This window comes from Pygocentrus nattereri, chromosome 21 (assembly GCF_015220715.1).
Source record: "Pygocentrus nattereri isolate fPygNat1 chromosome 21, fPygNat1.pri, whole genome shotgun sequence".
Taxonomy (NCBI): domain Eukaryota; kingdom Metazoa; phylum Chordata; class Actinopteri; order Characiformes; family Serrasalmidae; genus Pygocentrus; species Pygocentrus nattereri.
Window position 1 is genome coordinate 18,812,765 of NC_051231.1, and position 112,035 is coordinate 18,924,799.

At 39.2% G+C, this 112,035-nt stretch overlaps 2 protein-coding genes across 12 annotated transcripts; both read right to left on the reverse strand.

The window, feature by feature from the left end:
* Window positions 1-426: 426 nt before the first annotated feature.
* On the reverse strand, window positions 427-46,734 carry myg1 (myg1 exonuclease). Its single transcript, XM_017719170.2, has 7 exons — window positions 46,411-46,734; window positions 46,079-46,191; window positions 36,572-36,731; window positions 22,565-22,714; window positions 20,207-20,329; window positions 19,877-20,058; window positions 427-1,600 (listed from the first exon to the last, which is right to left on the reverse strand). The coding sequence occupies exons 1-7, from the start codon at window positions 46,663-46,665 to the stop codon at window positions 1,438-1,440; spliced, it is 1,146 nt and encodes a 381-aa protein (XP_017574659.1). The 5' UTR covers window positions 46,666-46,734; the 3' UTR covers window positions 427-1,437.
* An 11,929-nt stretch (window positions 46,735-58,663) lies between these two features.
* On the reverse strand, window positions 58,664-108,450 carry LOC108440343 (poly(rC)-binding protein 2-like). 11 transcript variants are annotated; one of them, XM_017719169.2, is made up of 16 exons: window positions 108,317-108,450; window positions 95,713-95,869; window positions 94,501-94,546; window positions 91,187-91,322; window positions 86,598-86,621; window positions 86,455-86,487; window positions 86,235-86,351; window positions 86,018-86,149; window positions 85,802-85,930; window positions 74,895-74,969; window positions 74,232-74,273; window positions 73,038-73,110; window positions 71,910-71,965; window positions 63,501-63,670; window positions 61,468-61,513; window positions 58,664-60,548 (listed from the first exon to the last, which is right to left on the reverse strand). In XM_017719169.2, the coding sequence occupies exons 4-15, from the start codon at window positions 91,253-91,255 to the stop codon at window positions 61,510-61,512; spliced, it is 924 nt and encodes a 307-aa protein (XP_017574658.1). In that variant the 5' UTR covers window positions 91,256-91,322; window positions 94,501-94,546; window positions 95,713-95,869; window positions 108,317-108,450; the 3' UTR covers window positions 58,664-60,548; window positions 61,468-61,509. The 11 variants fall into 11 exon arrangements, with proteins under 11 accessions (XP_017574658.1, XP_017574656.1, XP_017574655.1 ...); XM_017719167.2 differs by having other exon boundaries at window positions 61,468-61,516; XM_017719166.2 differs by lacking the exon at window positions 61,468-61,513.
* Between the last annotated feature and the right edge of the window lie 3,585 nt (window positions 108,451-112,035).

Below are 112,035 nucleotides of genomic sequence, written 5' to 3' on the forward strand. Positions count from 1 at the left end.
CAGGTAAATTACCAAAACAACATTTATTTATATAAAATTCTAAATAAAATAGCTTGGCATGATTTTAAGTTACTTCAAAAGTAATCAACTTGCTGAAAAAGTTCTTAATTCATGTGTCAGGTGGCATAACCAAAAATAAAGGACTATTATTTTGACATTTTATAAAAGAAGGTCCAGGGTACTGCATCACAAAGAAGACTCCAAGTGACCTTCATGGTGCAAAGCCAATGTCAGCAGCCCTTTCACAAATTTTGGAAAAAAGTTAAGAATAGATAGAATGATGCGTCAGGGATAAAATGGTTTACTTTCACCATGTCAGGTAACATGACCTTGGGAAAATCAAGGAAATGTGTAATTATCATAATAATGTTTATTTATAGAAAATGTAAGTATAAACTCAAGTTCAAGGACAAAGGATTCTGCGAGTATCTAAGCAGATGCCTGTTTAATTTGACATTAGTTTGAGATGTCACGTGGTACAAATAAGTCAAATGAAGCAATGAGTACAATATTAACAACTCACACAAATGTGATTAAAGGCTTTGATTACACCAACTATACTTAAGATACAAAGTGCACAAATATAACTGCAAATATGCATGTAGATACATATACATGTACGTATGTAGAATGTCCTTTGTCCTTTTTCACAAGTTTTTAAAAATGGTCATTTTGAAAACCTTATTTGTTAATGCCCCCAAAATAGATCACCATGCTACACTTTTCCAAGTGTAGATTCTAGACACTTTTACTCATATCCAATGCATTTAATCAATAAAGGGCAATGTCAAAATGACATTAGCAAATGTCAAAAATGTCATTACATAAAATTTTTACATTTGGCAGAAATAATAGGTTCTTTGACATTACATTTAATGCACATCATTTACAAAATTTACACTATGATTCTTCTTTTAATTCCAAAAATAATTCAGGTCTACATTTATAAATGAATGCAAATGTTATAGTACATAAAACAATGCATTTGTTAATTAGAACAATGTACATTTAATTTGTTCTTCTTTGAGTGTTCAACAACTTTCATGTTAACATTCATATTATTTACCTATTTTAAGGTCAGATTTTAAGGTTATTTGTAAGTGGCTTGGGTGTCTGCTGACTGAGTTTAAGAAATTTGCAATTATATAATAACTGACAGTCATAATAGGTTTAATGTTTAAGTAAAACTACTGACAGCAGGCAGGAGGCATGAATGTATGGCTGGATGACATTTTAAAAAACAAAGCGTTTCACTCTCATTACTAGTCTGGGGTAAAATGGTTGAGCACTTCCATGGATGATAAACTAAAAGGCAAACAGACTGCTTTGGTTCAGGCATTTTATTATTGTGAAAAAAGCAAGTTAAACTTGCTATACAAAAATGTGCTTAAGCAATAAAGCAAAAGCAAGACAATGTGCAGCAGTCATTGGAGATGTTCAGGATGCTAGTAAGGTTCTTTTAGCCATCTCAATAACTCCCTCCTTGGTTTTGTTTCCCCCAATAAAGCCACTGCTATGGACAAAAATACAGTCAGGGATTCCGCTGAGCTGGGACAATGCATTGTCTCTGATACCACGCCATTCCTCCAACAGTGACAACCTATAAATTTGGAGATATACAGTAAGATGAAGAATTAGAAGAAGAGTAGGAACATAAATTTATTAAACAAAGCATTTTTCATGCCGCTGGTAAGTCACAGGGCGTCAAAAACAGGTGTTAAGGTTTAACAGTAAAAAAAAAAGTTTTCCTTTAGTTACTGTTTGGTAACATCAAAAAGGAAACAATAAAAGAGTATTAATTTAAAATCATATATTTTTAGATAAAAACATACAAACACGTTAGTGAGTAATTAGGGAAAATAATTAATATAGTGCTTAGATTACTGAGTAATAAGCAAAAGATGGAATAAACTTCAGCTGCTGAAAGTGGAGTGGCAAAGATTCTGAGCATGCACCAACTTTTATCCAAATCTGGCTACTACTGCTTGTAAGCGACCTGGGGATCTTGACCACCAAATTATATATATGTATTTTTTGGGGATCTTGCCTTTCCAACTATAGGTTATTTAATGGTATTTTAAAAGAATCAGAGATATAATCATTACAGAAGTTACAGTGTGTAGATGTTCTTTTGTGCCCAGAGCTTATCTGTGTGATGGTCAAGCTTGTTGGGCTCAAGGGAGATATTAGAGTCAGGCTCTACTCCAACTCATACACACACCCACACACACATAAGCGCATACATATACCCACACCCACTCACACAGACACACATTTACATATACATACCTATGTGAAAACCTACCCACGCATAGATTAGAGGGGCGACTATTACTTCAATTGACGACATTTCGACGCTTATTGGTGATGAGGATCTGTCTTGATGGGGGTTATTTGTTAGATTAGATGTTTCTGTGCCTGGAGGCTATCTTTACGACGTTCAAGGCTGTTTCTATCAACGGAACGGGATGATGTCATGTACAACTTTAGGCTCCATTAAGTCATTATACACACGCACATACAGATACACACCTTTCACCTTAATTGATTACACTTCATCTTTAGCTATAGGTAGTACAAAAATCTGGTATTACAATGTTCTTAGGTCTATTACAATGTATGTTTCCTAAGTCTGGAGTTGGGTCGTTCATCTCTGTAGGCCCTGACAATGAGTGCTTGTCTCTCTGGCTAATGCTGATTGGGTGAAGGTCACTTCAGATATGCAGGGTTGTTATAAGATCTTTTGGTAAAACCTGAAGAGTTCAGTGAGGGCAGGAGCACAGAGAGTTGAGACATGGAGAGATAAGCAGGAACTCAGGAGTCCACTGTCAGGTTTACTGGGGTGATGGGTGTCCTAAAGGCTCTCAAGCCAATTTTTTCCATTTTATTTAATTTTTAAATTTTTTGTAGAGCATGTAGAGCAACCTTAACCTATACTCAAATAAAAGTATTACTATAACAAAAAAGTAACTTTACTGAAATAAAAACTCAACCAGAAGCATAGCCTAGGCTACCAAAACAGAATTTCAAAAGATGGAGTAAAAAGGTATCAGTATAATTAAATAAAAACTTCCAAAAGCCCTAAGAACTTCAAGTATAATTGAATATTAATTGCGGAACTGCAATTTAATACATTTAGCATTTATCAGTGTGTTACGTGCTATTTTTTTTAAGATCCTTTTGGTTAAATATAAAATGTTAAAGTGCCAATGTGAGAGGTGTTAGCTATAACCAAAGCAGCCCAGGTGCTTCACATCAACAGAATAAAAACAGAATTAAGATTTTAATATGAAGTGGACCTGAGTAGATTTTTTTCTTGACACATAATGCTACTTGGGTAACTGTCATTTGAATTTATCTAAAGAATTTCAAATTTATACACTTTTTTAGGTACACGCTAATGAGTAAATGATAATTAACAGTCTTACTGTAAATAAAGCTAATCAGCTAAGTTTGAACACCTCACTCAATAGCAAAGCTAGGAGCACAGATAGAGAGGGAAGATTCAAATTCAAGTGACTGACACTGACATTATTCTTAAAGAGATTTTTCAGCATGAGCAAACCAGTAAAGTTAACATGGTTAATCTTTATGCTCAGTTTAAGCAAGCCAAGTTTTAGGTCATGTTAACTAGCTAACATATTTAGATAGCTTACTTTCAGTTGGCAGGTTTGGCAGCAGTGCTACTGATATGCAAGTACAGTACAATGCAGTGCAGGTAATTTAGAGTTTTTACAACATGAAAAACAGAATGGAATGCTAAGTATGTATTTAAGTCCTACTAAGTATTCCTTAGTAAATCCTTCTAAAGTTTACAATTTAGTGTGCACACGCACACACACATTCCAAGCCACTTATCCTCTTGGGTAGGGTGTGGGTGCTGGTGTGTAACCCAGCACTCACCAGGCAGAAGGCAAATTTAGTATACTACAGCAGTACTGCAAGTGCACAAGAAGAATTCAGTAAATACATTTGACTGTATTTGACCGTCTGTGTAATTTGTAAATATACCAGTTATATGCCAAGACTGTTTAACCTGATATACTAATTACATGATTAAAGAGAAACAATACTGCAAACATTTAGCACGTGGTAATGTTGGAGTGTCGAGATTGCAGGACTGCACTTTTTTACTGTTGCATGACAATGTAGAGACTGGGTTCCCCTCGAAAAGATCAGGCTGGGCTCCGATTTTGACTTGCACACACGTGATGTTTTTATTGCACACTAAAACATGCAAAGCGAAAGAAAATACTGGAAAAAAAAAAAAAAAGTAAAATAAATGGATCGTAGCACAATGACAGGGACTAATTGATTACTTCCAAGCATCTACACAGTCCCACTTGGATATTTCTGGCTAAACCTCAGCCAGCTTGTGCCAGAGGCCACAAGGCCACATAGTCATATCCTCCATTCTCTCCCTCCTGAATGAATTCCCCCTCTTTTAACACCCTAGCCCTGCCCCATCGAGTTAACCCATACCATTGCCTGGGCTAGTGAGGGGTTACACAAAACAAACAAAGACAACACAACTTTAGGACAACAAACACAATACAAATAACACACTAGAAGTGTCTTTTTACCAGTACCCTTGTTCATTAATATTAATCTACCCCCAAACTCTTTTTATGTCTTTCCCCCCAGGTTCTCAGATCTCACCTCCCCCACTTCTACACACAGCCGTGTGTAGGCTCAACCGGCCAGTATAAGGGAAGCCCTGGAAGGCGCCAGCACTCCCCTGAGGATCAGGACAGAACTAGGATAAGGTAAGTATTTCCATCCCCTTTTTAGGCCCTAGTGTCCTTTCAGTCTTGGTGATGGGACAGACACTGACCCCATCACAGCACAATTTTTATGTATTTTAATGTTCAATCTGGCAGCACAGACCTTAACTTAAATTATACAGAGTAGCGAAAAATAACACATGACCTAGTATACCTAGTATAGATAAAACATGACATTAAATATATATTAAGTACACATTAGTAGTGATTTAGTACAAATCAGTGATTCCAAAAAAACATAACTATATAACTGTTAGCACTACTTTAGTATACTTTTTCCTGCAAGGAATTGTTGGCTCTAGTCGGTCCTTAACAGCTTTTTTTTTTTTTTTGGCCAACTGAGCATGTTGAATCAGCGTCGGCAATCAGCCATAACAGAGGACGAACAAGAACAGATACGAAAGCAACCACAAAAATTGTATTCTCAAGAGAACAAAAAGAGAATAGTCTAATTTTTTTTTTAATGCCAGTGCTAGTAGCGAAATTTATGCAATATGCATGTCTATCAAAATGTCCACATTTAAAAAATAGATTTAAAATCATTGTATTCCAAATAAGAAAAAATAATATGCACTTTAAATATTGCAAATTAAATATGGACTTTTAACCACAATTTCCAGTCTTATTTACTGAAGTCTAAATGCGGAGGTTACTTTATATGATTCATATGCAAGCATGAAATACAAGTATGAAGATTTGAGACAGAACTTGACAGAAATTGACAGCACACATGGATGCAGATTAGCTTTCAGAAACTTAACGGGCCCTTCTCACAAAAAGTTGTGATTCCTTCCGGTTTGAGCGTTAGCAGGGTAAAACTGAATTCTGCTCTATATAACTACTGCAGAAACGATGGCAAAATGTAATGGCAGTGTACCATAATGCTCAAACACTGGGCTACAACAGACATATGGTTCATTTTCGTGCACTCTCATGACAAATAGTAAGTATAGGAAGGGGATGAGAGCACAGATTATACTCTATGTGGTGTAGCCCTCCTCCCATCGACCCACCACCGATGGGAGGGGCAGTAGTAGGGGTTCGGTGCTTTGTGGATCGGGCAGTGTCCGAAGGCATGGGCCTTGGCGTTCTGATCCTCGGTTGCTGAAACTGGCTTTTGGAACTTGGAATGTTACCTCACTGGTGGGGAAGGAGCCTGAGTTGGTGCGCGAGGTTGAGAGATACTGGCTAAATATAGTCGGGCTCACCTCAACACACAGCTTGGGCTCTGGGTCCAGTCTCCTTCAGAGGGGCTGGACTATATTCTTTTTTGGAGTTTCCCATAGTGAGAGGCGGCAGGCAGGAGTGGGTTTTCTCATAGCCCCTTGACTCTGAGCCTGTATGTTGGGGTTTTCTCCGTTGGACGAGAGGGTAGCTTCCCTATGCCTTCGGGTTGGGGAACGGGTCATGACTGTGCTTATGCACTGAACAGCAGTTCAGAGTACCCAACCTTCCTAGAGTCCTTGGGAGGGGTGTTTGAAAGTGCTCCTCCTGGAGACTCTTTTGTCCTACTGGGGGACTTCAACGCTCATGTTGGCAATGACAGTGAGACCTGGAGGGGTGTGATTGGGAGGAATGGCCTCTCTGATCTGAACCCGAGTGGTGTTCAGTTTTTGGACTTCTGCGCAAACCACGGTTTGTCCATCACAAACACCATGTTTGAACACAAGGATGTCCATAAGTGCACATGGCACCAGGACACCCTAGGCCGCAGTTCAATGATTGACTTTGTAGTCGTGTCATCGGACTTGCGGCCATGTGTTTTGGACACTCGGGTAAAGAGAGGAGCTGAGCTGTCAACTGATCACCACCTGGTGGTGAGTTGGATCAGGTGGTGGGGGATGATGCCGGTCAGACCAGGCAAGCCCAAACGTATAGTGAGGGTTTGCTGGGAACGTCTAGCAGAAGAACCTGTCAGATTGATCTTCAACTCACACCTCCGTCAGAACTTTGACCAGATATCGGGGGAGGTGGGGGACATTGACTCAGAATGGGCCATGTTCCGTTCCTCCATTGCTGAAACGGCTGACTGTAGCTGTGGCCGTAAGGTAGTTGGTGCCTGTCGGGGCGGTAATCCTCAAACCCGGTGGTGGACACCCCAGGTGAGAGATGCCGTCAAGCTGAAGAAGGAGTCCTACCGGGCATGGTTGGCCTGTGGGACACCAGAGGCAGCTGGCAGGTATCGACAGGCCAAGCGATCTGCGGCTTCAGTTGTCGCCAAGGCAAAAACCCGTGTATGGGAGGAGTTTGGTGAGGCCTTGGAAAGTGACTAAGTCGGCTCCGAAAAGATTCTGGCAAACCGTCAGGCGACTCAGAAGGGGAAAGCAGTGTGCCACTAGCACTGTATATAGTGGAGATGGTGTGCTGCTGACTTCGACTGAAGACGTCATTGGGCGGTGGAAGGAATACTTTGAGGACCTTCTCAATCCCACCGACACGTTCTCCAGTGAGGAGGCTGAGTCTGGGAACATGGGAATAGGCTTGTCCATTACTGAGGCCGAAGTCGCTAAGGTAGTTAAGAAGCTCCTTGGTGGCAAGGCTCCAGGGGTGGATGAGATCCGCCCTGAGTTCCTCAAGGCTCTGGATGTTGTGGGGCTGTCTTGGCTGACACGCCTTTTCAACATTGCGTGGACATCGGGGACGGTGCCACTGGATTGGCAGACTGGGGTGGTGGTGCCTCTTTTTAAAAAAGGGGACTGGAGGGTGTGTTCCAACTACAGGGGAATCACACTCCTCAGCCTCCCTGGTAAGGTCTATGCAGGGGTACTGGAGAAGAGAGTCCGGCTTATAGTCGAACCTCGGATCCAGGAGGAACAGTGCGGGTTCCGCCCTGGTCGTGGAACACTGGACCAACTCTTCACCCTCTCCAGGATTCTGGAGGGTTCATGGGAGTTTGCCCAACCAGTCCACATGTGCTTTGTGGATCTGGAGAAGGCATTCGACTGTGTTCCCCGGGGTATTCTGTGGGAGGTGCTTCGGGAGTACGGGGTACATGGCTCTTTGCTACGAGGCATTCAGGCCCTGTACAAACAAAGCTGGAGTTTGGTTCGCATAGCCGGCAGTAAGTCAGACTCGTTCCCAGTGAGAGTTGGACTCCGTCAGGGCTGCCCTTTGTCACCAATTCTATTCATAATTTTTATGGATAGAATTTCTAGGCGCAGTCAAGGGATGGAGGGTGTCCGGTTTGGTGACCTCAGGGTCACATCGCTGCTGTTGGCAGATGATGTGGTCCTATTGGGGACATCAGGCCGCGAACTTCAGCTTTCGCTGGATCGGTTTGCAGCCGAGTGTGAAGCGGCTGGGATGAGAATCAGTACCTCTAAATCCGAGACCATGGTTCTCAGGCGGAAAAGGGTGGAGAGCCCTCTCTGGGTCGGGGATAGGCTCTTGCCTCAAGTGGAGGAGTTCAAGTATCTCAGGGTCTTGTTCACGAGTGATGGTACAAGGGAGCGGGAGATTGACAGGCGGATTGGTGCTGGGTCAGCAGTGATGCGGGCTCTTTACCGGTCTGTTGTGGTAAAGAAAGAGCTGAGCCATAAGGCAAGGCTCTCGATTTACCGGTCGATCTACGTTCCCACCCTCACTTATGGTCATGAGCTTTGGGTAATGACCGAAAGAATAAGATCGCGAATACAAGCGGCAGAAATTAGTTTCCTCCGCAGGGTGTCTGGACTCTCCCTTAGAGATAGGGTGAGAAGTTCAGTCATCCGGGAGGGACTCGGAGTAGAGCCGCTGCTTCTTCACGTCGAGAGGAGCCAGCTGAGGTGGTTCGGGCATCTGGTTAGGATGCCTCCTGGACGCCTCCCTCGGGAGGTGTCACAGGCGAGTCCACCTGGGAGGAGACCCCGGGGAAGACCCAGGACACGCTGGCGCGACTATATCGCCCAGCTGGCCTGGGAGCGCCTCGGAATCCCCCTTGGAGAGCTGGTGGAAGTGGCTGGGGAAAGGGAGGTCTGGGCTTCATTGCTTAGGATGCTGCCCCCGCGACCCAAACCCCGGAGAAGCGGAAGATAATGGATGGATGGATGGATGTCCATAAGTGGCACCAGGACACCCTAGGCCGCAGTTCAATGACTGAGTTTGTAGGAAGGAAGTTTGTAGGGGAAGATGCCGGTCAGACCAGGCAAACCTAAACGTATAGTGAGGGTTTGCTGGGAACGTTTGGCAGAAGAACCTGTCAGATTGATCTTCAACTCACACCTCTGTCAGAACTTGGACCAGATATCGGCGGAGGTGAGGGACATTGACTCAGAATGGGCCATGTTGGGGCACTAATCCTCAAACCCGGTGGACACCCCCGGTGAGAGATGCCGTCAAACTGAAGAAGGAGTCCTACCAGGCATGGTTGGCCTGCGGGACACCAGAGGCAGCTGGCAGGTATCGACAGGCCAAGTGGGAGATTGACAGGTGGACTGGTGCTGGGTCAGCAGTGATGTGGGCTCTTTACTGGTCTGTTGTGGTAAAGAAAGAGCTGAGCCATAAGGCAAGGCTCTCGATTTTCCGGTCCGATCTACGCTCCCACCCTCACCTATGGTCATGAGCGTTGGGTAATGACCAAAAGAACAAGATTGCGAATACAAGTGGCCGAAATGAGTTTCCTCCGCAGGGTGTCTGGACTCTCCCTTAGAGATGGGGTGAGAAGTTCAGTCATCCGGGAGGGACTCTGAGTACAGCCGCTGCTTCTCCACGTCGAGAGGAGCCAGCTTAGGTGGTTCGGGCATCTGGTTAGGATGTCTCCTGGATGCCTCCCTTGGGAGGTGTCACAGGCAAGTCCACCCGGGAGGAGACCCCGGGGAAGACCCAGGACACGATGGCATGACTATATTGTCCAGCTGGCCTGGGAGCGCCTCGGAATCCCCCCTAGGTAGCTAGTGGAAGTGACTGGGGAAAGGGAGGCCTGGGCCTCATTGCTTAGGATGCTGACCCCACGACCCAAACCCTGGAGAAGCGGAAGATGTGCCAGCTAACATTAGTTGTTTGTACCCAGCTCCTCATGTAAGAATTATTTCGTTGATGGTTTATTGCCTGCATTAGCTATTAATATTATATTATATTATATTAATTATATATTTTGAGTGAAACTAACAGTCAAATAAATAAAAATGCTTTTCTCAGTGGTCCTGTGCTTTATCAAAATAAATATTAAAATCTTCTACAATTACTACTTATTAGTGGACACTATGAGGATTGACAGGAAGTGAACAAATTCCTGTAAGAACTCAGAATATATACAATAAACAGGATACATAAAAAATATGGCTTGTAATTAGTGAAAATGACTTCTATTTTGTGGCTAGACTGGTTGCATTAAGGAAAATTTTCCTTAATGAATTTCATTTTCTACAGTTTCTCAGCAACTCACAAAGTTTTTCCTGAATAAAAATAAATCACAAAAATTTGTTTAAAAAATTAGCTGCAGGTAAAGAGAATCTGCAAATTCTTTCTGGTTAATGCCTAAAGTATTTGCATAATTAGTTGCCCCCTCCTCTGCCATTAAACTGTAACCTGAGGTGGAGGCCTCATTTAAAGCAAACAATTATTCTGGTCTACCAAGTTTCTGTGATGCACAGAGCATCAAAACTATAATCTATAATAACTTAATTTAAAATGTCAGCATTAGATGTAGGGGATCTAATTTAATGCAGCCCTTCCAATTGTGAAACAGTAATAATTTTAAAATTACTAAGATTACTAGTTTAAAGATTAAGATTACTAAATTTAAAATTATTAAGATAAAATAAGACTCATAAGAAGTGTACCAGCTGGAATTACTGTTGGAGCGCCCTCTAAGTGATTTGTTACGGCTGTGCCTACATGTGAGAAACTTTTGCTTCGTTGGCTGTGTGCCGCATGGGTGTTTGCTGTTGTTTTGTACCCTGAGTTCTGTGTGTTTAGCTCAGGTTTACTGTGTAAAAGACTGTGTGTAAATAGTGTCTCTGTTCATTATGATTGTGCTGGAAGGGGGTAAGCGCCATTTTCTTTCTATATATATTTTATCCTATTTATCATTTAAGTTAGGGAATTAGGTTAGTTGCCTATCTTTTGTTAGATTTTGGTTTGCTTATATTTGTGGGTGGAGTGGATTTAGTTTGTTATTTTAGCCTGACCTACCCCTGGAAAGATGGCTTGTTTGTTTGTAAATAGTTGCACTGAGCAATACCTTGTGTGGTTTCTTATACACCCCATTTTCTGGCCTTATACCCTTAGGCAGGAATGTAACGGATTGGACAAAATATTAAAACATTACTTACTTTGTGATCATATTAAAATGTTCAAATTAATGTACAATTAAGGAAACATACATATATTTGCAAAGTTTAAAGTCTTAATGAGATGTTGTTCGAATCTATTCACATTTCTTTATTATAGTCTTAGTGAGATTAAATCACAAGATTGAGCACTGTAGGGAACAAATGATGCTGATTTAAGCCTCAAATGCTTTTTCAGCTGATGACTATGTACAAATGAAATTTGGTCACAATCAGAGCATCAACGATAGATGTATATCCCCTTCTGTCAGAATAAACCAGTTTAGACTGACTGAGTCATCTCTTATAGCCTGTGACTAACAAAGATTTAAACATTTATAGATGTACATTTTTAAATGATAATTGACCTGAATAATTGGTCCCACTGTGGTAGACAGCAAGCAACAGACAGCTTAGCCCAACACAAGCTAAGCTAGCACAGCTAGGTGTTTTTAGCCTAGCTGTCTGGCTATTTTTATTTAACTTTTATATATACACGTACATATCACTGTTTTGTGAACAAAACCAAAATCACTGCTGTTGGAACACTGTTGTTGTAACTTTACAGGAGAAGGAAAAAACCTTCTTCATTTTCAATGCAAGTCAAAGGAACCAGACTTCTATCCAAGTAATTTTGGGTCATTTCTGTTGGTCCATTCATAAGGAAATTTACACACAATGTAAAAGACAATAGGTATTTTCAAGTTATGACAGAAACTGAAAAATTACAAAAATGGAGATACAAGGTTTTGTTCTGACATCAGCGATATTTTAGCATTTTTATACATTTTACCTTTCTATACTCTTTTAATAGAACATCATTAATTAGTGATGCTGACGTCTATTAAAATGATCATAAGCACAAAACACTGAAGGCAAACAGTTTTCATCAGGCAGAACCGAGTGGCTCTGAAATCACTTTTACAAACAAGCAAAGTTTCAGTTTAAGATTACTTTGTAAATTAGTTACAAGCTGAAAGAAAAACTTGCTTTAAACACAGGATCACAAATAAGTTTTCCTTTACTATATTGATGTGTAGGTTTCTGTTCATAAACATAAACTAACCAAAACTAATTTTCTATAAAATGAAAGTGTGATGAAAAATTCATGAATTGTTTGTATGAATTCAGAAAAAAAGAAACATGCCAGTCACAACTGCATATGTGTACATATTTCTATATTGTGGTCTATTTACACAAAGTTAGGTTAGTTCATCATTTAGGTAGATGTATGTGCTCCCAAATCTTTACACTGCTGCACTGACGTTGAACCATGTGACAGCTGTGCTCTGATTAGTGTTCTTGCTTTGCTCTTCTTTTGTTTTGACATGTTATGTTTTTATACACATAAAAACCAAAAGAAACGACAGATTTCTCAAAAGGTAGTGGAGTAAAAAGTAAGATATTTGACTTTGAAATGTAGTGGAGTGAAAGTAAAAAGTTGCTCAAAATGGAAAAACTTAAGTAAAGTACAGATACACAAAAAAAAAACTACTTAAGTACAGTAACTAATTACATTTACTTAGTTACTGTCCACCACTGCAGGTATTTTAGATACTGTTGCATCAGAATAACTGGGGGAAAAAAAAGTCTGTGACCACAGAAATGTTCTGGAAAAATGAACATATAAATCAATTGACTCCTGCAAACTATTCACTATAAAATTCTTTTAAAAATTATTATTATTTATAACAATTCAGTATGAACAGAAAGAACAGAAATTTTACTCAATATGTATTAATGACGGACACAACCCAAGTTTTATTTTCAATAACTGATTGCCTGTTAAATTCCAAAGTAGCCAATTATCTCACTGAGGCTTCAACATCAAAATGTAATGATTTTGCATAAATTTTTCATTTGTATTTCATTCGCATTTTATAGTTCCAAAGTACCAACAGGAGACTATTTTCTTCAACAGCAAAACTCTAGCCGTTCTCTAACTTTCCATTTTTAAGTAAAATAACTGGAAAAAGAAAAAAAAATTAAGAATTAAGAATTTCTTAAACAGAATATTCACGAAAAATTGCAGTCTGGCCTATGAGCAAATCAAAGCACTGAAACTGCTTTAGTAAAGGTAGTGAATGACCTAAAAACAAATGCTGATGTGGGTCATGTTTTGTTACTGCTTCTTTATTTAAGTGCTGCATTTGATACTACAGGCCATAGAATATACTAAATTGGCTTGAGAACTGGTCCTAATGAAACTGTTAAACTGGTTCTCTATATATTTAACAGGAAGACAACATTTCATAAACATAGGTGAACATCTCATATAAGCATGACATTCTCTGGTATATCACAAGGGTCTGTACTTATTCCACTTCTGTTTTCCTTGTATATGCTGCCACTGGGTCAGATTATTAGGAAGCATGGGATCAATTTTCATAGCTATGCAGATGATTCACAACTGTATACATCTGTTGCTCCAGACGATGTCAGTTCAGCAGACAAGCTATATGTCTGTCCAGCATAGTTAGCTGAACGGCTAGTTATTTCCTAAAGTATAATGAAGAAAAGACAGAAATAATTATAATTGGTAGTGAAGCAAAAAGGAATAGGGTGTAAGAAAGACTTGGAAATCTGGCTCTACAAATAAAAACTAAAGTCAGGAATCTTGATGTAACTCTAGGCTGTGATTTAACTTTTAAACCACATAATAATATTACCAAAACAGCTTTTTATTATTTAAGGGATATAGAATGACTATCGCCATCTGCAAGATGCTAAGAAATTGGTCCCTGCATTTGTGTTTTCTCGATTTAACTATTGTATGTAATGCTTTGTTCATAGAACTTTCAGTTGAACTACAAGTACAACTGAAAAACTACTCTGCAAAATGCAGCAGCAATGGACCAGAAAACAATCATATTAGACCAGTTTTAGCATCACTCCACTGGCTGCCTGTCTTTTTTTTTTTTTTTTTTTTTTTAAATCGACTATAAAATTTTACTACTAGGTTTTAAATCTCTTAATTTTTTAGCACCCCAATACATTTCTGAGTGCCTGACAGATTATGTTCCAAATCGAGTTTTAAGATCTTTTAGTGCAAGTCCTCCCCATATTCCACATGTGAAACTTAAAAAGGAGTGGAGAGGCAGCATTTTGTTTTTATGCACCAAAGACCTGGATGACATTACCAATATCACATTACCAGGACCAGGCTTCTTCTGTCAATGTTTTTAAAAAACAGTTAAAAACACATTTCTTTACTTTTAATTTACTATTACTTCCATTTTCTTGTTAGTTGCATTTTTTGGTATTTTTTTTTATTGTAATTTTTGATTCATCTATTTTAATAATTATTATATCCCTTTCTGCTATTTATTTCCTTTCCTTTCTTCCTCTGTTTTTACTTTGTTTTGCGAAGCACTTAGAGATGCATTTTTAATGTATAAAATGTGGTACACACACACACACACACACACACACACACACACACACACACACACTCTTACTAAGCCGTTTATCCTTCTGGGGGTGGTGGAGGGAGCTGAAGCGTATCCCAGTGGTCAATGGACAGCAAACAGAGACATTTTGCCAACTATCTCAACAATTTGTTTGGGGTCCAGTCTGTCTTTCGCTAGTAGGCCCAACATTGCAATTATGGCTTTGACTGCCAAGGGTACATGCCAGCAATGTTTTACACATGAATATTAAGGGTATTGGAGATTTCTAATGGTCAATTCTAAGACTGTGAAATGATCTGAATAGATATGAATTTCAGTGAACCTGAATAAGAAAAGGACACCTCCCTTAGGTACATGTCTGTAACTCACAACAATCCGGAAATTTGTCAGAGCAGAACATGCATGGTTTTTACAGTGGAAGCTCTGACTCTGTATATGTATTTGATTGCCAGATGCCAATTATGTTGTGTTGAAATTCTTTTGGAAAGTTTGCTTTCTTCTTTTCTTAAGTCTTTTTTTTAATTTTATGGTCTAATTACTGATGGTCATTTTAAAACGTTGAATTTGATCAAAGAACTGATTATACTATTTTAGGAACACTAATTTACTTAAAATGCTGCAGTAAATACACTTGATATTTGATTTCTAGTCTGACAGATTTTACACCAAAATTAATTGCTTTTTGGACTAATTATTGGTAATGGAAATACATGCTGAAAATGACAAGACAATTAGATGGGGTCTGATCATTTTGGCTACCAATTGTTTTAAAATGCTGCAGTAAAATAACTGTCTTTGGTTTGCACACAGTCTAACAGATTTCAAACCACAATCTGATGTTTTTGTGATATGTCAATTTGTTGTATTTAACTGAAGAGTCAATTAGATGGGATGCAAATTACTTAATGAATAGATATAGTAACTCTGGCTGCCAATTACTTTTAAATGCTGCCGTAAAATTTGGTTGTGCATTTGTTCATCATATGACAGAATTTACACCAAAATCTACTGCTGTTTTGGTCTACTTACTGTTACTCACTGGGTGCAAATGGCAAATTTTTTGCATTATTTGGTAAATTTGCCTGCAGTTACTTTACAATGCTGCAGTAAAATGATAATGTTTGGCTTCTGCATAGTATGACAATGCTGACAACAAATATTCTAAATGAAATTCTACAAACATTTGCAAGTTTTGTTAAAAAAAAATTTAATAAATAAAAAAACAGCAGCACTATCGCAGCTCTCTGTTTTGTGAGGGCCTGGGCCACTGCACTCGGACAGGAGTAACAATGTCACTTTCACTGACTGAAAATGCAATGTAGATCAAGTTGAAACGAATAAGTCAACAACAACCATGTGAGAGAGTGATTTGCATTCCAAGTGGTTTAAAAAGCCCAGTTTGGAAATACTTAGGATTTTGGTCAGTAGACGGCAAAATTGCAAAATCTTGTTATAAAGCTATATAAGCTACAGTTAGCCTACCAACCTGAGGGCACTTCTCAAAGATATACACCTAAATGACCACTGCCTAATGTCTGGAACACCACCCAAAAAGCCACATCTTGACTCATATTTTACACTGCCCACCACGAGTTTGCTATATGCAACACAACAAAAGTGCAGGTACCCAATGGATTATTATTTCCTGTTTCATGTCAAGGAAAAAAAATTGCTGTTCATCACAGCACAGCATACTTGTAGCACTGAATGTTTGTTTTGTATACCATAACCTATTTTTTTGTTTAATTTGTAAGGTGTATGTAGATAGATGTTTTAAAAAAACATGTTTGTTAAAACATATACCTATACAACAACAAATAGTCTCTCATTGTATTGGTTTGCCCTTTTATGGACAAAATGTACCAAAATAGATGCCAAATGGTTCAAACCTATGTGATTTTTAAGAAGTAATAATCAAACATTGTATTTGGGCAATTTTGACAGTGCTAGTATGATATATTGATGTGATATCTGTTATTTGGACTACATAACGAATATTATCATAATGTGATGCAAGTTGTCAGGCTCACAAATGTGCATTATTTTAGCTCAAGTGCATGTGAATAAGCTGAACAGCATAAGATATTTGTTTGTTTTACTGTTTGGAAACATGAAGAGTGCCCCCCAGTGGCGTTATCTACCATACTTCAATGGGAAGAAGAGAATCCATACCTAGAGATGCTTCCCGAATAAGAAATCAATGTGGGGGGGACAAAAGGCAGCAAGGCCTTCCCAAAAACACAAATATGATCCCACCTTAATGTAGCTGTAGGAAAATGTTTGAACATGCAATGCAAAATAATTTTTTGTTGATTTTCTAAGTAATAAAAGTTAACATACCCTTTACAGGGAAGATATGCTATCTTTTCTGCAAATTTTAGTACATAATTTATAGTTATTTTACTCTGGAAAAAAAAAAAAAATGTGCCATGACTTTTGCACAGGCTACTTATGTTCAACATGTTAAATCCAGCAAATAAACAACTTGTGTTAACTTATTTTCACTTAAAATAAAGTCAACCAAAAATTTCATTTGTGCAAGTGCAACAAAACTTTGCAATCAACAGTATATTTCTATCTGAATTCATCTATGACTTTTTTTAAATGCAGAAATGCACAGATGGTATTAGTTATTATACAAGTTAGTTCTGGCCACACAAGCTGATTGGTTGAGAAGGCTTCTAACCGAGCTGACATTTCGCCATAACATCACAGGTTTTTCCACAAACACTAACACTCCACTAAGACACCACTGCTAAGCAACGACTTTGATAGGAGATACTCAAGCCATTTGAACATTTTTACTCCTTACTTTGCCACAAACAGAAAACGGATACTTCTAAGATCACATCTCACTGAAAGCCGATTTGGTCAGACTCTGCAGATGAGGCTACACTAAATTCCCTGTCAATGGTCATCACTACTAAACAGCTTTTCAGTCGGCAGCTGTGATGGAAGAAAACCTAAACAACCTGGAATCAGCCAGAAATGAACCCAATACCATTCGCCAAACATGTAGTATCATCACGTCTGTGATGTTATTTGGCAATAACACACTGTTACGTGTCGGGCCTGAAAAAGGGGGGGCTTTTCTGGCTGGTGTTATTTTCTTTCTCTTTTCTATTCTCTCTCCCTTTCGTGCTTGCTCGCTGGTATGTCCCCTCCCTCGTTTGTTCCCTATCTCTATTACAGGTTGGCTGCAGTGTCAATCATCGTTAGAGGACCTGTCCCCCACTGCGGCCAATCATCATCCAGAATTCAGGCCCTGGAGGAGGGACTTGGATTTTAAAAGAAGACCGGCGAAGCTCGAGGAAGCTGGCGTTACCCCTGGAGTCTAAGCTGGTTCCGTGTTTTCCTTGCTGCTCCGCTGTTTTCATGGGACTGTGTTGTGTGTCTGGTTATTGATGTGGCCTAGTGCAAGCTTAAGTTCCTGGCACTGATAGTCTGTTGGTTTTCTTTTATTATAACTCTCACTCTCTCTCTCTCTCGCTGCTGCTGCTGTGTTTTCTTGGGGTTCTGGACAGGGTAGAGGGGCGCGCTCATACATATTATGTCACGTAGCGGCCCATTGTATAGACACCCTAGGTAAGGGGCGGGCGCCAACCCGTGTATATCGGTTTTGTGTTGGGGAGACTAGTGCAGTCAGTGTTTTGTTTTTTACTAGGTAACTGTAGCAACGAACTAGGGTAGCTTTATTTTTCATTGGTTTTGATTATTTCTTTCCTTTGGCGCCGTCCGTGTCCAGAAGTCCATTTAGTGTTTATTTTGAAAGATATAAATATTGTAAATATTGGTGGCTGTTGGTATGAGGGGAGGGTCTCACTCACTTGTCCCCGGTGCAGTGTGAAATAAACAGCACAAAAGACGCTGAATGTGTTGTGTCTTGGTCCTTCCCGGTTCGTGTTACAAACATCACATCAAAACCATATGTTACTGGCCCCTTTTCCCCTAGGCTTAACTATGGGGTCGTAACAACACTCCCTCTCGTGTTCTATTGTTTAAATAAAACATTGTCTTTTGGGAAAAATTTGTGATGATTTAGGCATGCAGGTTGTGTAATGCTATTTGGTTGGTTATAGATTTTTTTTGTAACGTAAAGCCATAAATCATATCAGACATCTTTATTGTTATCTTGCAACCAACATAAAGAGAAAAACAAACATATCTTTGTTAGGAAAAATCATTTAAAAATGAAAAAACTTTTTTTTTCTGTTTGATCAGGCAGGATTTGTCTTAATTTCTGGATTTACATTACAAAATTACATTAAAGGTGTGTAGACTTTTTATATATAAGTTGTATATGTAAGTTTCCAAAGCTAAAGAAGCAAGCTCTAGACACCAAACATGTATTGGTTGATCAGCTACATTTGGGGTAAGCTGAAAATTGTGCACTTTTCATTTTGGGTTTGGTTAACCCTAACACTTTGGGTTACTTTAAAATATTTGATAACAAACAACTAAATTTCCAAAGCCAAAATAAGTGTTAGACCAGTTGACAATGAAAAAATTAGAAACACATACCGAACTATAATGTAAATGCAAGACTTTTGATTTGGCTCCTATTTTCCAACAGTTTGATTAAAAAGTACTTTTTTTCTTAGAAATGTTTTGTGTTGCTACAGGCAAATGGTGGTCACACCAGATGTTCATGTAGAAATTCTGTTTTATGACCCACTGTGCTTTCTGGAGGTGATTCATTTTTTCCCCAGTAAAAAGTATTAATCTTTTGTTCAGTATGTATTACTTGCAATACAGAACTTTTACAGGTCTGAATATTTTTGCAAGGCACTGTGTGTAAACAATCTTTAGCACTTTTTGAAATTGTGAATAATGACAATGAAGTAAAACCCTTTGCATATATGAGCCAAAGGAAATAAACACTTCAAATAAAGCTTCACAAATTCATTACTGTCAAGGTTCTGCTCTACAGCCATGATTAGCACAAAGTTTAATGAATGTCATTCACCGTTTCTTTCTCTTCAAACCCTTCAAATTCTTGATTTACACACCGTGAGCTCTGGGCATTTTATATTTGGCTCATATATGTGTGTTGTGACAAAATCTGCTGAAGCATTACACTGTCACTGCTGTCCTACTGGGCAAAGAAACTTACTGATTTTACTGGTGTATCTGAAAGTAGTACAAAACATAAACCAGCTTTTCAACTAACATTGTCTAAAAAAAAAAAAAAAAAAAAGTATACAAGGTAAAATCCTTGTTGCATCTTAAAGCCATGTAGAATATGTATAAATAAGTACATAAGTACAAATGATGAGAAAGTTGAGGTTTGCCATAACCAAAAAGTCCCTGCATTTATCACTGCGGATTCTAGAGGTTATGAAGGTCAGACAAATTAAATTAAATTTTAACAGTTTATAAAAAGAATAAATGCTGCCAAAAATAAAAAGAAACAGGTCTGTGACTTAAGCTGTACCTGTTTTGGAATGTGTTGAGCCCTTTTGGCACACACTGGACTCTCCACTGGCCATTCTGGTCTGGATAGAGCACAAATTTGATTGGTACCTCCACCTTTAGCTCTTTTTCCAAGGCAAACAGATGCTCTTTCCAAGGACATCCGCCTTGGGCCAGCATAATTATCTCCCCACTGGGATCCACCTATGCAAAAGCAATTCTTTGAATAACAAGCACTACTTCTACTCACAAATTCATTTTTCATGCTCAACTCAAACATACCATATGCTAATTATATAAATAGGGCTAAATGAAAAACAGCTACAGTGCTTACAGTAAGTGTCTTGGTTACCTGATGCCTTGTCTGAACAGCAGCCTCCACTACTGCTCGCGCAGGGAGCCATGCATTTTGATAGTAGTCCAATCGATCTAAGAACTCCGTTCCCACCAAGACCATGGCTTTAAGAAAACCCTCCTACAAAAAAAGAATTACAAAAATGACATTTCACTTAAACCTTCAACCCACTTGATGTGATACTTGTCGCCATGCTCATTTGTTTGACTGAATGTTTACATTAGCTAACAAACTATTCCCCCAGTTAAAATATAGCCATGGTGAACAATGAGGTTGTCTATCTTACACTTGCTTTCTGGAAGACATTAAAAGTTAAAGTTTTAGTTATTAAAATTGTCAATCTGCCAATGTGTCTGTTTCTCTAATAATGCATGTTGTAAATCAAGCAATCAAAATTAAAATATTTGAAACAAAAACAAACTAAAGGCATGTCCCTTAACAGCTTTTCTTATTAAAGTCAAACAAATATTCATGTTCAGAAGTAATGGAAAACATAGAGGATTATACAGATCTTTAAATAAAGATTGAGAATGATCCACCACCCAAATAGAGGAATTTCGGAGCAGCTTTAGAGAGACTCTAATGGGGTAATTTCACTACATTTTACCACCAATAGATTAACTAGTTGTTCTCATTATGATATGATGTCTGTGAGACATGACAATAAGCAGATACGCCTTCCTGACTTAATTGGCTTACATGCAAGTAGATACATTTCTTGGTTGGCTGATGGGTGGTCGACAGTAATTTTTTTTCTCCAATTTACAGACTTAGGTCAGCCAAAGACAATGAATTTTTTCAACTGAGCACATACTGTATTGACACCTGCAAGAGTGTGAGGAGAATGTAATATGTTGACTAGATACTACAGGCATGACCAGCATATAGCACGGGCACATAAATATTATTGTTAATACTCATTTATGTTTTTTCTGTAACTCTAAACATAATTGTTTGATTAAATTCTTTTAAGTAGTTCATTTTAAACTACAGGACAAAATGTAACCAAACTGTCATTAAAGTAAAATGGAAATCAAACTGAATTTTTTTAACCTCACAATCATATACACTACATTTCAAAAAGTATTCACTCACTCATCCAAATAATTAAACCAAGGTGTTCCCTTCACTTCCCTGGTCACGTGTATAAAACCAAGCCCCTAGGCCTGCAGACTGCTTCTACAAACATTTATGAAATAATGGGTTGCTCTCAGGAGCTCAGTGAATTCCAGCATGGTACCGTAGTAGGCTGCCACCTTGTCCAGTCGTGAAATTTCCTTGCTACTAAACATTCCACATGCAACTGTCAGTGGTATTATAACAAAGTGGAAGCGATTGGGAACAGCAACTCCACCACGAAGTGGTAGGCCATGTAAAATGGCCAGAGCGAATGCTGAGGCGCATAGCGCACAGAGGTCGCCAACTTCAGTCAATCACTAAAGACCTCCAAACTTCGTGTGGCTATCAGATTAGTTCAACAACAGTGCCTAGTGAGCTTCATGGAATGGGTTTCCATGGCCAAGAAGCTGCATCCAAGCCTGACATGCGAAGGATTGGCGACCTGTCCAGGGTGTATCCTGCCTTCCGCCCGAAGACTGCTGGGAAAGGCTCCAGCACCCCCCCTCAGTCAGGGTCACGGGGAAGCGGCTTAGAAAATGGATGGATGGATGGATGAATGCAGAAGAGTAGGTTATCATGGAGTAGGGTTGTTTTTCAGGAGTTGGGCTCAGCCCCATAGTTCCAATGAAAGAAACTCTTAATACTTCAGCAAACCAAGAGATTTTTAACAATTTCATGCTCCCAACTTTGTGCGAACAATTTGGGGACGGCCCCTTCCTGTTCCAACATGACTGCGCACCAGTGCACAAACACTTGACTGGCCTGCACAGAATCCTGACCTCAACCTGATAAAACACCTTTGGGATGAATTAGAATGGAGACTGCAAGCCAGACCTTATCATCTAACATCAGTGTCTGACCTCACAAATGCGCTCCTGGAAGAATGGTCAAAAATTCCCATAAACACACTCCTAAACCTTGTGGAAAGCCTTCCCAGAAGAGTTCAAGTTGTTATAGCTGCAAAGGGTGGCTGACATCATATTAAACCCTATGGATTAAGAATGGGATGTCACTCAAGTTTATATGCATGTGAAGGCAGACAAGTGACCACTTTTGGCAATATAGTCTACCTTCTCTTGAAAATAAATCAATAGTGGTTCATTTAGATGGTCATTACAGTCAATTTAAATGTTTGTAGCAGCTTATAACACATCTCTTAAAAGATGTTATTTAAAGGTAACGACAATGAATACGAGAATTATTTTGTTAAAAAGAACTACCTTTTTCCACACTAACCTCTGTATCCTGGCAATCACTATTCCACCGTGGGTTAAGATAGCCAACACGAGCGCTGAGGTTGGTGCTGATAGTGTAACGTGCCTCACCATCACACTGAGAAATCCCATTATCCACTGCATCCACTTCCTCAACAAAGTTCTCATACAGCTGTGAAGAAAAAGAAAAAAAAAGATTTTTTTCCATGGGTGCGAACAATGTGTATGCAAAAATTTGGGCATGTCTTTGCAAAAATTTGGGCATTTTTCAAACCACATACTTTGTTGATTTTTGAATGTGAAAAGTACTAAAAAGAACTCCTTTAGAAAACTATTAAAAATGTCTTTTAAGATGAAAAGTATGCCGCCTACTGAGAGTGAGGGTGCACCTTTGCCAGTCACAGATGCACCCTCACTCTCAGTAGGCGGCATACTTTTCAACTAATGCTGCTTCTTTTTTCCCATTCAAGCACACCTTTGGTGATTCTGAAGAAAAAGGCCTTACGGGGAGGCTCACAAATACACACACGCACACACACACACACTACAAACAAACTAGCTATCATAGATGCTGCCCAAACACAGAAAGCCTGAAGCATAGTATTATGCATACAAAAGTAGTGCTACAATTCTTCATGAAGACACGAAGGATCAAGCTATTTCTATATGGTTACAAACACAAAAAAAACAATATTTTAGCACAGTAGCCCAGCATAACTAAACATTGTTATCCACAAACACAATAAATGCACATTTACATATTGGTTTGGAATTTTGGAATCCACACTTAATCTTTATCCATGACATCAGCCCTAAATCATTTTGAGGGATAATAGCCCCCTTTTCTGTTGAATTTTCAGCCTGCTAAATGTGAGTCACCACAATCATATTCTTGGTTTCAAACATTTAGTGATTTTTATAACTTTTGCTAAATGGTGCATGCTTTTGTATAGAAAGCAATTATTAAACTTTCAACTATACCTTTGTTTACAAAATTCATGTGTCAAAGAATCATAAGTGAGAATAATGATCAATTCTAAGCCAAAGAAAACTGTAATTTCAGTTTAATGAAAAATAATTCAAGCTTGGAACAGACATTGAAGTAACATTCTTGTAAATATTTGATAGTAAAATAGTAAATGTTTGTATCGTACTTAAAATGTAATGTAATAAATATACAGAAAAGTTTGAAACAAATAAGAATGATAATAAAACACAGCTTTAAAAAAATGGGTAACACTTTATTTGAAGGCTACCTACATAAGGGCTTTATGACGCATTCATAAGCACTGAATAATGTGTTTATGAAGCACTACTTGAACATTTATTAAGTGGTTATGTCGGTTCTCGCAACCTGACATAAGACGTTTTATGAAATAAATGACATTGTACTGACATAATATGAATAAACGTTGAACATATTTAAAACACTATACATAATTGCATCAATCATCTTATCCATGCCATGGAGCGAAGAGGGGGTAGTTTCCAGGCATATTTAACCTGATATCAGTACAATGTTGTCTTAAGAATGCTGACAAATAGTTATGTATAGTGTTTTAAATATGTTTAGTGCTGTAAATATGTTCAATGTTTTTTCTTATTATGTCAGTACAATGTCATTTATTTCATAAAACATCTTATGTCAGGTTGCGAGAACCGACATAAGCACTTAATAAATGTTCAAGTAGTGCTTCATAAACACATTATTCTGTTTTTCAACAGGTTTGATCACTCACCCGCCCCTCCCACTACACAAACATCTCTGCTGAAACCCTCCTGTCTGGCACTTCCAGCATGCTGCTCTACCCCCTCTCTCACACCCACCCCCAGCCCAACAACTTTCAGCTCACACCCACCCCCCACTGGTTCTTCTGCTGGTTGTCGTAACACCCCGTTCACACATTTCAACACTCAGCACCCCCTCTGCTCCAGTCTGACCTTCACAATGGCCCAGGTGAGAAATGAGCTCAGGAAGATCAAGGCGAGGAAGGCTACAGGGCCGGATGGCATCAGTGCCAGGCTCCTCAAGTCCTGCGCAGATCAGCTGTGTGGGATAGTGGAGCACATTTTCAACACAAGCCTGAAGCTGGGGAGAGTACCACAACTGTGGAAAACATCTTGTGTGGTGCCATTGCCAAAAACACAGCACCCAAAGGACCTCAGCAGCTACAGGCCGGTGGCACTAATGTCACACCTGATGAAGACACTGGAGAGGCTGGTCCTTAGACAACTCCGCCCTATGGTGAGCTCATCTATGGATCCACTTCAGTTTGCCTACCAACCTGGCATCGGGGTGGATGACGCCATCATCTACCTGCTGCATGGAGCTCTTTCTCACCTGGAGAAGCCTGGGGGCACTGTGAGAATCATGTTCTTTGATTTCTCCCATGCTTTCAACACCATACAGCTTGGGCTCCTGAAGGACAAGCTGGAACAGGCAGGGTTGGGCCATCACCTAACACACTGGACTACCTCACCAACCATCCACAGTATGTGAGGACAAGGGACTGTGTGTCCGAAATGGTGGTCTGTAACACAGGGGCCCCACAGGGGACGGTGTTAGCACCGTTCCTCTTCACCCTGTACATTGCAGACTTCATGTACCACTCACCAAACTGTCAACTACAGAAGTTCTCTGATGACTCAGCAATCGTCGGCCTCATCACAAATGAGGACGACGGAGAGTACAGAGAACTGATTCAGGACTTTGTGGACTGGTGTCTGTGGAATCACCTACAGATCAATGCGGGGAAGAACTGGAACGGACATTGAAAGAGTGGACTCATAAGTACCTGGGTGTGCACCTTAACTGTAAACTGGACTGGTCAGACAACACAGCTGCACTTTACAGGAAGGGACAGAGCAGACTCAGGAGACTCATACCTGCTCAGGAGACTGAGGTCATGTGGAGTGCAGGGGCCACTCCTGAGGACCTTTTTCGACAAAGTGGTGGCATCAGCCATCCTCTATGGAGTGGTCTGCTGGGGCGGCAGCATCTCCACTGCAGACAGGAAGAAACTGGACAAACTGATCAGGAGGGCTGGCTCGGTCCTAGGGACTCCTCTAGACCCAGTGCAGGCGGTGGAAGAAAGGAGGATGCTGAACAAGCTAGCATCCATGCTGGAGAACTACTCCCACATGCATGAGACTCTGGCAGCACTGGGCAGTTCCTTCAGTGACCGGCTCCTTCACCCCAAGTGTGTGAAGGAGCGCTATCGCAGGTCCTTCCTTCCTGCTGCTGTGAGACTGTACAACCAGCACTACTCCCAGTAGACCACACACACATACAATATACACTTACATTCAGAATGCGAACATTCTTCATTGTGCAATACGCTAAGTGCAATACAGATTCCTATGCAACTCTTATTTTATTATTATCCTTATTTTCCTGTAAATAGTCTAGAGATTTAGCTTTAATTTTTATTATTTAGAATGTTGATAAGGTTTATACTGTTTCCCATTTCTATTACTGAGTGCCTTACTCCTGTTACTCTGCTGCTGCTGTAATACTGTGAATTTCCCCGCTGTGGGACTTATCTTATTCAGTGCTTATGAATGCGTCATGAAGGTACCATTATGTGTAGGTATACCATTATGTATAGGTAGCCTTCAAATAAAGTGTTACCAAAAAATGCTTATCAGAGCCATCTAAAAAGTGTCTGGATGTGGTCCAACAGGTCTGTGTGATTGACAACCCTCAGTCCACGGCTTGCAGGAGGCTACATCTCTGAAAAAGAAAAACACAACATTGCGAGCAGGGAGAATTTTTAAAAAGGGCATTATAGAACTGAACAATGACCTCCCACTTTTTCAGTGGCTCTGGTTCTGGGAGGTGAAAATGATATTTGTTTCAATGATTTTTCAAAACAAAATTTGTTATATGTGGACCATATAACTAAATTGGCTCAAACTGCAGTACCACACCAAAAAAAAAAAAACCCTTCACAGTTAGCCATTTACAAAGATCATGCTATGATCTATTTAAGCCCAAGGCATTCACTGAGAGAGAAAAACTAAATATATTCAAAAACATCTAGAACAGTCTTCCCCTTTTTATTTCACAGATTAAAACACTGGGTATTTTAATTCTTGGGTCACTCTTTTTTAATTTATGCATGCTGGCTATCTTACCACAGCTATGCCGATGAGACTCAGTTCTACTTGGCACTTTCCCCAGTCAACTATGGTTCCCTTGACTCACTTTGCAAGTGCCTTGACAATATCATAACACGGATGGGACAAAACTTTCTGCAGCTGAATAAAGATAAAAAAAAAAGAGATTGTTTTATTTGGGAATACCAATGAGGGGTACAGACTAGTTGTCTATCTGGAGCCCTACGAAAGAACTTGTATGTAAACTTGGTATACTAACAGACTCTGATCTTAGTTTTAGCACTAAAGCAGTTAAGTGAGTCTTTTAACACCTTAAAAACATCAACAAGATCAGCGATTTTCTAACAAAACCAGATCTGGAGAATCTCATCCTCATCTTTATTATCTAGCAGGATTGATGTGTAATGGTTTCCTAACTGGACTCCCAAAAAAGGTAATCAAACAGATCAATCAAAACAGAGTTGTCAGAGTTCTAACTAGAAGTAAAAAAAGCAGGGAACAAACATTTCTATTTGAGCAGGCTTTCAGCTCCGTTTAAAACATTTTTTGCTTTTCCAGCCCTTCACCCTTTTTTCTAATGGCACTTTATTATCCTTTATTTATTATTTATTTATTTCACTTTTTATTATTATTTTAATAATGTCTTATCATGTTTTAATTTGAATGAAAGCAGTGTATGAAAGGTGCTATATAAATAAACTTGCCTTGTCTCACATGCGGCTCACTTTTCTTTGCTGTGCAAAGTTCTCACCCCATGAAAGCCATAGCAGCTCCTCTTCCTTGGCCAGTGCCTGTTTCTGTAACGTTAATATGCTACGTTAATTCATATCTTTAGTCCCTAAGCACAGAAAAAATCTAAATGATTAGCATTATCTCACAGTGCAGCATCAAATCGACAAACTACTAATCAGTGATCAATCAGTATTTTAAATTGGACTCTCTCTTCTATGTAGCATGCTAGTTAAGCTAACAAGTTACAGACACAGCCTATCAGGCAAAATTAGACAAGTGGACAACCAGAGGAATCATTTCTAATGATATGAAAATACAAATATGTTAAACAAATATGACAGTAAATCAAAAGAATAAAGACAAAAGACAAGAAATAACTTACATTTCTTAACCTCTCAGTCGCCAGAAATGACTAGTCCATCCGCCATGCTTTTCATAATGAAGAGATGCAATTTTTAACCATTGTACAGCATTATAGGACTGCCTTTGCCAAGAAGGATACATGCAATGCTGCCTTCAAATCTGGTCAAAATAAGGCACCTTAAATGACAGCTAACTTATATTGCTGTCAGAATGGGACCGTGCAAATGCTCTTAGTTTTTTTTTTTTTTTTTTTTTTTTTATCAATTAGTAATTCTCTTGGCCTAATGAGATTAAACTTAATCTTCAACATTACATTTAATTTTAATATTCTTTTAACGGCTTACGAGTCTCAGAAAGAGATTCCTCTAGCCGCTTCCTAAATAAGTACTGGTGAGGAGTTGGACATATTTTTTTTTTTTTTTTCAGGAATATGCTTATATGCTTATTTAAACCAATTTCACTTTGTCTTGTTATCAATAGATCGAATTAACTGGTAGAGAATTTATGGGCTGATCAGCAAATCAGTAATTGTTTGTAGATAGCAGACTTGCATAATTTTCTAACCTTTAAGTAGGTTAATGACATGGATCTCCTGACCCTCTAGGAAAGGCTCAGGCTTTGTTTCTCCATCAGAACAATGTTGAAAATTGAAAAGTGGTAAACAAAAGAAATCAATTTTGAAAATCTATTTTAGAGTCTATAAAGTCATGGAAGATGATGGAAAAACAAGATAAAAAAAAAAACAAAACAATATTTTGGACCTGGTTTAGAATTTCTTCTTTTCTGGCTGAAATTTATCATCAACTGTTTATTGGGTTTTACATTATTTGCCATAATATAAAAAATAAAAGAATATACAAAAATACAGAGTCTGGGGTAACAGTATAATACAAACAGTAAAATAAAATTAAAACAAAATTTGTGTCTCTTAATATAGAAAGTATAAAAACATTTTTTCTTCCAGTGCTGAGTCTGAACAGAGAAGGGACAAAACATAATAGGATGTTCAATTGTACAGATGAGCGCCTAGAAAGAACTTCAGTTGGCCTTTTCCAGATACAGTTGTAAAGGGGACAAAATTCTGATAAATCTTTGCGTTCTGGTGCAACTCGTAAGTTAGTTTTTCCGTAGGTAACCATTTGTCAATCTGCTTTAGCCACATCTTTTTGGATGGAATGTCAGTTTTTGACCATAATAACAGAATACACTTTCTAGCGAGATAGAATAAAATATGTAAAATAATAATGGTACCCTTGTCCAGTGAGGGATCCACAGCATTTAAGAGTTACACTTCTGGAGACATAGCAAATTGTATGCCAGTTATTTCTTGTATGGCCAAATGAATCTCCCTCCAGTAATTCTGTAGTTTGACGCATGACCAGAAAACATGTAGAACCATGCCCACATCGGCAGAGCATTTAAAGCACATGTTTGAGGTGTTAGGGAATATCCTGTGCAGACGGACCTGGGTAAGATACAGCCTATGAAAAAGTTTAAAGTTTTGTTCATGGACGTTAGTAGAAGTACATTTAGGAAAGATCCAATTACAAATATTTGACCAGACATCATCATCAAATGTCAGTCCTAGATCTTTGTCCCATGTTAGCTTGAGACTATCATAATGTGAAGAGTCCATATTGGATAGAGCAGTGTAAAGGTTTGAGATTATACTTTCTGAACTGTTCAAAGTAATCTGACTCTCCAATTCATTGAGTTGAAATCTATACTTGCCCCCTTTCTGGCATGACTGGATAAAGTGTCTGATTTGAAAAAAATTGTAAAGCTCAGTGTTAGGGAGTCCAAATAATGCTTTGAATTGTTCAAATGAGTTTAAAACTCCAGCTGTAAATAAACTGGAAAAATCCTCTATGCCCCTTAATTTCCAATTGTTAAGCCCAATGTCCCCAAGCTGGGATGGTAGATCTGGATTCAGGGTGAGTGCTGACCATAAAGAGATACAGTTAGGGATTTTCATATATTTTCTAGCATCTCTCCAAGAAAGCAACATGTTGTACACTACAAAATTATCTGAGAGATGGTATTTTATCAAAATTATATATAAAGGGTTCTGTTCGAAAACCAACTACACATCTGTTTCGCTTGAGCTGCCCAGAAATATAGATTTAAAATTAGTAGGGATACGCCCCCTAGACTTTTAGGTTTTAGAAGGATGGATAATTTCAATCTGGGTTTTTTATTATCCCAAATAAATCTGCTTATTAATTTGTTTACCTTTTTGAAAATATGGGAGTCAAATGGCAGGGCAGGTTTTGAAATAGACAAAGCAGTCTAGGTAAGATGTTGATCTTGATTACATTAATTCTGCCAAAAAATGTAATAGGTAAGCATGACCATTCCATTAAATATTTCCTTATGGTTTCTAAAATAGGGGAATAATTGGACCTATACAAATTATTCAGGTCAGGAGTAATTGTTATGCCAAGGTACCGAAATCCTGTATTTGTAAACTGGAATGGGGTATTTAGATTAATATAATCTGGGACATTTATCTGAATGATATGCTTATAGTCGAATTTGGTGACCTCAAGTTCACACCGCTGCTGTTTGCAGATGATGTGGTCCTATTGGGGACATCAGCTTTCGCTGGATCGGTTTGCAGCCAAGTGTGAAGCGGCCGGGATGAGGATCAGTACCTCCAAATCCAAGGCCATGGTTCTCAGGCGGGAAAGGGTGGAGTTTATAATTTCAGGAAGTTTATAATTTCAGGAACAGATGTCGCTGGATTCTTTAAACATAGAAGTATATCGTCAGCGAATAATGAGATGCGCTGATCCGATTCTCCCACTGAGACTCCTGAAGTAACGGGACTAGATCTGATGTATTCAGTGAGGGGTTCTATCACTAGGGCATACAACAGAGGTGACAGAGGGCAGCCCTGACGACATCCTCTTCTAATTGAAAAACTATCAGATAAAAGATTGTTTGTGTTTATAGAGGCCCTGGGGTCTGAATACAACTATATTTATAAAATTATTCCCTAACCCAATTTTCTCCATTAGTGCAAAGAGAAACTTCCACTCAACCCTGTCAAACGCTTTGTCAGGATGTAGGGAAACAATTAAAACGGTCTTTTCTTTTGCCAAGAAGATTTCTAATAATTAAGAAGACGGCGAATGTTATCGGATCCATATCTAGATTTAATGAATCCCGTCTGATCTGGTTTAATGATGTATGGAAGAAGTTTTTCCAGTCGGCGAGACAGCGCTTTTATTAGGATTTTATAGTCTATATTAGTTTATATATAAGTTATAAGTCTATAAGTTTTAATCTAGCATTTACAAGTGAGGACCAAATTATATTTGACTGTGTTTGTTTATGTTGTTGCTCTAGTTGCACAATTTCAGCTTCCAAGTTTTTCTGGATTTCGGCTCTGAGTTTTTTCTGGCGAGATGCATAAGAAATCAAGTGACCTCGCAAAGTGGCTTTGAGGGCATCCCATTTAATTGCACTAGTAACTGGAGAGTTGCCGTTGTCATGCCAATAATCCATAATTCTGTCTTTAACATAGAAATAAAAATCTTTAATAAGAACGTATTAAATCGCCACTGAGGTGTTTTTAATGATGTTAAATTTAATGCGATATTTAAATATACTGGACTGTGATCGGATAATAAGACAGGGTCGATTTGACAGTCCTTCACCATATATATACAGTTGGTAGGAATAAAAAAGTAATCAAGCCTTGAATAGGAGCCATGGGGGTGAGAATAAAATGTATAATCCCTAGACATGGTCTCCGGAGACTGAGAGCATACTGCAGGACTGTTTTGCTACGACAGACTGGGATGTGTTTAAAGCTGCAGCCACTACGGAGGACTCTTCTGTCAGCATACAGGAATATGCTGAACATGTGTCTGGCTACATCAGCACGTGTGTGGAGAACATCGTGCCCACCACACAAGTGAAGAGGTTCCCCAACCAGAAGCCCTGGATAAACAGTCAGGTACGACACATGCTCCATGCTCGCTCTCTTGCATACAGATCAGGCAATGAGACAGAGTACAAAGCTGCGAAGTACAGACTGAGGAAAGTCATCACAGCAGCCAAGAGGCAGTATGGAGAGAAACTGGATGGCTTCTACTCCACTGCTGACTCCAGGCAGATGTGGCAAGGCCTACAACACATTACAGAATACAGGACCATCACCAGCAACATCAGCTCCACAGACAGCCTACCGGACGACCTCATCACCTTCTACACCCGCTTCGAAACCTCCAGCACTAGCACCGGGAGGTTCACACACACACAGCCCACACAACCCCTGTCCCCCCCTCTGTCAGTATCAACAGGCCAGGTCTGCAGAGCTCTGAGAAAGATCTACCCGCGCAAGGCACCAGGACCAGACAAGATTCCTGGGCGGGCCCTCAGAGCATGTGTGAACGAGCTGGCTAATGTACTGACCTCCATTTTCAATCTCTCTCTCAGCCAGAGCATTGTTCCTACCTGCTATAAAAGGACAGTCATTGTCCCCATTCCTAAGAAGAGCCCCCCCACCAGCCTGAATGACTACAGACCAGTAGCACTCACTCCAATCATTATGAAGTGCTTTGAGAGAGTGGTGCTGGCCCACATACAAGACAGTATACCAGACACGCTGGACCCCCTGCAGTACGCCTACCGTCACAACAGATCCACCTCGGACGCAGTCGCTGCTGCCCTTCACTACTCCCTCTCCCACCTGGAAAACAAAGACTCCTACATCAGGATGCTCTTTGTTGACTACAGCTCAGCCTTCAATACAGTCATCCCACACAAACTCACCCACAAACTCTCCACACTCGGCCTGCACCCCACCCTCTGTGACTGGCTTTTGGACTTCCTGACTGGCAGGCCCCAGTCTGTCAGGATCAGCAACAGGACTTCAGCCAGCATCACCACCTACATCGGCACTCCACAGGGCTGCGTCCTCAGCCCTATTCTCTACACCCTGTTCACCCATGACTGTGTCGCCTCCCACAAGGACAACATCATCCTGAAGTTTGCTGACGACACAGCAGTGATAGGATGTATCACTGGTGGAGATGAAGCAGCCTACAGGAGGAGGTGACCAGACTGGTGTCATGGTGTGATGATAACAACCTCATCCTCAACACGGACAAGACAAAGGAGCTGATAGTGGACATGAGGAAGGAGAGGAGACCTCATCGGCCAATTTTCATCCGGGAGCTCGAGGTGGAGAGGGTGAGCAGCTTTAAATACCTGGGTGTCCACATCAGTGAAGACCTCACATGGTCACTGAACACCAAGCAGCTAGTCAGAAAGGCTCAACAGCGGCTGTACTTCCTGAGGAGGCTAAGGAGGTTTGGGATGTCTCCGGTGATCCTCAGCAACTTCTACAACTGCGTCATTGAGAGCCTCCTGACCAGCTGCATCACCGGGAGGTACGGCAGCTTGACCGTGATGGATCGTAAATGCCTACAGAGAGTGGTGAAGACTGCAGAGAAGATCACCAATTCTCCACTGCACTCTCTGCAGAACATTTACAACCACAGAGTCCAAAGGAAAGCTGCCTCCATCATCAAAGACCCCACCCACCCCCAGCACGGTCTGTTCAAACCTCTGCCCTCAGGACGGAGGTATAGGAGTATGATGTGCAAGACCTCCAGGCTAAAGAACTCCTTCTTCCCCACCGCAATCAGAGTTCTGAACCAGAAATAACTATTCACACTTCGGTCTGCCAGACTTAGGTACGGACGTGTGATGTGTACCCCACTGGTAAAGAACTCTTTCCTCAGGAATAACCTGCACCTACTGTCACTTTAACTGTAGCACATGTTTACAATTGCACTATCGCACTTTACTACTCATTTCCGCTGCAGATAATCATGTTCCCGGCAAGGCACAGCACTATTTATCCATACCACTGTAATTTATACATTGCACTATTTCTTGATTAATATATATGGTTGTATATATACTCTTTATATTCTTAATGTTATATCTGGCATTCTTAGCGAGGAGCAAAGTAAGCTTTTCATTGTATATAAGGAAACCTGTTTCCTCTGTACATATGACAATAAACACAATAAACAAGGGATGCAGTTCTCTCCAGATATCTACCAGGCCAGGCTGGGCACTCATATGTCGAAGTGTTTTAGAAGATTTACAATTAACCATGGGCAATGAAGAAGACTTCCAATATCCAATATGCAATCCAATATGCAATTAAAATCGCCACCCAGGAACCCAAGGCCCTTGCAAGATTCATTGAATAATTAAATTAAATGTGACATAAATTTTGGGTCATCTTCATTAGGTGCATATGTGTTCAAGATTGTAATATGCTGTCCAAATATGAAGCCTGTAAGCAAAATATATATATAATCTGTATCTTTTCTCTCTGAATCCAAAATGAAAGGAATATGTTTGTGTATGAGTATAGCTGTACCTCTCTTCTTAGAGCTATAGGATGATGAATAAATCTGGCCAACCCAGTCCCTCTTGAGTTTTGAATGTTCCTGAGCAGATAGATGTGTTTCTTGCAATAAGACTATATCAACCTTTTGTTTAAGAAATGTAGGATTTTTTTTCCTCTTCACAACATCCCCTATGCCCTTCACATTCCACATAACAAGTTTAACCGTACTATTCATGTCAACACTGTATTAAGAGCAAAAACCCCACAACCCCAAAACACAACCCCACGGACTAATGAACAAAAAACACAGGCAGAGAACCCCATTCCCAACAACAAGTACACTGTAAACCACCCCCCTCCCCGGCCTCATCCCTAAATGATAAGGCATACCCTGAAGCGAAAAGGCACCACCGATGTAACGTGGAGGTCTGGTGATGCCGAAGATCAACATACCTGGCAACCTCAAAGTCACAACAGCCGTTCAGGACTTACCGTCCCATCCACCCTCATGTAAAGACATGTAAAGTCAAGTCACCGGTGGGAGCGATAACTATGAAAAAAATGTTCAAAATACAACTCACATCTCGCTGCATCTAAATTCAAATAAAGCCCCACCGGTAAAATAGACATTCCACCTCTATAAAGGAATTTGCATTGAAATGGGCTCAGTCCAAGTCATTATCAAGGGAAGCAATGAACTTGCGTGCTGATTCTAAATTGTCAAACAACTGTACATTCCCATCGCGAACACACCGGAGCTTGGCTGGGTAGGTGAAACCAAGGTACATGCCTCGCTCGGCCAGAGCCTTCACTTCAGCCTCAAATTCGCGCCGCCTGCGTAGAACTTCAGCCGAAAGATCAGTGTAGAAGCGAAGGCTTGACCTGTTGTGAGAGACTGAACGTTTCTTCAATGCAGCTCGTAGGATGACCTCTTTTGTAGTGAACCGTAAAAAGCGGACCAGGGCGCTCTGTGGCGTGCTCCTGGACTGAGGTGCTGAAGTCAGAGATCTATGAGCCAGTTCAATTTCAATGGGTAGGATGCTGGCGGGAAGATCCAGCCAAGAGGGAATCTGGAGTTGGAGAAACTCTGCCAAGGGGACATTTCCCTCTGCATTTTCCAGTAGGTCGACAATTTTAAGGTTTTTCCTTCTCCTGCGGTTTTCTAGGTCGTCGACTTTCGCCTGTTTTGGACAGTTTGGTGAGTTGGGCTTTGTGTTTATTTAGTGAGTCCTCTGCCGCCGAGAGTCAGTTTTCAGCTTCCTCCAGTCTGCCTTCTGTGGCGGTAACTCGTGTCACCAAAGTAGATAACGAGGCCTCCACCAAGGAGACCGTACCAGCAATATCTTGAAGATGGCCCTCTATATTATCCAGACGACAACTGATAGATCCGAGTTCAGTGAGGAGAGCGGCCATATTTGATTTTTATTTTAGTATTAAATATATTTACCCATATTTAGTAATAATAATTATAATATAATAATCAATTATAATAATATTATTAATAAGTAATAGTAATAATAATAATAATAATAATAATAATAATAATAATAATAATACCCATATTTGAGTATTAGCATGGACATTAGCTTCGTCCCCCTCAGCAGATTCCAGAACTTACTTTTTCTCGTCTTTGAGTCTCTGGGACCGCGTTGTTGAAAAAATGTTGTGGAAAATCTTTGTCCCCAGATGTATCAGCCATAGTTACATCGATATTAGGACTGTAGTAAAGAAGTTAAACCGAGGTGGAAAGCAAATAAAGAGAGGTATAGGGAGTCAACGAAAGGTCTAAGCATATAGGAGCATATAAACACTTCAGTCTTAATCTGTAATCGGAATTTATTTAATCGGATTTGCAAAAATCTTTGCATGTAGACATAACCATTGTCTCCCAGGGTTCAGTTTCCGTTTCTCAAAGCTTTATCCAGCATCCAAGCCACAGTACGTTATTCTTCCTGATAAACAGCTATGCATTTAACTCCTTGTCTTATCATTATTCACCACCATTGCTACAATATCTTCTTTGATGAGTTTTGATCAACATTAACACACAAAAGATAATCAACAGAGACAGCAGAGACTGTATCTGCAGTGTCTTGGATGTTTAAAAAATGAATTAGAAAAAAAATAACATTCAAAAGGTTTAACCACTGTAACATACATTAATGCATAATTATTATTCAAGTTATAGTAAACTATGCTGCCTGTCACAACCGATGGATAAAACAGAAGTTAGGACACCACTAAAGTTGCCCTATTGATAAAAAAAAAAAAAAAAAAAAAAAAAAAAAAAAAAAATCACAATATTTTCCCCAAATCACTAAGCCCTAGCAAAAGTCAGCAAATCAAAATCAACAGCTTTAACCTTATAAACAATAGTATTTACTGCATATCTTTCTATATTATTTGATGTTTCAATCAAAGGCTAAAGAAACTAACCTTATCAAATAGGATCTCCAACTGTCTGCTGTCTTGTGTCAGCCCTGTAAGCTGGGAAAGAATTCGTCGACCAAAGTGAAAATAAACCAGACCGGCTGAGCTCAGTTTGGTTACCCATGGCTTCTCTGGGCATAAACTGTTGAAGCTCTCCACAAAGGATCTGTTAAAAAAAAAGAAAATGTTACACTGAGGGCTTGCAGAGGCATGTGTTATAACCCTTAATGATGTGTCAAAAAAAAATTGTCTTAACATAATTTGATATTTATTTGGAAACACTTGGCATATTACTTGTACTTGTTTCAACTCGGTTTTAGTGAATCACAAGTCATGTACAAAATGTTTCTGTTCATAGCTTCACCACAGCAAAGTCCAATTATAAATAACCAACAAGAATCCTCTGTATCCAGGCTATGATTTCAACTAGACTTGAAAAGAAATGTGGGCAAGACCAGGCCCTTCAAGGAGTTTAGCATTTCTTAAGAAACCAATGAGAAGTCATGGCAGGATCTCATTATTATAGGCCAGTAGCCAATTTCATCCAGTTGCAGGGGCTTGCACATGGAAATGAATAATTATGCTTTGATTTTTTTCCCCCCAAATGGGTCAATTAAACTGGATCAAAACCTATGTACATTAAAAAAAAAACTTCAAAACAATCCCATTTCAGTCTAGAATGTTACTTTCTGCACATGTATTAAAAAGACTGGATTGGCAACATCCTTTGATCAAACTGGAGGGCAAAAACACACAACCGGATTAGGATCCCAGGCTGTAAGGGACCAAAAGTGGATGAATGATCTCAATCCATTTTTCAATAGATTTGATCACTCAGCTCTCCTACACAGTTATCCCTGTTATAACCCTCCCCCCCACCCCCGCCCCCTGCACTCCTAGTGTACTGTCCTGCCCCCTCTCCCACATTCGCCCCCCTCTCCACAACTCTTACCTCACACTCCCACACCCCAACTGGTTCCCCTGCTGTCAGCCCAACCACCTACCTGTCCACTTCAGCACCCAGCACCCCTGCTCCTGTTTGTGTCTTACAACAGCCCAGGTGTTACAACAGGACCTCAGGAATATTTCAGGTCTGAATGGTATCAATGCCAGGCTCCTCAAGTCCTTCACAGATCAGCTGTGTGAAATAGTTGGACACATGTTCAACATGAGCCTGAGAGTACCACAACTTTGGGAAAAATTGTGTGTGGCACCAGTGCTGAAAACAGGCTGGTGGCACCAATATTGAACCTGATGAATACGCTAGAGAGAGCGGGCCATCTGGTGAGCTCATCTATGGGCCCACTTCAGTTTGCCTACCTGGCATTGGATTGGATAATCGCTGCCATCTACCTCCTACACAGAGCACTTTCTCACCTGGAAAGGCCAGGGAGCACTGTGGGAATCATGTTCTTTGATTTTTCCAGTACTTTAAACAACATTGAGCCTAGGATCTTGAGGAACAAGCTGAACAACACTGGGGTGGATACCCAGGTTACCACCTGGCAAATTCTGGATTACCTGAGGGGCTAACACAGAGGTCCCCACAGAGAAAAGTCCTGGCAGTTACTTTTCACCCTGAACAGATTTCACGTACAGCTCACCAAAGTGTCATCTACAGAGGTTTTTTTTGATCACTCTGCAATCATCTGACTCATTACAGATGAGGATGACAGAGAGTACAGAGAACTGACCCAGGACTTTGTAGACTGGTGGAACCACTTCCTAATCAAACCAAAGAGATAGTGGTGGATTTCTGCAGGTTCAGAAACCTTCCTCCACCAGTTAACATCCAGGGAATGGACACAGAAAGTGGAGCCCCATAAATACTTGGGTTTTCATCTCAACAATAGACTGGACTGGTCAGATAACATTTATTAAAAAAAAAAAAAAGTAAAAATCCCCCAAAATGTTACTTTCAGCAAATAAATACAAACTGTGCATTAAAATGTACATATAAATGATTGTTTCCTACAGACACTTAGTTCTTTTATGTTATGTTTTTATTTATTTATTTTTTGTTCATTTGTGTTTTATGTTTGTTTACTACAGATGCTTTGTTCATTAATTCACTTAGAAAATCAGCAAAATATATCATTTCATCAGAGGTGCACAGAGTGTACAAACTGGACCCTGGCTTAATACTTGCCAGCACCCTGGTGACTAACTAATTTTATTCTGAAATTATTTATTTATTTCATCCACATAGTTTATTCTTCAAAATATAACGCTAAGACAAATGACATTATACACACATAAGATGATAGTAAAAAATAACTACAGCTTTACTATATAACCCCACTTGAGGAAAAGCTGGGACGATGTGCAAAACCCTGCATGTGATAACTGAAAAGACTAGCTGTTGTAACTTTGAAACTGAAATGTTTGCCTACTCTTCCTTGAGTATCCTTTGTCATATTTTTGATTTGTAATTTCTACAAATTCCTCTAAATTCTGGAAGACAATTAATTTGCTGAATAACAAATCAGTACCTATTCCAAATCATACTGTAATTAATGATCAATGATTCTGGATTTTTCTGGATAATCTGTTCTGGATTATGGTGACATGTTATACAAATATGCACCTGTAACTACTATAAAATCTCTAGACTGTGTATACCATGCCGTCTTACGATTCATTACATCTAGAACACCCATCATGTATACTACAGAGACACACTGGCATCTTTAGTGCTTACTGGCCAAATGCAATCATACATCACAGAAATGCTCAGTGTGAATAACACAGGTTATCAGACTCGTTCTAACATATAGATTGCACTTCAGGTGCTGAGAGCTTTTACAGAGCTGGGAAAATCTGCTTTCAGCTATAGTGCTAAAGTGAGCTGCAATTTATTAAAAGGAATCTCATTTTTAAACTTTTAGTCTCTAATCACCTCCACACATTCTGCAACTGCATTATTTGATACGCATTCTCTCTATTTTGCCAATATGTCATACATCTATTTGTTTTATTTCATTCATTTATGTTTTTATTTTATTCTTTTCTGAACTGTTACTTGTCAAGCTATTATAATGTAATTGTAATTTTGTAATTGTGGTTTATTGATTTTGTCATTGGTTTAATCACATAATTATAAACATTTGTATATAAAGAGACTCTTACTAAAATAATTAAAAATGCTAGTACAAATGTTATTACAAAGTCTAAAGGATAAACACTTAGTGCCATTTGATTCAGTTCACTGACCTAAATAACTCCTTGTCTGGTATGTTCACTTTCAATTAATTCAAAGTCTACAGCCTACTGTACAAAGTTCAAAAGGTCACTGAACAAAACTCCGTCACCACCATCTTTGTTAAAGGTTCCTGATCAATATTCATAACTTTTGGACACCTTCTGACAAATTGTGACCCACTTTCACTTAGCTCCTCTTTGCCAAAAAGACCCCTTATTTGTGCATTTGGCCTCATTATTGCATGCATATCAATCCACTTTGCCAATACAACTATGACAATTTTACCATTAGTCATGTACAACCCCATTTCCAAGAGAGTTGGGACGCTCTGCCAAATGTAAATATGAACAAAATGCAATGATGTGCAAATAATTCAATATATAATTCATTGGAAATGGTACAACATGTCAAATGTTGTCTTTTTTTTTTAATTATATGCCCATTTTGAATCTGATGCCAACAACACAAAAAAAAATGGCATGCGTGACTGGCACATCTGTGAGGGCATCATTAATGATGAATGATAAACATGTTTTTCACAGAAGGATTTTGACTATTTCCGCAAGACCATGCCAAACAACATTCTGCATATGCTCACCGGCCACTTTATTAGGTACCTTGCTAGTAAAAGGTTGGAGCCCCTTTTGCCTTCAGAACTGCCTTAATTCTTCATGACACACTTTCAACAAGGAGTTGGAAACATTCCTCAGAGATTTTGGTTGGTTATTTGAGTTACTGTTGCCTTTCTCTCATCTGGAAACAGTCTGCCCATTCTCCTCTGACCTCTCACATCAACGAGGCATTTTCGTCCACACAACTGCCGCTCACTGGATGTTTTCTCTTTTTCGGACCATTCTCTGTAAACCCTAGAGATGGTTGTGCGTGAAAATCCCAATAGATCAGAAGTTTCTGAAATACTCAAACCAGCCCGTCTGGCACCAACAACCATGCCATGTTCAAAGTCACCCATTCTGATGCTCGGTCTGTGCTTCAGCAAGTTGTCTTGACCACCTCTACATGCCTAAATGGGGCCTAAATTGAGTTACGGCCGTGTGATTGGCTGATTAGCTATTTGTGTTAACAAGCAATTGAACAACAAAGGAGATCTGAACTGTTGATCAGCTGAAATCCTATGTTAAGCAGGAATGGTAAAATAATACACTTTCAAAACTACAACAGTTGGAGTCCTCTGTTCCCAAACACAGTGTTGTTGAAAGAAAAGGTGATGAAATTCAGTGGTGAATATGTCCCTGTTCCAACTTTTTTGAAATGTGTCGTTGGTATCAAATTCAAAATGGGCATTTTTTTTTCTTTTCAAAACAATATTTCTTAGTTTCAACATTTGATTTGTTATCTTTGTACTATTTTCAATAAAATATAGGGTTTAAATGCACATCGTTGCATTTTGTTTTTATTTACGTTTTGCACAGCATCACAACTTTTTTGGAAATGAGCTGTATTTTTAACATCTATGTTTACAATCTTCTGCATGTTCAACAAACCTCAATAGCTCTTTACATAGTAAATGATGCATGTATCATGTTTCAACATGTATCAACAATGATTTTTCATATTCAATTTTCTTTTAGTTTTTTTCCTTGCCTTGCTTCCTTTCCATCTGGTCTCCTGAACACACAGAATATCTACCTTCCTTCTCTCCATCATGTCTGCAAGCTCTCTGCCTTTACCAGTCATTGTCCCTATGTTCAGAGTCCCTACTCTAACCTCCACACTCCTGCCTTTCCTTCTCTCTCGCTGCCTTCTAACCCACCTTCCTCCTCTCCTCTTTGATGGTCTTTGACCTACAGTAGTCCAATTTCCACCGGCACCCTGCTGGTCAACAGCACCGGAGGCGGTCGTTGTTAACCCGGGCCTCGACCGATCCGGTATGGCAATAAAATTTGTGATCCGCATGATAGTTTTGGCACAAGTATTCCGCCAGATGCACTTCCTGACGCAACCTTCACCATTTATCCGGGCTTGGGACTGGCACCAGAAGTACACAAAGTACACCCCTAATGGCTGGTTTGCAGCAGTTGATTATATGCCTGTGTATAAAAGGGGCTTTCAGGAAGTCCTTAATCAAAGAGGATGGGTAGTTGCTTGCAAGCTTAACAATAACGTTCTTCACAGAACATTTGTCAAGTTTTATTTTTAAATTTATACCAAAGTTTAAAAGCCAGCATCTGTCATGCTTAGTTAATAGCATGGGTAACTTGCTCTGTAAAGGCACTATATATGCTGAGAGGTATATATGAATTTTTGAGCAACATATTGCTGCTGTCAGGAAAAAAAAAAAACTTGTCTCTGCATTTTTGTCATTTTTCGACATAATTTGAAAATGCTTGTTGGTCTTTTTATTTATTATTAAATATAATTATAAGTTGTCATCCTCTGGCTCACAGTCATAGTCAGAAAACAGTGTTGTGTTGTGTTCAGTGCTGTGCAGTGACTGTGACAAAGTCAGTTGGCAAACGATTTTGTTACCAAGGCAAAAAAAAAAAGTCTTTCAAAGGGTTTCGCTCATTGTAAATACAGACAAATAATAGGACAGACTGGACTGTAATACAAATAAAGTTAAAAGTTTATCTATTTTGCAAACTGGAAAGTTCAGTTCAACTGAAGTTTATTTGTATAGAGCTTTTTACAATGATGTTGTTACAAAGCAGCTCTGCATTGGTAGAGGCAGTCTCAGTCTTTATGAAAAGTCAGAGTGAGCTGAAACAGTCCCATTCTATCTCAATGCTGGTACATCTGGATGGCACAGTGATGCAACCGAAAGTGAAACTAGCTCTGCATGGACTCCTTTTTAATTGTGACATTCTATCTCTGAAGTCTGTTTTGCACAGTCAGTTTTCACTTTTATACTTTGTTTTGATAAATCCTGGCAAATAAGGTGAGTAAATGTGCAATTAACAGTATTATTTTAATCCTGTTTTAGATCATTCCTCAGTCAGAGTCCAGTGCAAAAGGCCTGAGTAAATGTTAACAGCAGGATAATACAGTTGAAGTGGGTGCTGCTACAGCTCTCTGTTGGTGCCATCATTTGTAGCAACAAAGAAAAAAAATTATCAAACTTTTATCCTTGTTTTTCTTTACCTAGGGAAAATTCATATCTACAAATGCAAACTGATCAAGATAAACCAAATAGACATTTTAAAAATAGAAATTAGGCATGATGTACATATGCTCACAGGACTAAAATATCCTGAAGCAAAAAAAAAAAAAAAAAACTAAACAATTATCTTTTTTATGGGTCATTTTCTTCTTTATTTACTTTGGTTTTCTTTGTAAAAAAAAAAACAAAAACATTTCACATCAAAAGGAAAACATGGTCCATAATTCCTGCTCAAGAAACTAGTGTTACGTGTGCTTTGATTAACTGATTATTGCTACAATAAAGCTCGTTTCCACTTGCATCTCTATAGGATACTTAAGCTGTATATATAATGATACGTAATAATTCACTTTCACATGCAATGTTCAATACTACTTGGGACAGCTCTAGTTTAAAAACTGATACTAAAAGCATGTAAGATATGCACATAATATACTTTATATTTTGCAGTTTTTCACTGAATACTTTGATAAAGATTTAAACTTAAAGCTGTCTCTTAACATTATTGTAGAAACCTGTAAGCTATCTAGCAAGCTGGTTGTTAAACACAGTTGTGTCTTCATACACTGTCAGAAATAACTCCACTGTTATAGGGTTTTAGTGTAAACAAAGTCATTCAGAGTGGTTTAGTGTGAAATGCTGTGTTAGAGAAACTTACCTTCTTAGAACTGTTAAATGTAATTTTAATGGTGGAGGGGAAAGGTGCAGAGTGCTGTAAAGCAAAATATACCCCAAAGAAAACTTTTGAAACATTTGTCTCTGTGTTTGCACACTGTGAAATTAGACCTCTGCATTTAACTCATCCGTGCAGTGAAAAAAACACATATATGCACACTAGTAAACACACACTATTGGGCAGTGAGCACACTTGCCCGAAGCAGTGGGCAGCCCTATCCATGGCGCCCGGGGAGCAATTGGGGGTTAGATGCCTTGCTCAAGGGCATGTCAGTCATGGACTGTCAGCTGAGGGGATCAAACCGGCAACCTTCCGGTCACAGGGCTGGTTCCCTAAACTCGAGCCCACGACTGCCACCTTAGATAGTAAAATGGCTATATTTGTGTTGTGGGCATGGAGACCCCTGGTTCCCATCATCATGACTGTTAAGAAATTAGAGTCTCTACAATTAACCATTTTACACCAAACCACTCTGAATGAATGTTTACATCTCAACAAATCATGCAAATGTTAGGCAAAAAGTATGCAAAAATGACTAAGGTGAGTTTGGATGTCTACTTAAGGTGTTGCTCTTATCGATAATAAATATGCAATACTGCTAGAGTATTAAAACTAGCAGTGCAGTATGTGATATTAATGCTGTTGTAATAGTGCTTTTTTCAGTACAATTTTAGCTAAATGGGCAGCTACGGTACTGTAGTTTGTAATGCTGCAGGACAAATTCAGTAAAAAAAAAAAAAATCTTTAAATTTCTAAAATTCTTTTTATTCTTGTGTTTATCTAGTTAGCAGGAAAACCAACACAACAGTTCCACACGCGGATGCCTATTTACTACCCCAGCAAGGTTTTCCAACAATTGCTGAAACAATTAACATTGGTTCATGCACCACCGAACACAGAAACATACATCTTTCTCTCATTTCAAACATTCATCTTTACTTTTAGTGAGTTGCCAGTTTATTAGGATCACCTAACATATTGGTGTACTTTACAGGTTTATAATTAGAGACTACAGTGTTACTGCACATTTGCCTGTTCTCCACCCTATAGTTGTAAGAAACCATCACAGCATAGCTACAATGTGACCAGCCCTGGATTACATACAAACAGCTAAAAGTATGTGGACACCTGAACATCACTCCTAAAAACCATTTTATGTTAACAGTAATACTGTGATAAAGAAACTTTGAATCACTGTATTCAATATATATTGGTATATGATTTATATTCAAAATTGACTGGTACATAAAATCAATCATGTTGCAAATAAATGTATGACATGATTCTATGATAAATTGCTAGGTTTTGAAAAATTGTAGGAAGTATTTTGAAAAGTTTAGTGATAAAAAGAGCTGATGACTGAGAAAGCTGTATTGCACTGAGAATGAACATCCAGAACGCCTCACACTTGATCAAATCACTATTCAAAGTAATTTTACATTGTCATTAGTTTATTATTTAATAATCATTATAAAGTTTTGCCACATCATGGGGGGTGCTGGAGCCCATCCCAGCTGTGCCTTTTACTGGGCAAAAGGCAGGATACACCCTGGACAGGTCGCCAGTCCATCGCAGGGCAGATAAAAAATTAAAAACCTTTAAAAATCTGAAATCTGTGTTTTTGTGTGCATACAGCAAATGTCAAGCTCTCCAATAAAATTAATCTTACCTAATGTAACAAATTTTAAAAAACTTCCTATGTAGCACTTTTCCAATTTATCGGCTTATTACTCAGTTCATAGTCAGCTGAACTGTATTTAATCTGTTCTTATAGAGTGTTTTATTATCTACTGCTCAAGTCTGGACGTTTTGCTGCTCCTCACTTGAACATGTCTTTTCACCACAAATTTTTTTTTTTTTTTTTTTTTTAAACTAAAACAGCAGAAAAAATGCCTTCAGGATACAGAGGTTAAGATTAGGTTTAGGTGTAGAACTGGCTACAGTAATTAGTAAAGAAATGTGTATGTCTAATTTATATAGTTTAAGGTTTGTATGCGAGGTATAGATAATACCATAGTAATTTTCATGTACTTATAATAATTTATTCAAACCATAACATTTGTATATCTAAAGTTCTGTAAATTAAGCAATAAAACTGACCACTGACCCAGTTTGGCTGCCAGCTGTAGATTTGAGACGCTTTCATATGTGCCACTGAAATTTGATCCGTATCCGATCTGCGGCAGCGCGACTCAGTCTGAACAGCCAGATCGGAATTCATACAACTACGTCAGTACAACTCGACACTCGTTTTCATTTCGCGCTGCTGAGATTGATGAATATTTAAGCTGATGATTCTGTACCGAAAAATTTGAGGAGATTCTGAGGCCGGAGGAGCCCGAGGCTGCAGCGTTTAAAGAATCTGAGGACACGAACCAAAGAGGTGGCCGTGGCCGGATAACCTGCCTTTTAAGGAGAACTGGGTTTGTGAAAACAGCTTATTACTGTTACTCAATTTCTTTATATATCTAAACAGACAACGCTGAACGCGTATAGATCATGTGAAAACAGGCCCACCTCTGATGATGGTCATAACGCTGTTGACTTGGGTCATACACTCCGCCAACGTCAACCACAACTTCACATTGGGCCAGCTCTGCAGGCTCACGTGTCCGCGTGATTTTAGCATCCTAATGGATCAACATTAAATATTAATAGATAATTTCCCAACATTTTCAAGGGTTCTGCAACAAAGCTCTCTGAATGATGGGTTAACGTTACATCTTAACGAGTAATTATGGTGAAGTTCCCATATTTAATGTGATTAACTGGCTATCTTAGCAAGACTGACATAACAGCTAATGTCACAATTATGTTAACAGTTCATTAAAAAATAGTTCACTTGTAACCTTGTACTCCGGGAGCTGCCGTAGAAAGTAACACGCCAAGACTTCATCACAATGAAATGTCCCGTTGTGTGTGCCAATTTTAACAGAAGACATTTCCTGCAAACAAGGTCTCTTGGCTGAGTGCATGTATTGTCTGCGTGTTATGAAGAGGTGCGATCCTTCTGTAGCTGTCGGGTAAAAGGGCGTTCCACGTGCAATCTGATAAAAATACGGCTCAAAAAATCTACACGACTTAAACGACGGTATGCGTCTCATTAGGCACACAACACACCACGCGAGTTTACACAGTACAAACGGGAAGACTTCTTCTAGTACAACTGACGAGTTGGGAGCGTGGCTTGAATACTGCCACCTACAGTTAAGTTTTGAATTAGTCTTTTGTAACTTTTAACAGGACAAATAACACCATTCAATGACAGATAAGAAGTATGAAAAAAAGGATTATAAAAGGAAACACAGAAAAAGGAAAATAATTCAATTTATTGATTTGCGGTGTTTCATGGCCTTTTTTGTTGATGTATTTGTATGTCTACTTGAAAAGATTTGAATTTTTAATATCTTCGGTTTGAATTTGAAATATGTTGCCTTTTGAATCGAAATATGGCCATCTTAAATGTATCATATCTGACTCCTTATTGCCACTATTTAAATTATTGCAACTTTTATGGAATAATTATGTTAATTAATTGTGGATTAATTAAAAGCCAATTATTAACAAAATGACAAAAAAAAATACAATCTGTAAAAGTCTGTCGTGTGTTTTTGAGTACGTACAAAAAAACTGAAATTGTTACTTCCTTGAAAAACTCCATGCTAATTTATCTTACCTTAACTGTCTATACAGTATAGTATACTGTCTATGCATTAGGGCCTGATGACCTGAGAGTTCTCATAATGGTTATAAATTATAATACATTTTATCATTTAATACACTTACATAAATGGTAATAACAAATAATAATGCAATTATTTAATTTTATTATGAATAAAAAATATATCATCCATCCATCCATTTTCTAAGCCGCTTCTCCCTCAGGGTCGCGGATATTATATCATCCATCCATCCATTTTCTAAGCCGCTTCTCCCTCAGGGTCGCGGATATTATATCATGTGAAGAAGTAATATCTGGAGATACAGATATCACACCTTCATTTAAAGTGCTACTAAAATTGTAAAAGTAATTAGAAATTGTCTTATGCGGAAAAAGCAAGTGCACCCATACATTTAATCACTAATTCAAACATGTAACATTGAAATCAGGTGCACCTGATCAAGTGTTAATAATACAAACAACTTTAGAGAATATCCTGTGGAGTATAAAATACTCAGTTATCTGGCCTGGTTTGCTTTTTGTTATTGGGGAATGATATCATCATGCCTATGATCAAAAGAGCTCTCTGAGGTCTTCATAGTTTGGGAAGGGTTTTAAGAAAATATACAAAATGTTAGAATTAATTTATTCCACCGATCGGAAAATCATCTACAAGTTGAGAGATTTAAAACCACTGCAAACTAGTCCAGGCAGGTCACCCTAGCAAATTAAACACAAAAAAATGCTGAGACAAGAATTTGCTAATTAATATATAGGCAAAGACCAATACTTCTGCTATGGACAATTAAAGACATATATTTGGCCATAGTAAAAGAAGCCATGATTGGTGAAAACCAAAGACTTTGATCAGAAGAACCTAATACCAACTGTAAAGTATGGTGGTTTATTGTTTTGATTTGGGGCTGCCTAGCCACCTCAGAGCCTGGACGACTTGCAATCATAGATCTGACTATGAATGCTCTTTCATATCAGACACTGCTTGAGGAAAATACATGACAATCTGTAAAGAAAAGTTGGAGCTGAGGAAGTTGACCTTCTATTAGGGTAATGATCCCACACATACAAGTAAAGGAAGAAATGCAAAGTTATGTAATTGCCGTGTCTTAGCATTGCACAGTGGAAAGGATTCCGAATGGAGGAATGGACAGAAATGTCTCCCAGTAGGTGTCAGAAACTAGTAGACAGTAAGTTATTTTTGAAGATTATTTTTAATAATGACCAACTACAGTGCTCTCAGTTAATCCAAAATGTTAAACCTCAAACATGGATGTTTAAGAAAAAGTGAAGTTTTGCCTTTCTAAGGAGAATATCTATATGTGCACATTTATTGGGCAACTATAATGGTGCAGAATTATTACGCAGCTAAATGAAAAACACACATTTTCCCATCTCACTGTTCAAGTGAGAATTATAAAACAAACAACTCAAAGCTTTCCAATGAACATTTCTGAGAAATTAAAAAAAAAAAAATTGACCAATGGAGGAATGGACAGAAATGTCTCCCAGTAGGTGTCAGAAACTAGTAGACAGTAGTTTTCTAGTAGACCCTTCTTTTCACTAACAGTGATAAACCTTCCATTCATGGAGTCTGTCAGATTCTTGATCTGTTGACGATCAACTTTTTGTGCAGCAGCAACCACAGCCTCCCACACCCTGTTCAGAGAGGTGTACTGTTTTCCTCCACTGTAAATCTCTCGTTTAAGAATTGTTCTCAATTGGGTTCAGGTCAGGTGAGGAAGGGGGCCATGTCATAAGTTTTTCATCTTTAATGCCTTTACTGGCTAGCCATGCAGAGGAGTACTTGGATGTATGTGATGGATAAAAATCATCGTCTTTTTGAAAGATGCAGATTCTTCCTGTACCACTGCTTAAAGAAAGTGTCTTCTAAAAACTGGCAGTAGGCTTGGGAGTTGATTTTAAGCACATCTTCAACCCGAAAAGGTCCAACCAGCTCATCTTTAATAATACCAGCCCATACCAGTACCCCACCTCCACCTTGCTAGCATCTGACTCTGAGAAGTGGAGCTCTGTCCCGTTACTGATCCAGGCATGGGCCCGTCCATCTGGTCCGTCAAGAGTCACTCTCATTTAATCAGTCCATAAAACCTTTGAAAAATCTGTCTTCAGTTTCTTCTTGGACCAGTCTAGACACTTCAGCTTATGTGTCTTGTTCAGTGGTGGTCGGGTTTCAGCCTTCCTTACCATGGCCATGTCTCTGAGCGCTGAACATCTTGTACTTCTTGATACTCCAGCTAGGTTGCAGTTCTGGAATATGACAGAACTGGAAGATAAAGGGCTCCTGGTAGCTTCACGCTTGATTCTTCTCAAATCCTTGGCAGTTAATTTGCGTCTTTTTTTCCTCAACTTGTTTCTTGCGACCCTGTTGACTATTTGCAACAAAACAGTTGATGGTTCTGTGATCACGCCCCAATATCTTAGCAATTTCAAGAGTTCTGCATCCCTCTGAGAGACTTTTGGTATTTTTTAACTTTTCAGAGTCAGTTCAATCTCTTTTTTGGCCCATTTTGCCTAAAGAAAAAAGCTGCCCAGTAATTATGCACACCTTGATATAGGGTGTTGACCTCCTTAGGCCACACCCTCCCTCATTACACAGATACATATCACCTGCTATGCTTAAATCCATTAAGCATTCAAGTTTATCCAACTTGGAGTTAGAAAATATGCCTAAAAATGATAATGTGGTCAAAATACTCACTTGTCTAATAATTGTGCACACAGTGTAGTTGTTTCTGCCAAAGGTGAAATGAATGATTGCAAACTCAAATTTCCATAGTTTTTTGTTCTATTACATTTCTATCTATTTAACCATGTTGTTTAAATGAAGATCAAATACTAAAACATTATATTTCCAAAAGTATTCACTCACCCATCCAAATCACTGAATTCAGGTGTTCCAATCACTTCTATGGCCACAGATGTATAAAACCAAGCACCTAGGCATGCAGACAAACATTTGTGAAAGAATGGGTTGCTCTCAAGAGCTTCCATGAAGTCCAGCTTGGTACTGTAATAGAATGCCACCTGTGCAACAAGTTCAGTCATGAAATTTCCTTGCTACTAAATATTCCACAGTCAACTGTCAGTGGTATTATAACAAAGTGGAAGCAATTGGTTGGGAATGACAGCAACCACGTAAAATTACAGAGCGGGGTCAGCGGATGCTGAGGTGCATAGTGCACAGAGGCCATCCAACTTTCTGCAGAATCAATCACTAAAGACCTCCAAACTTCATGTGGCCTTCAGATTAGTTCAAGAACAGCGTAGAGAGCTTCATGTAATGAGTTTCCATGGCTAAGAAGCTGCATCCAAGCCTTACATCACCAAGCGCAATGCAAAGCATCAAATGCAGTGGTGTAAAGTGCCCCCACTTTACTCTAGAGCAGTGGAGACGTGTTCTTTGGAGTGAGGAATCACGCTTCTCTGTCTGGCGATCCAATGGACAAGGGTTTGGCAGTTGCCAGGAAAACGGTACTTGTCTGACTGCATTGTGCCAAGTGTAAAGTTTGGTGGAGGGAGGATTACGGTGTGGGGTTGGGCTGGGCCCCTTAGTTCCACTGAAAGGAACTCTTGTTACTTCAACAAACCAAGAGATTTTTAACAATTCCCTGCTCCCAACTTTGTGCGAACGGTTTGGGGACGGCCCCTTCCTGTTCCAACATGACTGCGCACCAGTGCACAAACACTTGATTGGCCTGCACAGAGTCCTGACCTCAACACAACAGAACACCTTTGATATACATCAGAACGGAGACTGCAAGTCAGACCTTCTCATCAAACATCAGTGTCTGACATTACAAATGCGCTTCTGGAAGAATGGTCAAAAATTCCCATTCACACTCTCCTAAACCTTGTGGAAAGCTTTCCCAGAAGAGCTGAAGCTGTTATAGATGCAAAGGGAGGGCTGACATCATATTAAACCCTATGGATTAAGAATGGGATCTCACTCAATTTCATATGCATAAGGCAGGCGAGCGAATAATTTTGGAAATATAGTGTATATCCACCTATGTCAAAAAACAGAAATATTTTGGGGTGTACTTAGTTCTTCACATGCCTGTATGTGGTACTAATTACATCTCTTATGGTTTAAAAGAGGGCCATATAGACCATGTAGACCTTAGAGCTTACAGCAAACGTATGTAAAAGTGAATAAGTGAATTCATTTTACATGTTCTACAGGGAACACACTTTTTAAAATAAGTATTATATATCAATGGTGGCGTAAAGTTGTGGAGCTTTGAAGCTTGAGCCCCTGGTGTTACAGAGCTACTGTGCAGAAATTACACTAAAGCCTGCTCAATATGCAATAAAAACAGCTAGCAAAATGTGACATTCCCTGAGGTAAGAAATAATTAACATAAAAAGGTCTGTGCTTGAAACAAACAAACATATCTGCCAATATAGAGATGATTTGGTGTAGAGTAATGTGGAATGAATAATGAGTAATGAAATTAATTGTCCAAGAAATAATAAATAACATCATCGTTACTGCAACATCACACTGGAGGTTACTTTTTAAAAATAATTACCACAATGCTAGCATTGCGGCCCGGCTGCACAGCCTGTGGCAAAAAAAAAGCAAGATAGCTTATTTAACATCAGCACATACCGCATTTCTAGTTTGTATTTTCATGGGGTCCTTGGCTCATAGGGCCCCTAGACGACTGCCTATTTTGCTTAGTGCACATCGTTCGTGAATAGTCTAATCAACCAATCCCAGTTTACATCTTATTTTTTCATCCCTCTAAACACTGCTCCACAACAATTGCTAGCCTCTATTGCTTAAAGCATTCAATTAGTTTATCATATTAAACTATTATTCATAGTTTAGATATGTGAAGTTCTGGTCAAAAGATGTACCTGCTGCACCTGTAAAAGATCCCATACCCATTAGAGTACAGCATGTTTTCTGCCCATTTATTAAGCCAAAAACAAGCTTAGCTTAGCTGTAGTTTATAGCCTAGTTTAAACCTTAATGTCAGGTGAGTTTTCAAAGTTAATTGCCATGTCCCCAGAATTTGCTGTTAAAACTACACCCATGCTAAATGCTAAAGCTGCTAAATACATGGTTTTACTGAGGTTTAATGCAATATTTTTTTGTAATCCTCAGCTCAAATTTTTAATATTTTATACCTAGGCCTAAATACCTTCTGGTTTGTGGACTTTTTGGCATTTTGTTTAAATAAGCATTTTAAGGTACCATACTTAACTAGAGGAAGCGGTAATCGCTGCAGTCTTGTTTTTTTCTGAATTGTTCAGAGAAGCTAAAGATGACCTGTGTATAGGCTATCCTTATTATTGACTGTAACAGTAGCAGGACACACATCCAACGTCAGCACTTTATTATTCAAATCCCCCCCCCGATCTAGCCCTAGAATCAAACAAGCTGTTTTTTTCTTTCTTGGGATACTCATGAATAATTTCATGGATAGTAATTTGATGAATAATAACCTGATTTGCAGGTTTACAGCAATGCATTTTGATGGCTCACAAACAAGCAACGTGTGAAAATAAACACAGACAGGAAAATAAAATACAAGCTACGTCTTCATAGTATGTAGTTAGCTATGCTAGTTACTTGGACCTTGTTAGTAGCTAACTCTACCTATACTAGCACTAACATGCTTTCGATATTGACAACAACACTAAGTAAATAAAAGTTGTTTGCTCACTATGAAATTTTCAATTAATATGATCTGCCTTCAACTGATGTGAAAGGGATAAAATCACACAGCAAGGCTAGCTGCTTTCCAGGTTGCTGTTGGGGTTGTGATGCTAATAAATTTGGAACTGCATCTCTCTTCAGTGTCAAATGCTGTGCGGAGCGTGCTTCATATTATACAAGGTTTGAGAAACTGTCCATAGTGAAATGTGTGTGCAAACCAACAACTTTAATTCAAAGTTGTTTGGGATCCTGTTTAACATGTGGGAGCTGAAGTTGATTTCCTATTTGACAGCTTGTTTTGAAAAATTTCTGTTCCATCTTAAATGGTGCTGCAGATACATTCTAGGGCCTAGGTGGAACAGAACATTTAAATAAGAAGCTGGCGAATAGGAAGCCAACTTCAGCTTAAAAATGAACATCAGTCACACTTGTTGACAGTTCGGGTGTGAAAAGTGCTGACATCCCTTCACCGCCTAAATTGGTACAATTTCTTCAAATAGTTCAGCATTTCCATTGCTGTTGCTCCATTGTCAGCATTTCCTGCTGAGTTAGAACGTAGGCTGGTGTGTGCAAATTTTGAGAACAAAACTATTACCTAGTCAAGACTGTTACACAACAGTTTTGGAAGTAGCCCGTTTTTGGAAGTAGCCCGTTTAACAGCCCTCTTTTGTGGAATTTGTATTTGAAGGAGATGAAAACATGAACTCTCCTTATTCAACTATGCAAATGCATTTTTCCATTCTATGGCACTTTTAAAAATAATGCCACGGATAAACCTTTGGCTACTTTAGGTTTCAGTGGATGTGTTTTTAATCATGAGTAATGGAAATAAATGGCATAGTATTGTACATGAGGATAGCTTTCTCCTTTCTGGCCTAGGCATTTTACATTGATTTCATGGGCATAATGGCAATTTTGATCTTTAATTATAATATATAAGAGTTTGCCAATTAGCCTCCCTTTTGACAATACGATACATTGACTGACAAATTTGAAAGCTTTTATATATCAAAATATGTCCAAATATGTTTGTTTTGGACATTCTACAGCTCAACCAGCCAAACAAAACCATTTGAGAAGACCAGAACCTCCAAATGTGAAATCCTCGGATTAGTGTCAGATGTGATACTTGCTGTCACTGTGCTATAGAGACTGGTGTTCAGAAACAATAGAAAGGCAAGAAACAACTGAACTAGACAGTGTTGGATCCTGTATTGGTACTAAAAATATATGCACTCTAATATCTGAAAAAATGTTTTGATGCAGTTCAATGGACTAACTAGCTTGATGTGTATAGCGCTTTTTACAACTGATGTGTCACAAAGCAGTTTCACAGAACTCCAGTAAAGACAAAGTTTTAACATGAATGTAAAAACCCCAGGTGAGCAAGCCAGGGGCGACAGTGGCAAGGAAAAACTCCCTCAGAGCTGAGGAAGAAACCTTGGGAGGAACCAAGGCTCACAAGGGGGGAAACGATCCTCCTCTGGTCAAACTACCTACAATTTAGATTTCTACAAATTCCTATTACAAGCTAATAGGCTGCTGCAGTAATATTTAGAGACAGGCTTTAAGGTAAGGCCATTACTGAAACACTATAGAACTACAATGTACAAATTAAAGAATGTTACTTGTATGTCTGTTACAAGTTTCAAAGTTCCATGTTTGAGGTGAATCTGCCATAAAATACACAACCCCATTTCCAAAAAAAGGATGCTGTGCAAAATATAAATAAAAACAAAATTCATTGATATGCAAATATATTTCACAGAAAATAGTGCAAAGACAACAAATCAAATGCTGAAATTGAGAAATTTTGTTTTTTGAAAAATATATGCCCATTTTGAATTTGATGCCAACAACATGTTCTCTGAATCTTTAATGATATTATGCAACGTAGGTGATGAAAAGCAAATTCTTTGCTATTTTATGATGTTCTTCTTGAATTGTTGCACTATTTGATTGTGTAGTCTTTCACAGAGTGGTGAACCCTTCCTCATCTTTACTTTTGAAAGACTCAGCCTCTCTGGGAAGCAGAGACTGTGAGCCCTTCTCACCCAATTTCAGTGTCTGACCTCACAAATGCACTTCTGGAAGAATGGTCAAACATTCCCATAAACACACTCTTAAACCTTGTGGAAAGCCTTCCCAGATGATTTGAAGCTGTTATAGCTGCTAAAGGTGAGTGTGTGTGTGTACATACAGTGGTGCTTGAATGTTTGTGAACCCTTTAGAATTTCTGCATAAATATGACCTAAAATATCATCAGATTTTCACACAAGTCCTAAAAGTAGATAAAGAGAACGGAGTTAAACAATGACACAAAAATATTATACTTGGTCATTTGTTTATTGAGAAAAATGATCCAATATTACATATTTGTGAATGGCAAAAGTATTGAGTAATAGTGATACTTTTTTGATCCCACAACCAGGGAAATTCCACCTCTGCATTTAACCCATCGGTATAGTGAAACACCACATACACACTAGTGAGCACACACTTGCCCGGAGAGGTGGGCAGCACTATCCATGGCGCCCGGGGAGTTGGGGGTTAGGTGTCTTGCTCAAGGACACCTCAGTCATGGACTGTCGGCCCTGGGGATCAAACTGGCAACCTTCCGGTCACAGGGCCAGATCCCTAACCTCCAGCCCACGACTGCCCCGACTGTATGAGAACCTTTGCTTTCAGTATCTGGTGTGACCCCCTTGTGCAGCAATAACTGCAACTAAATATTTCCGGTAACTGTTGATCAGTCCTGCACACCAGCTTGGAGGAATTTTAACCCATTCCACCATACAGAACAGCTTCAACTCTGGGATGTTGGAGGGTTTCCTCACATTAACTGCTCACTTCAGGTCCTTCCACAACATTTCGATGGGAGTAAGGTCAGGACTTTGACTTGGCCATTCCAAAACATTAACTTTATTCTTCTTTAACCATTTTTTGGTAGAACAACTTGTGTGCTTAGGGTTGTTGTCTTGCTGCATGACACACCTTCTCTTGAGATTCAGTTCATGGACAGATGTCCTGACATTTTCTTTAGAATTCTCTGATATAATGCAGAATTCATTGTTCCATCAGTGATGGCAAGCCATCCTGGCCTAGATGCAGCAAAACAGGCCCAACCCATGATAATACCATCACCACCATGTTTCACAGATGGGATAAGGTTCTTATGCAGGAATGCAGTGTTTTCATTTCTCCAAACATAACGCTTTTCATTTTAACCAAAAAGTTCTATTTTGGTCTCATCAGTCCACAAAACATTGTTCCAATAGCCTTCTTACTTGTCCACATGATCTTTAGCAAACTGCAGACAAGCAGCGGCTTTCTCTTTGCAACCCTGCCATGCACACCATTGTTGTTCAGTGTTCTCCTGTTGGTGGACTCATGAACATTGACATTAGCCAGTGTGAGTGAGGCCTTCAGTTTCTTAGAGGTGTGTGACCTCTCCGACTATTATACTCCTTGCTCTTGGAGTGATCCTTATTGGTCTACCACTCCTGGGGAGGGAAACAATGGTCTTGAATTTCCTCCATTTGTACACAATCTGTCTGACTGTGGATTGATAGAGTCCAAACTCTTTAGAGATGGTTTTGTAACCTTTTCCAACCTGATGAGCATCAACAACTCTTTTTCTGAGGTCCTCAGAAATCTCCTTTGTTCAGGCCATGATACACTTCCATAAACATGTCTTGTGAAGAGCAGATCTCTGTTCTTTAAATAAAACAGGGTGCCCACTCACACCTGATTGTCATCCCATTGATTGAAAACACCAACTCTAATTTCACCCTCAAATTAACTGCTAATCCTACAGGTTCACATACTTTTGCCACTCACAAACATGTAATATTGGATCAAATGACCAAGTATAATATTTTTGCACCATTTGTTTAACTCTGTTCTCTTTATCTACTTTTATGAGAAATTCTGAAGGGTTCACAAACTTTCAAGCACCACTGTGTGTGTGTTTATATATATATATATATATATATATATATATAAATTAAATAAATTATATATATATATATATATATATATATATATATATATATATATATATATATATAAATTAAATAAATTATGTTTATTTATATTTAATATAAATTTTTTATATATATATATATATATATATATATATATATATATATATATATATATATAAATAAAGGGAACACAAACAACACAATATAACTCCAAGTAAATCAAACTTCTGTGAAATCAAACTGTCCACTTAGGAAGCAACACTGATTGACAATCAATTTCACATGCTGTTGTGTAAATGGAATAAACAACAGGTGGAAATTATTGGCAATAAGCAAGACACTCAATAAAGGAGTGGTTCTGCAGGTGGGGACCACAAACCACTTCTCAGTACCTATGCTTTCTGGCTGATGTTTTGGTCACTTTTGAATGTTGGTGGTGCTTTCACACTCATGGTAGCATGAGACGGACTCTACAACCCACACAAGTGGCTCAGGTAGTGCAGCTCATCCAGGATGGCACATCAATGCGGGCTGTGGCAAGAAGGTTTGCTGTGTCTGTCAGTGTAGTGTCCAGAGGCTGGAGACACTACCAGGAGACAGGCCAGTACACCAGGAGATGTGGAGGAGGCCATAGGAGAGCAACAACCCAGCAGCAGGACCGCTACCTCCGCCTTTGTGTAAGGAGGAACAGGAGGAGCACTGCCAGAGCCCTGCAAAATGACCTCCAGCAGGCCACAAATGTGCATGTGTCTGCACAAACAGTTAGAAACCGACTCCATGAGGATGGTATGAGGGCCCAACGTCCACAGATGGGGGTTGTGCTCACAGCCCGACACTGTGCAGGATGCTTGGCATTTGCCAGAGAACACCAGGATCAGCAAATTCACCACTGGCACATGTGTTTACACTGAGCACATGTGACAGAGTCTGGAGACGCCGTGGAGAGCGATCTGCTGCCTGCAACAACCTTCAGCATGACCGGTTTGGCAGTGGGTCAGTAATGGTGTGGGGTGGCACTTCTTTGGAGGGCCGCACAGCCCTCCATATGCTCGCCAGAGGTAGCCTGACTGCCATTAGGTACCGAGATGAGATCCTCAGACCCCTTGTGAGACCATATGCTGGTGTGGTTGGCCCTGGGTTCCTCCTAATGCAGGACAATGCTAGACCTCATGTGGCTGGAGTGTGTCAGCAGTTCCTGCAAGATGAAGGCATTGAAGCTATGGACTGGCCCGCCCGTTCCCCAGACCTGAATCCGATTGAGCACATCTGGGACATCATGTCTCACTCCATCCACCAACGTCACATTGCACCACAGACTGTTCAGGAGTTGGCGGATGCTTTAGTCCAGGTCTGGGAGGAGATCCCTCAGGAGACCATCCACCACCTCATCAGGAGCATGCCCAGGCGTTGTAGGGAGGTCATACAGGCACGTGGAGGCCCACACAATACTGAGCCTCATTTTGACTTGTTTTAAGGACATAACATCAAAGTTGGATCAGCCTGTAGTGTGTTTTTCCACTTTGTGTGTGTGACTCCAAATCCAGTCCTCCATTGGTTAATACATTTGATTTCCATAGATTTTTGTGTGATTTTGTTGTCAGCACATTTAACTTTGTACAGAACGAAGTATTCAATGAGAATATTTCATTCATTCAGATCTAGGATGTGTTATTTGAGTGTTCCCTTTATTTTTTTGAGCTATATATATATATATATATATATATATATATATACATACTACTCACAAAGTTAAGGATATTTGGCTTTTGGGTGAAATTTATGGAAAACGTAAAAAGTTCACACTACAGTGATGTATCATGAAAGTAGGGCATTTAAGTAGAAGCATGCTATGGTGATTTCCTCATCTCAAACAATTTATTGAAACAAAAGCTAACAGTGTTGGGTATACCCCAACAAAAATTGTCAATGTCTCAATAACTTGTGCCCTTGAGCATCAATTACAGCTTGACAACAACGTCTCATGGTGACTCATTGTCTGTTGAGGCATGGCATCCCACTCTTCTTGAAGGGCGGCCCTCAGGTCATTGAGATTCTGGGGTACAGAGTTACTAGCCTCTAAATGGCAACTCTGTTTAATCTCATAGGTTTTCTATGGGATTCGGGTCCGGAGAAAGTGCAGGCCACTACATTTGAGGTACCCCAGTCTTCAGCAGCCGTTCCCCAACAATGCGACCTGAGCTGGAGCATTGTTGTCCATGAAGATGAAACTAGGCCTGTGCTGTTCATACAGAGGCACAATGACTGGATTAATGATGTTATTCAAGTAGTATGGACTTGTCACTGTACCATTCACAAAGTCTAGGGCAGTTCTGTATTGACTAGACACACCTGCCCACACTGTAACTCCATCACCTTGCTGTTAAGCCCCTTGTTAGAGAACAGCAAGTTGTGCAGAAAGTACTGAAACACTGAACAGTTGGATATTCAGAAGTTTAGAGGTCACATTAAGGTCACCTGTAAAGGTTACAGTGCATTTTAGGTTCATCCTGAAATTTCACCCAAAAGCCAAATATCCCTAACTTTTTGTGAGTAGTGTACACACACATACACACACGTATGAACTTTTGTGACTGCCTAAGACTGACTTTTGCACAGTACAGCATGTATAACACCCCTTCATTTCTTTTATAATAAATATTCCAACCAGTTGTGTTTACAAAAATGTAACAAATTAATACACAGCTCATTTTCTTCAGAGGAGAATTATAAGCAGTGTCATCACAGTCCAACCCTAAGCAGAAGCTTTATTACCACCAAAAAAAAGTTAGATGACAAAAAAACACTTAAAATAAAGGTAAAAGTTTTTTGATAGTTTGAAAGGTACAAAGAGTGAACATACTGAATATACTGATGATTGTTTAGTCAACTTCTATTAGTTTTAACTGATTAAAAGATGTGATCATATATATATATATATATATATATATATATATATATATACACACACACATGATGGTTTTAGATTGGAAAACAGTGCTTTCATAGCAGGCTCATTTAATGAGCCGATTTTCAAGCAACCTTTGTAACGTCAGGTTTTAGAGACAGTTATTAATTTTAACACGGAACTAAACAAATTATATTAAAAACATTCATTACTGATCTCCCCAGATGTCCTTGGAACGAAACAGAAGCAGCCTACACGCACTCTTCAATCTTCACAATAAACCAGTGTGCATTTTCTTCTTTGCAAATTATATTTACAAATTTCCATCCTCTGCTATCAGCAGGAAGAAGTAAATTCAGTGATTGGATGTATTTAAAATAAATGTTTATTTTAATTGACTTTAATAAGGAAAAATGTCAATCAAATTACAAAACTATATCTATACCTACTCAGATGTTCCATCCAAGCTTTTTTTTGTCATAGATAGGGAGAATGAAATTTCCAAACAAAAAAGTTCACTCTAAAGTTGCAACGCAAATATAATTTCAACAATAATTCATACTGAATACAGAAATAAAAAATAAAAAGAGCAAGGATTATGGCTAGTATTAAATGACACACTGACAGCTCTTGTTTCCTGTGTTCAGAGTTGGTGGTAAAAAGTAGGACCTAGGCCAGATGCATTCATGTATCAGATGGTCGCCAGTCCCGTAGCCTCAGATGAAAGCCTGGAGCAAGATATTGGAGAAATAGAGAGGAGGAACAACATAAGCTTTCATTTGGGAAAGTCAAAACCAAATCCTGTTATTACTGTGCATTCCATAATACATTAGAAGTCAGAGGGAACCAGAGAAACTAATCCCTAGTGGAAAAATAAACTGAGAAACTTCAATTTTCAACATTGTGATCTAAATGCTTCCAAATGTAAAATCATTCACTAATATAAGAATGCACCTCAAGTTTGTAACAGCTGATGAAATGATAAAAAGAGTGAGCTAGATTGGGCAGGAACTCAAGAGACTGGTGTAATTTTTACCTTGACAGGACTGATGCTGTTATTATGGCAAAGGGATGCATAACCAAGTTATAGAAAAGAAAATTATTCAATTGACCTTTTTTTGCCCAGTGAGCTTATTTACCAGCATTTGACTCAGGAGCCCATTTATTTTTATGTATGCATCTTGATGTATTTAGGTTGAAAAGCTGGTCTAGTAGTTTGTCTAACAACATATAACTGTATAAAATTAACTGTGCTTGTATCTGCTTACCAGATCTTTCCAGTGAATGTTACAATTAGCTCCTCAGTGTATTAAAACTAACCTCCTATGGCATAAGATTTAATATTTGCACTGGTGCTCTTTCAGCTGAAACAATGATTACTTTTTCATTTGCAACAGAGAGAAGGTTCCCTACATGAATACATACATATTTTTTAAATGATTTTGCCAAAAAAAAAAAAAAACCTGCTAGGTTGTGTTCCACTCTCCCCCTATTATTAGAGTAGAACAGAAAAAAAAATATGTAGGACAGTCCAAAATAATCCATTTACACCTGTTGTGTAATTGGATGTGGATCTTCACTACAACTTTAGCTTTAACATAAGTGATCTATTGTTTAAATTCCTGTGCCATTTAGAATTATACCTACCCTTGGAAAAAAGGTAGAGACGGCAGAAAAGGTCCATATTGTTTACCTGCTTGATTTTACATGGAAAATATAAGATATATGTTTATTAAAAAACAGAAACATAAATTCCACAGGGAAAAAAATTGTCTCCAAAACACATTTGACAACTGGTTTTTGTGATCCCAGGAGAAAGACAGAATGTTTTGGCAAAAAACACCATATGCAAATCCTGCAGAAAAGCACTGTGTAGTATGGAGGAATGGAAAGTTTTATTATTAAACAAAGCTTTCTGACAACCATGTTCCCATTAAGTGTTGTGTAAAATTTTATTTTTTAAAACTTTTAAAAGATTCATGTTTACCTTCAATGATGAACTAGAAATTTTAGCCTTTTTGCTCATCTTTATCCAAGCTACACATAATTTTCTGGAATTTGGTAAAGACAATGTGTAAATACAAAACACTGCTAATGATTATGGATATGCAAGTCACATACACTACATGTTTTTGGGAAAACCTATTAAAGAATTACATGGTCTGCTGTAAGCTATGGTCCTAGGGACAATCCAAAATAACATGAGATTATGCTGTACTTTGATAAAAGTTCTGAATCACAATGGGTTCATTACATTAACTGAAATGTATTGTTTTGTGACTCGCAAGGAAGCAGCAATACAAGTTGTTTTTCATGGTTTATTCTTTTAGACCCTTTGAGCAATTAAGTAACGTAGTACAATGCAAATTATGTGACAGCTCTGTCTTTGTAAAATACAAATAAACAGGCTGAAACGTGAAACATATAAGCAATGGAAACATCTTTTTAGCTGTCTTTTTAAAAAGAAGAAACAAAGTGTTGGTCTGCTCTTTCAGTGGGCGGGGAAGTGATGTATTGTAGCAGCTGGGATGGCTTCTTGAGCCCAGAGTGCTGTACCATAGTTAATGCTTACTAATCTGTATATATCCCAGGACACTCCAGGTTGCACTGTTTATGGGATAAGTGTTTATGAAGTAAATGCTTTAAGAGACCTAGGACTGTGTTACGTGTTGGTGTTGTCTTCGGATATTTCTCATACTACTCCAAGCAACTAGTGCACTCTCATTTGGTCTAAGAAATAAATTCACATGAGAGTACACTAGCTAATTAGCTATTTGTAGCAGCCAGAAACTGGCTCAGACTTTGCCTGCTTTAAGACAGAGACTATTACATCAGATTTAAACTCTAAAATACCAACACTTATTTGAATCTTCAATTATCAAATATTTTCTGTAGTCCTAGTATTTTATCATATCATCTACAACATAGCCAGACATGAAACCCAAACAAACACAGAGCTAAATCAGTACAGGAACATTTTAACTAAATTTCTTAATATGGTGAGAGTCTACGCTTCTTGGGCTTGGAGGCCAGCTCAGGACTGAGTTTAGGCTCAGGAGACAGGCCATTAACAACATGAAGTGACAAGAGAGGTAGGGGCTTGATGCTGAGCACACTAGAGACACAGGCTGAGGAGGAAGAGAGAGACATAGAAGGAGAGGAGGTGGAGGAAAGACTAGGGTTTGATACCAAAAGGGAGGACAGAGAAATGGAGACGGAAGGCGTCACCACACAGGAGGAAGAGGGGAATACAGAGGAGGAACAGGAAGTAGCAGTAGTAGTAGTAGCAGCAGCAGCAGCAGCAGGTAAGGTGCTAGTAGAGAGGGGAGGGTACAAGTTGGAATTGAGGGCCTGTTCAGGGTTCAGGTAGAAGGAGGTAGGTTTAGAGGATGGTATGCTGCAGAAACAGAAAGAAGAAGGGATAAAAAGGGATACAATTGGGATGGGTTTCAAGGTAGGGTGTGAGTATGGAGGAGGCTGAGACATTCAGGATGACAGGACAGCAGCACACACGGACAAAGACATATATTGAAATAAAAGTACAAGGCAAACATCTACTTCCAAGTTAGACACCATGACCATGGACCATTAACTTTAACATTAACATGGACCTCGGACTATTAATAAAATAAGAAAATTGTGCATGTATGTAAATGTGACTGCAAAACAGAGTAAGAAACCTGGCATTGATGAGGTACTCGGCTAGACTGATGCTGGCTGTTGAGCCAGTTATGGTGACTTGACGGTCAGAAAATCCTTCCAAGGGATTAGTGATCTTAATCTGAGCTCCTGACATCTGCCTGATCTCATTTATCTTCGTTCCTTGCCGGCCAATGATGCATCCAATTAACTGTGGTTGGGGGGAAAAGAAAGAAAGAAAAAAAGTAAACATCAGATATCCTGATGCATTTGCTGTTGCTTTCTAATCCGTTGTGCTGTGAGAATTAGAAATGCAAAACATGTATGAACAACTAAATAATTAGATGTTCTGATTCTTAGAACTCACATGTATAAAAACAACATTTGCCTTATGACAAGAGTCAAGAAAAAACTAGGAATTTCATTGTCATCTTATTAATGTGACTTTTTTTCTTTGTGAATGCAAAGAATGAATGCTTAGACATGACGTGACACACAACTGAGATATACAAAAGAATAAATCAAAAGAAATTAAGAAACAATATGTAGTGATTTATTTTTCACCAAATATCATTAAAACCCAGTACACTTATTTTTTATTTATCTAAGAAACAACCCTTAAAAAAACCTGTACACCACCACATGAGATGCAATAATGCTTTTAATTTCTATTGTTGTGACAGTGTTCTTAAACATCCTACTTCAAAATCTTATACCACAAACACAATGGTCATGTTGCTGTACAATCCACAACTGCCATAACATTGCATTTGATGAAGCACTTTTCAAAGCATTGAGGCGATAAACAAAGTACTGAGGTGAGAAAACATAAATGTTCTAACTTTAAAAGGACTCACTTACTGTAAGAGCTAACAGAGGCTGACATTTTAAATACGTCCTCAGCTGGTTTTTGGATTTTAGCATCACTAAGAATAAGCCAAGTCAAAATGATTGATTCATATCATGAAAACATACTCTGCTTAAAAGTCAATTAAAAAAAAAAAATAATTCTAACACTGTATTGCATTATCTGACCATAAGCAAAATATTAAATATTTTATAATATTAAAATATTAAATATTTTTTATTTTTATGAATAGCAACCCCTAGCGACCTAATCTTTTGAAGCTGTTGGTTATTACAAAGTGCCTACATAGACATACTATTCAGGTTTCATGATGACTTGTTAATGTTAAGCCGTGCAAATGCTTGTTGAAAACTGATTAGCTGTTGGTGGCCATAGGTTCAGATCTATCAAGTCATCATTTGAAACACACCTAAAATCCATCACAAAGATGCAGCATGCAAAATCAGCATGATCAAATGTACAGATCATAGGAGACAGGTATTTAACAGTTACAGCCTCCCCTAATGGTATAAATCCGTCAAAATTGATGGACACTTGAAGCTTGTTCTTTAATAATTGCACACAATGGGAAAAAAATTTGTTTAAATTGCTAATCATTGTGATTTATATATTTGCCCACCATCACCAGGTGGTGCACCCCCTTCAAGGACAACTTTATTTTATTATATAATCAGAACACTAGCAACAGCTTTTTCAAGACTAGCAATTGTAACAATCATAACAATGCTAAATAATAATTGAATGGGGTTTGGTAGCCAGTACAAGTGTGTATGTGTGTGTGTGTGTGTGTAAAAAGCATATAATAATTGTGTATATGCATGGGGTGTGTGTGTGTCAGTCAGCATAATGATTGCAGGAGATCAGAACAAAATATTATAGAGGGAAACGTTTTGGATTTGTGAACCTATGTTTTCCAATGGCAAAAAAAGACAAATTAATGTATTATATTTTGAAATGATTTCTGATGTTTTTGATGTATTTGACTTTTGTTTTTGCAAGTGAGTATATTTTCTTGCTGGTATATTGTCACTTTCATGATGCCCTTGCAGAACCTATACAGGTGAGGGCAACTTGTTTCACTCTTCAAATGGAATTAGGTTGAGAGAGTTGCTTAATGACCACTGATGACAGCAAGAAGCTGAAATATTTGCTCGGCTTATATCAGTTTTTTGTAGTCTATTTAATGGAATAAATATATCCTCGTAAGCCCTGGTGATTTTTTCCTTTGTGAGGGACATGAGCTACAATGCTGACGCCTGATGCGCCATGTAGAGGACACCCTGGACTTTCCAATAATGAAAATACATGAAATTCATGGCATAACAGGTGACAGGAAATTAACTGAGGCAGAGGAAATTAAATGTTCACACCTCACTGATCCAGTTTAGAAGCAACACCATGTAGCTTAGCAGCTAAATACATGACTATACTTTTTCATTTTGGTGCTCAATTTTTGTACCGCCAGTATTTTACGTTTTACTGATTAATGGACAATTGGAAAAAGGCATTTAAGCTCAGAATACAAGCCTCATTAAATTATCCAATTTATTAGAAAATGATGTACATTTAAAAAAATGAAACATTAAAAATAAACTAATATTCATCCCTCTCCATTTATCCCCTAGATTCATCCTTACCATGGAACAGTTTGCTGCTAAATGACAACACCCAAAGCCATACTGACTGAGTTCCCTGGAATCATTTTGAGCTGAACATTGATGAAAATGACTTTGAAAATTGATAAGGTTTTAAAGTTATTGCTGGTGTTGCAGTAGGGTTTTGGTCTGATGCAGTATAGGAAACAAGAAATAGACATCAAGATAAGTACTATGCAACATCCTGTTGTCCACTCTAAAAGACATTACATAAAATATAAATAAAAAGTGTTTTTTCAGGAGGATATAATTTGTTAGACTGCCTGAAGGCAGGCCTTCTACTCAATTTTAAACATTTCCTATTAGCTATAATTTTCATTGTCTTCAAATAATTTGAGAAACTGAAATTCCAGGTCAAATCATCAAAAGAAATTAAAGTTACTGTTTCTGAAAATATGGTGATGTGTAATGCCTTCTTGTTTCCATGTAGTGAAGTTTAGTGGAGAGCTGTTTAGTAGAAAATTGGGGTTAGGCCATATTGTGGTGCTTCAACATGGTGTCAGAAAGCAATTAATGATCTTGATCAGTTTTTACCAGTATTTGAGGAAACAATAATGCCATTTCATTGTGGGATGGAAAAATGGAATGTCTGACAATTCATTGCCGGCTTCATGTCTTATTTATATACAGTATCTCACAAAGAGAGTACACTCCTCACATTTCTTCAAATATTTTATTATATCTTTTCATGGGACAACACTACAGAAATGACACCTGGATATAACTTGATTTAGTCAGTGATTTACACCTCACAGCTTACATGTCCAAATTGTGCTCAAAGTGTCAATATTTTGTGAGACCACCATTATTATCTGGCACTACCTGAACCCTCTTGGGGATATAATTCACCAGAGCTGCACAGGTTGCTACTGGAATACTCTTCCACTCCTCCATGATGACATCACTGAGGTGGTGGATGTTAGACACCTTGCGCTCCTAAGCCATCCACTGGAGGATGCCTCACAGGTGCTCAATTGGGTTTAAGTCTGGAGACATATTTGGCTAGTCCATCAGCAAGGCAGTTGTCATCTTGGAGGCGTTGAGTTATTGCGTTATTGAGTTGGAAAACTGCCATGCGGTGCCGTTTCCGAAGGGAGGGGAACATGCTCTGCTTCAGAATGTCACAGTACATGTTGGAATTCATTTTACCTCAATGAACCTCTTTGGTTCAATGAAGATTATCTCCTCTGTAAACTGCACAACCTGCACACTTGATGCAATTCCCTCAAAATTACTCAAAGAAGTACTACCAGTTATAAACCCTCTTTTAACTATAGTAAACTTGTCCCTTAATCTGGGCTATGTTCCCAAAGCTTTTAAACTAGCAGTTATCAAATCAAATCAAATCAAATTTATTTGTATAGCGCTTTTTACAACGGATGTTGTCACAAAGCAGCTTTACAGAATTTCAGAAAAGAAAAAGTTTCAAGATAACTGTAAGAATGTACAGAAACACCCCAGTGGGCAAGCCAGGGGCAACAGTGGCAAGGAAAAACCCTCAGAACTGAGGAAGAAACCTTGGGAGGAACCAGGCTCACCAGGGGGGACCCATCCTCCTCTGGTCAAACTACCTACAAGTGATTATATTACTAATATTAACAGCAGTAATATTGGTATTAGGAATAACTAGGAGTCCATGAGAACATCAGCGTACGGTGGGCAGCTCATCCAAGGTAGGTGGTTGGGGCGTGGGCAGCTGGACTGAAGTGGGTAGCAGGAGGGCTCGGAAGTCAGTCGTCCTTCAGTGTCCAGCCGGACATATGGGTGATTGTATACTCGGAAAGAAAGCAGGTAAATGGAATTAGTTTTGTTCTATCCGTATCAAACCTCTGATCAAGAAACCAAATCTTGATGTTAGCGTACTGTCTAATTACAGACCTATTTCTAACTTGCCATTTATTTCTAAGATCTTAGAAAAGGCTGTGGCCCAACAACTTAGTTCATATCTACATAAGAACCATATATATGAAAAATTCCAATCTGGATTCAGGCCTCAGTACTGAGACAGCTCTAGTTAAGATAACTAATGATCTTATTGCCTCTGATCAAGGCTACGTATCCCTGCTACTTGACCTTAGCGCAGTTTGACACAATAGACCACAATATTCTCCTAGAAAGGTTAGAATACATGGTTGGAATCACAGGGACAGCCCTACCATGGTTCCAGTCTTACCTAACAGAATGTTATCAGTTCGTCAGTGTAAACAATTTATCTTCCAATTATTCAAAAGTAAGATTTGGAATTCCGCAAGGCTCTATTTTAGGACCATTATTATTTACACTATACATGTTACCATTAGGCACAGTTATAAGTAACCATGGCATTAACTTTCATTGTTACGCAGACGATACGCAACTGTACATCAGGTAAGCCTGATGCCAAATACAGATTAAAGAAAATAGAGAACTGCGTAAAAGATCTGAAATGCTGGATGTTACAGAACTTCCTCCTACTAAACAGTAACAAAACAGAGGTTCTCCTTCTGGGTTCAAAATAGGCAAGAAATAAATTACCAGATTTTATTTTAAATCTTGCTGGCTTTCCAGTTACACCAGGCTCAGCAGCAAAAAATCTTGGCATCATAATTGATTCAGATTCATCATTCATCATTCGATCAACACATAGGCAGCATTACTAGGACAGCTTTTTTACATCTTCACAACAATGCCAAGATAAGAAATGCCCTATCCCTGTATGATGCAGAAACACTAGAACATGCCTTTATTACTTCAAGGCTAGACTATTGTAACACACTACTGTCAGGATGTACGAGCAGGAATCTAAGCAAACTTCAACTAGTCCAAAATGCTGCAGCCAGGGTCCTCACTAAAACTAGAAAATTTGATCATATCAATACAGTGCTATCATCACTTCATTGGCTGCCTGTTAAATACCATATTGATTATAAAATTCTTCTATTGACATATAAAGCCCTACTTGGGCTCGCTCCTGAGTACCTGCAAGACCTTATTTCCTATTACGAGCCATCATAACTACTCAGATCCCAGAGTGCCGGCTTATTAATAGTTCATAGAGTTCATAAGGCTGCAGCTGGGGGAAAGAGTTTTTTCCTGTAAAGCCCCCAAACTCTGGAATGATCTTCCAGAAAATGTTCGGGACTCAGACACAAAAACTAGGCTGAAAACTCCCTTGTTCAGTTTAGCTTTTGGTAGCTAATGTTTCCCCTTAGACAAAGACAGCAGATCCAGGGGTCCATGGACACAGGGAATTATAGTAAACTGAGACGCTGGTGCTGTCGTCCCGCTGCCAAGCCCTCCTGCTACCCACTTCAGACCAGCTGGCCACACCCCAGCTACCGCCACCTACCCTGGACTAGCTGCCCACCCTACACTGATTTTTCATAGACTCCTAGCTATTACTACTACTAATACTACTGCTATTAATATTAGTAGTATAATCACTTGTAGGTGGTCTCACCAGAGGAGGATGGGTCCCCCCCCCCCCCGGTGAGCCTTGGTTCCTCCCAAGGTTTCTTCCTCAATTCTGAGGGAGTTTTTCCTTGCCGCTGTTGCCCCTGGCTGGCTCACCGGGGGGGTTTTACATTTTTGTTAAAAACTCTGTCTTTTCTGGAATTCTGTGACGTTACTTTGTGACAACATCCATTGTAAAAAAGTGCTATTCAAATAAATTTTATTTGATTTGAACCGTAGCTCCCCAGTGACAGCAGCACTCTTGCAGCTCCAGACCATGATGCTACCACCACCTTGCTTGACCGTAGGCAAGAGAGAGCTGTCTTGGTACTCCTCACCAGGGCGTCACCACACATGCTGGAAACCATCTGAGTTTATCTTGTACTTGTCAGACCACAGGACATGGTTCCAGTAATCCATGTTCTTGGACTGCTTGTCTTCAGCAAATTGTTTGAGGCTTTCTTGTGCCTCAGCTTCAGAAGAGGCTTCCTTCTGGGACGACAGCCATGCAGACCGAGTTGATCCATTGTGCGGCATATGGTCTGATCACTGACAGGCTGACCTCCTCCCTTCTCCCTCTGCAGCAATGCTGGCAGCACTCATTTGTCTATTTTTGAAGCCAACCCCTGGATATGACACTGAACATGTGGAATCAACTTCTTTGGTGAACCCAGGCGAGGCCTGTTCCGGGTGGAACCTGTCCTGGAAAACCGCCAGGGAGGGACAACGACACAATTTGGACATGTTCACTTGTGTTGCCAGCTATTTAGATATTAATGGCTGTGTATTGAGTTATTTTCAAGCTGTACGCTGACAAGAGTGGTAATGTAGAGAGTGCTCCTGTGCAGCACTGCACAAATGATCTGCACAGAAGAGTCAATCAGAAGAAAACCTGCATCCTCATCACAAACATCTAAATGTCTAAAGCATGCAAACTTTGAAAAAAGAACGCACTCAATATGCTCTTTATTGAGTTTTTATTTTGATCTTGTCTCAAGCAATGCCACCACAATGCCATAGTTTTATCATCTATATGTGAATAATGAAGTAATGCAAAACCCTTTAAAATTTTGTCTCATGCATCTTTAACACAGCTTGCACATGACAGCCATTCATACATAGCATCTGTGCTGTGGAGTGGTTCAGCAAACCTACATAAAAGCATGTGTTTGCTTAGCCCAGGAGTTCTCAAACGTTCCACCCCAAGGCCCACCTGTGCATAACTACAAGGCACAGTGGCTCACAGGAAGACTAAAACTTTTTTTTTTTAATACAACCTTATTTTTTCATTTCTTAATGGCTCACACTGAAAACCTGAGAATTAGGTCCTGAAAAGATTCAGATTAGATTGGCCATTCTGGTTGTCAGTATGTTTGCAAAACTTGCATGCATGTTAAAAAGCATGAAATATGTTAAAATACCACATGATTGAAGTGATACCAAAAAGGGTGAAAAAAGAAAAAAGAACAGAAATGTACAAGGTAGACGTGATTAAGGGCAGCAGTCCATTGGTTGCTTTCCCAAAGAATAATTGTTTGGTCTCAAAATGTCTCTGGTTATGAGGCTTTTTGTGATTCATTTGAAAGAAACTACATCCCACTCACTGGGGTTTTGGATTAGCATCATCACAATTAACAACAATAATCAATCTTATTTGGTATCTCTTTCTTTGTCACTGATTTATCAATGAATGAGTTTAACCATTCAGGTCGCTGATGTTAGACCAATTTTATGGCTTGTCCGTTGTTTTCAACAGCAGCTTACGATCAGTGTCTAAAAAGTCAGTCGATAAAACAGTCGTTATGCTGACTGTACAGCGCCAACGTGCCTCTAGAAGAGAAAGAAAGCCATCTCTCTTGATGAATTCCCTTGTTTGATCATAGAGTGTGCTTTCATCAGCAGTGAACTGAACAGAGCTTGGTTAAAGAGGACCAAGGCCCCCTGTTTTCAGCCAGACCGGTTCAGCTGTTTGCAGCATACCAGAATACGGGTGGAATGTTCACATGTGTCAAAGCAGAGTGAACTAAAGAAAAAGGTTTGATAAGTCAAAAGCAAGGTGTCCTGAGAAACGTATCTATCTGTGGCTAGCTGTCTGCATTGCGCACTCATGGTGCCTCAGGCTGACGACATTTAATTGGCACACTACTGCAATGTTTTTATTTGTACAGTTATACATGAAAGCATGTAATTTTTAGATATTTAATTATTAAAATAGTTTCTCCCTCGGTTTCTGTGACTTACAAAGACGTTACTGGCCCTAATTACTGCCTCCATCTGAGTACAGGCCCATGGATCACCAGAGGATGCTTTCTGGCCCACAGGTTAAGAAACCCTGGTTTAGCCTACCCTCAGCAGTTTTGTGATTGGGCTGTTGCTTCAAGCATTTACTTACCGAAAAAAGCTTGTGTAGCACAGAATGTTTTAACTAGCTTTTCGTTTAATGGTGTCATTTAGATACCAAAAAGGGACTGTTTTAAAAAAAAAAGTGTACATACATCATTTGGAATGGTCATCTCGTGGGAAGCCGCTTGGGCAGAGGCATCTAGTGTAGCTGCAAGGTCACATTAAACTCAATTAGTCACCACCAGAAAACCAAGAAAAGTCCATGACAACCGTCACTGTAAATGACAGGTCCTAATAACGAGCAACTTAATCTTAATAGTTTGGAAATGGATGTCAACAATTACATAACATTACCATTAGAATCGTTAATCATTTAGCGACAAACAAATGACAAGTGAAATGATAGCAGTCTAATAATTGTGTTTTAGTTACCAATTATTTTATATTACATTATTATTACTATAATTCATAATGTATTTAAACTATTAAGCATTTTTTTAAATAAAAACATTCAATTATAAAAAAACTACATTGTAATTGTATACATATTTTTAAAGATTTAAGTTGCTATTTCTACTTTGATATTATCTTGCTACTATGTAATGCATTAATTGTTAAATACTTTTAAAAAATACTAATTATCATTCACTTGATCCCTATTTTGGATTTTGAGACTCACCTTAATGTGTTTATAAATACTATTAATAATAATACCAATAATTATTTTTAGAAAATTTTTTACTTATTAAAAGCATTTATAATGCTTTAAAACAATGAAAACACAGGACATAAACAGAGATAATCAACAGATCAATAAAAAAATGAATGCAAAAACCCTAATTATTCAAATGTACTGTCCACAAATACATTACAGCAGTGGTTTGCATGCCTTTCCTGGAGTACCCCCTGTCCACGACATTTTGCTTTTAGCTCTGCTCCCATCACACCTGATTCAAATGATCAACTAATAAGCAAGCCCTTCTGAAGAGGGTATGTCAGAGCAGGACAACACAAAAATATGAAAGACAGGAGGTATGCCAGGACCAAGGGTAAAAACCTGCACTTGGAAATGTTTACCTATGCTTTAGTTTTATGGAAAAGTTGTCTGTGCCACAAACATTTGACATACAGACAAGACAAAAAGTGAAATGAACAAAACTACAAGTGTGTAAAGAGTATTAACTTTATTTTTTCTTTTACATCAAATACTATTTTAATGCCAGATTTATGGCAAAAATCACAATCATATAAAGCTAGTATGTCCTTATCTTGAAGCCTACCTGTAAAACCTTGGTTGCTAGATGTCATCTGGAAGGGACTCTGCTGCATAGCTAGTTGGTGAAGTTTAGTAAGCTGTAGAAGTGGAAAGGCAGAGGGCAAGAACGATTATAAACCGCATGACACCAACACTGCTAACCAAATGCAAAACCATACCATAAAAAATGCCATTAGGACATTCAGACATTATTTTGAGCCTATGAAATTCCTGGAGAAATGTGTGAAAAATACTGTCTGCCAACCAGGACTCTAAAGCTAGAACCAGAATGTCAATGACTACTATGGTATGGATTTGTTAATGTAACAGTAGCCCAGTACCATGTTCGATCTACCAAACATGTAAAACTTCACCTTGAACTGAGAACTTTATTTATCTCTTACAAGCCATGGCACACTGATCCAACGTTCTCCTACGCTCAGCAAATATAAACATTTGATTGTTGTCGCATACCTGTCTGTAATTTTTCTGAGAGAATAGAATGTTTCCCCCCATTTACACTGTTTATATGTTCTGTTCCCCCTCCTTCAGACTGGTTTGTTTGTTAATAATTTACTAGGAAATAACCAAGCCATAAGAGCCACTGCATGGTATGTTATGGTATGTTTTTGTGGGTTGTTTAAAGAAACAAGAGTTTGCTTTAGAAAGTGTCCAGAAAACAAAGCAAAACAATATTATGGCAAAATCTAATTCTGCTCTAGTCATTTTGACACAGCAGTCAAGTTGAAAAAATATGCTGTAAAACTTATATATAACATGTTTGGTTTCGGTCATCCTTTGAATGAATTATTCCCACAAAAGAAACAAGTATGGCAAGGAGCTCAAGAATCAAAATCAACTGAGATGCATTAGTGCAAAAACTAACAGACTGAGAAACATAACAGTGGCAAGAGATATAAGTTTTTTTAACATCAACTGCAAATATTTATTAATTATATGTATTATAACTGGGGCTGTTGTATTTTAGTATCCTTTATTTTTGGATGTTCTTAAATTTAGTATGTCCAGTTTTTCCTGTATACATTTTAACTTTGGTTATATGTAATGGACAGTTAACTGCTCATTTTGTACTCTTCAGCTCAATTCTGTATTTAACTGTGATGCAGACTGAAATATATTTAAAAACTTTATGAGCACATAATAAGGTGACCTGGCATGTGGTTGGGTAGGAGCAAACAGAGCCATTAAGACCACTTACATCAGGTTGGGGGATCACATGTTGTCCTTGAATGGCATATGCCTGTAATCAGAACACAGTGTTCAAGAAAATTATGCACATTTAACTTACAATAGAGTAACACTTATTAGCTGAAAAAAAATATGAACAAACACAAAAACAGTCCCCTCTAAACATGTGCTACACACCAGATTATGTCTAAGAATTGAAATCATTGACTTGAAGGCAATGGTTACACTGTGTCAGCACACATTCTCATACCTTTAAGTGTGAAGATCGAGCCTAGTTGGGCACACCACCCATCTAGATTTTTTGCATACTGTGTGTTTTCTTTTGTCTATACTTATTTCTATCAAAGATGGAACCAAAAGCTGCAGAGGTCTCTTAATTTATACCAGTAATTTTTGTAGCTTCAGTACACCTCATTCAAATGGTCATCTAATGTTTAGACCCTTCATGAATTTTATTTCATTTGTCAGAAACAAGCTCTACTGAGAGACTAGTTTAAGTTTTGTAATAAGCAAGCTAAACAAGACTGTTAGAAAAATTCCTGTTTAAGGCATAAGGAATGAAAGACCTCACGAAAACCCCAAAATGTCAATTCAATGACCTGAAGTACTTAAGCACTTTTAAAATGGCATCTGCAAGTAGTTGACAGAGGTGTTAAGAAACTACTGCATCTACCTGTCCTCCAGCGAAGATCATAGGGGAGCCAGATGGCTTGGGCCTGTATGGGATGGTCACACCTTTCGGAGGAGACTATAGAGAAATGGTGCCTTTGAAGTATTAACAGTTAAACATAACTAAAGAAACACTGCAAAACGAAGTGTTTCTCATGTCCAACCTCTTTGAAGCTGGCCCACCATGTGGTCAAAAATGGAATAAAAATACTACTATTCATTTACGCTGTGTCTGTGCCGTATAAATAATTTTTGTGCTGGTGGCGTTTTTAAGAAATGAAACATATTTTATTACCCATGACGTGACTTAGCCCCCCAGAAACATGTGAATCACACAAAAACTGTCTCATTTGTTTGCGCCGAGTTTGTGCTGTCTAAAGCAACATTTGTGCTATTTTAATTCCCAAGTTATAAAGCCATAGTGCTTCAATGACTAACGTCACTCAGCCTCACATAAATGTCCAGATCATGCAAAATGCTCATTCATTTGTGCTGGTTTGTGGCGTTAAAAGAAATTTTATATTTTTGTTCTGTTTTATTTATTGAATTGTAGGCTAAAAAAACACTGTCTTGAAAATATCCAAGTCCATTTCTTTCAAACCTTTTTCCAGAATCAGAACAATGTTTTTATATGTTAATATCAAACAATAAAGAGGTGCTCTTATGCTATGGTTTTAACTTCTCACATTACATTTTTGACAAAGAAGCCCAACAAACACAAGTAAAGATTTCAATGAAAAACACTAAATTTCAAAGCTTTATAATGCTCCAGACTATGCTAACCCCACACGACCAGCCGTTCCATCGCTTCTTCTCTCTAACTTTTGTTCCTTGGAGAATAAACTGGACTACCTACAGATTCAGCGGGCTAGTTCAGAGACTGCTGTATTTTCGTTTTTATGGAGGTGTGGATGACGAGCTCCACTCCGGACTTAGCTGTTCAGCTTGATGGCCTGTTGTGCTTCCATGCGGACAGAGACGCTGCGTGTTTACATCAACACTGAATGGTGTAAAAACGCGGCGCTAGTCTCGAGTCACTGCTCACCGCTGGTGGAGTTTGCGATTGTCAGAGCCAGGCCATTTTATTTGCCTAGAGAGCCAAGTTCGCTGTATATAATAACGGTGTATATAACTCCCAGTGCTAATGCTAACGCCACACTGAACAAGCTGTACAGCGCAATCAGTGACGTCCAGAACACTAACCCAGACGGACTGTTAACTGTTGCCGGTGATTTCAACCATGCCAATCTGAAGTCAGTGCTCCCCAAATTTCTCCAGTATGTTGACTTTGCAACCCGTGGGGCTAACATGCTGGATTTTATTTACACAAACACATCCCTGACGCGTACAGGGCTGAGCCCCGCCACCACTATGGCTACTCAGACCACATCTCTGTGATGCTCATCCCAGCATACAGACTGCTCATCAGACATGCCAAACCAAACCAGAAGCAAGTGAGAACCTGGCTGCCAGGAGCTATCTGTTTTTCAGGACTGTTTTGAGCACAATGACTGGGAGATGTTTAGAGTAGCAGCAACTACCGTCATTGACTCCATCAACCTGAAGGAGCACACAGAATCAGTGTCTGGCTACATCAGCAAGTGATGTTACTGTCTCTAAACCCGTCACAACTCACCCCAACCAGAAACCACAGGTGACTGCAGACGTGCGCATGCTGCTGAGAACCTGCGACAAGACTTCCAAGTCAAGGGACAAAGCAAGCCTCAGGGTGGCAAGAGCCAAGCTCTCCCGGGTCATCAAAGAGGCTAAGTGTGCCTACTCAAAGAAAATCTACAAGTCACCTCCACCTGCTTGTGACAGTGATGCCTCCCTTCCAGACATGATTAACAACTTCTATGCTTGGTTTGGGGCACAGAACGACACAACGGTGAGGAAAAACACACCTCCTCTAAGTGAACAGGTACTCCACTGCTGATGTGCGAAGAACTCTACACAGAGTCAACCGACGAAAAGTACCAGCATCTGACAGGCAGAGTGCTAAGAGAATGTACCGAACAGCTGGCTGATGTTCTCACTGACATATTCAACATCTCTCTGAGCACTGCAGTCGTTCCAACGTACTTCAAGTCCACCATCATCATCCCTGTGCTGAAGAAGTCTCCAGTGCCCTGCCTCAATGACTAACGTCCCGTTGCACTCACTCCCATCATCATGAAGTGCTTTGAGAGTCTTGTTATGAGGCACATTAGAGACCATCTTCCTCCTTCACTGGACCCACTGCAATTTGCATATCGCCCCAACCGATCAACAGACAACGCCATCTCCACCACACTCCAACTGGTTCTCTCCCACCTAGACAATAAATACACCTACGTCGGAAGGCTGTTCATAGATTTCAGTTCAGCGTTCCACATCATCATTCCTCAGCACCTGATTGGAAATCTGAGCCTGCTGGGCCTGAACACTTCCTTCTGTAACTGGATCCTGTATTTCCTATCTGAGAGACCTCAGTTAGTCAGGATAGGAAATAACATCTCTAGCACAACCACACTGAGCACTGGTGCCCCTCAGGGCTGTGTGCTCAGTCCACTGCTGTTTTATCTACTGATTCATAATTGTACTGCAAAGTACACCTCAAACCTCAAAGTACACATCAAGTTTGCTGATGACACGACTGTGGTGGGTCTGATCAGCAAGAACAACGAGTCAGCATACAGAGAGGAGGTGCAGCGGCTAAGGGACTGGCGCGGAGCCAACAACCTGTCTCAGAATGTAGAAAAAACTAAGGAGATGGTTGTTGAATTCTGAAGAGTGCAAGGTGACCACCCCCCACTGAACATCACTAGCTCTGCTGTGGAAATCGTCAGGAACACCAAGTTCCTCGGTGTCCACATCACAGATAACCTCACCTGGTCCCTCAACACCAACTCCATAGCCAAGAGAGCCCAGCAGCGGTTCTACTTCCTGCGGAGACTGAAGAAGGCTCATCTCCCCGCTCCCATCCTCACCATGTTGTACAGGGGTACTGTGGAGAGCATCCTGAGCAGCTGCATCATCGCCTGGTTTGGGAATTGCACCGCCTCATACCGCAAGAGCCTACAGCATATAGTGAGGACAGCTGAGAAGATTATCAGGGTCTCTCTCCCCTCAATCATGGGTATCTACAACACACGTTGTATCTGGAAAGCCACTAGCATTGTGGACGACCCCATCCTTCCCTCACACGGACTTTTTTCACTGCTGCCATCTGGCAGAAGGGTACCAGAGCATCCGTGCCACCACTGCGAGACTCTGCAACAGCTTTATTCCTCAAGCAATCAGGTTTTTAAACTCACAAGGACTGATCTAAAAGCCCTCCTCACACACATACTTCACACACACACACAACTCATTTGATGCTCTGGAACATTGGTGCTAGACTGTGTTTTCACTGTTTTAATCAGGTTTTTCTACCTCAGTAACTGCTGTGTTTATGTATGTCATCCGATTGTGTGACTCACAGATCACAGCATGTTAATATCCTTGCACCTTATTCCATTTTCTCATGTCCAGAATGAGTGCCGTGTCGGTGCTGCACTGTCCTGTCTGTTTACTGTCTCTAATGTCTGTTTATCATATGAAACATATCATATCATATGTTTCTAGTTTAGTTTCTAGTTATAGTTTTTTGTTTGCGCACTATGTCTGCACATTCGCACTTTGTACGTTTTGCTCCTTGTTGCACCATTTTGTTCCTGGAGGAACGTAATTTCACTCCACTGTGTACTTTTGACTTCATTTTTTAATGTAAGTCCTTTCAGCCTGGTTATGTCATAGTTGGCATAGTTGGTTGGCATGGAATCAAAGGGAACATCCACAAAAAAGTATATAGTATGAATAGTATGAAGCCCACATTGGTTGGTGTTAAAATCTATTGTGATCTTGATGATTTCAGTGCATTTTTCAATTATATTTGGTGAGCATTTTACACAAATTACCATGAGCACACATGATACACTGAAAGTATTAATGTTTGCATTCCTTAAAATATGTGCAATCTCACAAAAAGCCTTGATTCTTTTTGAAAATGTGAACAATTTAATCGTTAGTTTTAGTATTGCATACTACTAGCTACGAGTGCAATTTTGAAGTTGAATAATTAAAGCTGAAAAAGCCAGAAAACTCTGTTGTAATGAGGGCATTGCCTTCTAAGGAGGCAAAAGCACGTTTCTCATATCTTCAACAATCAGTGTCACTTGTGTGGTAAATGATGTCATCACATATCACAAAAACTATTTATCCAATAATAAAAATAGTACAAATACTTATTTTAGTGGCATAAACAAGAACAAATGCAACACAAACTAATGCAATTTGGTTGATAAGGGACTGAGTAATGGTAATCATTAAAAAAATCTTTAGCCTATAATTTAAATAAAATGAGACCATTTTGATGCAATCTGGACGTTGATAGGGGCTGAGTGACGTCACTCACTGAAACATTATGCCTTTATAACTTGAGAATTAAAACAGCACGCACATAGCACATAGAAATTAGACCAGTTTGTGATTTCTATGGCACAAACCAGCACAAATGCATAGTAGTATTTTTATTCCATTTCTGACCACATGGAGGGGCAGCTTCATGGAAGTTCATGTTCAAAGCACTCAGGATTATGAAAATCAGAACATGTGTAAAAAAGCTGAATTACAAATTGCTGGCTGTTTACTTTTAGCATTCCACTTGAATCTGAAAATGATGTGTACCAGATTACAGTACAGTTATTTGTAAGATATTCTCATCTTTATCTCAATTTTGTAATATGATTGTGATGCCTTTAAAGTTCTGGTTAAGACGGATAGTTTAATACAGTTTCATTTGTAAACCTTGTCGTTACAAAGCCTTGATGTGATGTGCTTCACTAGGAAGAAACATCTTGTGCAAACGTACTTGAATTCAAACATGTTTGCCAAAACGTACTAGTGTTTAGTTTTGAAAAACTGTTCCTAAGTGTTTCAAAATCAGTTAAGCACATGCCAGATTCATGACATGACTGAAGCAACCTGGCAAATCCTGACCACTGTCCCTGCACTGACAGTGCTGCATTTGTTATTCCTCATAAATATGAGAAAGGTCTGGCTGAAGACCTACAGCAAGAGGCCCCTTTCTTGCAGCTCCAGTAGAAAGATCCAGTGATGTCGTGTGGGGTCTCTCACATGTTATGTTAATTTTTAAAGCTCCCTGGCACTATTGTTTACAGTGGTAGCTTATCACTAACTAATGCACACTTACAGGGAGATTAGTGTACTTACTGTGAGTTTTTATGACTTATCAATAGATATATCTAAAAGTATAAGTAAGCAACAAGGTAGTAGTTAAAGAAGAATTAAAATAAAAAAACAAAAATAAAGAAAAAAATGTTTTTTGAAAATCTTTAAGTAATATAAAAGGACTAGGAAAAGTTGAGAAGATACATGCATGTTCTTTTTCCCCTTAATGCATACTTATCCACCCACCCTTGCCCTCCCAAGAACCCACCCAATAACCTACCTTTGCCTACTTGAAAACCCAACCTTGCCCACCCACCAAGCATTAAAGATATAGGGTAGAGAGGTTTTAACAAAGAAGAAAGGGCAATCACATATACAATATCTGTATACATATTACTGCTGACAAAAAAAAACAAAAAAAAAAAAACAAACCACACACACACAAAATACAGAAGTATACAAAACTAATTAGATATATTCAAAATGCCAAAATAAAAAGGGAAAAGAATGGAGTCCAAGTATGAAAACTGTTTGTCTTTTGAACATAAATCTTAGCTGTTTTCATCCTCTAGTTCTTCATCAGTGGTCACCGGAAGCTACCCAGAGGTCACAGTTGGCTGGATATTTTTGGTTGGTGGACTATTCTCAGTCCAGTGACACAGAAGAGCTACTGGGGTGAATACAAATTCCAGCGCATCAGTCTGATCTGTACCAGCACAATACACACTAACACGCCACAACCAGGTCAGTGGCACTGCAGCACAGAGAATGATTAACCACCCAAATAATACTGATCTGTTCTCCTGTTACCAAGTGTGAGTGACTAGAGAAGTGACGTGACTCAAAAGTCATATTTAAGTATTATTATTATTATTATTATTATTATTATTATTATTATTATATTAGTGCATTCTGAGAAAGCTGTGAAGCAAGAGAGCGCTCTCTTTCCAGGCGAGCTGTTTTTAGCAGCTGGCTAACTTGAAGCAGCGCTCCGTCGCACAGCACGGCAAACTGATGATACTGTAGATCAAACAAGACACAAAAGCACTGCTTTCAGTTAAAACGTACCTAAAAGGAAGACTCTTGTCTGCTAGCTGGTGTCTATACTGTGATATGCTCTATTGCTGTATGATGCTGAGTGATGGCAGTGAGGCGGTGTGATCCAACATTGACCTACTGATCCAGCTAATGTTTGCTGTTCATACCAAGTCGACGTTCTTGACAAACTAAACAGTTTAGCTGTTGTTGGCCACATGTTTAGAATTTGTAACGGAATAGCCTAGCACTGGTCACCAGAGAGCTAAAATTAATCTTTTCTTTCTTAAATTATGACTATTACAAAAACAGCTGCCACTGTCCCATGATAGATTTGTGAAACGTTCCACTGGTTGGTGAGTGTGTGTCATGTTTCGATCATGAAGGATGGTTTAAAACAGCAATTAACCACCCAGGAGCAAAAATCAGCCTTTAAACTTGAAAGAAATAATGATTTGACATTGAAATGATTTGACAATAAATTGTACATCTACAAAGTGCATCCATATGTTAAGTTAAGCTGATAAAATGAATAAAACGTGTAGATAAAAGGAGATGTACCCAATGAAGTGGCTGGTCTGCAAATGCCGTCCTACTATTACACACACACACACACGACTTGAGCCTTTTCCTTCTGATTCTGAAATTTGGCTTCTAAGAAATAAAACTCAGATCACAATATTGTCTCAGATGTGTCTTAACTCTTTAGTGTCTGACTCATTTCATCCCCAGTCTCAGCTGAATAGTATTTCTATAAGAAAAGCATTGGATATCATTGTCATCTGTCAGTACAGAAGGAGAACTCTGTATTCATCTCCAAAACATGTTATTGTGAAATGCAGATGTTAATCTCCTTTTTTTCTCCAAGGGTGGGGGGTGGGGGGGATGGGGTCTTAGGAGAAAGTCAGTGATTCTTCATTAACATAATATTGACATCTGCTTTATTTCTCTGAGACAATCTTAAGACAGATTTTTTTCCTCTGTTAAATCTTAAATAAGATATGTAAAGTATCTCTACATCACGTTTCAGAACTTTTAATGAGATAGCTATCTAGAAATCATTCACAAAGAATATTCTATGAAAACATTCAAACCTAAAAATTTAAAGATCTATATGTTGAAAACGTTCAGTCATATGTTACACAACAGAAGGTGTTGGCAAATTCATCAACTTGAAAAACAGAAAGCACAATTAAATTGTGTTTACATTAGGATAATTTGTCAAACAACACTAAAGATGACAGGTTTACTATGCAGTCTTAGCTAATGCTAACGCTAGCTTACTAACTATCCTAATAACTAGTTATATTAGCTAACTTAGCAAACTAAAAACTTCCTTTAAATTCTTGTGTTAAGTACAATTTTCCCCATATGGTGATAATATAATTTGGAACTTAGTCTGTTGTTTACTGATGAACTCAGCAGCAGACACAGGATAAAACAACAATAGCACCCCAGAGCTTTAAAAATAAACATCTTTTTCACCTCATATGAGAGACCCCAGATGACATCACAGGATTCTTCTACTGGAGCTGCAAGAAACAACCTCTTGCTGGAGGTATGCAGGCAAATGCTGTTGCAATACTGAAGTTGTTGTGCGTATTAACTCATTTGTCCATGGCTTATGTATAGTAACTAGCTCACATTGCTCATCTTCCATCCAGAGCTAAAGATAAAAAGGCATCACTGTTCAATATATTCAACGGTTTATCATCAACATGTTCTTTAAATTTTCTTAAATATGTCACCACACAGACAGAAATGGACAAAGATTCAAAGTACTTAGCCATGTATCATCTCCAAATGTTTTTACCAGTTTTATCACACATCACTGGACTTACCAACCATCCTTTTAGCTTTTGGTACCTCAAGTGATCACATACAATGCACAAACACTGTATTCCTGCAAACAGTTGCTCTTATAAACAATGACTATTGCTCTTTTAGTATCCCCAGCATTTTCGACATATTTGATTTAGGATTTTACCCCATTACAAGAGAGATGACCCGTTAGCCAACCAAATAATGTGTAATGAATTTAAACAAAATCAGTGCCCCTTTTTTAAAATGGAAAAAAATAACATTTTTGGCACTTTTGTATTGATATTTCATTGTACTTTATCCTGCTAACACAATCCATTACATAAGAGGAAGCTTTTCGTTTCTGGCAATGCTCAAACTGAAAACAACATGTAAATCAATATACAATGGACATTATTTCATGCCTGTTTTGGTCCAAGCTTTCAGAACTTAGTTAGTAATTGGAAATCATTCTTTATTTGATTAAAATGTTCACCATCTACATTCCTTACATACATAGAGTTTTGAATTCTCAATCTCAATATAGTATACTGTGCTAATATAGTATATATTTTCTTGTGTGGAATATAAATAATGTTTTGTTATCTTTAACTTTGCCACAAAACTGTAATTACTCTTGAAAAACAGAAAAGTTATTATACAAGAACTTCAGCAGCTGAGGCCACTTTGTAGCTATTTTGCCTGATGTTCAGTTGTTTGATCCTGATAACCAAAGCCGTTTTTATCTGCTGAGGTCTGAAGACTAAAAACGTACACTGTGACATAGCCAACTCTTTGCACAGACATGATATCTGGCGACCACAACAGCCTGCTGAACCAGCGCAGCTCAAAAGTCACGTTTCTAGAACATCCATGCCAGACAAGAGGTATTAAATGTACCACATCAACCAACATGTTTAAAACATCAAATTATATTCACGTCGGGTAAATCTAGTTTCTTGCTATGGTTTGAAAGAAATAAAGCAACAAATGAAAATTTTTTAACTTGCGGCAAATGAGTTTTTTTTACCATCACATACATCAATATGATTAGGTTTACTAAAGAAGAATGAGTAGACATATACTTCAAGATGAAAAAACAGCACTATTTATATTAGAGCTGCAACAAATGAATAATTTGATAATCGATAAACTATCGTTTATTAAAATGAACGATCAATTATTGTGATTATGAATCACTATATTACCAAACAACATGTCGCTATCAGCTTTTCAATTTAGCTTGAAGTTATTTAATGCATTTGCTAACTAACAATGAAGACAAAAGGATGAATAACGTATTCAAAAATTTTTAAATGAACTTTCCTGTTAATACAAAAAGATAAAATAAAACTCAAATTTTTTTCCTGTCAAAATTGAAAACTAAGGATGTGCAACGTAGTGGCAATAAAATAACAAAAATAAAATCAGTCTTTCTTTAAACAGTACCGTCTGTGCTTGTGCATTCTGCTCTTTATCTACAGCAAGGGTTGGCAAATTTTAAGAAAAGCCATTTTGTCCTTTCAGCGAAAATCAAACCACCTTGAGAGCCACAGCATTTAATGTCCATTTTACCATCTTGTTTCAGTATGGGCTAATGTACTAGTATAGGCTTAAAAATGTAATATAAATGAAAACGCAGACTTACTTCGCTCTGCTTTAAGCTTTAGCACAGCTATTTTCTCACATACCACCAGGAAACTTTTCCGCAAAAGTGGAATCATTTCTTGTAAAATGTCTCTTGATTCTTAATCTTTTACGAGGCTGAGGTCAGCAAACTTTCCTGTTCCACCTTAAATGGTGCCTGAGGTGCCAGAATGTAACCTTTTAAGGTGGAAGGTGAAAATCTGAACAAGAAGCTGGCAAATGAAAAGCTGACTTCAGCTTTGGACCTTTTAGAGTTCGACAGTTTCTCCTTGCAGATTAAACATATTGGGAAACCAGCTGGAGTGATTATGAATGTGAATAAGTACATTGGTACATAGTAAGTACATAGGCAAGACAGAGAATGTTGTCTATGTTGCAGTGACCAGCAGTCTGTGCGCTGATTTTCAGGGTTAAAGGGAGAATTAGTAGATATAGGTTACATAACTACAGCAATTAAGATCATTTATTGTTAAACCTGTGTTAGAATGATCAGCAGAGATTTATTTTACCGCAAAGAAGGATTACTATATTTTTACCTAAAATCTAATTCTGCTATGGAATCGCAACAGGGAAATAAAAGAGCTGCATGCAGCTCTGGAGCCACATGCTGCCAACCCATGACCTACACACTTCTGTAAATAAATTCTACAAATCACAGGTCTTCATTGAAAAGGAGGAACATCTGTGAGAGGCTTGCTCTCATCTGAATATCTCAGCAGATTTTCACTTCTACAGAGATGATTCACTCTGATGAAGAGGTTGGGAAGGTGTTTTTTGGCAAAAATATTTGTGGCAAACTTGTTCTCTAAACAGTGGTAAACAGCCCTGAGTATTTAAGCCAGTCAACGTTATTTGGAATTTGAGCACGGCTATTGTGAATAACAGTTACTTGCGTTTCTGTTCCAACTCCATTAATCATTCAGGAGAACAGGCATTCCATGATAGAAAATGTTACAGCTCATAAACTGAAGTAACATTAGCTAACTAGCTAGCACAGCTAACTTTCTGAGATGAATCTTCCTCATCCAGTGAGCCAACGTGGTTTTTTTTTCTTCAGATCTTACATTTTTGAGGAATTTGTTCTTGAGGCTGCCATCGTGTGTTTGTCTCCAGTGAGCGGTAATGTCAAAACATTCCTAGTGAGCACGAGTAACATGTATTGAAGAACAGGAATCTCAAATTCTTCATACCATTTATAATTCTTGAAAAAGCTCTTACCTCAAGCATTACTACACAGATCTGCTTGACACACTCAATGATGGATTGTGGGGTGCCAGCGATGGTTATGGCCCGCTCTGTGGAGTTTGGCAGCATATCTCCTGCAACCTGCACTTGGGCACCAGTTGACTTTGAAGAAACCAGAGATATTAGATATCACCTTTTCTGGAACTATAAATGAAAAAACTTTACTTTGTTTGCCCAGACATTACTTACCTCTCGTATTTCTTTAATCTTGCAGCCACCTTTGCCAATGAGGGACCCACACTGACTTGCTGGCACAACAATACGCAGGGTCACAGGGGGTTTGCTGGTGGCTGTACTGTTGTTCATAGAGATGCTGATGTCCTGCAAGGAAAGAGGTAGATTATTAGAATGGCTAGTCAGAGGTAGCGGCCTAAAAAATGTTAACATTCCTGTGTTAGGTCTTTACCTCCTCTAGTTTATCAATTATCATTGAAAATGCTTTAAAGATGGCAGTGGTTGGGCCTGCAAGGGTGATAATTCTCTCTGGACAGTTGCCTTCTGAAATGTTGATCCGTGCACCACTCTTGAAAGGAGCAAACAGCACTGTTAATTTTACAATGAAATTACATTACCTGTAAAATTCCAATATAATGATGGGCTTCAGCAAACAGTTACATTAACCTAACCTCTTCTCTCATTTTCTTCACAGATTCACCTTTCTGTTTAATAAGGCAAAAAAAAAAAAAAAATCAAATGACAGTTCAAACTTTAAACTCAAGGAGAGAGAGTTGTGTTTAAATTACAGAAGAATAAACAAAGATCTACCAACCTTGCCGATTATGCTTCCAACTTCCTGTACAAACACAGATATTTATAACAAGCACACTAAATATCCATGGAGAGTCAGGTGTAAGAGGCTCTGAATATTCTATTATAACTTATAACTCCTGTTAGGATGAAAGAACCTGAACCAAAAAATATGCTACATACCTTGACATGTGTGTAAATCAACCGCATTACATACAAACCTGGAAGTGATCACAATTTTCTGCCAGACACATGAAGGGGTACGCTGGTATGCACACTGGAAGTTGCAAATAGAGGTCAAACATCATGATGGCTGTGTGACGCCTACCTCATCACTCCGATGCAGGGGCACTCCAGCTTGTTTGAAGCTGCACATACTAAGGAGCACACTTTACGTTGTTTCATTCAGATTGCTTTGTCCTAGCGAGAGAGATTACAGAATATTCGGGGCCTCTTTCAAGTGAATCTCCCTGTATTAAGTTTACTACTGTTTTACAACCCCATTTCTAAAATCATTGGGATGCTGTGAAAAATGTCAATAAAACCAAAATGCAATGATGTGCAAATAATTTTCTGCATATCTGCTGTGATTCTGTTCTGCTGTTATAAAACACACTTGTTCAGTTAATTAAGTCAGGATGCACAGAATGGAATACTGCTTCTTCCATACAATAAATATAATACTTCCATAGAGTACAAACAATAAATAACAATACATGTGAATTTTCATATCTGCATTAACATATTCTAAAACATGATATGTACAACCCCAATTCCAATTAAGTTGGAATATTGTGTAAAACATAAATAAAAACAATACGATGATTTGCAAATCCTTTTCAACCTATGTTCAATTGAATACACTACAAAGACAAGATATTTAATGTTCAAACGGATATTGTTTTTTGCAAATATTCACTCATTTTGAATTTGACGCCTGCAACACCTTCCAAAGAAGTTGGGACAGGGGCAACAAAAGACTGGGAAAGTGAGGAAAGCTCAAAAAACACCTGTTTGGAACATACCACAAGTGAACAGGTTAATTGGAAACAGGTGAGTGTCATGATTGGGTATAATGGGAGCATCCCTGAAAGGCTCAGTCGCTCACAAGGGCGAGGTTCACCACTTTGTGAACAACTGCGTGAGCAAATGTCCAACAGTGTAAGAACAACGTTTCTCAATGTGCAATTGCAAGGTATTTAGGGATTTCATCATCTACAGTCCATAGTATCACAAAAACATTCAGAGAATCTAGAGAAATCTCTGCAAGCAAGTGGCAAGGCAGAAAACCAACATTGGATGCCCGTGACCTTCAATCCCTCAGGCGGCACTGCATTAAAAACTGACATCATTCTGTAACGGATATTACCACATGGGCTCAGGAACACTTCAGAAAACCATTGTCAGTGAACACAGTTCGTCACTCCATCTACAAGTGCAACTTAAAACTCTACCATGCAAAGCAAAAGCCATATAATAACAACAACACCCAGAAACGCCGCCGGCTTCTCTGGGCCAAGCTCATCTGAGATGGACTGGCGCAAAGTGGAAAAGTGTCCTGTGGTTTGACGAGTCCACATTTCAAATTGTTTTTGGAAATCATGGACGTCATGTCCTCTGGGCCAAAGAGGAAAAGGACTGTCTGGATTGTTATCAATGCAAAGTTCAAAAGCCAGCATCTCTGATGGTATGGGGGTGTGTTAGTGCCCATGGCATGGGTAACTTGCACATCTGTGAAGGCATCATTAATGCTGAAAGGTACATACAGGCTTTGGAGCAACATATGCTGCCAACCAAGCAATGTCTTTGTCAGGGACGTCCCTAATTATTTCAGCAAGACAATGCCAAGCCACATTCTGGATGTGTTACAACAGCATGGCTTCATAGTAAAAGAGTGCGGGTACTAGACTGGCCTGCCTGCAGTCCAGACCTGTCTCCCATTGCAAATGTGTGGCGCATTATGAAGCACAAAATATGACAACGGAGACCCTGGACTGTTGAGCAACTGAAGTTGTACATCAAGCAAGAATGGGAAAGAATTCCACCTACAAAGCTTCAACACCTCTCCATGGATGCTTGAATGATCCTAGGAGCTATGTTGTCTGGAGCAAAAGCTCCTGGTAGGGTCTCCCATGGCAAATTGGTCCTAGGTGACAGGTCAGACAAAGTGTGAACCATAATAACCCCTATGAAAAGACGAAAACAGGACTTGTGTACACTGCCCGGGAACAGGGTTACCTGGAGCCAGGCCTGGGAGGAGGGGCTCGCCAGGGAGCATCTGGTGGCCGGGCATTTACTCATGGTGCCCTGCCAGGCCCAGCCCGAAGGAGTTACATGAGTCCCCCCTCCCATCGACCCACCACCAATGGGAGGGGCAGTAGTAGAGGTTCGGTGCTTTGTGAATCGGGCAGTGTCCGAAGGCATGGGCCTTGGCGTTCTGATCCTCGGTTGCTGAAACTGGCTTTTGGAACTTGGAATGTTTCCTCACTGGCGGGGAAGGAGCCCGAGTTGGTGCGCGAGGTTGAGAGATAGGCTATATATATATATATATATATATATATATATATATATATATATATATATATATATATATATATATGTATAGAGGCTAGATATAGTCGGGCTCACCTCAACACATAGCTTGGGCTCTGGGTCCAATCTCCTTGGTCTTTTCTGGAGTTGCCCATGGTGAGAGGCGGCGGGCAGGTGTGGGCTTTCTCATAGCCCCTCGACTCGGCGCCTGTATGTTGGGGTTTTCTCCGATGGACTAGAGGGTAGCTTCCCTACGCCTTTGGGTTGGGGAACGGGTCCTGACTGCTGTCTGTGCTTATGCACCGAACAGCAGTTCAGAGTACCCAGCCTTCTTAGAGTCCTTGGGAAGGGTGCTTGAAAGTGCTCCTCCTGGAGACTCTATTGTCCTACTGGGGGACTTTAATGCTCACGTGGGCAATGACAGTGAGACCTGGAGGGGTGTGATTGGGAGGAATGGCCTCTCTAATCTGAACCCGAGTGGTGTTCAGTTTTTGGACTTCTGTGCAAACCACAATTTGTCTATCACGAACACAAGGATGTCCATAAGTGCACATGGCACCAGGACACCCTAGGCCGCAGTTCAATGATTGACTTTGTAGTCGTGTCATCGGACTTGCGGCCATGTGTTTTGGACACTCACGTAAAGAGAGGAGCTGAGCTGTCAACTGATCACCACCTGGTGGTGAGTTGGATCAGGTGGTGGGGGAAGATGCCGGTCAGACCAGGCAAGCCCAAACGTATAGTGAGGGTTTGCCGTGAACGGCTGGCAGAAGAACCTGTCAGATTGATCTTCAAATCACACCTCCGTCAGAACTTTGACCTGATATCGGGGGAGGTGGGGGACATTGACTCAGAATGGGCCTTGTTCCGCTCCTCCCTTGTTAAAGCGGCTGACTGTAGCTGTGGCAGTAAGGTAGTTGGTGCCTGTCGGGGCAGTAATCCTCAAACCCAGTGGTAGACACCCCAGGTGAGAGATGCCGTCAAGCTTAAGAAGGAGTCCTACAGGCCATGGTTGGCCTGTGGGACACCAGAGGAAGCTGGCAAGTAGCAACAGGCCAAGCAATCTGCAGCTTCAGTCGTCGCCAAGGCAAAAACCTGTGTTTGGGAGGAGTTTGGTGAGGTCTTGGAAAGTGACTAAGTCGGCTCAGAAAAGATTCTGGCAAACCGTCAGGCGACTCAGAAGGGGAAAGCAGTGTGCCAATAGCACTGTATAGTGGAGATGGTGTGCTGCTGACTTCGACTGAAGACGTCATTGCGCGGTGGAAGGAATACTTTGAGGACCTTCTCAATCCCACCGACACGTTCTCCAGTGAGGAGGCAGACTCTGGGGACTGGATTCAGCGGGTGATTGAAAGGCGGATTGGTGCTGGGTGAGCAGTATTGCGGGCTCTTTACCGGTCTGTTGTGGTAAAGAAAGAGCTGAGCCATAAGGCAAGGCTCTCGATTTACCGGTCGATCTACGTTCCCACCCTCACCTATGGTCATGAGCTTTGGGTAACAGGCAAGTCCACATGGGAGGAGATCCCGGGGAAGACCCAGGACACGCTGGCGTGACTATATCGCCCAGCTGGCCTGGGAGCGCCTCGGAATCCCCCTTGGCGAACTAGTGGAAGTGGCTGGGGAAAGGGAGGTCTGGGCCTCATTGCTTAGGATGCTGCCCCCGTGACCCGAACCCCAGAGAAGCGGAAAATAATGGATGGATGGATGGATGGATGGAAGCTTCAACAATTAGTGTCCTCAGTTCCCAAACGTTTATTGAGTGTTAAAAGGAAAGGTGATGTAACACAGTGGTAAACATGCCCCTGTCCCAACTTCTTTGGAACGTGTTGCAGGCATCAAGTTCAAAATGAGTGAATACTTGGAAAAAACACTAAAGATTATCCGTTTGAACACTGGATAGGTTGAAAAGGATTTGAAAAGGTTGAAAATGATTTGCAAATCATCATATTCTGATTTTATTTATGTTTTACACAACATCCCAAATTCATTGGGATTGGGGTTGTAAATGCAAAGTCTGTGCAGGTTTAGAATAAAGGTTCACAACTGATGCTAGCAGCTAAATGAAAACTTAAATGTGACCTTGCCATGCATGAGTACTCTGATGGTCAGGGTGACATTGAGCCCTCCTTCTATCACACTGGAGTCCATAATGACAGCTTGAATGAAGAGTAACTTCGAGGTGGTAGGCAAGGGTTCTTTTGTCACAAAGCTGGACCTGTAGCAAGCAAGAGTGAAAATAAGGCAATTTTATAGCACTAATGTGTACACACACACACACACACACACACACACACACACACACACATACATACAAACCGGATTCCAAAAAAGTTGGGACACTAAACAAATTGTGAATAAAAACTGAATGCAATGATGTGGAGATGGCAAATGTCAATATTTTATTCGTAATAGAACATAGATGAAAGATCAAAAGTTTAATCTGAGTAAATGTAACATTTTAAAGGAAAAATATATTGAATCAAAATTTCAGTGTCAACAAATTCCAAAAAAGTTGGGACAAGTAGCAATAAGTGGCTGGAAAAAGGAAATTGAGCATATAACAAACAGCTGGAAGACCAATTAACACTAATTAGCTCAATTGACAAAATGATTGGGTATAAAAAGAGCTTCTCAGAGTGTCAGTGTCTCTCAGAAGCCAAGATGGTAAGAGGATCACCAATTCCACCATTGTTGTGCAGAAAGATAGTGCAGCAATACCAGAATGGTGTTACCCAGCGTAAAATAGCAAAGACTTTTAAGTTATCATCATCAACCGTGCATAACATCATCAAAAGATTCAGAGAATCTGGAACAATCGCTGTGCGTAAGGGTCAAGGCCGTAAAACTCTACTGGATGCTCGTGATCTCCGGGCCCTTAAACGTCACTGCACCTCAAACAGGAATGCCACTGTCAAGGAAATAACAGAATGGGCTCAGGAATACTTCCAGAAAGCATTGTCAGTGAACACAATCCACCGTGCCATCCGCCATTGCCAGCTGAAACTCTACAGTGCAAAGAGGAAGCCATTTCTAAGCAAGCTCCACAAGCTCAGACGTTTGCACTGGGCCAGGGGTCATTTAAAATGGAGTGTGGCAAAATGGAAGACTGTTCTGTGTTCAGATGAGTCACGATTTGAAGTTCTTTATGGAACACTGGGACGCCATGTCATCCGGACCAGGATAACCCAAGTTGTTATCAACGCTCCTTTCAGAATCCTGCATCACTGATGGTATGGGGTTGCATGAGTGCTTGTGGCATGGGCAGCTTGCATGTCTGGAAAGGCACCATTAATGCAGAGAACTATGTTCAGGTTCTAGAACAACATATGCTCCCATCTAGACGTCATCTCTTTCAGGGAAGACCCTGCATTTTTCAACAAGATAATGCCAGACCAGATTCTGCAGCAAACACAACATCATGGCTACGTAGGAGAAGGATCCGGGTACTGAAATGGCCAGCCTGCAGTCCAGATCTTTCACCTATAGAGAACATTTGGCGCATCATAAAGAGGAAGGTGCGACAAAGAAGGCCCAAGAAGATTGAACAGTTAGAGGCCTGTATTAGACTTGAATGGGAGAGCATTCCTATTTCTAAACTGTCCCCAGACGTCTGTTGAGTGTTGTAAGAAGAAGGGGTGATGCCACACAGTGGTGAAAATGGCCTTGTCCCAACTTTTTTGGGATTTGTTGACACCATGAAATTTTGAAACAACATATTTTTCCCTTAAATTGGTACATTCTCTCAGTTTAAACTTTTGATCTGTGATTTGTGTTTTATTCTGAATAAAATATTGACATTTGCCATCTCCACATCATTGCATTCAGTTTTTATTCACAATTTGTTTAGTGTCCCAACTTTTTTGGAATCCGGTTTGTACATATATATATACACACACACAAACACACACCCCCATCACAACAATTTCACCTTAACAAAGCAAAAAAGTCTAGCACAATATTCTAGTTAGTTCAAGTCCAGCTTACAGTCCAATATCACATAGTTCTTACTAACCCTAACCCAACCCTACAGATCAACAGTGCAGGTTGAAATTAAAACATTTTATCATTAAAAACATTGTAAAATAAATTATTACTTTTCCCAAATGAAAAACATATTTTTTTTAACTCCAGGACAAATAAAGCATATCTAAACAGGGACCCCAAATTTCTGAAACATTACTCTGGACAAAAGATGAGCTTAAAATACATATATAATTGAAAGAGGTTCTGGAGACAAAAAGTTAAATCATAACATCTCCTTCTACATTGATAAAATACTGAAAGATTTGTGATATGTGGAAGAAAATGAGCCATATTTCAGAGATTTGTTTGCTAGTCAAAGTCACTAGGCCAAAGCAGACACTGGAAACATTTTTCTTACAAGAAACATTTTAACTATCATAAACAGTTCTGTAGCATGTTGGTGAATGACTAAGCTCGTGAGAAGACTGTCGAAAATGTCAGCCATAAAAAAACACTTCACTGATTTAGTTTTAGTCATTTATTTTCAACATGGTGTGTAAATATCCCAACTAGTACCAATCTTCACCAACATTTTTAACAGATCACTGGAACCCTTCTCTGTTCCCTCATACTTTAAAGCATCTATCATTCAAGTCCACACACAAAAAAAAAAAAACACATCACTGGACTATATAACTACAGGCCAGAGGCCCTGACTAGGGCTGCAACGATTAGCCGGCATAATCGACATCGATTATAAAAATTTGTACCTCAACGCACTACAAGAACTGCTGGGGGCAGTATCGCTTTCCAGCACTACTCCAATAGGGTAAGCGTTTTCTACCACTTTCAGCCAACTAGTGTTAGTACCGGAATGCTTGTTTGTTTCCCTGGACTGGTAAGGTTAAAGATGCTTATAAATCATCCAAGAACAAGATTTTGCTGACAGCCAATGCCTGAACCAGTGTTGCCACAGAGGCATATCTTGGCATCACTTGTCCCTTAGAAGTGATGAGTGGGAGCTCACTAGCTTCTGCCTCACAACCATGTCAGCAGAAGGTTGCCATATTGGACCTAATGTTGTTACATGGATTAAGACTGTGGAAATGTTTGAGATTCCTCCAAACAAGATTATGGCAGTTGTCCATGAAAATGGCTTCAACACTGTCCTGGCAGCAAACATCTTTCAGGAAAAACATGGGTGAAAGTCTGTCCATGGCACAAGCCACACTTTACAACTGGTGGTCAATCATGCATTGAAACACCCTCAGATCAGCAAAGCAGTGAGGTGTCTTGTAGAGCACTTCAAACAAAGTGAACTGGTTTTAAGCAAGCTGAAAACCAAGCAAACACAGATGGGGACCCCAGAACACAAACTTGTCTAAGATGTCTCTAGCAGGTGCAACAACACCCATTACAGGATGACTCACCTGCTGGAACAGAGATGCCCACTGACTGCGACTCTTTTTGACCCAGCTGTAACACAGAGAGGGATATAATCTTTAGACCTTAAAGCTGATCAGTGGATACTGATACAAGAACTGGCAAAAGCTCAGCAGGCCTTTAAACGTGCCACTGTCTACTTAAGTGGTGAAATCTATGTGACAGCCTCTGCCCTGCCTCCTCTGGTCAGAGGGTTTTTGAAGCCCACCCAGACAAGCTATGTTCCAGTGTAGGCCCATCCAGACAGCTGCTTCAGAAGAGAGCAGTGCATGCTGAACAGGAGAGGTCACGGTCACAGATGTAACCCAAGTAAACAGATTTTAGCAGCTGCACTAGATCTACGTTTTTCGAAAACTGAAATTCTTATTCTTATTCAGACTTATTCCTGAATAAAGTTCAGACTTTGGCCTGGGAGTAGTACTGTGAAGAACCAGCGCACCAGTGATACATGCCAAAGCATCAGTTAAGAGAAGTCTGTTTCAGTTCTCAAGTCACTGGTTGGATGTGACTGAACAGACAGTGACAGTGAGACCAATGAGCAGGATGCACACAACCTAGTGATAACTAATGAAGTATGCTTCAGTTATTTAAATAGGAACAGTACATATTAATGAACATTTAAAATCAAATATAACAAGCCTTCACCTCGAGGCTAATCTTCATTTGTTCTCTTATGGTAGATGCTGATGTACTATGGAAAGCAGCCCATCTCAAAAACAGAAAGTCCACTGTCTTGGTACATTTTGGACTGGTAGAAGTTCTTTTTTTTAACATTTGAAGCCCTATTTGAACATTTGGATTCTTTTAATTTGCTATGAGCAGAGACTGGACAACAGGATGACATTCACAGGTGAGCAGACTTGAGCAGGTGAGGTAAAACTGGAATAGGAAAGCTGAGATTGAGGGCATGACAGAAATAACTGTTGACTAATCGACCACCACAATAATCATTAGCTGCAGTCCTAGCCCTGACCTCTAAACACCATTTGTAATATTTACTGAATAATTATTATTTCTGCCATGTCCTCAATCTCAGCTTCTCCTATTCCGGTTTTATCTCACCTGCTCAAGTCTGCTCACCTTTGCTCTTGCCTCTGCTCCATCCCTGCAGTTTGCATACAGAGCTAACTGGTCTGATCACGACATGGTCAACTTGGCTCTGCACTTCATTCTACAACATTGACAGTTCTGGAACCTACACTAGGGTTCTGTTTGTGGACTCAACATTCAACACTATAGTGCCAGAACTGCTGCAGGCTAAGTTGTCCCAGCTGTTGGTGCCAAATCCCATCTGCCAGTGGATCATGGATTTCCTGTTAAGTAGAAGACTAGAGGTGCGAGTCTTGCTGATGCCACCTGTCGATAGAGAAGCAAAGTTAAATTATACAAAAAATAGTTTGGCCAACGCAATGCATCTACCCAATCAACAGACAGCTGACACTCCATGCTGAGTTGTTACATAAATGCAAGTCTTTCCATTAAGTAAATTTAGCAGACAATTTCAAACCACTGTTTTTTTTGTTGGAGGGGTCCAGCTGCATCCACTTTCTTGTTATGGCCTTTTTACTAGCTACCAATAATATCTTTAGCAGATATTCATCATTTCTCCCTACTAACTGGACTACTTCCCCAAAATAAAGATTCACCCATGAAAACTATATAATTCCAAATAAGTCTTCAATGACATTTCCAATCTCTTGACAGACAGACAGAATTCTTGGACATCAGCCATTTGAGTACCACACCATCTCCAACACTGTCCCTGGTCATTTCCTTAGTCGATGACAAAGGAATTATATACTCTTTATTTTGGAGTATAAAAAAACCTAACCAAACATTTCCAATTTTCCTAATAATCTTGAATGTGATGTTTGTGATGGATATATGCTGTAACTGTATGGTTTCAAACTTCTGTAAAGCTGCTTTGTGACAACATCGTTCCATCAAGTTCGAATTTATAAGTAATTATTTTAGTTTCTAATTTAGTTTAGGATTTCTAATTTCACTTACAGTATTCTCAGTGGTTTCCACAGTCTCCCTGAAAGGAGTTTCAATGCCTTTGGGCTCACTTCATAGTATCTTTGTTGGATGAACCTAGCTTGTTTTTGTCCTTGTCATACATTTCTTTCAGTTTCTGTTAGTTTGGTTCGGTGTTGAGTTTTTTTTTTTTCATGAGCCATTCCTAATCCTTATATTGTACTTTGAAGTTTTTCATATTTTTTAATTTTTCTCTTTAATCTGTTCTGAAGATATAGATATTATTTTGCCACAAAGCACTGCTTTTGCAGCATCCCACAGAATATTTGGAGTCACTTCACTAGTACCACTCAAGTATATTTTATGTTTTGCTGAGTATACTGTCTTCCTGAAGGGTGCAAGTTTCTCCATACATCTACCATACCCAATTCTTGGAGTATATTATACAGGGTTCGAGTCTGTGGGTTAGCTCTTACTCAAGAGTTATTCAAATCTAAATCTGGCTGAAGAAGTATATTCATATGCCCTCCACAGATTAACATTACATATATTTCTATAGCCACTAGACCAAAAACTCTTTTAAAGAATGTTTTTTTTCCTACCTGGGGGGGCATAGATATTAAAAAGTCTCGTCTTCATGACTTATTTTCCATTTTACCAATATACACCTCTGTTCCTTACCCTTTGCAATTTTAATATCATACAAAGTTCACTTTGTATGATATTAAAATTGCAACTCCCTTTTCTGTCCTGATTTATGGGAGAGAAGAAAACTATTACGGAACCTCATTTTCTTACATTTTTCCAAGTTCTTTATCTGATGAATGTGTTTGACTGAATACAATTTGTATCTTTTCTTTTTTCATTTTAACAATTGATTTACTCCTTTTAATAGCACTATGAAACTCAATGATATGTGCACACACCAAACTATCAATTGACAGCCATTTAAACTTTGCACAATAAATGTTTCAAAGAAAAAGAAAAAAGAACAATTGGGGGAAAGACTTTCACTATCAAGGTTTACTAAAGACCTGTTTTTGAAGGGTTATGATACCTCTTTCCCAAAGAGGGCCCTTCTCAGGAACATCTCTTTTACTAAAACTACAGGTCCCAGTTGCTTCTATAGTTTAATATCTGAATAGGAACAGAAGAGAAACAAGATAATTTCTTAACAAATCTGAAAGAGGTGGAATTATCATCTACTCTCAAGTATGCCTTACTGCATATGAGTCTTACTATTAGATATGAATGGCAATCTAATACAGTTTGGCTTCCTCTTGCTATCCTAAGAGTCTGATGGACTGTCAGCTCAAGGGATAATCAGACACTTTTCCTGAATCTATTCACTTACAGCATTTAGAAGACACTCATATCCAGTGTGACTTGCAAGAAGTGCTCTGTCTATCTAGAGAAAGTATCTTTGCTAGTTACCAGTAGGTTAGAGAGAAAGCCGGTCCTGAGCTCAGACACTGCTAGAAACAAAAAGTCACTGTTGATACTCAGAGAAAAAGGAACAGTTGAACACAGAACTCTTTGCAATACACTACAATACACAGTGCAATACAATGAAATCAAATATAAGTGCAGCACGATATATTGCAATCAATACTTAATTCAATGTTCATTTAAGTGCTGTGTAAAGAGATGTGTCTTCAGTCTGCGTTTGAAGACAGCAAGAGACTCTGATGTACGGACAGCCAGTGGAAGTTCGTTCAACTACGTGGGTGCCAGTATGGAGAACATTCTCAAAGCTTGTCTTCCACGCGCCTTGACGGATGGTGGTTCAAGCCGGGCTGTACTCAAAGCTTGAAGGGCTCGTGGTACAGTTCGAGATTTTTCGAGATTTCCATCAAGTAGATAGGGGCTGGTCCATTTTTGGTTTTGTAGGCAAGCATTAGGGTTTTAAATCTGATGTAGCTACAGGAAGCCAGTGAAGGAAGCTCAGCAGTGGGATGACGTGACTGAACTTGGGGAGATTGAAGACAAGCCATGCTACCGCCTTCTTGATGAGTTGCAGAGGCGAGTTGCAGTAGTCAAGGCTTGATATGACAAGAGACTGCACTAGCACCTGGGCGGCCTCTCAGGTGAGGAAGGGTCGGATCCTACGGATGTTGTACAGGAGATATCTGCATGACCGAGTTAGGTTCGTGATGCGAGTCGAAAACGATAACTCGAATTCATGACCAACTCATCAGGGAGTGCTTGCTTTTTCCCCAGTTGAGACGTTTAAGTCTTTCTTTCTTGTTAAGATCCATTTGCAATCTCTCGATTTCGAATCCTCATTTCCATCACTTGCTGAATCAGCAGCACTCTTGTACACTTGGGTGCCACCACTGGCTGGGTATGGGACCTAGAATTTTACTCCTCTGCCTCTCAGTGTCCTCCTTATCTTTCCATATTCTTGCCTTTTCCACAGAATCTCAGATGCATGGTCATGGTCAAAGTAGATCTGTTTGCCTTCATATTATACCTCTCATTTTCTCCATGCTGCATGCAACACTTGCTCCTTGATCCAGTAATCCATAAAGAAGACCATGAAAGACCGGGGCCGAGTCCCTCCACTCGCTTTTGGAACAAGGGGTCTATGAGCTTGTTGAATGTTAAGCTCATCAGTGACTTCCAGTTGCATGCTAAATAGCCTAGCCACAAAGGCTACCGCATCACCTTTCTCAGCGCCCTCTGATATGCAATAAGTCCAAACATTCTTCCTCCTAGAGCAGCTTTCAATGTGAATCAACTTCCGGGGCGCTTCCTAGTGAGCGACTCGAGTAGCGGCTCGTCATATGTGTTCTTTATTTGTTTATTTATTTATTTTTCTTTGTGTGTTTTTGTATGTTGGGACGTATTGACACAGACGTAGCAATGTCTGCGGTGTTTTTCTTATTTGTATGGATGTTTTTGAGCCCTTGTTGTTTTTGTTGTTTTAGTTGGGAAACTGCCCTTGGCGTGGGCCAACATCGCCGTACTACTATGGAGACAACTATTCTTACCCACAAGCTTCTCCTGTCTTTACAGGCTTCAATCAATGGCGTTGTGCCAGTTAGTATTCCTGTGGAGCTTTGCAGATCGGTTTTTAAGAAGAATTGTCGGAAGAGAGGGAGAAGAGGTGGAATACGCCGTAGACTTAGAAGTATGGGCCTCGGCGACCGCCACAAGCTTCCTGCACTGCCAACAGTCCTTCTTTCCAACATGCAGTCTATCCGAAACAAGATGGATGAATTGGAAGCGTGGGTTAAATTCAGACATGAAGGGAGGGAGGCATGACTTCTGGCCTTTACTGAAACATGGCTTAGCGAATGAGACCGGGACGAGGAACTGTTGATAAGTGGGTTTAGTAGCCCACTTCGACTGGACCGGTCTCCTGAGATAACTAACAAGCACAGCGGAAGAGGTGTGTGCTTCTATGTTAATTAGAGGTACTGTAACACAGTGGTGGATCGGGAGAGGATGTGTACGCCAGATATTGAACTGCTGACAATTTCACTTTGCCCTCATTATTTGCCTCGTGAGTTTCAACAGGTATTTTTCACACTAGTGTATATACACCCGCGAGCAAATGCATCGGTAGCGGCTCAGTTGATTGCCAATGTAACGCACAGGGTGGACTTAATTTGTCCGGATGCCCCCAAGTTTATTCTTGGTGATTTTAACCATTGCAAATTGGACAAAACTCTTGGGATGTATGATCAATATGTGAGTTGTACTACTACACGAAGAAACTCCATGATTGATCTTTGTTATGGTTCTCTGACTGGTGCTTATAAATCTTTGTCGATGCCTGCTTTTGGGGCATCCTATCACAATAGTGTGTATTTGATGCTCATGTATAAACCTTCCTTCAGATGCCTTAAGCGTAAGGAGAGAATAGTAAAGATTTGGTCAGAAGACAGTATTTTCTCTCTCCAAGCATGTTTTGACTGTACGGATTGGCAGTGTTTCTATGATGCTTGTGATGATATTAATGAACTAGCTGACACGGTTTCATCTTACATTACATTCTGTGTTGACATTACTATTCCAACTAAAAAGGTTGTTATTTATCCAAATAATAAACCTTGGGTAACGAAAGAGCTCAAAACAATACTCAATAAAAAGAAAAAGATTTTTTTTTATTGGAAATGCTCTGGAGAATAAGGAGCAAAAATTAGGAAATTAGGAGGGCAAAAATGAAATATAGGGAAAAGATTGAAAGGCAGATAACAGGGGTAATTTAAGAGAAGCCTGGCAAGGGATCAAAAAAATGGCCTCTGTTAACCAAGGAGTAAACGAGTTACGACAGTCTATTAGGATTAACAGAGTGGATGAGTCTTCATTACCAAATGTTTTTAATATGTTTTTTTCGCGTTTTGGTCTGAGTTTTCAGAGAACGTGTCTAAGCTTAGAGGGTCCTTTGGGTCTCTTGTACCTCTGGATGAGATGGTGATAACTCAGGAATGTGTTGCAGATTTGTTTAGGAGAGTGAATATGAACAAAGCTGCCGGTCCTGATGCCATTTGTGGGCAGACTTTGCGTCATTGTGCTGACCAGCTCAGTTAGGTTTTCACAAGACTCTTCCAGTTGTGTATTAATTGTGGTCAGATACCTTCAATTTGGAAAACATCCACGATAATACCTATTCCAAAACTGAGAAATGCTAGGGAATTAAGTGAGTTTAGACCAGTTGCACTCACATCCCTGGTTATGAAAAAATTTGAAAAGATTTTAAAATATATAATTGTCTCTTTCACTGGTAACAAATTAGATCCCTTGCAGTTTGCTTATGAAGCTGGTAGAAGATGCAAAACTTTTTATTCTTGATAGGATGTATAAGCACCTTGAGAGACCCAACTCTCATGTGAGACTTTTATTTGCTGATTTTTCTTCAACTTTTAATAAGATGCAGCCTCACACTTTGATTGAGCGGCTGGCTTCTTATTTTAAACTACCTGATCAGCTGCTGGTGTTGCTTTTAGATTTTTTGACTGATAGAATTCAACAAGTTTGGGTGAATGACCGTATGTCTAGTACTATGGTCTCGAATACGGGCGCGCCTCAGGGTTGTGTCCTGTCTCCCTTGCTTTTTATCATGTATACAGACAGCTGCAGGAGTTTTAGAGAGGGCAGCTGTCTTGTAAAATTTTCTGATGACACTGTATTATTATCTTTTCTTCAGGGTTCAGATTCAGATCATGGTTGTGCTCTTCCAGCTTTTGTTACGTGGTGTGATGAGCACTTTCTTGACCTTAATGTGTCAAAAACTAAGGAATTAATAATTGATTTCAGGCAAAACAAAAAGGAACCAAAAGCTAGTGTCATACATGGAAAAGAGGTACAAATTGTGGACACATAAGTACCTAGGGACAGTATTCGATTACCAACTTAAATTTGATGCGAATACAGAGCTGGTTGTTAAGAAGGGTCAACAAAGAGCTCATTTATTGCGTAAGCTGAATTCTTTTCATGTTATGGCATCATTAATTTTCTTGTTAATATCTTCCTTAAAAGTGCTAAACTCCTTATTTCTATGTCCAACCGAAACCCATCTGAATCTCCTGCCTGAAGAGACTGTATTTCTGCGTGAATGGAGAGCATGCTTTCTTGCATTGTAGACGCCGTTTGGGAATTGGCTTCTGATCTAGGCCCTTTGTGTTCTGTGAATTCCTCCTGTCCCTCATCTTTATCTTTTCAGTGTACAGATTTCCCTCTGACCTTTCTTTGTTTTTCCCCCTCCATATTTGACAACAACCAACAAACAAGAAATTCTTTAAATCCAGGGGAGTTTTAACCAAGCTTACTGGAAGATCAATTCTTACACAGCCATACATTTTGGCGCCATCTTGAAAACTGGTTCTGCTTTTCAAAAGTTACTGCACAACAGAAATATCAGCCGGAAAAGCTACATATGTAAACACAACTGTTTATCTCCAAAATTTAAAATCTGAGCAGGAAAACAATTGGGACGGGGTTGGTGCTCCCCAGTCTTCTAAAGAAATCCAACACAGTGAAGAAGAGTGTAAAACATGTAGGATGTAATACCAGAAATTAGAACACAGAACTGCTGAAAAAGTACTTCACAAGCCTGCTATCTTCCATTAAGATGTGGTCTTAAATGATTTTAATCTTTATAGGACAGAGAGAGAATCAAGAGGAGGCGGAGTTGCTATTCATGTAAGAGTAACTATACAAGCCACCTTATTAACTGCAGTCTCTAAGGAAGTTCATAGCTCTGAAAGTGTCCCTTGGGAAAAATAACATATTTTAGCTGGGATATAAAGACCTCCCTCTGCTACATCTTATGCACTTGATGAAATAGCCACTCTTATCACATTATACTGCTCCTGAAATGCTGGTCCTGTGGGGATTTTAATTTTAACTGGCTCTCTAATGCATCAGATTACTTAAAGTAATTAGCCATGGAATCAACACCGCCAAATCCAAAGAATCCCACCAAATCTACCCTGCTAGAATGAATTCTATCCAATAAAATGGACAGAATTAATACCTCAGCAATTGTTCACCTTGGCATTAGTGATCCCTGCCCCATTGGATCATCTTGTTCTTCTTTTGGCTGCTCCCTTTAGGGGTCGCCACAGTGGATCGTCTGCCTCCATCTTGCCCTATCCATTGTCTCCTCTACTTTCCAGCTTAACTACATCTATAAACCTTCTCTGAGGTCTACCTCTTCTCCTTCTACCCGGCAGCTCCATCTCCAACATTCTTTGACCAATATATCCACTATTCCTCCTCAACACATGTCCAAACCATCTCGACCTGGCCTCTCTGGCTTTATCTCCAAACTGCTCCACCTTTACTGTCCCTCTGATCTGCTCATTTCTAATCCTGTCCATCCTTGTCACTCCCAATGAAAATCTCAGCATCTTCATCTCCGCCTCCTGTCTTTTAGACAGAGCCACAGTCTCCAAACCATACATCATAGCAGGACGCACTACTGTCTTGTAAACCTTCCCTTTCACTCTTGCTGCTATCCTTCTGTCACACAACAGCCCTGACATCCGTCTCCACCCACTCCATCCATTGCTCTGGATGGTTGACCCAAGATATTTGAAGTCATCCACCTTTACGACCTCTACTCCTCTACGATCCCTGCCCCATTGGATGAATTAGAAATGTGTACAAGAACAAAACAGGCACTCAGAAGGTGGTTAGAAATTTTAAACATTTTAATGAACAAGCTTTTCTGTCTGACTTATCATTGAGTGAAATACTCCTTACACTAAAAATCCCAGATGTGGACTTGGCACTAAACCACTTTAATAAATCATTTGTAATTGTGATAAACAAACATTCCACCACAAACAGCAAAGAATAAGAGACAGATCCAAGTCACAGGTTCACTAATGAAGTTTCCTCATTGCTTAAAACCAGAAATAAATCTTAGTCCACTGCCAGATGCACAGGGGGAAAGACCACTGGCTTACGTTCAGACAACTGAGAAATAAATGTACCTCTGCAGTTAGAAAGGCCAAATCAGATTATCATCTCAGCCTGATAACCAGTTTTACAAACACTCAGATCTCCTGGAAAACTAAAATCCCTTAAAAACAATTCTTCTACCCTTCCAAAACAATGTTATAATTGATGATCACTAATATCTATGAATACAATTATCAGAATCGCTCTAGTAATTGGATCAGCTGCCAGGTACCAAGAGTTTTTACTGAACTGGGAAAATCTGCTTTTAGTTACAGTGGACCAGCGAGCTGGAATTCACTACAGGAAACACTAAAACTCAGCTCACTGGTGTCACTTAGTCATTTTAAACTTTTAATATCAAACCACTTTAAGACAGCCTGTACCTGTTTTATTTAATCTTATTTATTCTTAACTTTTATTTCTTGTTTTAGTTCTTAAATAGTTAAAAATTAATAAAAAACTATTTTAATTAGTTTATTTTTATTAATCTCTTATCTTCTTCTGATCTTAATCTCTTATCAATTAAACCTCAAGTTTTATTTTTATCTATATCTATTTTTATCTATATCTATTTTTATCTTTTTTTTTCCACTGTTATTTTTTTTTTCCTTTTAATTTAAAACAATTAAATATAGATATTATTTTCTTTTCTCATGTCAATCCCTGTTTTTGTACATGCTCGGCCAAACTGAAAATGAGGGTTGCCCTCAAATGTACTTCCAAGTCAAAATAAAGGTTGATTGATTGATATCTGATCAGAAAGAAATCTGTAGAGCTTTTAACACACATTTTGCTGCAGCTTGTCACATTTTTGAAAATACTGACTCGAATCTGTTAGGTCAAACTGACAACTGACAAACATCTCTTCACACTACAGCCCTTCTCTCCAATCACAGTAGCTAAATTTCTTACTACTATAAATCCATGAAAAACTACTAGTGAAGATGGGCTGGACCCTCACTTCCTGCATCTAGCAGCCCCAGTTAGTTTAGAATACATAACATATATTTTTAATCTCTCTCTTTTACCATGCAGAATTCCAAGGATCTGGAAAATAGCTCATGTAACTCCCCTGCATAAAGGAGGTGAGGCAGCAGATGTAAATAACTACAGGCCAATCTCAAAATTGTCCTGTTTAGCTAAAATTTTAGAACTTCTAATGAATAGTCAACTTAAATAATTTCTACACAAAATTACTCTCCTGTTTAACTATCAGTCTGGCTTTAGACACAGCACCATTTCTGCTACCACACTGTTTTTAAACGATCTCTAAATTGTGCTGTCATTTTTAGTGATCTATCAAGAGCGTTCGATACAACTGATCACACTCTTCATCTAAGGAACTTAGAAAAAAGATTGGCTTTGATACAAATGCACTACATTGGACCCAAAATTACCTTTCAGACAGACAACAATGTGGAGCACTAAGGAATTACAAATCAGATTTGTTACCAGATTTGTGGACCGCTACCTCCACCTTTGTGCAAGGAAGAACAGGAGGAGCACTGCCAGAGCCCTGCAAAATGACCTCCAGCAGGCCACAAATGTGCATGTGGCTGCACAAACGGTTAGAAACCGACTACATGAGGATGGTATGAGGGCCCGACGTGAACAGATGGGGGTTGTGCTCACAGCCCAACACAGTGCAGGACGCTTGGCATTTGCCAGAGAACACCAGGATTGGCAAATTCGCCACTGGCGCCCTGTGCTCTTCACAGATGAAAGCAGGTTCACACTGAGCACATGTGACAGACGTGACAGAGTCTGGAGATGCCGTGGAGAGCGATCTGCTGCCTGCAACATCCTTCAGCATGACCAGTTTGGCAGTGGGTCAGTAATGGTGTGGGGTGGCATTCCTTTGGAGGGCCACACAGCACTCCATGTGCTCGCCAGACTGCCATTAGGTACCGAGATGAAATCCTCAGACCCCTAGTGAGACCATATGCTGGTGCGGTTGGCCTTGGGTCCCTCCTAATGCAGGACAATGCTAGATCTCATGTGGCTGGAGTTCATCTTGCAGGAACTGCTGGCACAGGCATTGAAGCTATGGACTGGCCCGCCCGTTCCCCAGACCTGAATCTGATTGAGCACATCTGGGACATCATGTCTCGCTCAATCCACCAAAGCCATGTTGCACCACAGACTGTCCAGTAGTTGGCGGATGCTTTAGTCCAGGTCTGGGAGGAGATCTCTCAGGAGACCATCCGCCACCTCATCAGGAGCATGCCCAGGCATTGTAGGGAGGCCATACAGGCACGTGGAGGCCACACACAATACTGAGCATCATTTTGACTTATTTTAAGGACATTACATCAAAGTTGGATCAGCCTGTAGTGTGTTTTTCCACTTTAATTTTGTGTGTGACTCCAAATCCAGGCCTCCATTGGTTAATAAATTTGATTTCCATTGACGATTTTTGTGTGATTTTGTTGTCAGCACATTCGACTTTGTACAGATACAAGTATTCAATGAGAATATTTCATTCATTCAGATCTAGGATGTGTTATTTGAGTGTTCCCTTTATTTTTTTCAGCAGTGTATGTTAATGAACTTGCTGCCTATGGCTCAGACTGCAAAGTACACCTGTATGTAGATGACATGGTTTTATACTGTTCAGCTGACTCTGTTTATGCTGCAATAAGAAAACTGCACTGCTCATTTTACAGGTTGAACACAAACTGGTTTTAAATGCTAAGAAAACTAAGGTCATGCTATTTTCCAGATCAACTAATACAGATTTTAATTTTGTAAATATCATTACCCTGACAGGATCCAACATTGAGAGAGTCACAGAGTATAAATACCTTGGCATGTGGCTGGACGATACTCACTTTTAAACCCCATATTAATAAAGTGGTTAGCAAATGTAGGCAAAGGTTCAGTTACCTATATAGAAATAAATCCTGCTTCCCCGTGTATGCTAGAAAAAGAATAGTTGAGGCAGCCTTACTGTCTGTCATGGACTACGGTGATGTAATTTACAAACACACATCTACCAGCTCCCTCAAACCACTGGACTCAGCACGGAGGTTCATAACTGGAGACCCTTATAACACATAAAACTGAGAAAATTGGTTGGCCCTCACTAGCTACACGGCAGGAAACACACCGGTTTATTTTCATTTATAAAACACTCTCTGGCCATTTGCCAGAATATATTACTTCAATGATATCTGTTTTACCTGATTTTTAAAATCATTTTTATTTTATTTTCATAATTTTAATATTTATTTCTTATTTTATCCATTATTATTCATATTTAATTTAATTTAATTATTATTGTTTTATTAATATTACCATTATAATAATAATACCTTTGTTTTAGTATTTTTTTTTCTTATCTTCATTATCTTATCAATTATCATAACAATGTAACTTGGCACTTGTTTCACACTAATATCCATAAATGTGAGTAACAGTGATTGTTGTTAACTAGCTAAATACTAAACTGCATCATTGAAAAGACCATTTTTACATATATAATGTGAGCTATACTCAGTTATTAGTAAAGATAACATAAGAGGACCATTGTCAACGTAGACAGTAACTTTGTATATCTTCAAACCAGTGTTAGTGACTGCCCTCTGTATGATACATACACATTACCATCTCATTCAGACAGCACAAACAATAACTTCAATGCATATAATTAGATATAATGGCTCAAACAACCTTCTACCTTCTATAATGGCTGAAATCTATACTTCTACAGTACAGGTCAATTCATCAGTTACAATGTCCATACAGGTGCACAGCTTGTCAGCTACCCTCTACCCATTCATCAACAGAAAAGGACCACCATAGGACCACTGCTGACCAACGGTCAGAATTCTGTTTTAGTTCTGCATTGGAGATAAAGGCTCACAGTGGAATATTCAATATCAAAAGCATGATGTGCCTAATGCACTCGTACACATACCATTACCATGTTAGGGCCACTGCTGTGTTGAAAATCTTCCCCGACTCAAGTAATATCTGATTAGTGGCGGTCGTATGGTGGTGCTTTTCCATTGACGAAGGCAGCAAATTGTGCAGCATCAGATTGGCTCTTACATGGAAGGCACGCTAGGATCACAGCGTGTCATCACTTGCCCAGCTCGGAAATAGGCTGCCTCGGGTGGCTTTAACCCAAGTTACATGGTTGGTTCTCTTTGCTCATTATTAGTGCTCGTGGAACGTGTTATTTCAACCGATGAGAGGACAACTAACTAGCTAGTTAATGTTAGCTTTATTTAGATTTGACTTAATTGCAGTCACGTCATCATAAACAGCTGAAAGAACAGTTGCAGCGAGGCATCTAGCACTAGTTAAAAAGTAACTCACACATAACCATCCGATTCATCGATTTAGTGAAAATCTTTTAAATGAAGCCACACAGTTTAGCGTATCTTAGATAAGCAGTTATCTTACCGGACTCTTGTTTTGAAATGTACGCAGGGGAAGGGTGGTGTTTTAGGGGTAGATGGGAGAGGTTCGGGATGGTATAGACACGGAGGGAGGGTGGGGGTGGTGTGCCCAATCTAGCGCCAATCCGACACAAAGACAGCAAACGTCACACTCTGAACTTTTACCTTTCACCCAAGCTCTCCATCGTTTACGCTCACGAACACAAAAGGATCTACATAATGATTTTTTAAATACAGGCGCGTGATTTCCGGACACCGAATGTTTCAAATATAATTTCCATTTTTACACGTTTTTAAAACAGGGCAGCGGGGCAATGACATTTAATTTATTAAACCTGACAACTTAATAAAAATTAAAAATAAACACACACACACACACACACACACACACACACACACACACACACACACATATATATATATATATATATATATATATATATATATATATATATATACATATATAGGATGAAAGCCCCAATAAACAAATACCATATAAATCCAACCAAATGGCTCTGAAATTACTTTCTGCAAACAAGCAAAGTTTCAGTTTAAGATTTATTAGTTACAAGTTCAATAAAAACTTTCTTTAAACACAGGTTCATAAATGTATTTTCTTTACTATATTGATCTGTAGGTCCCTGTCCATAAACATAAACTAGCCTAAACAAATTTATTATAAGTTGAAAGTGTTTGTATAAATTCAGAAAAAAGACGCATCAGTCACGACTGCATCTATGTACATATTTCTATATTGTGCTCTATTTACACAAAGTTAGGTTAGTTCATCATTTATGTTGAGTAGACTCTCCCAAAATTTTACACTGCTGTGCTGACGTTGAACCGTGTGCTTGTGCTGGGTAGCTATGTCCAACAGGTCAAAACAAGTTCAAAACAAAGTGAGCGCTGTGCTCTGATTGGTGTTCTTGCTTTGCGCTTCTTTCTTTTCGACATGTTACATTTTTATACACACATAAACCAAAAGGAACGACAGATTTCACATAATGTAGTGGAGTAAAAAGTAAGATATTTGACTCTGAAATGTAGTGGAATGAAATTAAAAAGTCACCCCAAAGTGGAAATACTTAAAGTACAGATACACGAAAAAACTACTTAAGTAGAATAACAAATTACATTTACTTAGTTTCTGTCCACCACTGAAAATTAAAAAGAAAATCTTAAAATTACAGTGAATCTTATGCAGTGAAGACTCATCATTTGCGTTCCTATGGTGAGTTATGTGTCACTATAACTTTATATAACTATCTTATGTCTGATATTTGTGTATAGAGAGCAGAGGTTACCAGTCTTGTTCAAAAGAAGGCTTTTATTCCAACCAAACAAAAGCACTCCTATTTCAGCTTGTTTATTCAGTTGGTCTTAGTCTTAAAGCAACTTATTAGTGAAGTTTTGGTTGCCATGACACCACACCTTTTGAGGATAAGTATGTTGAAGCTATATGTGGACGGACTGTCCTGAGCCCATCATCAAAATCATTATCAAAGCTTTGTCTTAAAGTGAGTTCCCAGAAAGAAACATTTTTAGAATTCATTGGGACAAACAAGGTAAATGTTATATTCACAAAATCTAGAGATGATTGAGTATATTTCCTACGTATGACAGTGTTGCTTAGAATTTAGAACTGCTACTTCCAGTTTCTAAAGACAGCTTCTCTGAGGTAGTGGCTAAAGCCAGAAGTCAGATGGCTAATAGCAGCTTGGACAGTTTGGGCTATTAACTCATAACAGAGGTTTAAAAACATATTGCACTTGTATATTTATTGAAAATTTCTTCCTTATCTCCAAGATAAAACTAAGTGTGATTCAATACCATTTGAAATGTAGAGCCTTTTCTCACCACTCCAATTCAAATCTTTTGGAAAAAAGTCCAGGAGTGAGTTTTCCAAAACTATCATAAAGCTTTGTTAACTCAGGTATAGTGTGGTAATTTGCAAGTGTTTCCAAAAACAATCAAAACTAACATATGATTTAAACTTCTTTAAAATGCCAGCTAACCCATACATTAAAGTGCTTCTCAAAATGTGTTTTATGCTTTTTTACCCATTATTAGTTATGATGACAATTTTATATTGTTTTAATAGACATACAATAGGCCTATTTTAATAGGCCCTATTAATAACAAATAATAATTAAGAAGTGAATTGTTAATTTAACATACTGAAAATCTGAATCCAAAGTGAACATGTGTCTGTATGTATGATATTGTATGTGTATTTTGTATTGTATTTTTCAATATGTATGTGTATAACTGTATTCAATTAATAGAAAAAGTTAATTAAAGAAAAAAAACATTTGTACAGTTGTAAGTTAATTTGCAAGTCATCACAAAATCTTTCTAAAAAGAATTGTTGAACCCCTAATGAGCAACCCAAAAGGTGACAGTGGCGAGAAAAAGCTAACTAAGTACATGAAAAAAAAGAAGAAAAAAGGGAAAAAAAAGCCTGAGAGGAATGTAATAAATCAAAAGGGGAAACCATGCTCCTTTGGCCTAGACCAGACAGCAAAAAATAACATGAGAGTTAAATATGGTGGATATATAAAATACCCAGTTTAGCCATACTTGCCATAAGAACATGTTAACATAAACAAGTAAGGAAGTCTGTATAGTGTAAGGTGTATGAGTAGCACTGATTAGGAGTCTGGGCAGGGATCAACTGTCACCAGCCATAACACAAACCATAACAAGAGATAAAGAGGAAGTGACCATGCACTGTTCACTAAAGTCTGTATGACATCCAAGTGACATTCTTTGCATTACCATTGGGTAAATTGTACATGCACGTTAGGCAATTTTGCACAGCAGAGTGAATATCACATGGTTGTGACACCCCAGTCGAGCTGGTTTAGGGGTCAGGCAAACAAGAACATCCCGCACCCCACATCAGGATCAATACTGCAGCAGCATCAAAATAGACAGCAGAGGCAGTTGATCAACTCAGCAAAAATCCAACAGATGTGTATTTAACTTTAACTGAAGCTTTTGATCCTTTTCTGTGTTATTCTCAGCATTGCACTGCTGTTACTTAATGTTACGTGTGGGCGCCTTGTGCGCTCTCTCTCCCTCTCTCTCTTTTGTGCTCCCTCGTTAACTCTTTTCTCACCTCTTTTCTGCGCCAGTCGGTCTGTCTTTCACCTTATAGGTGGATCGGGGTGTCATTCATCATTCTCGTCACGCTCGTCGCCTACTTACCAATCAGTTGTAAACACGCTGTGTTGTAAAGTTTTGTGCCTCAGTTTAGCTTTGCTGTTATGTGTAGTTCTGTTGTCATTGTGAACCGTTTGGAATTGGTTGTTGTTAGTAGAAGAGCAATTTACATCGTGCGCACACTTACACTGCCACACGCAGGTTAGTCTAAGTGTCTAGACACACTAGTTTAGAGGCGGACACCACCCACTGTATTTTTGGTCTAGTTTAGAGTAGTGTAGCAGTCAGCTATTTTGTTTTCTTAGGTAGACAAGACACAAATACTAGCCAGTGTAGTTCTTTTGTTATTTTCTTTTATTTGGTGCCGCCTGTGTTCTCCCCCTGGCTAGTCCAGTTCTTCAGTGTCCCGGTTTGTTGTCTTGATGTTTTGTGAACATTTGTGTCTGTAGTATACTGTGGATGTCCTTGAAATAAATCTGTTTTTCTGTTTACTCTGGTTGCCTCACTGGTTGGCCATCTCCACCTACTCACACCGCACATGTTACTGTCCCCACACCC

Coding starts and splice junctions, on each gene's coding strand:
- myg1 (XM_017719170.2), bottom strand. CDS start 46,665: ATGAGACGCATACCGTCGTTTAAGTCGTGTAGATTTTTTGAGCCGTAT. Junction 46,192..46,410: donor GGCAGCTCCCGGAGTACAAG/GTTACAAGTGAA, acceptor TTGATCCATTAG/GATGCTAAAATCACGCGGAC. Junction 1,601..19,876: donor CTCAACACATTCCAAAACAG/GTACAGCTTAAG, acceptor CCAAATTTATAG/GTTGTCACTGTTGGAGGAAT.
- LOC108440343 (XM_017719160.2), bottom strand. CDS start 91,255: ATGGACTCCAGTGTGATAGAAGGAGGGCTCAATGTCACCCTGACCATC. Junction 86,352..86,454: donor TGAAGAAAATGAGAGAAGAG/GTTAGGTTAATG, acceptor GCTCCTTTCAAG/AGTGGTGCACGGATCAACAT. Junction 63,218..63,500: donor GAGTACCTCATCAATGCCAG/GTTTCTTACTCT, acceptor CTGTTTCTGCAG/CATACCATCCTCTAAACCTA.